Here is a 144,179-nt window from a genome sequence, read left to right as displayed (position 1 = left end):
TTTTCCTGTGTAGAAGGCAGGCTGTTTTGAGGTTACCATGAGCTATGACTGCACCCTTGCCTCAAAGCTATACTTGCATTATGCTTTGCATAAGGCTGAGACAACCTCGATTGGCCATCTCAAATAATGGAGGCAGTGAGATGACAGAAAACATGGAAGCCACTCATTGGCATCTCTTACTCTGTGTATCAGTCACGTGGAACTTGGCTTGGTTCCTCTTATAACTGAGGACTGAGAGTCTGTGCTGTGTCTGTGCTCACCCTGGGGTCTTCATCCATGCTGTTCCCTCTGCCTGAAACATATTTCTCTTCCTTCCTTCCTCCCTCCCTCCCTTCCTTCCTTCTCTCCTTCCCTCCTTTCCTTCCTTCTGTCCTTCTTTCCTTCCTTCCTTCCCCTCTTTCCCCTCCTTCCCCTCCTTCCACTCCCTTCCTTCCTTCTGTCCTTCTTTCCTTCCTTCCTTCCCCTCTTTCCCCTCCTTCCCCTCCTTCCCCTCCTTCCTTCCTTCCTTCTTTCCTTTTCTTTCTTTTGACAGGGTCTTGCTCTGTCACCTAGGCTGGAGTGCAGTGGTACAATCATAGCTCACTGTAGCTTCCAACTCCTGGGCTCAAGTGATCCTCCCACTTCAGCCTCCTGAATAACTAGGACCACAGATGTGAGCCACTATGCTTGGCTAATTTTTTAAAAATTTGTTTTGTAGAGGCAGGATCTTACTGTGTCACCCAGTCTGGTCTGGAACTTCTGGCATCAAGTCATCCTCCCGCCTTGGCCTCTGAAAGTGCTGGGATTACAGGCATGAGCCACTGTGCCTGGCCCTGGTACACACTTCTTGACCATACTTTGCCGGATAACTTCTACTCATCCTTCAGATTTTAACTGAAAAGGCTGCTCCTCCAGGCAGCCCTCCTTCCTTCTCTCCCTTTTCACTATCAGTTGATCCTGTATTACGGTAGTTTAAGTGTCTGTCTTCTGTGCTAGACTATAGACATCTTTTATACCCCGGCATCCTGCCCAGTTCCGTGCTCCTGGCTCAGAACAGAAATTAATAAATGTCTGTGGAATGACACGTCAAATGAATGAATGAATGAATGAATGAACGAATGAATGAACGAACGAAGGAATGAACGAACTCCATGTGGCTCCAAAGAAACAGTGAGCAACTCAACCTGTAGGTGGCGCAGTTGAACAGGCGACCAGAGTGGGAAGGGCTTACGGCCAAGGATCTGTCACTTTTGTTGCTGTTAAGCCACGTGGCGCATGATCCCTGTGCAGTTGGCTTTTGAGGCTGAAATCGTGACTTTATCTTTATCAAACTGTGGGTGCTGTGGAGTCACCTGGGATTACCTTAAAACCATTGGTTCTGGAGTTGGACTATTCGAGTTTAAATCCAGGTTTTTGCTCCTTCCAGCTGAGAAACCTCTGGAAAGTCATTTAACTTCCCAGAGCCTCAGTTTTGCCCTCTGAGAAATGGGCACGATAGTAACAGTACCTGCTCCCTCACAGAGCTGCTATTAATACAAAGATCGAAAGGGGAGTGAGTCGCTCAGGCATGCCCGGCCCAAAGCAGGGGTGCAGGCAGCTTAGGGATGACGAGTGTCGGCAGGTCTCTGTGGCGTCTTCCTCCCCATCCTGCGCCATGGGACGCGCGTGCAGGGTGCGCTCTGCCCGCCAGTCCTGGCATAGCCTCTCCTGAATGCGCGGAGCGAGGTGCAGCCGAGGTTTCTGGGATTTCGAGCCTACTGGGGAGTCGCAAGGAGGCTCCAGAGCTTGCGGACCCATGGCTGCTCCTCTGATTGTGAAAGCAGCGCTGCGGCTCACAAAGTGGCCCGTTCAGTGGTTTTTGCAGCAGCAGAAAAGCGCCTGCAGGCGGCCGGGTTCCTCTACGGTGACCTCCGAGCTGGTGGTAAATTGCATCTCTCGACAGAGGTGGCTGCGGGAAGCGCCGGGATCAATCCTCACCTGGGGAGGACAGGACTGGAGCGCTGGACCTGCACGACCCTGAGTGCAGTGCGGCCGGGGTGGAGGGTCCGCTGGGGATCGGCCATGCCAAAAGGCATGCTCTGGAAGCCAGGCCACGACAAGTCCTCCCAGTCCCGCGGAATGCTGGGGAAGGAGGAGACTCCACCTGGAGCCCCCAGATCCTAGGAACTCCTGGGGTGGTGGGAGTGTTTGGAGGATGGGCTCAGAAAAGTGGAACTTGGATTCTGGAGCTGAAAGGGGCTGCAACTCCAACCAGAAGCAGCCGTCATTATCCCATTTCTGCTGAAGGTCCAGACAGGGGTTGGTGTCACATTAGGGGGCGCTGTCATAATAACATGAGAGCTGCCAGCATCAGCCCTGCACCCAACACACTTAGGGGTGATTCAAGCTTTGCCTCTTACTAACTGTGACTTTAGGAAAATTATTTCTTTGGGCCTCAGTTTCCTCATCCGCAAAATGGAATTATAAAGTAGCTTCCTCGAGTTGTTGTTGCTGTTACAGGATTGGCACACACAGTTTGCTGCCGATCCTAAGCCATGCAGAGGACTAATCGATCCACACAATCTTTCCCGCTAAGCCTAGATAGACTCAATGTGGTGCTCCACACTCTGATCAATTAGTGCACAGCATGAAACCTTCAGGGCATCACTGGCCTTGGGCCTTGCCAAATCATGGGCATCAAACTTCATTACAATTAGATGTTTTTAGCCTTATTTAAGAATGAAGAATCTGCAATTGCACATCACTGCGGTTCAAATTTCATTGCACTAGAGAAGTGTGTGTTGGCCAATATATAAATGTGCATATCTTCTCAGCATTATTTAGAAGATGACAATGTGTCTGGGGATATTTCATCTGCAGAATCTAATAAACTCAACATCATTAGATATTCACATAAAACAAATGAAAATGTTGATGTATCATTTACCTGTTAGGAAGTATTATGTAATAGCTCATCAGGTTGGGAAAATTAGATGAGATAATGTATGTAAATCACTTAGCATGGAGCCTGGCACATGACATTTGCTCAATAAAAGTTAACTAGAGTAATATTAAGACATAGTGAAGTTGAAATATTGATATGGTTTGGCTGTGTCCCCACCCAAATCTCATATTGAATTGTAGCTCCCATAATTCCCACCTGTTGTGGGAGGGACCCAGTGGGAGATAATTGAATCATGGGGGCAGTTTTCCCCGTACAGTTCTCATGGTAGTGAATAAGTCTCATGAGAGCTGATGGTTTTATAAGGGAAAACCCCTTTTTCTTGGCTCTCATTCTCTCTTGCCTGCTGCCACGTAAGACATACCCTTCACCTTCCACCATGATTGTGAGGCCTCCCCAGCCACATGGAGCTGTGAGTCCATTAAACCTCTTTTTCTTTATAAATTACCCAGTCTCAGGTATGTGTCTATCAGCAGCATGAAACCTAACTAATACAGATATAGTGGAGTTCACAGAGCTGTGACCATGCATCCTTGTTTTGTTAGGATTAGGTTCTGCTGCATAAACAGAATCTACTCTGCTTGATGCCACATCCTGACTTCATTCCTTCCCTTCCCAGTCCTACTTTCTACTCCCCTGCAGGCTTTTCCTAAGAGCATGCCTAGTAAATTACCTTCAGATGAATCATTATTTTGAGGCTCCTAGGGAACCCAATCTAAGAACCACCATCACTCATGGACATTAGGATCAATCAGATTCTAAGCCAGTTCAACCAATCACAACTCAGCACCTCATCCTTGCTGGTCACATTCACATTATCAATAAAAGTTAATATTTGTGCCAGACACCGTACTAACTGCTTGACATATATTAATTCATTTGATCCCTACAGTAACTCTGTGAAGTAGGTAGTCTTATTATCCACATTTCCAGATGAAGAACTGAGAACCAGAGAAGTCAAGTAACTTGTTCAAGGTCCTGCAGGTAATAAGTGGCATGGCCTGAATTCAAACCTAGGCAATTTGGGTTTTTGAGTTTGGGTCTTAACAGCATGCTCTGTAGCTAGTCACTGCAATGCACCCAATAGAACTCAGTAACTAAATGGTAAGAATTGTTAATGTGAGCAACAGAGACCAATTGGGAAGTGAATTACCCATGGCTAATATAATAATTTGGTTGGAAAAGCAACCAAAGTGTCTATAAGAAAGAAATTTTGAATAAAGCTGTGGGCAAAAAAATAAAATAAAATAAAATTGAGCAATTTTGAAAAAAAAGAAAAAATAACAGCAAGTTTGTGTATCATGGTTTTCCTGGGGGCTTTGCTAGGGTTACTTCTGACCTCTGGACATCCTGCACATATTAACACCACACACACACACACACACACACACACACACACACACACACACACACGTGGAGATGTTGTCTTTACAAAGCTAAAGAAGCCCATGCTATTCTCATGAGGCCTCTGTTGTCTGAATTCCTGCCCACAGAAGCTGGGGCCATCTTATCTGGGTGATAGCCAAGAAAGATGGTGTTGGGGGTTACTTGAAGCTTGAGCTAGGATGAGGGAGACAGGCACAGAGATGTGGACTGGAATGTCCCAGATGGCTTCTCTCATCACATGTGTGGGGGTTGTGCTGAGATGGCTGAAACAGCTGGGTGCCAGCCAGCACCTCTCTTTCTCTTACTTTCTTTTCACGTGGCCTTTCTTGTGACTGGCTTCAGCTTCCTCACAATATGGCAATTTCAGAGTAATCTGACTTCTCACATGGGGAAAGTATCCCCTCAAGAGTGCAAGCAGAGGCTGTCTGGCCTCTCTTAAAGGCCTAAAAAGGGCACAGCATCTCTTCTGCCAAATTTCATTGATCAAATCAATCATAGATTTGATCATAGGTTCCAGGGAAGGGAAAAGGATCTCCCCTCTCAACCAAAAGAATGGCCAAAAAGAATTTTTGGCCATCTTTACCCTGCCACAGACTGTGGTTTAAGCAAGATAGGCACAAAGTTTTATTGTTATTAAGATGTTGGGATTGTTTGTTACAGCAACTGACTTATGCTGACTAATGCACCTTGTCATCTCTGCATGTATAGAGGCTTATTCTCATCTTCCCTCAGAAAGGGTCATCTAGTAAATGAAGCAAAACTGAGAGAGAATGGAAGACACTGTCCAGGGAATATTCAATCTCTGTTTCTTCTCAAGACCTCAATTCCCGATCTTCTTCCACCTCCTTTTGCATTGAAGAAAAATAAGTTCAAGTAAGAGATGTATGAACTCTCATATTTGGTTCACAGAACAGTTTTCACCAGGGAAGCTGAGCTAGTAGTCAAAGTGATTAAAGCCATTTGGAGGTAATGAGCTCACCATCGCTGGGAAGAATTTGTGCAGAGGCTGGTGTCATTGGGATGCTGGAGTTGAAATCCAACCACTATCCGTTCCACTACCGAGGCTGCTTTTCCTCAAACCCAAAGAGATCCCAGTTTGGAGGAAGTCTTTTCCAGCCCATGAGACCACCTGGGTAGAAATCTAAGCTTTAGATTGTCATGAGCAGGCAACCAGGGCGTGTAAACATACATCTTTCTAGAAAGTTCCAAGCCAGGTAATAAGAAACTGGTCCTTGGCATTTAATAGAAAATAAAGGATTTCAGAAGTTTCTTAGAGCGAAGACTAGAGGCTGATAATAATAAAGGCATGTGAGTGTGAAATAGATGAGACCTTAACTTCTACTTTGCCTGGGTGTGGGAAGGGGTCTTTTGTAATCTACTGTGGATTTCTCTAGAATAGGGACAATGTCTTAAATATGCTTGGTTCCTTTCTTTCCCTCCTCCTCAACATCCTGTGCTTCAGCATGACCTGCCGCCTCCAACTCCAAAATACATACTGAATGTGTCCCTTTCTCTCCATCTCTGCTGCCCACACCCTGATCCAAGCCACTATCATTTCCTGCCTGCACCACTGCCCTAGCCTCCCAGATGGCCTTGGTCGCATGCTCATCTCTCCCCCTACAATCCATTTTGCACACTGAACTTGAGAGATCTTTCTGAAACAAATCATGTTACTCTTCTGATTAAAACTCTCTCATGGTTTCTCATGGCACTTAGAAGAGAGTCAGAGTTCCTGCAATGACTAGAGGCTCTACAGATTCCAGCCCTTTCATGTCTCATTGACCTCATCTCCCACCCTCTTGTCCTCAGGACTTGCCACTCAGCCATACGGGCTTCCTTTCAGTTATTCATTCACCTAGTGCAATCCCACTTGCTACTCTCTCTGCCCGAAATGTTATTCCCTTCCCATCTTCTTGTCATCCTGATCTCTGCTTAAAGTCACCTCATCAGGGAGACTTCCCCTGATCAGCCTACGTAAAATACAGCCCCTCATCCTTCTGTATCCCCCTACTCTTCTTTCTTTTCTTTATGTCATCAATTTATTTGCCTATTTATTTATCCTATGTCCTCTACTCTAAAAGGTTATGCCCAGGAGACACTTTGGCTATCTTGTTTTCTGTGATATCCCTCTAGCCTAGAACAGTGCTTGTCATAATCAATTGAATAAATGAAAAAGTATCAATTAAATAAATTTTAAAATGAATGACCATTTGGCACTTCCCCAGGTTCCAGCAGAGATCTGGACATGCAGTAGGCAACCTCTAACTTTCTTCCATTTGGTGACTAAATGGAAACCAAGGTAGGCAATGGCTTCATGTCGTCACTGTATTGTGGTTGTGTTTCAGTATATGCAACATGGTGATTTTGTTCTTCAGAGGGGTTCCTCACATCCCAGAGAAAATGACTTGAGACACAAACTGCAGGACAAGGTCAGTCTACCAGGATCCTGCCCAGCTCTATCTGCGCTCCCAAAAACTCATCCACCTGCCTTCTCCCTGAACCACCTTACACACTCCAAGCTGACCCAGTGAGGAGCTGGTGGGCGAGTGAATATCTTCAAGGCTTTTTTTAAACAGACCATCAACACTCGGAATGCATAGCCTTAAGTGTGTTCCTAGAAAGACAGACTGTCTGGGTAGATAGAATATATAATCAGAATTTCTTAAATGGTACTGCTTGGATACTGTTGTGAGACATTAATTTGTATTTTCTCTCTTTTCCTTCCTTCCATGCAGGCAGGTGGCTGGCTTGGTGGTTGATTGCTTTAAGGGAGGAATGTGTCAGGATTGAAGGCAAAAGTATCCCCCGAGATTTATGTCTTTGTTGCTGAAAACTTAAACATGTGAGGATAGGTTTGTGGGAGGAGGCGGAATGGCTTAGATGACTCAGAAAGGAGAGAGAGAGAGAGACTTCCCTGAGATTAAGAAAAAGAGATGTCCTCTGGGCTGGGGTAAGAGAGAGTATCCAGTGGGTTCCCAGAGCAATAGTCAGGCAGAAAGCCCCCAGGGAGAAATGGTACATGATGTGTCCGTGGACATAAGACCACAGGGACCTGGATCCCCAGCCTCGCCGAAGATCCTTGGGTCCCATGTCTGGGGTGAAAGCAGCAGACAGAACCTGGAGCTGAAGGCACCACACAGATGAATGGAACTCTCAGGAGTAATTGACACCATAGATCTCACACTCCATGCCTTGGCACTGGATAAGATCCCGGATCTTTGGCAGTACAGATGCATTGAGCTGAGGGCCACTCTAAGAGACAGAGGCAGAAGTTCCTGCTAGTGCCATAAGGTTCAGAATGGGAAATTTGGCAGTTTTTTTTTTTATAAGGAGATGTGACCATTCTTGCACCCTACACTTTTGAGACAGAGATTCCCATCCACTCTGTGTTTCTTATTGGAGGGATGAGAACTAAATGAGAGAGGAAGCAATAGATGGGGCATAATGGTGGAGTTGCAGGTTGACTAAGGGAGTGGCCAGGCCTCTTATACTTGCTTTCCAGGGTATCCTTGAGGAGTTCTCCAGGAGTTGCTTCCCCTGGGCTCTGTATTCATAGTTAAGGAAGTAATCTATGCCTAATGATGCCATAAGCATGATCACACCTTCTTTTGTGTAAATAATGTCATAAAATGAGGTGTGAGCCTGCTGTTGCAAAGAACACTTAGCTGTTAAATGCTTTCTTTTCCACTTCATTGACTTTCCCTATTTATAGCTTTTCCAGCAGAGCATTTGTGTCATATTCCTTTCCTACCAGCTGCTGGGCTCCTCAACTTAGTTCTGAAGGAAAACCCACAGGTATCTCCCTGGAACTACCTGTTCCCTATGGTGCTGGCCTCTGCTTGGGTCAAGAGTCAACAGACAAAGTATGGGGTGAGGTCTTGTATTAGTCTGTTTTCTTTTGCTTATAACATAATACCTGAAACTGAGTAATTTATAAAGAAAAGAAATATATTTCTTCCAGTTATGGAGGCTGAGAAGTCCAAGGTTGAGGGTGCTGCATCTGATGAGGGCCTTCTTGCTGGTGGGGACTCTGTAGAGTCCCCAGGCAGCACAGGACATCACATGGAGAGGGGGCTGAGTGTGCTAGCTCAGGTCCTTCTTCCTCTCTTTTTCTTTCTTTCTTTCCTTTTCTTCTTCTTTTTTTAAGAGACAGGGTCTTTTTAAAAATTTCAATAGGTTTTTGGGGAACAGGTGGTATTTGGTTACATGAATAAGTTCCTTAGTGGTGATTTCTGAGATTTTGGTGCACTCTTCATCTGAGCCGTGTACACTGTATCCAATGTGTTGTCTTTTATGCCTTGCTCCCCTCCCACCCTTTCTCCCAAGTCCCCAAAGTCGATTATATCATTCTTATGCCTTTGTGTAAAGACAGGATCTTGCTCTGTCACCTAGGCTGTAGTGCAGTGGCTCGATCATAGCTCACTGCAGCCTCAAACTCCTGGGCTCAAGCAATCCTCTCGCTTCCAACTCCTGAGTAGGTGGGATTATGGGGACACATCACCACACCCCGCTAATTAAAAAAAATTTTTTTTTGTGGATACGAGGTCTCCCTATGTTGCCCAGACTGGTCTTGAACTCCTGGTCTCTTCCTCTTAAAGCCACCATTTCTCTTCTCATGATAATCCATTAATTCATTAACCCATTGATCGATGAATGGATTAATCCATTTATGAGGACAGAGCCCTCATGATCCAATCACCTCTTAAAAGTCCCACCCCTCAATACTGCCACATTGGGGATTAAATTTCAGCATGAGTTTTGGAAGGGACAAACATTCAAACCATGCAAGTCTCCTCTCTTCCTCCCTGGACTTGCCCCAGAAGCTTCTTTGCCAAATTAGTTAGTAACAGTCCCTTGACCTGGTTAACCTGGTCAGAGGTGAGGGGCATCTACTGAGAGGGGAGGATTATAGATACTGGGGTGAGAGGAGGCTTTTTGTCTTGGAAATAGGACAAAGGGTGTTGAAATAAGAACAACAAAAACGCTCTAGTGAGGGTGATAACATACTAATATTAGCATTAGTATTAATGTTAATGGGAATACTGTAGTTAACCTTTACTGAGTTGCTTACTGTATGCTGAGGAGCGTACGAAGAGTTTAAATGTGTTATCCGTTTAACCTCACCCCAACCCCACAAAGTAGGTTTTGAGTGGGCAGTATTGATTAGAGGGGAGTCCGCTTAGAGGAGGAGATAGGTATTGTGGCTGCTGAATGAAAGTAAAATGAATTATGTGAGCATGTTCAGGAGAGACCATAGAGGTCGATTAAGTCTTATTTGTAGAAAGACAAAATAAGCAACAACGGTAGGCAGAATTGTGGGATGCTTTTTTGTTCTTTGACAGCAAGAGTGGATTTTAAACGTGTTTTTCTTATTTTTAAACTTGTATGAATTTAGGGAGTAGAAGTGCAGTTCTGTTACATGGATATATTGTGAAGTGGTGAAGTCTGGGATTTTAGTGTAACCATCACCCGAATAGTGTACGTTGTATCCATTAAGTAATTTATCATACCTCAGACCCTCCCACATTCTCACTCTTCTGAGTCTCCAGTGTCTATCATCCCTCAGCCGCTCCCACATTCCCACTTTTCTGAGTCTCCAATGTCTATCATCCCTCAGCCGCTCCCACATTCCCACTCTTCTAAGTCTCCAGCGTCTATTATCCCTTAGCCCCTCCCACATTCCCACTCTTCTGAGTCTCCAATGTCTATCATCCCTCAGCCCCTCCCACATTCCCACTCTTCTGAGTCTCCAGTGTCTATCATCCCTCAGCCCCTCCCACATTCCCACTTTTCTGAGTCTCCAATGTCTATCATCCCTCAGCCGCTCCCACATTCCCACTCTTCTAAGTCTCCAGTGTCTATTATCCCTTAGCCCCTCCCACATTCCCACTCTTCTGAGTCTCCAATGTCTATCATCCCTCAGCCCCTCCCACATTCTCACTCCTCTGAGTCTCCAATGTCTATCATCCCTTAGCCCTTCCCACATTTTCCTATTCTTCTGAGTCTCCAATGTCTATCATCCCTCAGCCCCTCCCACATTCCCACTGTTCTGAGTCTCCAAAGTCTATCATCCCTCAGCCCCTCCCACATTCTCACTCTTCTGAGCCTCCAATGTCTATCTTTCCATGCCCTATATTCATGTGCATACACTATTTAGCTGAGAACATGCAATATTTGACTTCCTGTTTCTGAGTCCTAGATTTTAGGAAAATCTTTCTTTACTGAGACCTAGGAAAACTGAGGTCTCAGTAAAGACTGAATCCACACAGGCACCATTTCTGGTTGCCCCAGTAATAGGATCCTCACTTTAGGATAATAACATTATAATGAGAAAATGAAAATGAAATAAACAGGAAGTCAAGAAAGAACTGTGTGTGCCTAGTGAATGCCATCTTGGGAGAAGGGAGATAGGAAAGGAGGGCAGGAGGGAAAACATTTGGGTTATGTATAAAAGTTACCTTGAGATAACTTGGCATGGCATGTATTTTTGGCATCTCCCACAAACTTTAGGGAAAAAAATGGGATGGAAATAAATAATGAACTTGCTTATCCCCATTGACTAGTCCTTTTCAACACTGGCATAGCCTCCTGGAGAAATGTGTTTACAGGAAATGGTGAAAGACCATCTTCCCGGCGATCGGTGGCCTTGTACTTATCTTTGAACACTGGGGTCATGGTTGACCCGGGATCTCAGACGCACAGCCTAGAGTCAATCCTTGCCTCTCAGGGCACCACCAGGCAGTGATTTTGACAATCTACTGCTTAAAATTTTCTTCCCGCTCTTACTAACACCAGAAGGTTGGACATGTCCCAAAGGAGTAAAGGGGATAAGAGAGGAGGTCAGCAGTTCTTATGTTTGACGCCACTTTATAGACAAGAAAATTGAGGTTAAGAAAGGCTGAGTAATACATGTGGTAGGGCTGGGGTTAGAATGCAAATGCTTCTGTCTCTAGTTCAAGCATATCATTCTTTCCAGCATCTTATTCACCTTCTCAAAACCAAAGAAACTTAAGGAGGAGAAAGAATAAATAGTAGATTGCTTGCCAACATTTGTCACAATTCTTTCATTCTCTGAATCCTTTTCCTATGCCATGGGACTCTGAACTTCTCCCATCAAGAAGCAGAGTTTGGCTGGGTGCAGTGGGTCACACCTATAATCCCAGCACTTTGGAAGGCTGAGGTGTGAGGATTGCTTGAGGCCAGGAGTTTGAGACAAGTTTGGGCAACATAGCAAGACCCAATCTCTACAAAAATTAAAAAAAAAAAAAACAGCTGGACATGATGGTGTGCACCTTTAGTCTCAGCTACTCAGGAGGGGCAGGCAGGAGGATCCCTTGAGCCCAGGAGTTCAAGGCTGCAGTGAGCTATGATGATGTCACTGCACTCCAGCCTGCAAGACCCTCTCTCTAAAACAAATAAACAATCAAAAAAGAGGCAGAGTTTATGTCCTCACCCCTTGAAACTGGGCTGCCTATGAAACTTGCTGGCTTGAAACTGAGCTGGCCTTGAAACTTGCTATGGAAGTGAGGGTGTGCCAGTTCTGAGCCCAGGCCTCTGGGGCTCTTCTGGTCATCCACTCACTCTGTACAAGCCCTGCCATGGCCATGTGAACTAGCCCAGGCTAGCCTGCTGGAGGACAAGAAACCCTAGGGAGTAGAGCTGAGGACCCCGGCTGATGCAGATGCAAGAGATCAGCCGATGGTGGCCCCGGTAAGCAACCCAGGGATTCATGAACAAGAATCAATGTTGATTGTTGTACACCACTGGAGTTTTGTGATTGCTTGTTACATGGCACTACTGTGGTAATAGATGACAAGTATAGAAGGCTATGGAGACTCCATCCTGCGAAGATGCACAATGAAATATTAGACAGCAGGATGAAAGAGTAGATTTAGAAGGTCACAAGGACTCCAGGAATCCGAAACCCTCTAAGGAGTCTGCACTCAGTGATGGATGGAAAAAAAAATTAGATATTATCTAATACCATCCTCGGAGACATTGCCCTTGGAAAAAGAAAAAGGAAACCAACATTCTGTGCCAGGTAGCCTAGAGTCATTCTTCCATTTTCTCTTTACAGCTATCCCCATGAACACCATTTCACAGCTGAGGGAGAGAAGGGACAAATTCAAGGTCACACAGCTTAAAAGCGGCAGAGTAGGGGCCGGGTACAGTGGTGCATGCCTGTAATCCCAGCACTTTGGGAGGCCAAGTCAGGTGAATCACCTGAGGTCAGGAGTTCGCAACCAGCCTGACTAACATGGTGAAACCCTGTCTCTACTAAATCCAAAAAAAAAAAAAAAAAAGCCGGGCATGGTGGCACATGCCTGTAATCTGAGCTACTTGGGAAGCTGAGACAGGATAATCACTTGTACCTGGGAGGCCCAAGTTGCAGTGAGCCAAAATTGCGCCATTGCACTCCAGCCTGGGCAACTATTGCGAAACTCCGTCTCAAAAAAAAAAAAAAAAAAGGGTGGCAGAGTAGGAATTCTTACCAAGGTCCAATGGACTCCAAAAACCACCTTCTTAATCGACTCCATGTTTTCCATGTAGTCACTGAGCAGGCATTTATTATGCCAGACCCTGTGCTAGGCTTAGAATTTCCTAGTGGACTGTAAGATAGTCTATGTCCCTAGAGAACTGGAAGTCCGTGTGAAATAAGGTGTTTTGGGTGCTATGAGACAAGTCACTCATGGACTTCCAGGGTGTGATTCCTTCTCAGTAGAGGAATGTTGGGTCAGAGGGTTCTGGATTCAGGTAATGATCGATGGGCAATGGTTTTCAGTTATTCAATTACTTTGGCTTCTTGTTTTGTTCTTCATCCTGAAATGAGCTTGGGATTTAGGCCCTGGTTATGGGCTTTAGGCAATACTGAATTCAGAGCTACTGTTCCATTGGGTTCTGGGCCTGAGAGTGCTTTAATATGGGTTATGGAGAGGGCTCTAGGATTCTACTTGGATTAGACTTTGGCTTGTGTCTGAATTGCACTGGGAAATGTTAGGTCTTTACATAGCTATGGTTTTCGCTAGGCTTGGGATTAAGTTTTGCGCTCCATTAATCTCTGCACTTGGCTTCGAACACCAGTATCTTGGCTGGGCTGGAATCTAAGATGGACGAGGCAGGTGGGCTCAGGGCCACCACCAGATCTCAATGCCCTGGCTGGCCTCTCTGATTTCTCTCTCCTTCTCTTGCTCAATCAGCTCCTACTATCTCATCTCCTGGGAAGTTTTCCTCAACTTCATTGAATGACGTCCGTACTTTCTCCTTCACCCAGGTGTGAAAATATGAAAGCAAACTTTCCATGGTTCTTTAATCTATTTGCCACTTCCCAAAAATAACTCTACCACTTCCTTAATCCTTGCTATTGGTGAATCCTGTGTTAATCTTATGTCCTAGAGTCTAGAAGAACTCTTAGGACAGATTCTGACTGCAAACTGCCAAGTCTACTGTTTCTAAGGGCTCATGGTCACTGGATTGAAGGTGACCTTAAGGTCACCTTCTGAAGGGGTTGGGGGCCACCAGGCCATGTGCTGTGGGGTTCAGTGTGTGCAAAGCAAGCTAAGCAAATCAACGGAGCTGGGATGCGTTGTTTTGGAGACCTCTTTTTTTTTTTTTTTTTTTTTTTGGAGGTCAGGGAGCTCCTAGCAGAAAAGTTGGTACTGCCAAATTTCTATAGGTTCTATGCCAGCAGGTGGCTGTATACCCAAGCCTACTAAAAAGTCCATAGGGCCAGAAACAGGTGTACAGAAATACATTTCAAGATTCAGAGCCAGGATTGACAGAGAATGGGGCCACAGCTGGAAGCCACAATGAGAGAAGATACAGGAGCAAGGAGATGAGAAATTTAATGATCACATGAAAAAATTAAACACCAGGCCCCAGTGCTTGTCACTTTCCGTCCATTGAGATTCACAACACTTGACATCCAATTATAATTGTGGGTTCCTATAAAACAGCCCATTAACTGCACCTATAAATTATTATTGCTTATGTGCAGTAGGCTGCTGGCTTAGTAGCTGATACTGAGGATTATGGAAATCATTATCAAGCAACAATGTCTCTCTGAGTCCTCTTGCTCTGGGGAAGATATATGGACCCTGGAGGAATGAAGAGGGCTGCCTAGGAGTTTTGACTAGATGTTTTGCCACAAATTGCAACTTCCTTTGTAATTGACAAAAGGAGGGCCTCTTTCTCTACCACTCCTCAAATTTCCCATCTAGTCACCTTCCATTAGACAGGAACTTGCAAGGCTGTGCTTGAGGACCTGGTATACAAGTATACACGTACACACAAATGCACAGAGCTACAGATGTTATTAATGGCTCATATTTGCTGAGTGCTTTCTGCATACCTGGCAAAATCTAGGTGATTTCTCTATGTTTTCATTTTGCCTTCATATCGTCTTATGGGATGGTGATACAGCTAGTCCCCCTTTACAAACGAGGAACTGAGGCACAGAGTAATTATGAGTTATTTGCCTAAGGTCACAGAACTAGTAAAGGATGGAGTCTTGATTAAACCCAGGCAATTTCACTCTGGTCTGGGCTCTTCACTACTTTCACACACTGCCTGCCAACAGATACCCTTTCACAAACAGCTGCTGACACTTCTGGATAGGACAGACATCCAAAAATGCACTCCAAACACTTTGCAAATGCAGTCCTGCAAAAGCTACCTGCTTAGCCGCTCATGGATTTATGCATAGACACTCCAATATGCACACATACATACACACACACGCATCATGCATGCACACACCATATGCATGCACATACATGCACATACCACACATGCACATGCATGCACACACCACACATGGACATGCATGCACATACACATGCTTGCAAATGCCAGCCACACACACAGACACACACAGTATAACTCTTGCCAACCACTCCTACTCCTGAAAAATAAATCAACATACATCGTGGATCCAAAGAAATACTTTCTAAAATTCTTTAAAGAGGTTATTCCATTCTTTATCAATTCCTTAGTCAGCAACTTCGACTCTCTCCTTTCCTCCTCTGCAGACAGCACTGCTTCCTGGGAGGGGAGAACAGCCAAGGAGCCTTGGGCAACTGCTGTCTTGCTATGGATTCTGTTGCAGAGTAGGGAGCGCTCAGCCCAGATGGAGTTTTCTGTCAGCTTAACAGTGTCACTTCACGTCTTCCAAGAATTCCCCAGAGCTTCTTGTCTACTGGTAGTACCTTTCTCTTCTTTTCCAGATTTTCTACAGTTTTAAAATTTGTATCATTGCAGTGGCATTTGGGGAAGGAATAGAGGTAAACATAGAGGCTAGATTTACCCTTTAGCAAACAAAGTTTGTTTATTGCATTTTAAAATGTGGCAATTTTTGTTTTTGTTTTTGTTTTGTTTTTGTTTTTTGAGACAGAGTCTTGCTCTTGTCGCCCAGGCTGGAGTACAATGGCTCGATTTCGGCTCACTGCAACCTCCGCTTCCCAGGTTCAAGCAATTCTCCTGCCTCAGCCTCCTGAGTAGCTGGGATTACAGGCACGTGCCACGATGCCCGGCTAATTTCTTTTGTATTTTTAGTAGAGACAGGGTTTTGCCATGTTAGCTAGGCTGGTCTCGAACTCCTGACCTCGTGATCCACCTGCCTCGGCCTCCCAGAGTGCTGGGATTACAGGTGTAAGCCACCGCACCTGGTCAGCAATTTTATTTTTATAGCAAAATAATATGTACCATTATTGACTGCTTTGCCATATATGACTTGGTATATATTGTCACATTTCATATCCCCTAGCAGTCTGTGAGGTAGGGACTATCATCACCAGCCCTTTCAACAGCTAAAGAAACTGAGGCATAGGGAAGTTTTCCTGATCAAACACACATGGCTGAAAAATGGCAGAGCCAAAATTTGTACTCAGGTTGTCTAACTCCAAAGCTTGTCCTTTTCACCTAACCTACACCTTCTTTTGGCTGAAAACAATATTTCTTAACCGTTCCCTTTTTACAAGCGTAATCTTCTCAAGTCTCAAGAAAATATGGAGTAGGAATAATTATAAAAAGTTTTTTCATTTTTCTTGGCTTACATCTAAGAAGAAACTTTTAGCGCAATCTCATTTTAAACTCCTGAATCTTCCCTTTTTTTCCTTTTCCCCTATAATTTTTCTTTCCTTGGACACCTTTACAGAGGGAGATCTTCTTGCTCTTTCGTGGGTTTTTTGTTTTTTTTTAATGGGTCTTTGTTTGATCCTTTTGTCTCATACTAAGGGGAAATGGGAGAGCTTGTTTTTTGTATTTTTCTTTTGCTGGATTGGGATTTGGGTTGCTTCTGATAATGAGTAGGAAGTGAGTTTCTGGGGGAGTCAGCATTGCAGAAGAGAAGTTTCCTGCTTGGCAAAGCAGTTTCCTCTCTGAGTTTATTTTGGCAGCAGAAGTTAGTAGGGCACTGCCCTCTCCTCTAAGTGTCCTCATTAAGAGCTCACTGCAGAAATGCCTCCGCTTGGCTTGGTGCACTGTCCAGGGAAATTGCCAGGGTGGACAGCTCCGTGGTCTAGCGCTAATGCTGCCCATGTCTCATGTCCTGTGTCCTGTCCTGGTCCCATCACTCTGTGCTGGAGGGATCTTTGTGGAAATCCCTTTCCAGCCCCGGCTTTTGAATGGCTAGCTTCCCCGTTTCCCGGTATTGATGAAGGTCTCCCCCAACCCACCCATTTTTTCTATTTCTGTGACCATTTCAATTGGACTTTATGAAGGAAAGGAATTAAAAGCAGGAGCTTCAAGTATTCTAACGAAAATGCAAATTAAAAATTTTCTTTTTAACAAGAAAAAGGACTGAAAGGATAAATATTCAAAGATATATCTGGGTAGTGGAATTATAGGTGATTTTTATTCTTTTTTTTTTTTTTTTTTTTTTTTTGAGACGGAGTCTCGCTCTGTCGCCCAGGCTGGAGTGCAGTGGCGCGATCTCGGCTCACTGCAAGCTCCGCCTCCTGGGTTCACGCCATTCTCCTGCCTCAGCCTCCCGAGTAGCTGGGACTACAGGCGCCCGCCACCACGCCCGGCTAATTTTTAGTATTTTTAGTAGAGACGGGGTTTCACCGTGTTAGCCAGGATGGTCTCGATCTCCTGACCTCGTGATCCACCCGCCTCGGCCTCCCAAAGTGCTGGGATTACAGGCGTGAGCCACCGCGCCCGGCCGATTTTTATTCTTTTCTTTGCAATTTTTCTTATCTCAGTTGGGTATCTGTTACCTTTAATTGATCATTTTTTATCTCTCAATTTTGAAACTTCAAACATATAGAAAATAATATAACAGACATCCACATACCCATCATGAAAGTTTAACACATGTTAACATCTTCCCTGTTTGTTGCAAACTTTTTTTTTTTTAATTTTCTGTGGATATGTATTCCTTTTCTAAATGAAGACTTCAGTACTCAGAGAAAGCTAATTCAGGGACTCTCTAAGTCCTGGAAGTAGTTCATTGCTTAACAATGAAATAGACAGTTAGCACTGCCAGAGAAGCCGGGTACCTGGCTATCAGGGGAACCAATTCACGTTTGGGGGCAGTGCTGCTGTTAAACAGACTCAGGGAGGGAAGTTGGAGGGTGTGTATACCAGTTTAATGTCTGGGAAGATTTCCCCCAATTCCAGAGTCTAGAGACATCCACTCCATCCCTTAGAGCCTTGCTACTCAAGGTAGGGTCTGAGACCAGGATCCCTTGGCAGCTTTTTGGAAATGCATTGTGTTTCTCACATGAAAATGTGCATATGAGTCACCCGGGGATCTTGTTAAAAATGCAGATTCTGATCCAGCAGGTCGGAGTGGGGACTGGTATTCTGCATTTGAACAAGCTCCCAGGTGATACTGATGATGCTGGTCTGCAGAACACACTTTGGGTAGCAGAGTCTTAGAGGATTCTGTGTTACCCCAAGTGGAAGGAAGCCACCCAAGCTGTACGTGGCTGGAATCTAGTCTCATTGGTCAGAGCCAATGTTGCACTGGTTTTTACATTTTTGGAATACCACCTTGCTCTTGGAGAAAATGTTTGGCCATTAGATCACTTTAGGTTTTGCTTTGTTTTGTGTGCCCCAATTATTATAAATTATTGTAATTAACTCTTTGAATAGAGTCCATCAGGGCAAATTCAAATCGTAATCTATTCTAGCTAGAAAAAAAGGATACACTCCTCTAATTTCCCAAATCATTATCCATATTCAGTGTATCTCAATGTGGGATGAATATCTCATTGTTGGTGTGTTTAAGTAGTGTATTGATGGTTCAAAAAATTTCTTTTAGTATTTGTTGGGCTTTGAGAGAACCAAAAAGGCACAACCCTATTATTTTTTTCATCTGAAGTCTGATCCAATTGAGAAAACGACAAAGCTAAGTCAGATGGGAGATTACAATAACATTCTCATTGTGGTAAAGACTCAGCTGTGATCTGATTTTATTAGACTCAAGGGCCCTACTAATGCCCACCCCACCTCGTCCCCCAGCTGGAACACTGGGCAGCCCACCTGAGGGTAAGTGTGATTCTTAGAAACAGACTCACTTGCCCAGATCACTGCCTGACTCTAGTCAGGTTGGAGAGGAAGGAGAAAGAGACAAAAATGAGTTATTTATGGCCAGGTGCAGTGGCTCATGCCTGTAATCCCAGCACTTTGGGAGGCTGAGGTGGGCGGATCACCTGAGGTCAGGAGTTCGAGACCAGCCTGGCCAACATGGTGAAACCCCCTCTCCATTAAAAATACAAAAATTAGCTGGGCGTGGTGGTGCACACTTGTGGTCCCAGCTACTCAGGAGGCTCAGGCAGGAGAATCGCTTGAACCCAGGAGGTGGAGGTTGCAGTGAGCCAAGATCACGCCACTGCACTCCAGCTTGGGCAACAGAGTGAGACCCCATCTCAAAAAAAAAAAAAAAAAAAAAAAAAACAAGCAAACGAGGATTTATGATAAATTATCTCCACCCAACCAGGAAATGACCAATGACTGCACCCACCAACCAGATAAATTTTGTGAGGAGGAGAAGGACTAAGCAAAGTCCAGGAGTGTTCTGTGAAAACCCCTTCTCTTGAAACCAGATGAATGTGGGAAGGTATTCCCTTATAGTAATAGTTATGCTTTTGTATTTTATTTTATTTTATTTCATTTCATTCATTTGTTTAGAGACAGGATCTCTGTCACCCAGGCTGGAGTGCAGTGGTGTGATTATAGCTCACTGCAGCTTCAACCTCCTGGGCTCAAGCGATTCTCCTGCCTGAGCCTCCTGAGTAGCTGGGACCACAGGTGCATGCCACCACACCCAGCTAATTTTGCTTTTTTGTGTTTTCTTTGTTCGTTTGCAGAGACAGGATCTCACTATGTTGCTCAGGCTGGTCTCAAACTCTTGGGCTCAAGCGATCCACCCTCCTTGGCCTCGCAAAGTTCTGGGATTACAGGCCTGAGCCACAGCACCTGGCTGCTTTTGTATTTTAATGAATTAGAGTTAGTGGAACTGATTTTTCATTTATAATAGTCCTGCCTCAGCCTCCCAAGTAGCTGGGAATGTATGTATATGCCACCAAACTCAGCTAATTTTATGGGGCTTGTTTTGTTTTGTTTTGTTTTGTTTTGTTTTGTAGAGACAGGGTCTCACTATGTTGCCCAGGCTGGTCTCGAACTTCTGGGATCAAGCAATCCACCCACCTTGGTCTCCCAAAGTGCTGGGATTACAGGTATAAGCCACTGCTCCCGGCTGCTTTTGTATTTTAATGAATTAGGATTAGTGGAACTGATTTTCCATTTATTATAGGAACATAAGTTCTCCTTTTTAAATGAAGTAAATAAAATGGAGATAACTTAAACGAAGATTAAGGTTATAATAGTACACGTAGTATGAGGATATGGCAAAATTGTAAAGATGATGCTCAAATGTCCAAAGTTTGGGAAATACTGGCCCACTGACTATTCCCTGAAATCTCAATGCCACATTTCATCTTCATAAACTGAAGACCAGGGTCACTTGTCCTAATGTTTTCCACAAGGGACAGAAAAGGAACAGAAGGCTTTAGTTTAGTTCTTCAACCACTGATCATGGTTTGATTTGGTTTCACTCAATAGAGTGGTTAGAACAAATAAACTAAGACCCCTGACATATTATTGGCCTTGATTTCACATATATAAATCATTTATGGGTCAAGTCATACGATCTTAATAGTATTGATCCAAGGCTTTTAATTCTCTCTTTCTGTCTCTCTCTTTTTAAAAATTCACTGAGAGAATCTAAGTGGGTAGGATACCAAATTCTACCTTTAAATGGCATGAAATGAGACTGTGTCCTTCAACAATTTGATGCAGTTTTTAGATGAACTAGAAACATGTCCTACCACCATAGCAAACAGGGACACCAGTTTCCTTTTATCCATTACATGTCAACGTTATAGTCACAGTTTCCAGGAGGCAACGTGATACAGCCAAACCTATTGACTAAATGGTGCCAGGCAGAATTAGCTAAATGTGACTGATGCCAAAAAGAAAACATGGATTTGGCAGAAAAACCTTGGCGTCCACATGATGACATTAAATTATTCTACCCCAGAGGTTCATTCACTCTGTTACCTGGGGGCCACGTTGCTGCCAAATTTCCCTGAAAGGTTGACTGCTATACATTTGAACTCAAAATCAAAAGCCCTCTGCAAGCATACTTAAATAAGGTATGACAGCTGCCCCCACTAAAAAAGCCCCTCAGGAAAGATGGAGCCATCCTATATTTGAGTCCTTATAAAGTCTGTATATTAAAAGGCATTCTCTACTTTCTTTTGAACCATGAAGTACTGTTTGTACAGTCTCATATGAGCTGACTTAATGCTAATTTGGAATGTTTATATAGGTCACCGGATGGACTTGGTAACAGAGAAGGCAAAGAAATTTAACACAGATTTAGTGCTTATTCTTGGTGATGTGAACTCACAGTGCAAGTGTTGGATGTAAACAATGTGCTGGAAGGTCGTTTGAACCAGCCAGATGTGAAGTGACTGAAAAAAAGGACAACGTGTATCTGTTCTTTATTCCCAGGTCTAACAAGCTTTGCTGATGGAAAGTTCTTAAAAGACAATTTAAATTTTAGTGTTGCAGCATAAGTCTTTTCCTCGTAAAGATAAGAAATTAGAGTTTTAAGTTGTTGATTTGAGTTCCGGCTGTGTAACCTCAGACAAATCACTTAAAAACAAAAAAAACTGCTGGGATCATGACTCCACCCCTTCCTGACCAACCACCAGATAGGTCAACTGTCCTAACGTCTTGGGAATGGGTGCATGGGGCTGGGAGAAAATTTCCCTGGTGTCACCATACATGGATTTGAAAACTGGGGCTTCCCAGACAGCTGTTAGACAATGCAAAACAAGATCCTGATGTCAAAGATTAATGAACATGTAAATAATAACATTTCATAAGATTTGAGGGGAAAAGCAGTATTTTAAATTCATATATTAATGTAATTTTAAATACAATCCGTCAGAGTAACTAAAATAAATGAGACATTACAAGCAGATGGCTATCTCATCTAAATTTCTAAAAGTTTATATTATGTTGAAACGTATGAAGTTGCTACTTTTGTAAGTCAAAAGAGCTAAGTATTGGCAATTTCATGTGGTTCAACTTTACAAACTCAAATTGGCAGAACACTTTAAAAAATAACATTGGGAAAATGGTGGATCACGTTAGTGGGGGCAGGCATTTATGCTACAAGGTGAAAGTGGCACCTTGGAAGTTTCTGACCTCAGAATCTTTATGGCTAAGGCCATGATGGCATTTTGGAGATTCAGCGGAGTGCTTGTTGAATTTTTTAATTAACTGAGAACATTTTGGGAGACAAACTCTTGGCTCTTGACTCTCGGTGGCATGGAAATGTTGGATGTACACAGTCTGTTGTAGGGTCATCTTAACCAGCAAGACGTGAAGCGATTTCATATTTCAATTATGATTATATAACTAGAAATTATAATGTCTGTGGACTATTTGCCCAATTTTTTTAACAGATAGATCTTCTTTCATACGATGTCATAGAATACTTGTCTTTCATACACTCACCAGTGACATTAGTGGTGAATTGTTTGCCTCCAGCTAATGCCAAAATCAAATGGTGGAGGGTCTAGGAAGAATAAGATCATCATTATTCACCTCTTGGAATTCTACAGACTTTCTCACTCTATCAATCCATACCACCTATAATTCGCAGTACTTGCACTATATCACCTTGATCCCACATAGAATCTCCCTAATAGAACCATTATGTCATATGCTTTCTAATCCATACTTATCATTAGGGTTTATATAGAAAATAGCAATACGAGGATTATCCTAGGATTTCCTGTAAAAATAATTGTAGAGGATCCATTATGTTGACCAGCATCTCTTATATAAAGAGGAAATGAGCCCTGTCTCCTTGGAGCTCACTTCATTAGACCATATGATATCATAAGAGAGACATCACCCATCAGTTTTCTCTTTGCTTTTACTCACATCTATGTTTGAGCTCAATCATCAGAGAGCTTTTCTCACTATAGTATTTCTTTGTATGATTCTACCTCCCTCTTGATTCCACATGAAATTGCCAATACTTAGCTGTTTTGACTTACAAAAGTAGCTATTTCATACGTCTTAACATAATATAAACTTTTAGAAGTTTAGATGAGATAGCCATCTGCTTGTAATGTCTCATTTATTTTAGTTACTCTGACGGGTTGAATTTAAAATTACTTAACTTTTTGTCTGGAATTTTGTGTTGACCCCTGTAGCAACTCCACCCCCCACATGTCAGCTTAGTTTTGGAGAGCAGGCTTGGTCACATTCCCATTCTATACCCCTGTCTGCTTGTTCTTGTTGCTACAAACAGAGCACCAGGATTTGTGTCTAATTTCTTAGTATGAGCTCCACTTCTCAGTTAATAATATACTGGACTTAATGAACAGTAGGAAAAAGACAATGTACATCTGTTCTCTACTCCCAGGTCTAACAAATTTGCTGATGGCAAGTTCTTCTTAAAAGACAATTTAAATTTTACTGTTGCAGCATAAATCTTTTCCTCATAAAGATAAGAAATTAGAGTTAGAAGTTGTTGATTTGAGCTGGCTAGGTAACCTCAGACAAGTCACTTCTAAAAAAAACTCATGGGATTCAATTTCTTCCCTCTGCAGAATGGGAATAAAAATCTTTGTTATTACAAATACTAAATGATATAAAGTATATGTAAGGACTTTATTTCCTTGAGCCAATATACAAGTCATGTTACAATTATTCAAAGGCAGGAGGAAAATTGAAGTCCTGTATAAAATACTTTCGTGCCCTAAGTACTTTGCCTCTGTTATCTTTGTTTCTTCTTATTACCCAGAAGCTCCTTGCTATGCCTCTGCCCAAGGGCTTGAATGGCTACAGCTTTTGGAAAAGGATCCGGGACTCTGACGGTGGCGTGAATTGCCCTTAAAGCAACAGTGAGGACCCTGGAACTCTACCCCATGAGGGCCAGGTTCGTCTGAGTACAGTGAGCTGCAGAGCCCATGCTGATCTGTGACGCAGCAAAATGCCCAGCGTGGAAGGGCAGCTAGGTCAGGGGCTGAGCTGCAGCTACAGTCAAGCTATAAATATATCCTTGCCTCTAGGCCTGGAGAGGAACAGAGTCCCTTCCTAGAAGCCTGAGGGCAGGATAGCAGGCCCATCAACAGATGGCAAGATGCTAGCCCCACTGCAAGGCTGAGCATATGTCAACTGACTGGAACTCCACAGACAAGCTGCAGACTGAGGTGTGCTGGGGTGGGCGCTATCCATTAAGCATGTGTCAGTCAGCCACGATCTAATCAGTCGTGTGTAGTCAATCATGTTCTGGTCAGATGTGGATCAGCCAGACACACGTCAGTCACACAGACTCATCTCCACTTCTTCAAGGCTTGTGGGAGTAAAATAAACGTCAGTCACACACATGCCTACTGGGTGCATTTCCATCAAACACTGTTGCATGAGAAAGGGGCACAAACCACGCGCCCCTAGCAGCATGCAGGAAAAAGCCTGATGTAAGAATTTTTTTTTTTTTTTGAGACGGAGTCTCGCTCTGTTGCCCAGGCTGGAGTGCAGTGGAGCGATCTCGGCTCACTGCAAGCTCTGCCTCCCGGGTTCCCGCCATTCTCCTGCCTCAGCCTCCCGAGTAGCTGGGACTACAGGCACCCGCCACTACGCTCCGCTAATTTTTTGTATTTTAAGTAGAGACAGGGTTTCACACTGTGTTAGCCAGGATGGTCTCGATCTCCTGAACTCATTATCCGCCCGCCTGGGTCTCCCAAAGTGCTGGGATTGCAGGCGTGAGCCACCGTGCCCGGCACTGATGTAAGAATTAAGAAGTTGCTAGAAGCCCTTCCATCCTCCCTGGCTCTTCTCTTACCACCTTTCATTACCATCTGGTCCCTTTTCCTGCAGTCTGAGTGTGCTCTGTACCCAGCAGATGCCACGGAGGGGGACATAGAAAGTGGAGCAGCATCTTACTCAGCTTTGGGGTTCCGGAGTGAACAGGTCAGACCACGAAGGCACGGAAGCAAAATCGCCTTAAGAAATCCCCTCAGTCCAACTTTACCAGTTTTAACTACTGTGCGTTTGGGCTGCTGTACAAAATACCACAGACCTGACAATTTATAAATAACAGAAATGTCTTTCTCACAGTTCTGAAGGCTGGGAAATTCAAGATCAAGGTGTTGACAGATTTAGTTTCTGGTGAGAGCCTGGTCTTTTCCAAGATGGCGCCCTGAACGCTGTGTCCTCACACGGCGGAAGGGATGGAAGGGTCAAAAGGGGCCAAACCCACTCCCTCAAGCCCTTTTTATAAGAGTGCTAATCCCATCCCTGAGGGTGGAGCCCTCGTGGAGCTTTGGTGGAGCCAAACCTCCCCAAAGCTCCACCTTTTAACACTGTTGTATTAGGGATTTAGCTTCAACATGAATTTTGGAGAGGACAAACACTCAAACCATACTGCCTTCCATCATTGCTGCATATTTCTGTCTATTCAGTTGGTCAGAGGAAGTAGGTGGCTTGCATTTAGGGACCATGGAGGATAAAAAATAAATAATAACTAACATTAGAATCACAATTAGTAGGGAAAAATGCTCACACTGTGAAGGGTATGCCGACATTGAAAGGACAAAAGATCTATGCCTCCCTTCTCATGGTTATTCTGCAGTATATGTTCATGAACAAGATAGCAGGTAAAATTGCTTATACTATTTAAGTCATCTCTTTTTTCTCAGTTCGATAGAATAGGATTGGATTTAGGTGAGTTAAATGCTTTATGAGATGACTCCATTGCATCATCAGATGAAATGCAATCTGATTTGTTTCAGAGGTGTTGAAAATGTGTTTGGTCCAGTGCCCAGAGCTCAGGCTAAATCCAGGCACCAGGCACACAAGTGCATAAGGAAACTCCAGGGCCTCGATGTATTCTCTCAGGTGTTCCCTGGCTACGGGAAGCAGGGAGAGTGGTGTGCCTGAGCTTGCTAGTTCTGTCTCCCGAGAGCTGATTGTGCTTGTCTCTTCCTAATTTGCATGCAGTGATGTCACTTTGGTAGCTTGAAATTGGCCCAGGTGAGTGTATTTACACCAGGGAAACTGGCAGGTGCTGCAAATCAGATGTCTTTCCTTCCCCTGATACTCCCTCAGAGAGCCATTTTATTAGCTGGAGATAAAGGCAGGGAGAAGTTGGTGCTGAGGGCATTTGCCTTGAGAAGTCAAGTGGAAGGGATAGTGAGACAAATTGGAGGTCTCTAATGTGGGAGGGCTGGAGTCATTTTGAAGATTGGTTGGAAAATGTTGGTAAGCTAAGACACAGCTTTTTCAAATGGTTGAAATTTCATTGTAACACAGATTGTTAAATTTTTCCCCAGTCTTCATTCTCTCCTTCTTCCTTAGCAGAAACTGCAATTCTCGGTTGTCAGGGAAGCAATGTTTTCAGCTAAGAGATTACATTTTCTGGTCTCCTCTGCAGTTAGAGGTGGCCAAAAAGATGTACATATAAGTTACTGGGCCGGGTGTGGTGGCTCATGCCTGTAATCCCAACACTTTGGGAGGCCGAGGCAGGTGGATCACCTGAGGTCAGGAGTTCGAGACCAGCCTGGCCAAGATGGTGAAACTCCATCTCTACAAAAAATACAAAAGTTAGCCTGGTGTGGTGGCGCTGACTTGTAATCCCAGCTACTTAGGAGGCTGAGGCAGGAGAACTGCTTGAACCCCAGAGGTGGAGGTTGTAGTGAGCTGATGTCATGCCATTGCACTCCAGCCTGAGCAACAACAGATAGACTCCATCTCAAAAAACAAACAAAAAAAAAAAAAAAAGGAAGAAAGAAGTTACTGGGTAGAATTTCTGGGAAATATCCTCAAGGGGGATTGACTTAATTAGAAGGAGTAACTTCTTTCTTTTCCTTTTCTTTCTGACTAGATATGAAAGATATGAAAGATAGAACATAGATGTGATGGTTGGAGCCCCAGCAGCCATTTTGGACCATGAGGATGGAAACCATGGAATAAGGATGGTGTGGCAGAAAGATAAAAGGAGGCTGAGTCCCTGATAACATAATGGAGCTGCTACACCAACTCTTAACTGTCCGACTCCAGACTTCTTTGATTTGAGAGACTAAATTGCTGATTTATTTAAGCCACTGTTGTCAATAAAAAGCAGTTAGGAATACAGTTCCTAGAAGGCACATTCATATTTTCATTTCACACTAGAAAAATGGAATAAAATGTGTTATAAGTTGTTTGGGGGGGGGGGCTTGCTTTTTTCCCCCCAAATGATAAAATCAACATGTTCTCAGTATTTACCAGAAAACTAAAGGCAAAGTTCATTGTCACAATGTGAGGAGCCCCACTGAGACAACTATTTATTGACCTAAGTTGATTTTTCAGATCTCTGGTGCTGAACATTGGGAGGTGGGGTGAGAGGGTGAGGAGATTGCGTATGTCTACCTAGGAAGGGACTAAACAGGAAGGAGACCAGCAGCCCATCTTATCCTGGGAAAGGTGGGTTTGTATTTCTGCCCCTAGTACAGGTAGGCAGGTGTGAGATCCACCTTGAATCTATGGGAAAGCTGAGCGTATTCCCTGGACTGGGATATGGTGTAGATGGGTCCGGGGTCAAATCCTGTGACCAGAATTTAGCCCAGTGGCCTTAAGTCTTGGTCCCAATTTCCCCCACCTGAAACAATCATGCCTCCAGATGCTTTTCAGACTGGCGTGTAACACTCTTCCAAAAGATGAAGATTCCTCTCATTCTTTAAGACAGGGCTCCACTGTCACCTCCTCCTGTCCTGATTTTCACCAGGAAAGTCTCCATTCTCTTCTCTGTGCCCTTCATCACATAGATTCCACTTATTCCATTATATAGTAATTATTTGTTTATACAACTCTAATTCTCATTAGTTTGGGGGCTCCATGGGGGTGCAGGAAGGAAGGCCAATATAACTGTGCGTCTCTGGAGCCTGGCAAGTACACCTAAGGGTTTAAGGTTAAAAGAATTAAATCCCATCAATTACTCATTTTTAAAAATTCATCTAGTAGGTTCTTCATCAAGTTTAAGGAAAAATTATAACCTCATTGTCCCTCTGGGGCAAGCCTGTCCAATGAACAATTTGGTTCAACTTTTATGTAACAAAGTTGTCAGTTGTTTCTCAGCTGCCACAAACCCTCTGCTCATGTAACCTAAGCATGCTCAGATGAACCAAGCTTGCAACTTCTGGGGGCACCCTAAGTGCTCAGACCAAGGAGTGGGGACTGAATGGAGAAGCAGGTATCACACGGCAGGATCCAGAATCCAATCAGATCAGGCTCTGCTGTCATCTCATGGCAGGACCCAGTCAGATCAGGCCTCCTGACATCACTTCATTTCAAGATCCAATCAGATTGCACCTCATTACCTTATGCTTATAAAACCTGACCCAGCCCCAGCTCAAGGAGGCAAAGCTTTGGAAACTATCCCTGGTGTTCTTTGCACTTGTTGCAAGTAATAAAAACCACCTTGTTAAACCCCTCTTGGTTGTGGTCATTGGGCTGTCACCGGCCAAGCTACCAAACTCATCCATTGTGTGGGTAACAAGTTGAACTTCATCTAAGAGGTTGAGATTTATCATAAGTGGGAGAAGAGTGGGAAGGTGTTCCATGGCCTTCTTCATGAAGTTCTTGCTGATTCTGTGTTGTTCTCCTCGTTTACATGACCTTAAATTCTTGCATTGCTTCAATTATTGCACTTTGCTCACTGTCTCATGTGTCTCCTATGTGACTTGTTCCAGGATAGTGCTCATACCGTGGCAATCAAGGGTGTGGCCTTGAGACTAGAGCCTGATTTGACTCCTGGCTCTACCAGGTGTGAGAACTTTAGACATTTTCTTTACTTTTTTTAAGGCTTACTTTTCTCATCTCAAAATGAAGAGAGCATCAATATCAGCTATCATGTTTGAGTGTGATTCCAAACACTTCATATGAATTAAATTTGTTGAATCCTCATGAAACCATTGTGATATTGGTACAATTCTTAATACCCCTGTTTTATAGATGGGGAAACTGGTACAAGAACCTAAAATAACTTGCCTAAGGTCCCAGAGTAAGAGAGTAGTAAGCTAGGGTTAGAACTTAGGCATCCATGCTCTTAACCACCACACCCAATGCTTTTACTTTTGCTACACTTTGAAATAGTACTTGCCTTACAGAGTTATTATAAGATACGGAAAACACAATCGCTGGCATACAAAAAGCACTGAATAAATGTTAGCTGTCATTACATCTTTGGCACACATTCAGTAAATTTTTGTTGAATAGTTTTGAGTGTTAATAAGTGTTTATGAGGATATAATAAAGAGACACATACACAAAAGAAGACACAAACCCACACATAAGTATGCACCCATGGAGAGACACACATGTGCATACCAAAAGGACTGAATGTGGAGTATGAAGAATCACTAAGGATCAGGATACCAGCAGAGTTGGAGAAGCTCCTGAAAGGCAGAGCTAGAAAAATAGAAAGAGTCTTGGATGTCCAAAGGCAGAAGTATCTAGTGCTAATTTCTGGAGCATTCAGGGACATGGAATCCCAGTGAATGGGGAGGAACTGCAGACAAGGCTGCCATGCAAGACTGCAGTTTGTGCCTTACAAAAAGATGCCAGCTGGGGATTGGGGGGCAGAGTGGGGGCTGATATCCAATCTGTACTCCATTCACCACGCTGTATACTCAAAACACTGTGTCCACCCCAAAGACGCACCTTTTCTCATTTATCTGCCAATGAGGAGTGCCTTTTTCTAACTCTCACAAAGGCTAATGATGGCAATAAAGATCCCAAGAGACCTGAGGGATCTCAGGCAGAAGATAGAGCCAAGGAACAGGGTCTATTCTTGTGGTTAAGCAATGATCAAAAAGGCTAACATTCAGGTTAGAGAGCCCCAGAAGTTCATTCATTTACTCAAATAATTATTAAGTATTTATGTACGTCAGGCACTATGCTGAAAAACATGGGCAAAATCCCCACTCTCATGTAGCTCCCAGACCTCTAGAGGAAACCGATATCAAACAAGTAAACTAATATATAATGTCAGATAGTGATAAGTGCTATAATAGACATAAGAACTGCAAGATAGAGAGTGACTGGGGAAGATGAAGGGCAAGTTTGGGGTAGATATTTGAGCTGAGAACTGGATGATAAGAAAGAGATGGCCATGAAATCTTGAAGATTAGCCCTTTAGGAGGAATAAGTTGGTGTCAGAGTTTAGGGACAATAAGGACACCCAGAGATTTACCATCCCAAGTGGGACATGGTTGAGAGCGAAAGAGGCAATGTTGATAATTACGCCAGGACAACAGGTATAAACTTGGCCTGAACTGGGAAAATCAGAGTGAATGAGCACCTTACCTTAGCGGGCATAGGTATTAGGTTTATTTGGCCAGAGAATCTGGAGCTCAGCATTTAGACTGAGCCACTTGATCCTGGGTTGTGAAAGTGATTTAATTCACCCATTCATAGGAAGAAGGAAATTGCTATGAGCAATTCTGTAGTTCTGTTAGAGATGCAGCTGATCTCAGCCAACAGGAGTATTGGAGCAGTGGTGGATTCCACTGCCAGGAATAAAGGGCATATGAATGGACTGCCTACTCTGTGTGAGGCAAGTGTTTTCTTGCTTAATCTTCACAACAAAAAACCCCGTATCATGGGTACAAATTTATGTCCCAATTTACTGATGATAAAATTGGCTCAAAGAAGTTAAATAATTTCCCCAAGGTCATGTAGCTAGGGAATAACAGAGGTGGGATTCAAACTCGGACCTATTGGGTCTGAGCAAATTGTGCTTGCTTCTGTACCATATTGTCCCTAGACAGAGGCAGGGGAAAGAAAGCAGGGGCTGAAACAGGTACAGACACATTCCAATATGTGTGGAGAAGCATACTCACATATTGACACAAAGCCACAGAGAGAACCAGAAACATCTGGAAGCTTTGCTATGTGGAAAAGGTTCTGTGGCCAAGACAGCTAGATATCCCTCAATATCTGTTCTCCCCTTCTTTTACAGAATATCCTATTTTTAGCTCTGCATAGTAACACCCAGATTAAAGATTACATTTCCCAGCTTCCCTCACATCTAAGTGTGACCAAATAACTATGTTCTACCCAAGAGGATGTAAGTCAAAGTGGTACCACTACCTTTGCACAACCATAGGAGGCACCATTCACAATATGAAGATGCTGAGAGTAGAAATGATGTTACAACCTCAAATGGAAAAGGCATGTTCTTCCTGGGCCCGTTTTTCCTCCTAAGAGACTGAATGTACCAACAAACAATGGCAATAGAACTCTGACCCACAGCCTCTTCAGCAACCTGCTTGGGAAGCCAGACCACAATCCCTGCAGCAACTGGCCCAGAATGGGCAGGACTTGGTCAATAACTGCCAGCTTCTCCATTTTTTGTCCCTGCTTCCAACTCAGGATCAACTACAGAAAGTCACATATGCCTCTGAATCAATCACATAAGATGCCCATTTTTTGTTTGTTTGTTTGTTTTGTTTTTTGCTTTTTTTGTTTTTGTTTTTGTTTTTTTAGATGTCCAGGGTACAGTGCAGTGGTGTGATCACAGCTCACTGCAGCCTCAACCTCCTTGGGCTCAGGTGATCATCCCGCTTCAGCCTCCGGAGTAGCTGGGATTACAGGAGTGTAGCACAATGCCCAGCTATTTTTTCTTTTCTTTTTTTTTTTTTATTTTTCATAGAGACAGGGTTTCACCATGTTGCCCAGGCTGATCTCGCACTCCTAGGCTCAAGGGATCTGCCAGCCTTAGCCTCCCAAAGTGCTGGGATTATAGGTGTGAGCTGCTGCACCCAGCCAGATGCCCCACTTCTAATGAGCCCACTTCCAGCTTTCCTACGCCAACTACCTCCAATCAGGCACCCCTGAAGCCTTCTCTCTTTTCCAGTGTGAACCTTTCTCACTGTTCTGCCAGCCTGTGAGTTTCTGCCAAATGCAAGACTCCTTCCTAGAGCAAGCTCTGAATCAATGACCTCTGCTTGCTCTCTTTTGGATAGTCTTCATTTATTTCTACACCCTCTTCCTGCTGAGTGGAATGCAGATGTAGCAGGAGGCAAGGGTCTCCAGTCTCTGGTGTCATGGAACTGCCGTCCACTCTGGGCTGTTAGTAAGAGAGAAATACATTTCAGTCTTTTAAGACACTGCCATTTTGTGTCTGTTTCAGCAACCTAACCAAACACACACACACACACACACACACACACACACACACACACACAAACACACACCCTGAGGAGCCTTTCTAGTTCAGATTGAACACTCAAACTTCATCTATTTAAAGCATACTAATTTGGAACTTGTGCAAGTTTGCCCTGGGGCAGCCTGGGTAAAAGGGTCCATTTGCACTGGATTAAAAAAATCAGAGTTTGCTGAGCAGATTCATGTACTCCAGATTTTACTCATTTAAACTAGTATTTTTAAGCATCTTTCATTTGCATACAATGATTGAGATGCTAATTACAAGAGACTCATACCTATTCATTAATACTTGAAATTTACTTAGTCCGGGCAGTCTGAATGTGCTTGTCATGCAAAGGAATAAAGCTGCATTTATGCGCAAAAAATTCAAAAATTCAAAATTTTCATGAATTCTGACTGATCTCTTCAGAATAAACAAGCAAATATCATTGACTCTTTCTTAGGTGATTCCTTTGTGTCTCAATGCACTTCTGTCTCCCATTGGATATGGCTTTGGCCCCTATAAGGCCCAGAGTTACAGAACACCAAATACTTCTGGATGGGAAATGTATAAGGGCAATTAATTAATGCACATATACAATCTGCCCTTCTTCTGATCACCAGAGGGTCAGGGCCCCAACTTCAAAGCAGGAACGGCTTCCACCTTGTCACTTCTCCAGATCCACAGGGGAAGCACAGAGGCAGACCTGCAGAACTGATTTCTTGATGCCATGGATCCAGTCATTTGATTCCATGTAAGATGCTTGGGTAAGGAAGATGGGCCATGATGCAGAATTGTTGTATTACACTTTAGTGTCTTCCACCCTTATAAGTCAATCTGATCTTCAGGGAGTTTCTACTGTGCCTGACAGAGCACACAAAATCCAAGCAGTCCCCAGATGTTCAGCAATCCTTCCTTGCTTCCTATGGACACATGGAGGTATCTGGGAAGCATCCCCCAGAAATGCAGTTCCTTGGGACACCCTCATCCACGACCCCAGACTTCCAACATCCATCCACCCTCTCACACATTCAACCATCAGACATCTGCTATGTGCCTACTACAACTTAGCAAGATACAGTCTTGACTCTCGAGGAGTTCAAATCTATGATGGAGGCAGACATTTACAGAAATAATTATAATCTAGTGTGACAAAAGCTGCCATTGAGTCATGTACAAGCTCCCAAGTGAACAGAAGAGTGAGCAGATAGCTTAGCTGGAGAAGGCTTCAAAAATATCAAGCAAACGACACTTGAGTGAAGTCTTACTGGGAGCATGGGTTTCCATTAGCTGGAGACGTGTCAGGGAAGAAAGCATTCCAGGTGAAGGAAGGAAGCATTCCAGGTGAAGGAGACTTGAAAAACTCAAGAAAAGGCACATCATTCTGTAAGGTTAGAGCAGAGGATGAAGGAGAAACTGTAAGTTGGGGTCATCTTGGGTGCCATGTGGGAGGATTTGGGCTTTACAGGAAGTTGTGAGACACAGTCAAGGAAGGGCTGGGAACTCAAATGCCTACAGGAGGCTGGCAAATGGCACAAATCAGCAAGGGAGGGTGCCTACATGGGGAGTTGTAAAACTGGGGAGCACAGGCCCCATCCAAAGGCAGCAGCCAATTGTTGCCATGCTGCGGGGCAGGCTCAATGTAGCCAAGTCTCTCTTGTTTTTTTTTTTTTTTTTTTAATAAGAAGCTGGAAATCCATATTTTTTACATATGAATGCTCCCAGTTTCCAACTGTTGACAGTTATTTCAAAATATCATGCTGGCCAACCAAAAGGATATCTGATGCCCCATCACCCTTCGGACTTTCAGTGTAGCACTTCAGATCTAAAATTTCTAAGCAGAGAATGAACACAGACTTATGTTTCAGATAGAGGGTGTCCCCACAGATCTCATGTGATCTTTCTGCCCCAGCTTCTGCCAACAAGAACTTCTTTCCTCATCTCCACCACTGCCCTGCCTCTGCCCCACGTAGTCCTTGCCCTCCTCCCTGACCCCCCAGACCACCCCCAGCACCAGCTGCCTTCTTGCACTGGGAGAAGTTTAATTAATGAACTGTGCTGCAGAACCAGCTTACAGAGAAAAGCCCAGCATTAAGGACACGAGAGAGCCATATTTATTTCACATGGACAAGCATGATTCCATTGCATGCTGAACATGAAAGCTCGTATGAGCAAAGTACCCGTAACAGCAGAATTATGTGCTTTTGTCCACAGGGAGCAGGGAGAATCACAAAGTTGTTTTCAGAGACAGTGTTTTTCAAGCACAGTTGAGACCATAGGCTCTGAAGTCACTGGTTTATTTCATCACCAAAGGGTCTGTCTCCCAGGAGTGGCCGGAGGTGCTTTCAGCTTTGCAATCTCTCAATGAATTGATAAGGTCTGAGGAGGGCTGAGGATGGTCTCCCATCCCACCACCCAGAGCATCTTGAAGAAATGAAGCTCAGAGGGAAGATACATGCCACTTGGAATTAACAAGGCCACTCCTGGGTGGACAATGACAGGGACCGACTGCTGTGTTCATAGCAACAGAACCATCATCGCTTATAATATCTATCATCATTGGAACATTCACTCTTCTTAAAGCAATTCTCCAAGGCCCCTTATGGGCAGAAAGGAGAATGATTCTGGAATTTACTGGACGTGCCAGGAGCAGATCAACTTTGCTTGAACAGACTGATGAAAACTAGTGGCAGGGACTCTCTGGTCTCTTGGCTTTAGCTGGGCTTCCTGGTTCCAAGATGATGCAACTCAAGTTGGGAAAGGGGGCTGGAGCCAAGGTTTGTTGGAGGGAGATCAGAGGGTCTGGGAGCAAATCTCACGGAAGAGATGAGCAGAAGAGCCCTTGAGAGCCCTTTCCTTTCGTGGGCTTATTCCCACCTGAAGTCCTGCCCAACGGTTTCATAAAATTTGATATTATACGGTCTATAAAATTCCCGGAGCTGGTCTATCACTTCAGGATCAATCTGTACGTGAGTTCTCCCTTTTGATTTGCCCAGGCATCGAGGCAAGAGGCTCGATTCTGTTTTTTTCAAGCAAGGGAATCCTTTGGTCTTGTTGAAATAGAAGTGCTTGTCCGTGATGAATCTCTTAATGCCCAGGAAGTCCTGGACTCGCCCCATCTCGCCGGCCGGGTCAGTGATGAGTCGCTCGCCACTGACGAAGTGAATCTGAGCTAGCGGGAAGTACTGCAGCCAGCTCTCCAGGTGCAGCACGTACATGCCGATGCGGATGGCGTTCCACGACACGTCCACCAGGCCCAGGGTGCGGTTGCGGAAGGAGAGGCCCTCAAAGGTCGGGATGTCGGGCTTCTTGGAGAGTGTCTGCGTGTAATCAGAGATGGCACGGGTCACAGGGTTCCGGACAACCACGATCAGCTTGGTGTCTCGGGACATGTTGAAGATGCGTCGAGGAGCCTCTTGAGTGACGAAGTAGCTGGGCGTCTTCTCCAGCGTGATCTGGCTCTCGAGGGTTCTGGGCATCAGGCTCCTGTGTGGGCAGAAGGAATACATCATCATATAGGTTTCCCCGGGGCCAGGCCTCAGGCCCAGCTACATCAGCCCTTCCACCCAGGGGCCTGTTGCATCCTCCTCCTGGCCTCTGTTCCACTCAAAGCTCTCACCTGGTGAGGGACTCACTTTAAATCTTGTTGATTTTCTTGTCTTCTCTATTTTTTTTTTTTAGACAAGGTCTCACTCTGTCGCCCAGGCTGAAATGCAATGGTACAATCACAGCTCACTGCAGCTTCCAACTCCTGAGATCAGGCTATCTTCCCATCTTCCCATCTCAGCCTCCCAAGTAGCTGGGACTACAGGTGTGTGCCACCATGCCTGGCTAAGTTTTTCTATTTTTTGTAGAGCAGGGTCTCATTATGTTGCCAGGCTAGTCTCGAACACCTGGGCTCAAGCAATCCTCCCACCTCAACCTCCCAAAGTGCTGGGATTACAGGCTTTTTTTCTTATTTAATTTTTAACCTGTTTGCTTCAAGCCTGGAAACAATCTAAACATCCATCACAGTGAGCTAAATAAATTGTGGAATAGCCAATTAATAGGGTTAGGTAGATCTGTATGCATTAATATGTAATGATTTCCAACATACAGTGTTAAATGAAAACAGGCAAGATACAGCTTGTATATCTTAAGAAGGATAAATAAGTTACCAATAAAAGTGGTTGCTTCTAGGGAGGAAACTTGAGGTGAGTGCAGAATTAGAAGATGAGGGATAAATGAGAATTGCTTTTTTTTTTTTTAAGAGACAGGGTCTCACTTCACTCTGTCTCCCAAGGTGCAGTGCAGAGTTACAATCATGGCTCACTGAAGCCTCGAACTCCAGGCTCCATTGATCCTCTCACCTCAATCTCTCAAGAAGCCGGGACTACAGGCTCATGCCACCACTCCTGGCTGATTCTTAATAATTTTTGTAGAGATGGGGTCTCACTGTGTTGCCCAGGGTGGTCTTCAACTCCTGGGCTCAAGTGATTCTCCTGCCTCAGCCTCCAGAGCAGCTGGGATTACAGGTGTAAACCACCATGCCTGGCTTATTTTTTGTATTTTTTGTAGAGATAGGGTCTCACTATGTTGCCCTGGCTGGTCTCAAACTCCAAGCTTCAAGTGATCCTCCTGCCTTGGTTTCTCAAAGTGCTGGGACCATAGGCACAAGCCACTGCGCCTGGCTAAGAATTACTTTTTACTGTATAACCTTTTAAGCTGCTTGAAAATTTTAATGCATTTATTACGTATTCAAAAATTGCAAAGTAAGCCACTGAATATTGTTCTGGCAAAAGATATTTCTCCAAATATATTAAGAAAATCTTTTTTTGGGGAAAAAGTCTTGTCTTGCAGGAATAGCAACTGTTTTAGATATGAGTTCTGACGTCTTCTGCTGAAAAACATTTGAAATACATCCTTTGTGTAGGCTTGAACAAGCACAGAACTCCAGGCTGCTTGGGACCTCAGTCAGGAGTCAGGCTATGTAACCTCTCTTTCCCTTGCTTTTTAATTTCCTGGCTCTGCTTGAGACCTTAAGGGATTTGGGAGGAAGCACTGAAGTCTCTTTCCCGGGAGCATCTCATTCAGGCCTTGATGGACGGGAGCATCCCTGGTTCCCAACCGCTACTTCTTGATGAAGGTCATAGTTGACCCTTACATGCATTTTTCTTAATCCTGGCTGCGCGTTGGAACTACCCGAGAAGTCCCTTCCTTCCTTCCTTCCTTCCTTCCTTCCTTCCTTCCTTCCTTTCTTTCTTCTCTTTCTTTCTTTCTTTTTTAAATAAACATGTCTGGGCTCTGTCCTAGAACAACTGATTCAAAATATTCAGGGAAGGGATATACTTCTATAAAGTTCCTCAGCTCATTCTGATGGGAAGGCAGAGTTGAGAAACACCTTTCCCAATCCTAATGAGGTAGGAGGCGGGTCTAGACTCCGGAGGCAGGGCTTGCTTGGACACAGGACCAAACTGAGGACTAGCTAAAACAGGGCGGGGAAGAAGCAGCTTTCCACAAGACACGCCCACTTGTGTGCCCTGTCAGCTTACCATTGCCATGGCAACGCCCCGAGGTGACCATCCCTTTCTATGGCAACAACCTGATGACTTGGAAGCTACCACCCTTTTCGTAGGGTGGTAAATTTCTGCATAATCTGCCCCTTAATTTGCATGTAATTAAAAGTGGATATAAATATGACTGCAGAACTGCCTCCGAGCTGCTACACTGGATACACTGCGTATACAACACCCCTGTAGGGTAGCCCTTCTCTGCAGGGAGCAGTGCCTCTGCTTCTGCTGTACACTGCTGCTTCAATAAAAGTTGCTTGTCTAACAACACCGGCTTGCCCTTGAATTGTTTCCTGGGCAAAGCCAAGAACTCCCCAAGGCTCGCCTGCCCTGCATCACTAACACTATGATTTACCAACCCCCAGAACATTCATTCTCACATCCTTTGGAATATCAACTCCTGGTTCTTAGCTTTCTGCTTCCCGGCTCCTATCACTATCTCCACCCAATACCCTGGCCTCACAGTTCTTTGACTTTTGCTACTCCAAGTATTTCCATTTTCTCTTCCCGTCACCAACTCTTTCTCATGGCCATACCTTGGGTCATGTCATTGCAATTTCCCTAACTCTGAAATGGTTAACTCAGAAATTTCACTCTAAGACTATGTAGAGGTTTGAATGGTGACCTTCCAAAAGATATGTCCGCCCAGAACCTTTGTTCTGTTTTGGAGTTTGTTGTGTGTGTGCGTGACAGAGTCTCATGCTGTCGCCCAGGCTGGAGTACAGTGGTGCCATCAGGGCTCACTGCAGCCTCAAACTCCCCTGGCTTAGGTGATCCTCCCACCTCAGAACTTCCGGGTAGCTGGGACTACAGGCACTCGCCACCACTCCTAGCTATTTTTTGTATTTTTTGTAGAGACAGGGTTTCACCATGTTGCCTAGGCTGGTCTTGAACTCCTGGGCTCAAGAGATCTACCTGCCTTGGCCTCCCAAAGTGCTGGGATTACGGTGTAGCCACCACACCCAGCCCACCCAGAACATTTGAACGTGACCTTACTTGGCAAAAGGGTCTTTGTAGATGTAGATGTAGATGTAGATGTAATTAAGTTAAGGACTTGCAGATGAGATCATCCCGGATTAGAGTGGGCCATAAACCCAGTGACGAGTGTCCTTGTTAGAGAAGGGAAGAAGAGTCACACAGGAAATACGGTGACCTGAAGATGAAGGCAGAGTGTGAAGTAAGATGTCTACAAGACATGAACACCTAGGATTGCCACCAGCAGCCACCGGAAGGTAGGAGAGAGGCACAGAGCAGATTCTTCTCAGAGCAGTCAGAAGGAACCAACCCTGCTAACAATTTGGTCTCAGACTTCTATCCTCTGGAACTGTGAAACAATGCATTTCTGTTGTTTTAAGCCACCTAGTTTGCAGTAACTTGTTATGGCAGCCACAGGAAACTACAGATTACAACCTTGTCCCTTTCTACCTTTTCCACAGTCTCAAACTTCTTATAACCATTTTCAAATTCATCTGGGATTCTCTTGATTTCACTTTATTCCATACCTTCCCTGGACCCAATGAACAATCATTTCAATAGCATCATCTTCATCCTCATCAATTTTCCTATTCTAATTGCTCTCCCCAGTCTCTAATAATGCATCCTTCCAGCCTTTTATCCTTTCCAGTTCTGTCCCTGGGTTGCCAAACAGCACTGGAGAAAATTGCTGTCACTTACAAGTATATCCTTAATATGTTCATGGATTCTAGCTTCCATTGAACCCTCAGTACTGCTCAGTGATCTTATATTTGTCTTTTCAGGCCCTTTCCATCATTTTTCATAGTAAATATTTCAAATTCTCATCATACACTCCCAGCCTGAATCCTGTCATCCACCCTTAACATGCAGCTAGTCACCCATGACACTAGAAAGGCATAAGCTTTCAACCTAACACCTCAACTCCTTCAACCTGCCTCTCCTCCATCTTAAAGCTGATCCTTATGTGCAACCATCCTGAGCCCCTCCTGCTAGTCTCCGAGAACAAGGTATGCAAGGGCTCACCCATCCACCTGTGCTTAGATCCCTTCCCCTTCTACCTTTCCTGCAAACCCACCCATTGGCGCCTTGAACCTTCTAATTCATTGCTAGACTGATACAACTGATCTTTTTCTTCCAGGCCCAAAGTCTATGTAGACCCTTTTTGGTTGAAAGTTGAAATCGTATTTATTAGTATTGAGTAGGACAATTAATAGTATTTGTTAGTATTGAGTAGACAATTAAAAAACAATTTTTAAAAAATTGAGTAGAACTAATTAAAAAAAGTAGTATTGAGTACATTGTTTGCATTATGTGCAAACAATCACAAGGGCACTTGAATAGAATTCTTTGGCTGGATTTTCTTAGAAATCTGGATATATTAGATCGTGACTGTGGCATATATGGTAATCAGGTGTTGGCCTGTATGACAGGAATAGATGAAATTACATAAGTGTAACAGTGCATTTAAACTGTGTTTAAAGACTTCCCAAATTCTACAGGGGCTGTTGCAATAAATGTCTTCCCTGGCACAAGGAAATTGACTTGACTTGCCATCAAACAGATTCCTTTGCAATATCCTTCAATACACTAAAGAATATCCAAGAAAGGAATTGAGGACAGATTTTCTAAGCTTACTTGACTATAGAGCTGTGAAGCACCAATTAACATCTCTTTTTGTTACCAGTTTGGAAAATGCTGACCAAATCCAGTGATCTCCAAAGTATCACATTATTCCCCCATCTGTGCACTAAAGTGAAGCTCCACTCTTCTAACTTCTTTTTTCCTTTTCTTTTCTTTCTTTCTTTCTTTTTTTTTTTTTTTTTTGAGATGGAATTTTGCTCTTGTTGCCCAGGTTGGAGTGCAATGGCACAATCTCAGCTCACTGCAACCTCTGCCTCCCAGGTTCAAGCAATTCTCCTGTCTCGGCCTCCCAAGTAGCTGGGATTACAGGCACGTGCCACCATGCCCAGCTAATTTTTTGTATTTAGTAGACAGGGTTTCACCAGGTTGGTCAGGCTGGTCTCAAACTCCTGACCTAGGTGATCCGCACACCTTGGCTTCTCAAAGTGCTAGGATTACAGGCATGAGCCTCCGCACTCGGCCCACCCTTCTAATTTCTAATTGGTGTTATCAGTTGCAAAACCAAATGGCAAATACTAAAGAAGATATAAGAATCAGGTTGCAGACACGCTGTAGTCATGCCACAAGTCAAAGGGCTCCTGGGTACTTCAAATTTTCTCTATCCCACCAAAAAACACCCTTGAATATTTATTTCTCCTTGGGTCATTGGAATAGAGTGTTGGAGTCCTGTGTGATGATAACGTGCAAAGGTACTGTGTATACCTTCCCATGCCCTGTGCACATTGGAGGAAGGCGTGATTAGACTTCCTTGGGGCTCGTCTTTCTTCTTTATGTCACTGTTTAAATTTTGCTTACTTGTTTCCAGCTGCTAGCAAACAGCTGAACTTTTCTCTCACCCTGCAACGCTTTCAAGCTTCTGCCTCCTTTGTTTTCTATGTAGCTCTGCAAAAGTTACTGAAAGAATAATCTAATGCTCATTGTTTGGACTTTCCTCCCATCTGTTATTTTAAATTGCTCAGGAACTGTTTTCCCTACATCTGGTAACAGCCCCAGATTTTTCCTTGAGGACTACTACTGCTGCTTTGGACAAAATCTTGGTGGGCCAAGGGTGGGGATTCATGTCCAAAGTTAAGCTATTAGGAACCAATTGTGTTACAAAGACTAAAAAGGTGTCATAAAGATTGAAATTCCAATCAGACATAAAACCCTGGAAGAGATTCCTCATTAGTTTCTGTTGCCAAATCCCTACAGCTATCTAGGTTCTTGCCCTTTCTGAGACCTGGCTCTTCCCCTTTCTTCTGGATTCTGTGAGTTACTACACATCCTTCCAGTAAGTTTCTACTATTTTAAATTAGTTAGAGTTGGTTTTTGTTGCTTGCAATCCAAGAATTTTAACCTATCTTTTACAGTCTGGCCTCTTGCGATCGTTTGAATATTTGTCCCCTCCAAAACTCATGTTGAAATTTAATCCTCAACGTGGTACTATTGGGAGGTGGAGACTTTAAGATGTGATTGGGTCATGCGGGCTCTGCCTTCATGAATGGATTCATCTATTCATGGATTAATGAATTAAAGGATTAATGTGTTAATGAATTAGTGGTTTATCATGTGAGTGGAACTGGTGTCTTTATAAGAAGTGGAACTGAGCTAGCAAGTGAGCACACTCAATCCCCTTCCCATGTAATGCCCTGTGCTGCCTTGGGACTCTGCAGAGAGCCCCCAACAGCAAGAAGGTCCTCACCAGATGGAGCCTCTTGACCTTGGACTTCTCAACCTCAATAACTGTAAGAAATAAATTCATTTTATTTATAAATTATCCAGTTTCATGTAATCTGTTATGAGCAACAGAAAATGGACTAAGACCCTTATTTTCTGTTGAAGCTATACCCACACCACTTGATTATAAATTACATGAGGGCAGGGCAGGGTGTATCTTATTTGCAGCTGTATCTCCAGAGTCCACCACAATCCATGGCACAAGTAAGGTCTTTATCGGTATCTTTGAAGTTTAAATGAAGCCAACAACCTATCTAATCCATTTACTCATTGAAGCCCTCATCCCCTTTACAAATTCCTCTCTCCCCAAACCATTCTGGATCTTCTCAATGTGTTTGTTTGTTTGTTTGTTTGAGACAGGGTCTCACTCTGTCTCCCAGGCTGGAGTACAGTGGCACAGTCTCAGCTTACTGCAGCCTCGACCTCCCAGGCTCAAGCAATCCTCCTGCCTCAGCTCCCCAAGTAGCTGAGACCACAGGTGCCTGGCTAATTTTTTGTATTTTTAGTAGAGACAAGGTTTCACCATGTTGCCCTGGCTGGTCTCAAACTCTTGGGCTCAAGCAATCCATCCACCTCAGCCTCCCAAAGTGCTGGGATTACAGGTGTGAGCCACTGCACCCGGGCCCACTTCTGTCATTCTATGTGATCCTCCTGGATGACCTCATTCCTTCCCCAGCCTTTAACCATCACCTAAGAGATGCTGACACACAAATCTGTAACTGCAGCTCCAACTTAAAGCTTTCCTATGTTCTTAATTAGAATGCTTGTCTATGGACTGGATACCTCACTTCAACAATTGAACATTTTCCTCCGCTTTTGCAAATTTCTTTCTTTCTCTCTTTTGCCTGCTTTTGCAAATATCATCATAAAAGGAGGAAAACTTCAGAATCATTCTTAACTCTTCCTCAAATCCAGTGTCTTTCGTTCTTGTAAGTTTTACCTCCCCAACCTTCTGAAGTCTCCAGCCTCCTCCCTTAGTCCATGAACACAGCCACAGGCCCTTGTCAACTCTTCCTCAGACCACAGATTTCTCTCTGCCCTCCACGCTTCTATTCTTTTTTCCCATTTCAATTCATTCTGCATTTCATGTCCACCAGGGAATCCAATCATGTATCCTAAGCTTTCTGGAGCAAATCCAATTAAGTCAGGCATCAATGATTCTTTTGAATAAGGTCTGTATTCCTTAGCTTGGCATTTGAGGCCCTTGTCTACCTTTCTAGAATTAATCTCTTGCCACTTCCTTGGTAGCCTGATGTTCATGCCATGCTGAACATAAAATCCTCTCCCCAAACATGAACCTGCCCTTTCATGTGTGTTTTGCACTTGCCAAGTGTTTTATTTTTATTTTTTAAGACTCTGATCCATCTTACTTGTCTCTTTTGCCCTGGTGAATGCCTACTCACATTTCCAAATCCAAACCAAAAGTCACACACACCCTCTGTAAACCCTTCTTTGTGTAACCTCATGGCACTTTGTATAACCGCCTACTAGCACCCTCATGCCCTTGTGTGGGAATTGTTAGTTATGTATCCATTTATACCAACAGATCCTCAGCAACTTGCACGTTTCTTGTTCATTTCTGCCTCCCTCACATCATACCTGGCATACCATAGGTGCTCAATAAATGGATCAAAGATCCAGTGTCAGAGGTAGATGCCCATTGAGAAGCGGCCCCTGAGTCCTCAGAAGTTGTCAGTTCTGATTTATAAAGCTCAGCCCTTCTTTAGCATTCTGGCCTTGGGCAGCTAGTACTGGAGGGAAATTTTCTGTTGTTTTCAAGATTTCGTTGTGCCCACAGGGGCTCTGGCTCACGACTGAGGGGGAGTCCAAGCTCTGCTTCCACCAAACTTTCCAAATGTAGGAAGGTAGAATGAGATTTAAAGGAACGTCTCATGCCATTTCTGTTTTGCCACCTGTACACTGTCTCTAGCCCAAGGCTCTGCCCTGTGGCTGGTGGGGAAGGGGTGGTGAAGTTAAGCTGCATGCCAGGACCACTTGAGGGGGTTTTGGAGCAATGCAAATGCCTGGGTCCTACATCAGACTAATTAAATCAAAAACTCCGGGCACGAGGCCCAGGTACCTGAAATTTTATTTATTTATTTATTTATTTATTTATTTAGATGGAGTCTCGCTCTGTCACCAGGCTGGAGTGCAGTGGCGCAATCTCGGCTCACTGCCACTTCCACCTCCCAGGTTCAAGCGATCCTCCTGTTACAGCCTCCCGAGTAGCTGGGATTACAGATGTGCATCACCATGCCCAGCTAATTTTTTGTATTTTTAGTAGCGATGGGTTTCACCATGTTGGCCAGGATGGTCTCGATCTCTTCACCTCGTGATCTGCCTGCCTCAGCCTCCCAAAGTGCTGGGATTACAGGCATGAGCCACCGTGCCCGGCTGGTACCTGCAATTTTAAAACTCTCCAGATGATTCCAGTGGGCCACCAGTGCTGAAAACCACTGTGGCAGACTGCACCTTCCTTTGGCCACGTGTCCTTTAATACAATTGCTCATGAGAATTAACTAGGTGCATCTTGGAGAAAAAATTCCCAGGTCCCTCTTCTGTACATTCCAATTTCAGTGGGTTTGGGGTGCAGTTCAAGAATATGCATTTTAAACAAGCTCCCCCATGATTCTTACGATCAGAGAAGCTTGGAGCATACCACCTTAACAAAAGGTATTCTCATAAGTAACATGGGCACACTCATTACTACCTAATATATTTGATGTTGATTTGCATGTTTACTGTCCCTGGCCACACCCATCCTATCCCACGGTAGATGGTAAATTTTGAGAGTGGAGATTGTTGTCTATATTATTCACTGCTGTATTCTCTACACCTGGACAAAGGCTGGTACTTAGTAGGCGTTCAGAAAATACTTGCAGAAGAGAAAAAATAATAAAGACAAGGCTTTAATCTTGGAATAATGAGGCAGAATCATATTGTTTGTACTGGTGAAGATATGTCCCTCTTTCTCATGCTATAAAAGTCTATACTCTTTCACCCTAAGGGAAACATCACAGACTTCCTGTAGCCCCTTCCAAAAAAAAGAGAAAAAAAAATACAAAAGAACACCCAAGTACTCTCTTGTCATCCTGAGGCTTTCTGGAAATTATATTTTTGACCCACACTGGGCTACGCAGTGGAACACAAGACAGCTCCCTTGGAACCCACTGTCCACCCAAGGGGCATCCCTTGCACATTCAAGCAAGTGGGAACCTGCCTCATGTTGGGCCGTCATCGGAAACTTACAGAACTGGCACACCACTGATTATTACTGATAGGATTCTCTGGAAGATTTCATTTTCTGCTAAATTTGTACACTCTTTGTATGTGTTCTGGAAGACCCGGCTGCCTGGAGGCCTGTGGTGATTTATTAGCTTCTAACTGGGCAACCAAGATCCTTGAAAATCATTGCAGTCTCCGGAGAGATAATTAAGAGCGGAAGAGGAGGAAAAAGGCCTTATTGCAAGAAACTGGTTCTTAAAACTAAACCTGCTAAACCCCCACACACTGAGCCATGTGGCAGGCACAGCACCTGTGGCCGTTTATCCTCGCCTAGTTGAGCGTAGTCGTGAGCCCCCTCTCATACTGTAGGACCTTTTCCTTCCAAGTCCACAGCCCCGAATCCTTATACTTATGTGACCCTGGAGCAGGCCACTAAGTCTCAGCTCATACTCCAGCGACCATTCTCATTGCTCACAAGATAGAGTCTTTACCAGGATTTCTGTGGCTCTTCCTGATCCTGCCCATGGCCCCTCCTGGGCTCTGGCTAGACTAGGTTATTTGAAGCCAGTCTGTACTCCTCCAAAAACTGTATTTTTCATGCTAAGGGAACCTTGACATGTTGTACCCTTTGCATGAAGCCCTCCTTAACCTGCCTGGCAAAACATCTCTCAGCTCATCGTCACCTCCACCATAAAGCCTTCCCTGACTGTGCCCTTATTATTTCTCCCTTCCTGGAGGAGTTAGGTGTTTTTTTACTCTTGTGATTCCATGGTACCCACTATAGACATAACCCATTTTTGATACATTATCTGAGTCTATCATCCCTCTAGAGTTCAGTGTCCCTGAAGGCAGGGATCATGACTGTGGCATCTCTATATCGACAGTGTCTAGTCCTCTGCTGGTATGCAATCATGGATTTATTCATGAGACAAGCATTTATTGAGCACCTACTATATGCTGGGGATACAGAGATAAGTGAGCTGCAGTCTCTTTCCTCAAAGAGTTAACAGTTTTGTGGACTAACTGGGACAGGAGGTGGCAGGGTCCCCTTTTCCTACTGTGAGGGCCTGCACCTAAACCTGGCTTCCTATGAGAAGTGGTAGCTTTCTTCCTCTGGCAGGAAAGGTTATCCCTGAACCCAGTTTCTCATAGGTCCTCAGGTATTCAGGTGCTGGGCAGCTGGCTGTCCCAGATAACTCCTGTAAATAGCTGGTATCTAAATCCAATCAGCCAGTTGTTTGATTATTCCCTCACTGACAAGGCTGCTCTAATCCCTGAGCTATAAGAGGGAAGTTGATAAAGCTGAAGGGGCAGAGTCTCTTCATCCTTGGGGCATAAACCACATGGGGTCCAGGCCCTGGCAGTCCCCTCAATGAGATGGTGAGAAGAAAGGGTAATGCTGTCCTTCTGCCTCTTCTATTGTGACCCACGGCTTGCAAGTTTCCCCAGTAAAGCCTATTCCTTTATCCAAACCTTGTGTATTGTGGAATTTATCCCTAGTCCTGCTGTGTGACAAGTGGAGACTACAAAGGGACCCTTCTTACATGGTATGTCCACATAGAGGACCACTGAGCAAAGAGACTGCACCTCACTTATCTTTGTACCCCTGGTGTATAGTAGGTGCCCAGTAAACACTTGCCTCGGGAATGAATACACTACTGCATGCCAGGCACAGGACTAAGAGTTGCCAATATAGAGATGTGACAGTTATGATCCACTTTCAGCTACTTTCAGCTACAGGCTAGTTTAATGGCTGGGTATGAGTATAGGATTAGGAATCAAAAAGACCTGAGTCTTGTCACTTGCTAGCCATAAAAAATGGGTATGCAGCAGTCATCAGCCATACACGTGGTCATCGATGCCTTGGACATAAACAAGACAATAGCTGACACTTACTGTGCAGTGACTGTGGGCCACATGCTGTTCTAAACTCTAAATCATCTCACTTGATCTTCACAATAACCCTACAAAGTAGGAACTCACGCTATTCCAGTTTTTGTACTGAGGAAACTAGGACACAGAGAACTAAAGTAAATCAGCAAAGCAACACAGCCAGTTTGCAGAATCCAGATTCAAGTGTGACTCTCGCACAAGAAGAAAACGTGAGAATGTAAAAATGAATCTTGGCATGAGGACAGCCTTTCTAGGCATGAGACAAAAATCATGAAGGAAAAGATGGAAAAGTTAGACTCTTAAAAAAAATAAGTCCCTGGAGTAGAAAAATACCATAAATAAAAGGAAAATGACTAATTGGAAAAATATCTGCAGCACCTACACTATAAACACAAAGAGCTGATTTCATATCTGTTTTTCATATCTTTTTATGTTTTATATATTTTTCCAGACACATTGCAAATCAATAAGTAAAGGAGAACTAGCTAGTAGAAGAAAGGATCATAGGCGTGAGAAAAGAGTTAATAAAGAGCTATGAATAGAAAATAAACATATGAAAAGATAAATCTCTAAAATTAAGGAGACACAAACTAAAATCATGATGAGATAATATTATTCACCTGTAAGGCTGGAAAAAATTTTTTTTTAATTGTAACAATTATGATGGCAAGAACGTGAAGAACTAACACTCTCCTAATTTTGGTAGACATATACATTGATGCAGTCTTTAGGAAGACAATTATATATTATCTATCAAAATGTAAAATGCACATACCCTTTAACCCAGCAATTCCACTCCTGGAAATGTATTTGCACAAGTGCATAAAGACTCATGTGCCAGGTGTTCATTGCAGTATTTGCAGTAGACATGGGGAGGCATCTCCCAAGGACACCTGCATAGATTGTTCCTGGAGGGCAGGTCCAAAAGGTAGAAAGGGTATGGGAGGACACCTACAACTAGAAAACAACACCCTTGGACTATTGTCTAAGCAGGAAATAAACTTTTCCTAGTGGGTTGTTTGTTATAGCAGCTAGCATTAACTTAGCTACTGCAACATTGTAATAAAAAAAAGACCAGAAACAACCCACATTTCTATCAGAACCACAGTGAGGCCATATGATAGATTATGATCTGGCTGTCAAGAAATGAGGTGGATCTGCAAATATTGACACCTAAAGGAATCAACATATTATTAAGTGAAAAAAGCAGGTTGCAGAACAGTAAGTTTAATATGTCACTATTTACATACAAAATATACACATGCGTGCTAGTGCCTATATGCGTAGACATCTTCTAAAAGGATACACAATACATTTAACAGTTATTATCTTTGGAAAATAACCTTGGGGGATCTGGGCTGGGCTGTAGTGTAGAATGGGACTTCGTTTTCACCTTTAGCTTTTTGCATTCGGATTTATTTTTCTCTTTGCCATGAGCATGTATTTTTTGTCATTTTAAAAAAACTAGCTAATGAAAAGCTATTTTTAAAAGTCTCCATTGATATTATTTAGGATGAAGAAAGCCTCTACTGTGGAGTGAGGGGGAGGAAACATGTCTGGAGTGGCTGAGGTGTGGGCGGGAAGGAAGGATATGGAAGGTGAAAATGTATAGCTCCTTTCTCAAGAAGCTCTCTTGGAAAGGAGGAACGGTGATCGTGGGTGTTGAAGGAATGTTTTTGCTGCTGCATGTACAGCTCTGATACATTTCCAGGCAATTGGACTTCAATTTCTTTGGTCCTATCTGCAGCTGACCGTGGGACACTATCTGGAGGTAACTCCCAGGATATCTCTTCTTCTGTGGTCTGGGCTTAACTTCTCTCCCTGCCCTCCCTTCTCCCTGGAAGTGGACCCCATAAGCCTGTGCCTGTCACACTTTAATGTGCATTTGAATCTCGTGTGGGGGTCTTGTTGAAATGCAGTTTCTGATTCAGTAGGTCTAGGGAGGGGGTGCTAAGAGTATGCATTTTTAGCAGGCTCCACAGTGAGGCCGACTTGCTGCTCCTTGGGCCATCCGTTGAATTGCAAGGTCTTAAGACAGCCCTGGCAATACTGGTACAAAGGACATAGCCAGTGAATATTTATTGCATTAATCAGAATCGGCTAATTGATGTTGGGTGAAAAATTGCGGATGACTTGAATTCAGAAAGCCTGGATTGGAGTCCCAGCTTTTCCTTTTCCTGGCCATGTGACTTTCGTGTTAGTTTCTTCACCTGCAATGTGTGGATCACGGTAATGCTGACTTCACTTGGCTGTTGTGAGGTCAAAGCTGCGAGAGTCCCGTATAAAGTGTAATGCACCGTGACCATCTATTAGCAGGTTCCTCTTTCTCTACTTGATTTCCCCCTTTAGTTCAAGGCTTTTTCATTTTCAAAAAACCAGCTATTTATCCCTTCACCTGCTCCTGCGACAGTCCTGTATATCTCCTTTTCTTCCCAGCCAGAGTTCTTGGAATAAAGCTGCATGGCTTCATTTCCTCACCTCACATTCATCCTCCTCTTGCTCCATCTCCTCCCACCCCATCGTCTTCTGAAGCGGTACTCTCCGAACACAACCCTAAATGCCAACTCCATCTCGAATCTTGGTCATGTTTCACTTTTCTGTGGCCTCTGAAGCACTTGCCCACTCCCTGCTTGTTGAAACTTGTTTTTCTTCCTTTGGGAACACATTCTTTCTTCCTCCCCGCCCCTGCCCCCCACTGACCATTCTTTCTCTATACACACTTCAGTTATTTCTCCTCAACTTACCACTTCTCATGTCTCAGTTAATGGCCCCACCGTTCACCAGTTGTCCAAGCAACACCCATGTCTAATCTATAACCGAATTCAATTGGTGACCTCTCACTCACTCCCTTCTGACGTCTGTCCCAGCCAGCTCAGGACCCACCACAGCTCTCTTCACTCATGATCAGAACTGTGGGGAGCAGCCCAGTGCCTATCTCTAGCTAGGCTCTACTTTCTAGCTTCCAGCCTGAGTCAGCTTGCTCTCGTGAGATGTTCCCCAGTGACATTAGCATCCAGGAAACAAAATGGCACATGGGGACAGTGATGGTACCAAGTGGAGGCCAAAGGGATCTTTATCCCCCTCTAGTCTCCATTAGTCAATCAGAGTGAATGCATGCCACGAAACAGCATGCATGGCAACTCCCAGACAAGCTTTCTATCCTTCCTCTGATGGGGCCACTCCTACCCCTTCCCCCATATAGAAATTTTGGAGCCACCACCTCCAGAGAGACTGACAGATCATCCCTGAGTACCTGCAGGAGACCCTCAAAAAGGGCCAGGGACCTGTGCAAGAAGCTTCCTGAGGCAACACTGGGTGCCAGGAGCAACTGACTGCCCTCTCTCTATACTCAGCAGGGCAGAGCACTGCTGGAGAACACCTGAAATCAAAGGCTGGTTCCACTCCAGATACCTGATTGCCAACACAAAGGGGGCTGATATAGTTTGGCTGTGTCCCCACCCAAATATCAAATTGTAGCTCCCGTAATTCCTTTGTGTCATGGGAGGGACCTGGTGGGAGGTAATTAAATCATGAGGGTGGGTTTTTCCCATGCTGTTCTCATGGTAGTGAATAAGTCTCATGAGACATGATGGTTTTATAAAGGGGAATTCCCCTGCACATGCTCTCTCTCTTGCCTGTTGCCATGTAAGACGTGTTTTTGCTCTTCCTTCACCTTTCGCCATGATTGTGAGGCCTCCTCAGCCACGCTGAACTGTGAGTCTATTAAACCTCTTTCCTTTACAGATTACCCAGTCTTGGGTATGTCTTTATTAGTAGCGTGAGAACAGACTAATTCAGGGGCCTTTAGCACACAGCACAATTCCACCATGTGTCTCTGGACAACTGGCTTTCTAACTCTGCATGACTATTTCAGACCGTTCCCTTTCTCTGCAAATGACCAAACCCTGCCCTTTCTTGCCACTCTTAGTAGGTGACCTTGCATCCCATTCCACAGAGAATATAGAAACCATTAGAATGTAGTGCTCTCAATATCCTGCTACTAAGCACATAACGTTTTCTATTCTGCCCAGCACTAGGCTGAGTATGGAGCCGGTCAACCCAGCCGTTTCCTGACGCCAGCTTCCCTGCTCTGAAACCTCCTCCACCTCCCAGTTTCCTGCCTGAATTGTCCACGGAGTCCCCACCCTCCACCATCTGCACCCTCATCCTTTCCCACCAGATCTGAATGTTTCCCAGGCAAACTCCTCAGCCAACAACTGCATGAGTCAGTGAGTTTATTTTGTTTGTTAACACCAAGCTTTACAACTTCACACTTCAGAGTCTCCCGGGGGTATTAATGGTTTTGCAGGGATGAGTTCCGCAAGCCTGCCCCACTTCTTGCAGCATAGCAGCGCCCCCTAGTGGGTAGTTGGAGGTGATCCAATTGCAGTGGTTGGAGCCAACACCTGTTGCCTCCCTGGAGGAAATTAACCAATGATAGGAATGCTTTCCATCTGACTCCCGAATGTTGTCGTTGTACCAGGATACATTAAGCTCCATGATTGCAAGGGGTGAGCAGGAGTTGGTTTTCTCATCATAGAGGGAGCAAGGGCCATGCACTGGGAAGTCAGCTGCCTACATATAATTCATGTCTCAGATGTGCCTAAAACCACATGGGTAGTTGTTGGGTCACTAATACTCCTGCAGGTTCAAAGCCTGCCTAAACTATACACATGTGAGTTCTTTTCTAGGCTTTGGTATAGAATGGTCCAGCTCTGCACGTCAGTTCTGGAAGGCATTTGGAAAACCCAGCAAGATGAACTAGCAGACACTCTTGAATCCCCCAGTCCTTTCCCTTTCTGTCTCTAGGGCTGTGCTGTTCTTTCTGCCTGGATCACTTTACCCTGGCTCTTCCTGTGGCTCAATCCTTCTCATGCTCAGGTCTCAGTTAGAATGTCACCACTTTCAAATGTCACTCTCTGAAGTGGCTTATTTCCTCATCACTCTAAGCACCATCTGTAATTATCTTGCCTCTCTGTTTATCTATTGCCTTTCCCCTCAGGTTAGACTGTGGACCCCATCAGGAAGGCACAGTGTCACTCTCTGAAGTGGTTTATTTGGCTTATTTCCTCATCATTCTAAGCACAACCTGTAATTATCTTGCATATCTGTTTATTGCCTTCCCCCTAGTTAGTCTGTGAACCCCATCAGGAAGGCACAGTGTCTTGCTTGCTGGCTGTGGTATCTTCAGTCCTTGTCACTGTGCCATGCCATCATAGGCAGGCAAAAGAGAATGAATCATACCCACCAAATATTGTGCTTGTTAAATGAATAAGATGGGAAGGAATCAAAGCCTAAATCAAGAAGACGTGAGCTCCTGGAGGAAATGCAGTAGCCCGAGATCTTTAGAAAGAATTTCCCAAAGTGTGTTTACTTATCGTCTTTGTGGCTCACAAGTGATTCACGGATGAAATTTACATTTTTTACAGTTATATGCTTATTTTAATGTATTTTAGAAAATTGGAACCAGGTCATCACTTTTACTTAACCAACTTCATCGTTTAGGATGAAGCTTAAACACATAGTGAAGGTAGAAAATGTAAATTCATCTAAACACAAATATTAAGAAAATAATAGTCTAAGTCCTTGAATATGGTAAAAAGTTGATCCTTCAATGACTAAAGTTTGGGAACCTCTGACTCAAAACAATATTGGTGCAGCCAAAGGGAATCCAAACCAGAGTAATATGGGCATGTACTTACTCAGCAAATATTTGCTGAGCACCCACTCTTCACCAGCCGTCTTGCTAAGTGCTGAAGTCACGGCTATAAATAACATAGATGTAGTACTTGCTGCCCTCATGGGGCCTCTGGTTTGGTGGAGGAGATAATGGGCAAAATAAAAAAAAAATAATTACAACTTGTGATAAAGGAAAAGAAAGAGAACAAGTGTAATGAGGAAATTAAGTGATCAGAGAAAACCTGGGGGACATTTGAGCAGAAGGACAAGAGTTGAGCATAGGCTTAGGCAAAAAGACAAGGCTAGCGTGGTGGCACACGCCTGTAATCCCAGAACTTTGGGAGGGCTAGGTGACTGGATTGCTTGAGCTCAGGAGTTTGAGACCAGCCTGGGCAACATGGTGAAACCGTGTCCCTACAAAAAAATACAAAAATTAGCCAGGCATGGTGGTATATACCTGTAGTCTCAGCTACTTGATGGGGCTGAGGTGGGAGGATCACTTGAGCCCAGGAGGTCAAGGCTGCAGTGAGCTGAGATTGCGCCGTTGCACTCCAGTGCCTGGGCAACAAAGCAAGACTCTGTCTCAATTAACAAAAGAAAAAAAGAAAGAAGAGAAAAGAAAGAAAACAAAAGAAAGAAAGAGAAAAGATAGTAAGACGACATGAAAACACAGTTAAGATCAGAAAAAACAAGGTATGGGTGAAGTAAGCTAGTACCAAAAAGAATAAAAAAGAAACACAACTACGCTGACAGCAGTAAAGAGCAGAATTAGCGATGTCAAAAATAAACATCAGAACAAACCGGAGCCTGATCTTACGCTTCTAAAATAAAATTCACAACATTGAGCTGATGAGAGAGAAAGTGGGATGGAAGACAGAGTGGTTATAGGCAACTTGTAGTTTGCTGATGTTATTGAAGAAGAAACCCAAAACAAATTGGACAGAGCTATAGGCAAAGATTTCATTAAAGAGACCTTCCCAGAGATATAAGATGGCTATGTGGGGTACATTAAAAGGTCAGCCTAGTCCGAATGAAATAAAATCCACATCCGAGAGCTAACGTGCCTGTGAAGGCAAAAGAAAAGTTTTATGGCATGCAACATCTTGAAAAGCATTAGATCCTGCTCTTCAAAAAATCCCTTGAAAAGAAAAACAACATCCTGAGTGATGGTGTGGAAAAGCTCAAGAATGGAAAAGTTGTATATAAAAGGACAGTGATGGGGTTAAACAAACACTAACCCCAAATAAATAACACATGTAGCTTCTAATGTCAACATTATGCTTTTAAAAAAGATAGAGACAGGCATGGTGGAGTGCACCTCTTGTCCCAGCTACTTGGAAGGCTGAGGCAGGAGGATTGCTCGAGCCCAGGATTTTGAGTCCAGCCTAGGCAACATAGTAAGACCCTTTCTCTCTTAAAAAAAAAAGATAAAAATTAATAATTTGATATATCAAATCCACATTAACAAAGACTGAAAAGTTGGCAAAACAGGAAGAAAAGGAGAGAGGACAGAGAAAAACTACACAAGTCTCTTTACTAAGAGATACTGTCTACTCATTTACTGTATTAGAAAACTATAAAATGAACTATTATAAACAGGATACATACCTTCCAAAATACTGGAAAATGGAAAAGAAAAGAAAATTGTGTGGCCATATGACAAAAGACACAGGGGATAGGAAAGCGGAAAAAAAAAAAAAAGCAAAACTTTTAGAGCAAGTTGACAGAAGTATAAAAGACTGATTGTATTAATATTAAAAATTGTTGGAAATAGGCCAAACACCATAATTTTCAAAATGACAACAATAAGAACATTTGTGTTCACAAGACCACCCCAGAATACAGAGGCAGGAACATTTTATATGAAAATGGAGAGGTGAAGATACATCAGGAAAATGTAATTCTAAAGAAAGCTAGAGATAGGATTCTACTTTCTGTAGAAATTCTGTAGAATTTCTACTTTCTGTAGAAATTCTGTAGAGATTCTACTTTCTGTAGAAATTCTGTAGAGATTCTACTTTCTGTAGAAATTCTGTAGAGATTCTACTTTCTGTAGAAATTCTGTAGAGATTCTACTTTCTGTAGAAATTCTGTAGAGATTCTACTTTCTGTAGAAATTCTGTAGAGATTCTACTTTCTGTAGAAATTCTGTAGAGATTCTACTTTCTGTAGAAATTCTGTAGAGATTCTACTTTCTGTAGAAATTCTGTAGAGATTCTACTTTCTGTAGAAATTCTGTAGAATTTCTGTGAAATTCCACAGAAAGTAGAATCCTAGGAAAAAAGATATTAAATGAGACAAAGTGAATCATTCAATATTGAAAAAGGTGCCTGTAATCTCAGCACTTTGGGAAGCTGAGGCAGGCGGATCACCTGAGGTCAGGAGTTCAAGACCAGCCTGGCCAACATGGCGAAACCCTGTCTCTACTGAAAATACAAAAATCAGCCGGGCCTGGTGGCAGGTGCCTGTAATCCCAGCTACTCGGGAGGCTGAGGCAGGAGAATAGCTTGAACTCAGGAGGTGGAGGTTGCAGTGGGCTGAGATCATGCCACTGCACTCCAGCCTGGGCAACAGAGCGAAACTGTCTCAAAAACAAAAACAAACAAACAACAACCAAAAAAAAAAAAAAAAAAAGAAAGAAAGAAAAGAAGAAGGGACCAATTCATAGTTGGAACTTATACATAACACGCTGAATCAAACCCAGCATTTATATCCACTCCCTCTCTGATTAGCACTAGATTGATAATAAGTGGATAAAAAATATAAATATCAAAATGTCAAAGAGAAATGGTGAAGGGTTTATGTCAGACAACAAATACAGGCATATTTTTGGAAGAAGGGAGGCTAATTTGCTTTTATTGATTTAACTATTCATTTTGAGATAGGGTCTCACTCTGTCTCCCAGGCTGGAGTGCAGTGGCACGATCACGGCGCACGACAGCCTCCAACTCCTTTTTTTTTTTTTTTTTTAAGAGACGGAGTCTCACCCGTGTTGCCCAGGCTGGTCTTGAACATCTGGCCTCAAGTGATCCGCCCACCTTGGGCTCCCAAAGTGGCTGGGATTGCAGGCGCGAGTCACTGCACCCGGCCCTGAGGCTGATTTGTGAGAGGCATTGGACTTAGGAAAGAGGAGAAGGCTGAAACTCAAGTGGCTGTGGGAGAGGAGGTGTCACTAAGGAAGAGAAAGTGAGTTCTTGACACAGAACCTTCCAAAAGCTCAGGAACTGGAGGCACCAGTGACCCCAGTGGTGGTGAGAGTTTTGGGAAAAGGCACAATCAATGTTAGAGGTCTCCAGAAAGAGGAGCTACATCCACAGAGCCTTCCCCCTACCTACAGCCAGGCCGCTGCCCTGCACCTATTAGGGCAGCAGAGGGAAGATTATGTCTTGGAAATATTGAACCAGGGAGCCCCCAGGGTCAGTGACACAGGGAACAGAGAAGAACGGGGTGAGGCACCAAGCTAGAACGCTGGCAGGCAGTGTAGCTACTCCCACCTGACAAGCAGAGGAGCCCTCTCAAGAGAAACTGACCAAAGTGTCGAGTCCAATCTACCAGAGCACAATGTATTGCAAGAAAAGCATGGACGGGTGTGGTAGCTCACGCCTGGAACCCCAGCACTCTGGGAGGCCAAGGACAGCAGATCATTTGAGCCCAGGAGTTCAAGACCAGCCTGGGCAACATAGTGAGACCAAGTCTCTACAAAAACAAAAAAAGAAAATTACAAAAACATTAAAAATAATAAAAATAATTAGCCAGGCATGGTGGCACGGGCCTGTGGTCCCAGCTACTTGGGAGGCTGAGGTGGAAGATCGCTTGAGCCTGGGAGGTTGAGGCTGCAGTGAGCTATGATCGTGTCCCTGCACTCCAGTCTGGGTGACAGTGGGACCCTGCTTCAAAAAAGGAAAAAACATTCCCCTCCCTGTGTCCATGTGTTCTCATTGTTAACTCCTACTTGTGAGTGAGAACATGCGGTGTTCGGTTTTCTGTTCCTGTGTTAGTTTGCTAAGAATGATGGCTTTGAGCTTCAGAACTTAAAGTAAAACAAAAAAATTAAAAAAAAAAAGAAAAAAAGAAAAAAGAAAAGCTGCCAAATCCCACCAAGATCAATACCATTGCGTCTAATCCAGTTATAATTCAGTGCAGAAATAGGTCAAAAGAAAAAATTATCATCTCAACACATTCTGAAAAAGCACTTAGTAAATTCTACATCTATTACTCATTAAGGAAAAAAGCTGATAATCTTAAGAAATCAGGAAGGCTGCATCTTTAATGTGAAACAGAATATCCGTCTCAACCCCATAGGCACTAGCATATTGAAGGATGAAATAATACCAATAGCTAACATTTATTGAGAGCCTTGTGGTAGGCATAGCTATATGAGCTTTTACATGTATTATCTCATATAAATACCACAGAATATCGTCAAGGAGCTATTACTATTAACTTTATAGCCTTATTTTAACCTTATTATCACTTGAGGGAATTAGGCAGAGAAGTAACCCGCCCAAAGACCCAAGGAACTGAGTAGCGAAGCTAAGATACAAATTCAAGTGTTTTGACTCTAGTACCTGTCCCCGTAAACTCCAGGCTACGAGTCTCATTAAAGTTAGGCAAGGCAAAGATGTCCACTAACACAATTAATATTTAATATTGTTCTATAATGTGTAGACAACTCAATTAAAACTTTAATAACTGGAGAGATGGAAAATCATAATGTTCGACAGACATCAATTCTTCTCAAATGAATCTATAAATCAAGTGTAATTCCAATCCAGATCCCAAAAGGATTTTAAAAATTGAATTTGACATAATAATTATAAAGTTTCTATTGGATCAGTATATTAATGAAAAGAGCCAATGCATTTTGAAGAGCCATGGGGGATGGAATTGTAATAGCCCATATTAATATATATATTGTAAAGCTGTAGTAATTAAAACAGTGTGGTTCTGGATCACTATTTGGATTGCAGATAAGTTTAAATTTTATGGAAGGCACTCTCTATAATTTATCCTGTCAAAGTATTAAGATATTTGCAAAAAGATGGATAAGGATGCTTAACTTTGTATTATTTATTTAAAGTGGTGAAATAATAGAAACAACCTAAGTGTAACATAATACTAATATTTATTAAATGATAGCACATTCATTTAATGAACTGCTATGCTGTGATTATAATAACATTTTAGAAAATGCTAGAGATATAGGGAAAATGCCAGTGTAAATTGGTAGGTTAAAAAAATCAGAAAATACTTCATATGCACAATAACTGGTCTGTGTATTTGTGTTCTTGGATATTAAAAGGAAGACAAAATTTTTACATGATACTTTGGTATTGTCTACTTCTCCCAACTATATATAAAATATACCACTTTACCACTTGCAGCTCTTTTTTTTTTTTTTTTTTGAGACAGAGTCTTGCTCTGTCACCCAGGCTGAAGTGCAGTGGCACGACCTCGGCTCACTCCAAGCTCCACCTCCTGGGTTCACCCCATTCTCCTGCCTCAGCCTCCTGAGTAGCTGGGACTACAGGCACCTGCCACCACGCCCGGCTATTTTTTTTTTTTTTTTTTTTAGTAGAGATGGGGTTTCACCGTGTTGGCCAGGATGATCTCGATCTCCTGACCTCGTGATCCACCTGCCTCGGCCTCCCAAAGTGCTGGGATTACAGGCGTGAGCCATCATGCCCGGCCCACTTGCAGTTCTTGATGACTTTTCCTGAAAGATGTGTAGAACAGCCTATTCTTTGATTTTCATACAAAACCCTTCACTGCTTTACTCCCTGTGCACTTATAAATTCGAAATAGGAAGCTTCAGTACAGAGGTAGAGTCCATTTCAGCCAAACAACTTATAGCAACAACTTCAAAGAGAAAATCAGGTGTAGATGCATAGAATATATTGCATGATACATAAGAACATATTACATCGGGTCTCTGAGGAGGGAGCTGAAGGGCTAAGGGCTGGAAGGAAACATTTTTTACTGCGAGACATAATTCCTGAAAGAAGATAGAAATATGGCAAAATATTCAGTCATTAGACGTCAAAGAAATAAAAAATTAAGTCCTTTGTAATTTTAAAATTGATTTTTTAATTGTAATTATGAATTAATGTTTAAATTAATCCTTTGTAATGTTAATCCTTTGAAATACAAATTATATCCTTGTTGCACCCTTTGACTTCTTGGGTCAAGTGCATTTTTTTTTTCTCAAATGAAGATCGTACAAGGGAAAAGTCTGAATTTCTGTTTCACTACTTACTACTGTGCAGCCTCAGGCAAGTCACTTAACCTCAGTCTGAGCCTCAGTTTCCCCATTAAAGGGGATAAAATAAAACTCACTCTGCAGAACTGTGGAAAGACTTCGAGACGATGCGTGGAAATTTCTCAGTATGTTCTGATGCGTAGTAGGCGCTTGCTAGCTGTAGTTATGATTAACCTCGTACCTGTCTGAAGCTGTAGGGAGAACTGAAGCAGAATGTAATTATCCATGTTGGAACCAGGCCAGGATACCTGAGTCTTGCAAAACATGCAGCTGAATGTTCAATCAAGATAGGCAAGTACACAGCCTCAGAACATACCCAGTGCTTTCCCCTAGGGTTCAGGAAGTAAAATGCATTTCACCATAGCACATCTGCTCGTTTTTAAAATTCCACAACTAATTAAGCAGAATCCTCATCAGCGAGCTCTATGTGGATTAGCTAAATATGTCAGCAAACTCTGGCCCTTTTCTGTTAAACACAGGTGATTTCTTCTGTCTACTAGTGCCTCCAGTCAGTTGCTGAATGCCTGGAGAATTGGATGGTTAAGGCTAACTTTTACTTAATCCATGGAAAGGCACTTCTCATGCAATAGGTCAGTTTGACAGCTCTTTACAATTAGGAAGGCCCAAGAGTTTGGTGGTTAAACCTACAGACTCTGGAATCTGCCTGACATGGTTTCTAATTCTACTTGCCCACCTCCTGAGTAATCACGGGTAAGCTATTTAACCTCTTTAAGCCTCAGTTTTCTCCTCTGTTAAATGGGTCAAATTGTGGTGCTTAACCTCCTGGGATTATTGTAATAATTAAGTGTGATGTACTTGTACAGTGCCTGGTACTGGGTAAGACCTAAAAAGTTTGACAAAACAAAGATGTATGTGTTTTTGCATTAAAAGAGCCTTCCTCAAGAAGGTCACCTGTTGCACAAAAATGTGTATAACTGGGATCTCTTTAAAGAAAGCTTTAACAGCAAGATAAAAGCAATCACAAAGAACATTCACATCGTCCTATGTGATAAGCTTATAAATAACTGGTTTATTAGATATCCCTAAAAGTAAAATATGAGAAAAAGTATCATTCTATTATGGTAAAAAACATTTCAATGGTTTCAAAGAGAAAAAAATAAAGCAATGCTCCTTTAAAAAGAAAATCCTTGTAGAAAACCCCAAAGTCTGATTATTAATGTGATTATTAAATGGCATCTCTCATATCTCCCCATTTTTCAATGGGCAGGTTGTCATATACATGTAACTAATTATTAGTTAACTCCAAGCCCTTGTGTGGAAAGTAATCTTCAGATTAGCAAGGAGGTCAAAGGAGAGATATCCGAAGTTTTTTCTTTTCTGATTGTACAAGATTGTCATGAAGGATACATGGGTTTTTCCTTATTATGCCAAGAATCTTGAAATAGAGGAAGGTATTCACTGGTTAACTATTATATCTTGAAGTCAATCCTAAGAATAGTCACTGCTGAAAAGGCAATAATTTAGTCAGTTGTATTTTACTTTATTTTTTTAAAAATATTTTTGTCAAAAGTCTGTTATTTCTCGGAAATTTATAGGCAATTCCCAAACTCTCCCATCTCATCTCACTTCCTGGTTGTGGTAGAAACCTGTTGAATGTGTAAAGGGTAGTCCCCACTGGAAACTATTTTAGTGAAAAACACAAATCTAAGTTGAAATCTTGTTTCCATCACCTAAAAATTGAGGGACACTGAGCAAGTCCCTTAAGCTCCCCAAGTCTCAGTTTCCACACATCTAAAATGGAGAAAGCAATTCAGGTTGAGTATCCCTTATCCAAAATGCTTGAGACTAGATGTGTTTCAGATTGGGGTTTTTTTCCAGATTTTGGAATATTTGTATTATACTTACCGATTGAGCATCCCAAATCTGAAAATCCAAAATCCGAAATGCTCCAATGAGCATTTCCTTGAATTGTCATATTGGCACTCAAAATGCTTTGGATTCTGGAGCATTCCAACTTTTGGATTTTCAGATTGGGGATGGTCAACCTGTATATTTCTTACAGGGCTTTTGTGAGGCTTGAGTGAATGACTTATATGATTAAATAATTGTATATGAAGTGTTGGCACATGTTACAGGATGCCCTTCGCAACTTCCCTCCGTACTTATTATCATCGCAAATAAGTTCGATTTTGATTGTAAATTTGTCACCAAAGTCTGTGAGTCTGAAGCTTTCATTGTTCTCTCTGCTTACTCCTTTGTCCATTTTTAGGAAATGTGTGGCTGTGTTTGTGTGTGTGTGTCCAAGTTTTTGCATGTGAATTTTTAGGTAAACACTTCTGTGTGTGGCTAAAGCATAAAGGAAGGTGGGCCGACCTCGACTGTCACGATGCCACGGCTGTTATACAGTTTCATCAACCAGTTCATTCAGCATTGACAGAGAGGGGAACTTGTTTGTTCTATGCACTGTCCCTGGTGCTGATAGCAAATTTTTGCCTTAATTAAGGAATTCATGTTTTAGCCAAGAAGACAAAGGGCTACAAAACAAAGAGAAATGCTTAGGGTGGAAATGCACCCAAGGTGCAATGAGAACCTGTGAAGTAGTGGCACCTCACTCTGTCCCAGAGAGTGCAAGAGTGTCTCAGTTAAGCCCACATTAATTTGGTTAAATCTATATCCAAACTAACACTCAGATGAAGTGGCAGGCAACAACAGACCGTATAGTTTCCAGAAGGAGCAAATGGTCAGTGGTGTCTAATGCTAAGAAAAGCCAGAGACGGAGCCAGGCGCGGTGGCACACGCCTGTAATCCCAGCACTTTGCCAGGCCGAGGCGGGCGGATCACAAGGTCAGGAGATCGAGACCATTCTGGCTAACATCATGAAACCTGTCTCTAATAAAAATACAAAAAATTAACCAGGTGTGGTGACACAAGCCTGTAATCTCAGCTACTCAGGAGGCTGAGGCAGGAGAATTGCTTGAACCCGGGAGGTGGAGGTTGCAGTGAGCCGAGATTGTACCACTGCACTCCAGCCTGGGCAACAGAGCAAGACTCTGTCTCAAAAAAAAAAAAAAAAGGAAAAAAAAAAGAAAAGCCAGAGACATTCTTGAAAAGTAGCCTTTGTATGTGTGAGATTACACAGCCTTAGTAAGAGGTGGGCATAAGAGCACAGATCAGTTAGGCTTGAATGAGTGAAAGAATAGCGACTGGTTTAGGGAGTGTTCAGATTTGGTTCTCCTGTCCCCACTCCAGAAGCAGACATGGAGACAAGGATTTAAATACAATAAATGTATTTGGAAGGTGATCTAAGAAAACACCAGAGAGTAGGACAGAAAGGAAGCCAATAAAGGGTGTGCTGTTAAGCCAGTTACCACTGTGGGAAAATGAGGCTTGGTCCCACTGGGAGCTCTGGAAGGCAGTGTGGGATCCAACCTAGAGTTGTCCCAACTGAAGAACAAGAAAGCTGTTGTATCTATCTTCCACATCTTTGTCTGTTATTCACTGAGGGCTGGCTCCAGGCTTATGAAGTCTCCAGAATTTTGGCTTGCAGTGGCATGATCATGGCTCACTGCAGCCTTGAACTCCTGGAAGCTTAAGTGATCCTCCCACCTTAGCCTCCTGAATAGCTGGGACTGTATGCACATACAACCATGCCTGGCTAGTTTTTTTTTTTTTCCGTAGAGATGGGGTCTCGCTATGTTGCCCAGGCTGGTCTCAAACTCCTGGCCTCAAGCGATCCTCCCACCTCGGCCTTCATGGGCCAAGCATGCCCCTACTGAGTCACAGCCTTCATCATGTGAGTGTGAAGACTAAGAGGGATCTGAGCCAAGCACCAATCGTGTCTGCTACAGGTGCCTGCAGCTGTGTAAATAGTTTGGAGGGTGCTATAGACTGAGTGTTTGTGTCGTCCCAAAATTTATATATTGAAACCTAATCCCTAAGGTGATGATATGTGAAGGTCAGGTCTTTGGGAGGTGATTAGATCATGGAGACAGAGCCCAGCAAATGGGATTAGTGTCTATAGAATAGACCTCAGAGAGCTCCCTCATCTCTTCTGCCATGTGAGGACACAGCAAGAAGATGGCTATTAATTAACCAGGAAATGGGGTCTCACTGGACACTGAATCTGCCAGCACCTTGATCTTGAACTTCCCAGCCTCCAAAACTGTGAGAAATAGATTTCTGTTATGTATAAGCCACCCAAACAAATGAAGACAGTGGGAAACGGAAGGATTTGCAGGAGCAAGGTCATGTGCTGAAGAGCAGGGCCAAAGATTTACAGTGGACTGAAAGGTTTGAAATGGCCATTGGGGGAATGGAGTGGGAGGTTCCCAGGTGCACACGATAAATCACTAGAACTGCTAGGGACTCTGATGAGTTGTGACTCATAATTTAAAAGTGGAATTAGATCAGGCATGGTGGCTTGTGCCTGTAATCCCAGTGCTTTGGAAGGCAGAGGCACGAGGATCACTTGAGGTCAGGAGTTTGAGACTGGCCTGGGCAACATAGCAAAACCTCATCTCTACAAAAAGGTTTAAAAATTAACTAGGTGTACCTGTAGTCCCAGCTACTTGGGAGGCTGAGGTGGGAGGATCGTTTGAGCCCAGGAGCTCGAGGCTGCAGTGAATCATGATCATACCACTGCTCTCACCCTGGGCGACAGAGCAAGATCCTGTCTTAAAAAAAAAATGAAAAAGAAGTGGAATCGATGCCACAGTAACACTAAAAATGTGAAGCCAGCAAAGGAAAACTGAGTAAATGTCTCCCTTTTTGGGTTCTTGAATTTGTTTTGTTTCTTTAAATCTATGAAACAGAGGTCACTCTCTAGGTGGTAGAAAAATAATTATGTCAGGCCCGCTACTTAGAGCTGTGCCAAGTTGTTTTCTGGCCAAGGGTGCCCAGCCAAGGGAGAAATGGAGGTGAAATCAAGTCTTCACTTAGTTTACCAAGCTGTCTCCCCTATAGTAAAATAGACAGTTTACATGCTGTCTATTTTCTGTGAGGCCGGCAGCATCCCTGCACTTCACACAAGAAGCCCAGGGGTTTGGGCCAATGTAGATCTTCAAATATGGGTCATCCAGGCCCTATGTCCAATGGAGAGACATGAACACAGCATTTTACATCACCACCTCCCCAAGTTGTATTTCCCAAGAAAGGTTTTCTGCCCATTAGTGTCAGAGAAAGAAACAAAAAGCTATATTTCAATTTGTTTATTGCTCTAAAGCATCTGTTACTTTGCTATGTTTTGCAGGGAAACTTGGCATCTCATATTCATAAATGAGCTGCTTTGGGTTTAATTGTGCAGCTAACTTGAGCTATAAAACAGAATCCGTAGCTGCTTGGAAAGGGTTTTGAGGGAAAAGAAAATGAACCTCCAGGGCTACTTTGCTTAGAAGATAATCTGTGTGTTAACGGCATCCCATGTAAGCCATGTACATTTAGCTCTCAGTCTTAGGGTATGAGGGAGCCTGGGCTTCCACACATGAGCCAGGAAAGAAAGGCTGATTTCTGATGGCCTGACCCTTGGGGACAGGCTGAGAGAGCTGGACTGGGCCAGATGGTCTGTCCCTATCTCTGACTCCAGGCATTTTGTCGACCAGTGACCACAGTGGGTGGACCGGGTAACCGTCTGCAGAACCTTCTGCTCAGTCTTCCCCACTTTATCCCCAGCAGAGGAGCATCTTCAGTAAAAAATTAAGGACCAGGCTGGGCGCAGTGGCTCAAACCTGTAATTCCAGCACTTTGGGAGGCCGAGGCAAGTGAATCACTTGAGGTCAGGAGTTTGAGACCAGCCTGGCCAACACGGTGAAGGCCCGTCTCTATTAAAAATACAAAAATTAGCCGGGCATGGTGGCACACGCCTGTAATCCCAGCTACTTGGGAGGCTGAGGCAGGAGAATCACTTGAACCCGGGAGGCGGAGGTTGCAGTGAGCCGAGATCCCACCACTGCACTCCAGCCTGGGCAGCAGAGTGAGATTCTGTCTCAAAAAAAAAAAAAAAAAAAAAAGAAAAGAAAAGAAAAATGAAGACTAAATGGGATCCACAATGACATAGAGTGAGGTCCTCTAGCAGAGAGTGAGATTTAAGAGCAATAGCCCCAGGTTCAAAATTCTGTTCTTCCTGTTTTTTTTTCCCCTCCTCTCAATTTTATCTCTAGGGACTATGGATTGCACTGACATCTGAAAGATTTTTCTATATTGGAGGCTTACAGAAACAAAGTTGGGGCACGACTTTTTCTTCTAAGCCATCTCTCACAGATCCTTAAAGAGGGAAAACGGGGGATGGGGGAGGGGGTGGCAATATGTCACATAAGAGTGAAAAATGTTGGCTGGGAGCGATGGCTTATGCCTGTAATCCCAGCACTTTGGGAGGCCAAGGTGGGTGGGTCACTTGAGGTCAGGAGTTCAAGACCAGCCTGGCCAACATGGCGAAACCCTATCTCTACTAAGAATAAAAAAATTAGCTGGGCGTCGTGGCACGTGTCTGTGATCCTAGCTACTCGGGAGGCAGAGGCATGAGAATCGCTTGAATTGCGGAGGTGGAGGTTGTAGTGAGCTGAGATCACGCCACTGCACTCCAGCCTGGGTGACAGAGTGAGACTCTGTTTAAAAAAAAAAAAAAAGACAGAGAGGGAGAGAGAAAGAAAAAAGAGTGAAAAATGCAGTGGTTGAGGGCTGAAAAGCTACAGGGCAAAAGGAGTGATGGTCAAGATAGATGTCTAGGTGGGATCAGAGCCTGACTAACTTTCTACAAGGGATAAAACTGAGAGTAGACATATATATATATATATTATATATATATATATATATATTATATATATATATATATTTTCTCTATTTTGCAGATGGGAAAACTGAAATTAGGGAAGTTACCCAAGGCCATCCAGTTCAAAGGTGGCAAAGCAAAGGTTTGAACCCAGAAGCTACAGGATCAGTCCCAGGGCTCAGGAAGAAGAAGACAGAATGTGAAGCTCCTTCTATTATGGATAGAATCCTGTGATGAGAAGTTATGGAGAGTTCCGCCAACACCTGCATCCTCTCCGTAAACTATTGTAAATGAAGCTTCTGCTTTTCCTTCTACCTCGGCAGGAGCTCCAATTTGGAGTCAGAAGAACCTGGGTTTAAAAGTCAGCCCAACCTCTAACTAGTGTGTTCTTACACAAATTATTTAACCTGTCTATTCCTTGGGTTCCTATCTATAAAACAGAGACAGTAGCAGTAATAATTCATAGGGTTGTCACAAGGATTCAATGAGATAAAATGAGATGCATGATATCATGTGAAGCCCCAAGAATGGTCCCTGACACATAACAAGCACCCTGTAGGTATCAGATGTCAAAATTCACATTTACAAGTGAATTCCAGTGGAATGTGGGTCAAGCATAGCTCAATGCCTTTCTTGACCCTGGGTCTTTCCCTTTTCCTCTGTCTCTGTGACTTGCCCATTGCAGAAAAATGATAGAGCCTTTATCCTCACTGGGGCAGGACCGAATTGTTCTGATTTCTAGAGGTGGGTCTGGAAGCCACATTTATGATTGTTCTCTATGAGGCCCCAGAGAGGGTGAGGGAAGTCTAGATCTCCTCTGTGGCTGGCTGGGTGGGTTCCCCAACTTTTCCTTCAGGCAGATCCCAAAGTCAAGTTTAAGAGGTGATGAGTAGCTATGGAATGCCTAATTTTGGCCTTGGGTTCCAGATTCATTCTTCAATCTAGCTTGATGATGAATACAAGTTAAATTATATTTTAATTTCCATCTGCACCTATTTTTTTTAACTTAGTTTAGAACCAGAAAGTGAAGAGAGGCATTAATTGTTGACTTCAAACCTCAACCGAAGGGAAGTGTACAGTTTAGCCATCGTGTAGTATTTTGCCTTCAATCCAAAAAACCACAAAAAACAAAAACCAGTTACATAGTTATTCTAGCCACTAGAGTGACTTTCCAAAAGAGCTCACTTTATTTTTTGGATTGTGCTAATTGTGGATGCCTGGACTTCCTACCCACCCTACATAGCACAGACCCAATTTCTCCTCCACATAACAGCTTTTCAAATACTTCTATCTTAGATAACTCTTTTGTCCCAGAAAAATAGCTCCTATTCATCCAACTGTTTCTCATTGGACCTGTTTTTTAGTTTCCTTGCCATTCTGGCCTCTCCAATTTTTTCTGGCTGTCTCTGAAAGGGTATAAACCCTCAGACTGAGTTGTGGGGCTGATGTTATGGACAATAGTTGTCTGATACAGCTGGGCTGGTGGGACACTTCCTGAGCTTCTTTACAATCATTTTCTTTCATCTTGTGGTTCTCAGAGGCAAGAATGGCTCATGTGCTTGGGAATTGGCATCTGCTGGCACTTTATAATATTCTGCAAGCACTATAAAGTGATCTGAATTTTCCCCAAATGGAGTATACAGATAGCAGGAATGTTGCTATGGTCTGGGAATCTTTTTTTTTTTTTTTTTTTTTTTCCTGAGATGGAGTCTCACTCTGTTGCCAGGCCAGAGTGCAGTGGCACAATGTCAGCTCACTGCAAACTCTGCCTCCTGGGTTCAAGCGATTTTCCTGCCTCAGCCTTTCAAGTAGCTGGGACTATAGGCATGCACCACCACGCCTGGCTAACTTTTGTGTTTTTAGTTGAGACGGAGTTTCAACATGTTGGCCAGGATGGTCTCAATCTCTTGACCTCGTGATCCACCTGCCTCAGCTTCCCAAAGTGCTGGGATTACAGGCATGAGCCACCCTGCCCAGCCTCTTTTTTTTTTTTTTTTTAAGATGGAGTCTCACTCTGTCACCCAGGCTGGAGTGCAGTGGCACAATCTTGGCTCACTGCAACCTCTGCCTCCTGGGTTCAAGCAAGTCTGGCTCAGCCTCCTGAGTAGCTGGGACTATAGGCGCATGCCACCATGCCAGGCTAATTTTTTTATTTTTAGTGGAGACAGGGTTTCCTCATGCTGGCCAGGCTGGTGTTAAACTCCTGACCTCAAGTGATCTGCCTGTCTCGGCCTCCCAAATTGCTGGGATTACAGGCATGAGCCACTGCACCCAGTGATCTGGGAATCTTAATGCAGCTAAGTTCACTCCCTCACTGATCTCCAGGGTTCTCTTGGAAACCCTATGTATATCATTTTTTAATTTTTTGAGATGGGGTCTTGCTGTGTTGCCCAGACTGGAGTGCAGTTGTCTAATCACAGTTCACTGTAGCCTCAACATCCCAGGCTCAATTGACCCTCCCAACTTAGCCTCCCTAGTAGCTGGGACCACAGGTGTGCACTGCCATGCCTGGCTAATTTTTAAACATTTTCTGTAGAGATGAGGTCTCACCATGTTGTCCAGGCTGCTCTCAAATTCCTGGGCTCAATTGGTCCTCCCACCTTGGCCTCCCCAAGTGCTGGGATTACAGGTATGAGCCACCATACCTGACCTTGTATATCATTTTTAAAATGTGATGTAAGAAATAAAGATTTCATGCAAAATTTCTCAGTTATAAAATGTTGGCAAATTATTTTTAAACAACATCAACAGCTACAAACAAACAAACAAACATGATAAGAGCCAAATAAACTGTGTCTCCTGATTCTTCAGGCTACTGTCTGCAAATCTGAAGCCTGCATGCCTCAGCCACTGGCCTATTCTTCTTTCTTTTGCTAATGTTTACGAAGGACCTGTTCGATTCCAGGCACCTGAGAAGATGCTGGGAGAAGAGAAGTGAGCAAAGGACCCACAGTTCTTGTCCTTGTGAATCTTGCCCAGAATTAAAGTAACCTACGAGCCTTTGTCATAAGTCTCTTAGACGCTGTGAAGAGTCTTCTCCAGCTTTCCAAGGCCCCCAAGTACCCTCCTGTCCTCACCTTGCTGAGACGTTAGGATTCTGTCATGAGAGTCATCTTCCCCTATGTTGACCTCTTTGTTCCCACTCCTGTCAGCTTCCTGCAAGCTCTACTTTCTCTCAACTGGCTTCTTTTGGCTCTTTCCATTCCAATATGGCTTAATGTGGATTTTGGGACCCTCTTTAGAGCATGGAGCCCTCTGGAGACTGATAGGAGATGAGGAAACAGGAGAAGGGGTAGAGACAGAGCAAGAAGCAGGACCCAGGAGAGCCCTTGGAGCCTGAGGTGACCATGTGGACTCAGCCCTGTCTCCTCCTGACAGCACAAATGTCTGTTCCACACAGCAGCAGGCAGAGTGTCCTCTCAACGCTCAGCAGTGGAGAAGGAAGGGAAACAGCATTTCACAAATCACCTGCTGAAGTCAAGAAGTGGTCAGGGGCATCCCTAGGTGTTCCTTTTAACTCTATCAGCAGCCCTACAAGACATGTGCTGTGATTATTTCTACTTTTCAGACTAGGGAAGTGACTTTAGACGAGGGAAGTTCTTTCCCAGAATCATAGAGCTAGTAATTGGCAGAGCTAGAATTTGAACGGAGATCTGTCCTTTGGTTGCAAGTGATGGAAACTCAGTTTAAACTCACTCAAACAACAAGGGAATATATTGCCACACATACTTTGAAAGTCCAGCGATGCATCTAGTCTCAAGCCCATCCAGATCTAACAGTGTTCCTGGGGCTCTCTGTATCCATCACTCGACTCTGCTGTTCTCTGTATGTTGATTTCATTTTGCAGATCGCTCCCTTCAGGTGACTGGCAAAGGTGTCTATTGGCACCTGGGTTACATAATCCTCACAGCTTGATCCCAGAGGAAAAGACACTTATTTCTACCAGAGTCCATAGACCGTATCTTAGGGAGGTTTGGATTCACCCATTTTGAGTCACATGCCATTCCTGAAGAAATCCCAGGAGGCAGGAGGCATGGAGTTCCCTGAGTGGCCAGCTCAGGTCATGAGCCCATCTCCATGGGGGGAGGGCAGTGCTGTACACTCCTCGGCCTGGGCCACATGGCACAAAAGGCTTCCTAGAGAAAAATCAAAGTGGTACCAGCCAAATAGGGGATTGAATAGGTAAAACAGAAAATATAGACAACAGATGTATATATCTGGGTGACAGAGTACACATTGGTTGTCTATACTTTGTTACTGAAGGTTTTTTTCCCCCAGTTTTTAATTTTAATTTAACTTTATTTCATTTTTAGAGACAAGGTCTCACTCTGTCACCCAGGCTGGAGTGCCAAGTGGCATGATCATGGCTCACTGCAGCCTCAACCTCCCAGGTTGAAGCGACCCTCCCACTTCAGCCTCCCATGTAGCTGGGACTACAGGTGTGCCACCACACCCAGCTAATTTTTTAATGTTTTTTAGATATAGGGTCTTGCTATGTTGCCCGTGCTCATCTTAAACTCCTGGACTCAAGTGATCTTCCCACCTTGGCCTCCCAAAGTGTTGGGATTACAGGAATGAGCTACTCCCGGCCCCCACACTTTTATTGGAAAGAAGACAAATCAAGATAGGAGAGTTAGCAGCTATGAGTCTTTCCTCATGTGGTTTGATTACTCTCCAATACCTAAGTTAGCAGAATGTTCTTCAATAGTCCCAGAGGCTGAGCTCTGTGCTTTATGGAGATTTGTGCATTTTCAGAGGCTTCCTGTTCTTTCTCACCATGACTAGCCCAGTCTATAGTTGGAAATCACAGTTTCCCTCCCAAGCCCCTGTGTCCAGTCTGGGGTTCATGGTCATGAAAAATCCCCATGCTTTGATGGCAGAAGGCAGAAGTGACTGCCTTATCTTCTCTGGGGGCCCAGGGAACAATTTCAGACACAAACATATTGGAGGAAGAATTCAGCAGTGGAGTTGGTACCTCCAGATTAACTTACACTCCAGCGGCCCCCAGAGAGGCTGACAGACTGATGGATGGCAATGCCTGCTGGGTGTGCAGCCACATTAATGCTGCCAGGAACTCAGCTCATTAGCTCCAAGCTCCTTTCCTTCCCTTGCCACACCTCAGACACAGCTAATCTCATGTAAAGTGGGGCCAGCTCACTCGGGTCACGTGCACTCAGTGTCCGATCCCTGAGGTGGATTTCCAACTGGGATGCCCCCCAGCAGAGTGTGCTCATCACCCCCACCCCATCCACCCTCTGCCTTTATCCTTCCAAGGGCATGGTGCAGAACACCTGGCAAGAACACAGTCCTCAGAGGAGCTCAGTTACCTTCCCCTGGAGAGCCCAGTAACAGTTCCGAAGGCAGGAGGGCTCGTGATACCAGCAGTCCCGCCTGCGGGGCCTTAGCTGTTAGAAAGCTCTGGAAGCCATCTACAAGACACTGAAACACCTGGTGGATTCTGTTGGAATCCAAAGAAATAATCAGTGAGACTGGTTATTTGCTCAGAAAACAGAGCTTGAGTTTGGGGTTGTGTAGACAGAGATGCTGGGTTGGTGACGACATTGACGACATAGCACTGTTGCTGAGTTTGCAGCCAGAGCCCAGGCAGTCTGCACAGATGGCCCTGGCACTGATTTATGGAGATGGGTGCTCAGCTCATGAAAACAGAGCATGAAGCGGCCAGCTGACCTTTTAACTTTTCTCCCTCTAAGATGGTTGCAGGAATATGTAGACAGGGCTTTGGGCAAACGCCAGGAGACCCTCTGCCCTGTTCCCCTAACTTCTCTGACTTCATCTCCAGCCATCTCGCCCTCCCTTACTCCACTCCAGCCTCAGTGATTATTTTGCAATTGAACATCCAGGCACCCGCCTACCCCAGGGCCTTGGCACCTGCCATCCACCCTGCATGGAAGTGCTTCCCTCAGATATCCACACGGCTTCTCCCTCACCTTCTTCAGGCCTGCACTCAAATGTTGCTCTCTCGGGGGCACTTCCCTGACCACCTGTCTAAAATTGCAACACCCTTCCCTCGGTACCCCTTACCCTCAATTCTTGTTGTTTTTCTCTGCATCAATTACCACCTTCTAAAATGCTCCATAACGTATTTATTTCTTTTGTTTTGACCCTGTTAGGCCCCCGCTTCATATCCTTCAGTGTTTCCACCTGGCTTACAGGGAGGATGCTTTTGGGTGGTCAGTGAGCCCAACTAACCCTGCATCACAGACCCAGATGGTTAATCCCTTTCAACTCCTCCCTTAGTCGAGGACAAAGTCTCAGTTTAGTGTTAGTGTGACTCGAACATGTACTAATCTCCCTTCTTAACAAAGACAGGGCAGGTCTCAGGCTCTGAGCCTTCAGCGGGCAACAGTGTCTAATCAGAATTGAGTAACATCATTTGGGTTTTGTTGTTCTTATTTCTTTAACAAAGGATCCATGTTTTCTATTTCCTGCAGTGTTAAAAAGTTGAACTTCTAAAAAAAATGAAGCAAAAAACTCAGGTAGCTGATATGAAGAAAATCACTAAGGGGCTACATGAATGACAGAAGTTTAAGACATCATAATGTACACAATCAATTCTAAATATATTTGAGCAGTGCACTTGGACCTTTCCAGATCTGGTACTAGTTGTTATCTTAGACACTCTCCTTTGCACAGCCTGGACTCTGATAATACAGGAATATTTAAGGTTTCTCCCAGCACTTAACACAATTTTACACATCTTGGCCCAGAACGTGCTTCCCGGCATTGTCTTGTGGGTGGGCTCCTGCTTGTCCTTCAGGTATCAGCACCAGCATCACTTCCTCCAAGAAGCCCACATTATCCCCCTCTATGCAAGAAAGAATTCGTCCTTTGCTTCTCTTTGCCTCCTGAATACCTTGTAATACCCATATTGTTGCACTCATTACACGGCACTGTCTTACTTGGTCAGACAAGCAACACCTTGAGGGTAAACACTGCCTTCTTCCTCTTCATTACTTCCATGCCTAGCACAGTGCCTGGCTCATATCAGGTGCTAATAAATGTTGAGTGAAACACCATCTTACATACATCCTGTAGGATGATTTGCTTGCCTACTACTTTGGAGTTAGGGGTAGGTCAGGGATGAAATCCAAGCTGATACAAACTTGCACCCTTCTCAGCATAAGTCATGGTCCTACAACTCTCTTGGATTTTCAGATCCTCTCCTCTGTCCAAGTGAGAATCTCATGGACCAATAAAGAAAGACATGCATCCTCCACTCTGCAGTAAGTTGCCAGGCCAACCTAGTGTGTTAGAAGGAAGCTCCATTTCCTGGCCCACTTATAACCAGTCTGCTCATGTTGAGTCAACCAGTTGGCAAATTTAGGAGAAGTCACTGAGCACGCCACGGTCAGCAATCCTCCCTGTCAATCCTGCTAGGACTAGCCAGCCTCAAACAAAGGTATTCCTGCTCCTCTGTGCCATCCATGCAGACAGAAGGCTCTTTGGGGAATGCCTGCAGTCACCCAGCTATTCAGGTGACCAGGTGGGTGAGTCTAACCCAGCAGGCTCTTGTGACTTCAGAACTGAAGTCATATCTCCCAGCCACATTCACCAGTGATATAGCTGACATTTTTTTTGTATTTCAATAAGCTTTTGGGGAACGGCTGGTGTTTGGTTGCATGGATAAGTACTTTAGTGGTGATTTCTGAGATTTTGGTGCACCTGTCACCCAAGCAGTGTACACTGTACCCAATGTGTAGTCTTTTATCTCTCATCCCCTTTCCATCCTTCCCCCCAAGTTCCCAAAGTCCATTGTATCATTCTTATGCCTTTGTGTCCTCGTAGCTTAGCTCCCACTTATAAGTGAGAATATACGATGTTTAGTTTTCCATTCCTGAGTTACTTCATTTAGAATAATGGCCTTCGACTCCATCTAGGTTGCTGCAACTGCCATTGTTTTGTTCCTTTTTATGGCTGAGTAGTATTCCATGGCATATATATACCACGTTTTCTTTATCCACTCATTGATTGATGGGCATTTGTGCTGGATCCATATTTTTTCAATTGCAAATTGTGCTGCTATCAACACACATGTGCAAGTGTCTTTTTCATATGATGACTTCTTTTTCTCTGGGTAGATACCCAGGAGTGGGATTGCTGGGTCAAATGGTAGATCTACTTCTAGTTCTTTAAGGAATCTCCACACGGTTTTCCATAGTGGTGTCGTTGACACTGGCAGTGTAAAAGTGCTCCCTTTTCACCATATCCATGCCAACATCTATTATGTTTTAATTTTTTAAAAAATATCCATGCCAATATCTATTATGTTTTATTTTTTTAAAAAATGATGGCTATTCTTGCAGAAGTAATGTGGTATTGTATTGTAGTTTTGATTTGCATTTCCCTGATCATTAGTGATGATGAGAATTTTTTCATATATTTCTTGGCCATTTGTGTATCTTTTTTTTTTTTTGAGAATTGTCTGTGCATGTCCTTAGCCCACTTTTTGATGAGATTATTTGTTTTATTCTTGCTGATTATTTGATTTCCTTATAGATTCTGGTTACTAGTCCTTTGTCGGATGCATAGTTTGCTATAGCTGACATTTTGATGGCCATTGACTCTGACTCTTGACTCGACTGGTTTTGAACTTGGGAGGGAAGAAAGGAATGCAATATTATGTACAGACATGTGTCACTCCAAGACAGAGATATGTTCTGAGAAATGTGACATTAGGCAACTTTGCTGTGTGAACGTCACAGAATGTACTTACACAAACCTAGATGTTAGAGCCTACTACACACCCAGATTATATGGTATAGTCTTGTGCCTAGGCTACAAACCTAGACAGCATGTTGCTGTCCTGAATACTGTAGGCAACTGTAACACATTGGGAAATATTCGTGTATCTAAATACAGGAAAAGAACAGTAAATGTATGGTATAAAAGGTTAAAAATGGTATACCTATAAGTGCACTTACTATGAATGGAGCTTGCAGGACTGGAAGTTGCTCTGGGAGAACCAGTAAGTGGTGAATAAATGTGAGGGCCTAGGACATTCCTGTACACAACTGCAGGTTTTATAAGTGCTGTACACTTAGGCCACACTGCAGTGGCTCATGCCTGTAATCCCAGTACTTTGGGAGGCCGAGCAGGCAGATCATGAGGTCAGGAGATTGAGACCATCCTGGCTAACACAGTGAAATCCAGTCTCTACTAGAAATACAAAAAAATTAGCTGGGTATGGTGGCGGGCACCTCTAATCCCAGCTACTTGGGAGACTGAGGCAGGAGAATCACTTGAACTCGGGAGGTGGAAGTTGCAGTGAGCTGAGATCATGCCACTGCACTCCAGCCTGGGTGACAGAGCGAGACTCTCTAAATAAATAGATAAATAAATAAAATTATTAAAAGTATTTTTCTGTCTTCAATAACAAGTGTATGAGTGAATCTGGGCTCACTATAACATTTTTACTTTATAAACTTTTAAATTTATTTTTAATATTTTGGCTTTTTCATCATAACGCTTAGCTCAATATCTTTGTACAGCTGTACAAAATACTTTCTTTATATCTTTATAACCATTTTTCTATTTTTAATTTTTTTAATTTAATTTTTTACTTTTTGAACACTTTTGTTAAAAATTAAGACACAAACACACACATTACCCTAGGCCTCCACAGGGCCAGGATCATCAATATCACTAAAATTGCCTAGCAATGGATTTTACAGCACACGTCACCATGAATAAATGATACATGACTGTATAGGTGAGTGTTCTGTCAATGCTGGCCGCTATTGGGATTGTCCATTAGGACACATTCGTGCAGCCTTGGCCCCTGTGCCCTTCCCTGTATGTGATTTGGGATTGACCCTCAGGCTCCAAACACTCTCAGCTGCAGAGGAGTCCTGACCACTTTATCAACTCAGCTCTGGGAGAGCCTCACAGGGCGATGCAGCCCTTTAAGGTTAATGGTCTAGGAATATAGGATCCAGAAATCTGAGGAGAACCAGGAGATTTGTCATTGGGTCAAGTGGTTTGGCTTCCTGGGGCCTGGAGTTATGCCAGGTCCCAGTACTGTCTTGACTGTAACAGGTTCCAGCCCCAGCAGATGCCTCTGCCAGCTCTCAGCAGTGACACTTACAGTGAATAATGCCTCGTTCCAGACAGCATATGGCCTGGCAGAGTTTGGCACCCAGGAGACAGACTCACAGCCATATGGGCTCACTGCCTATGGTCAAGCCAGGCCACACAGGGAAGCATGGATTGGGAGACTCAGACGGGATTGCTGGGAAACCAGGCTTGAGGACAGCGGTGTCTAGGCTTTGCTGGAAGCCTGGTTAGTGCAATTGCCAGTGAATAAATTCCACGCAAATCTGAGAACTTGTAGATGGGACGTGGAGGAGGAAATCTCACCTTCTGAACTTATCTCCTGTAAAATAAGTCTGAAATAATCATCTTTAGGGTCGATATGAAAAGCAAAAGGTAGATTATTAAATAGTCTTTTACTTGGGTTTATCTCTAGGGCTGCCATTTGAAATCCTAATGCTCAGTTGACAACTAGAAGTTGAAGGAACAGTTTTCTAGCTTGGCTTATGGTCCTGAAGGGGCCTACTGTTTGCAAAAATGGCTACATGAAGTCCCCTTCCTGTATTAACCCCTCTGGTAGTGCCCTCCCAGGTTGACTCAAAACTTGGCTCCAGACTTGCTTTGGCCAACAGGATAGTCGCAAACATGGCACATGCAGACACTTGAAAAGCTTTTGTGCCCTGACGCTTGCCCTCCTGCTGTTCCCGGAACCCTGTGATCTCCACTGAGTAAGCCCAGGCAAGCCTGCTGAAGAATGGGAGATCACTCAGAGATGGGGCCTCCATCATCTCAAGCACTCTGGACCAAGCTGCCATCCATCAGTCAGCCGCAGTCGACCCACTAGTTGATCCCAGATGTGTGAGTGAATCCAGCCAACCCCAGCTAGACCAGGCTCAGTCTAGAACTGCCCAGGTGAACTCAAGCCAAACTGCCAGTCGGTAGAGTTGCTGGACTCCATAAGTGGCTGTTGTGTTAAGCCACTAAGTTTTGGGGCGGTTTGTTACTCAACAAAAGCAAACTGAAACACGTGGATTTTGTTTTGTCAGAGGTTACCAGGATAGACTAGGCTTAATCCTGGTAGACTAGGATATCTGCCCACAACATCCCAGAATGGTCATTTGTAAAGTTTAACAAAGACAGTGACTGTATATTCAAAAATTCCTGCACCGAAACCAAAAAACCATCTCCCATTGTTCTCACTCCTCTAATCTAGTTTATCTGTTACCCGACAGGTTTAGAAGTTGAGAAAACGGTCCAAGAAACTTGTCATTAACGTGAGATAAGATTTAGTGAGGATTTAAATGTCTGCCATGTTCCAGCCTTTGAGCTTGGTGTTTAAAGAATTCTTGGTTTCCTTTGCTCCCACCACTCCCATTTAATAACCTGTGAAATAGATTCTGCTTCTACACATTCTGAAGGTGTGGCTCAGAGAAGTGGTGCTGGTTTTCCCTTGGAGTGATGGAGCCAGGCTTTGAATTCCACTCTGCTAGCTCCGAAGTTAGACTGTTTTGCTGACACCCCAGGATTCCTCTTCCAGCAGACACTTTTTGACCACTACTTACATGCCAGATACTTTTCTAGATGCTTTATGTGAATAATTTAATCCTCAACTCTAGCCCAATACAGTAGTAAGTATTGTTATCATCACTTTACATATAAGGAAACTGAGGCATTGAAAGGTTAAGAAACTTGTTCATGGTCACATGTCTGGTGAGAGGTTGAGCTGTGATTTGACACAGGGCTTTGTGGCTCCAGAGCCCACACTTCCAGCCAGAGATCTCAGTACTGGTGGTTGAAAGTCTGGAAGTCATTATATAAATAGCTTTTATACAATGTGACTCTTATAAACCAACATGAGGGCTCTAGGTGGGGAAGCTGATTGCCAAATAAGTCCATGTTTTGGGTTCTCTGGGATGATGTTAGGGAGAATCTTGTATTCTCAGGTCCAGGGCTGCTCTCTCCCCATCCTCAATGAGGCAGTCCATCACCCAGCGGTCCACGTCAGAGTTGCTGGTTGAGGTACTTACGTGGGCCAGGCAGGTAACAGACGAGTGCAGTGGGCTGGGTGGGGCTGGTGGGGAACCCTAGAGGGTATGCCCCATCTAAAGAAGAAACCACTTCTTTCCAGCTGATCATTAACAAGCAGGGATATAGGTCCGGTGTTGCCCAATTTCCCCATTTTTCAAGATAGAACTATAAATTTTTGGTATGTTTTGATTTTTAAATCAGCACCCAATAAAAGAATTTTTTCTCAAAATACCCTATGAGCCCGACAAAACTTCTCTGGATCAAATATTATCCAAGAGCAGCATTTGCTATATTTGGTATAGGAGATAAAGCTCTGGGTAAATGACAATAAAAATCAGAATGCATTGAAGGAGGGAACTTATCTCCTTGAAAATAAGTCTGGAATAATCATCCTTAGGGTTGATATGAGAAGTGAAAGGCAGATTATTAAATAGTCTTTTACTTGGGTTTATCTCTAGGGCTGCCATTTGAAATCCTAATGCTCAGCTGACAAATCACAAGATTGTCCCACTTCTGTGTAGAGAGCAGATTTATAAGCCAAGTTCTGAAATTTTCATCTCAAAGTGTCTGCTGTGCTATTGGCTCTTTGGGTATCTAAAGTATACAGATCTCATTTCCATCAACAATAAACAGACTGTCTGGAGAAGCACTGGCACCATCTGTAATCGTTACACTGGTACCAAAAGAAATGTATGTACGCCTGGTCACTTCCCTGCAGGGCTATTCCAAGTCTGTTTGCACCTCCCAGGTGAGCCCACCCTGGCCCTGGAAATGAATCCTTTCCCTGCCAATACTGGCGTCGGAGTCACACAGGTTTCTAACCCAAAAGGTGTTACTGCTAGCAGCTGCCCTCAATGTAGGAGTCTTTCTGGCTTCCCTGAGACTTTGCCTGTCAAATCACAGGCCCCTGTGGATAGAAGGGCATTGGGCCAGGTTTATTCATTCATCAAATATTTATTGAGCATCTACTATGTGCTAGGTACTGTTCCCGAGCCTAGAGATAGACTGAACAGAAGAAACACAATCTCTGACCTACGGAGACTGTGTTTTTGTGGGGATACAGACAGTAAGATGCATAACAAAGTACAGATGATTGTCAACTTAAAATGAGGTTACATCCTGCTAAATCCACCACAAGTTGAAAATATCTTAAGTTAAAAATGTGTTTAATGCACCTAACCTAGTGAACATTGTAGCTTAGCCAAGCTGACCTTAAACATGCTCAGAACACTTACATCACCTTATGGTTTGGCAAAATCATCTAACACAAAGTCTCCCCACCCCTCTTTTTTTTTTTTTTTGAAACAGAGTCTCGCTCTGTCGCCAGGCTAGAATACAGTGGCGCAATCTCGGCTCACTGCAACCTCCACCTCCCGGGTTCAAGCAATTCTTCTGCCTCAGCCTCCCAAGTAGCTGGGACTGCAGGCGTGCACCATCATGCCCAGCTAATTTTTGTATTTTTAGTAGAGACGGGGTTTCACCATGTTGGCCAGAATGGTCTCCATCTCCTGATCTCGTGATCCGCCTGCCTGGGTCTCCCAAAGTGCTGGGATTACAGGCATGAGCCACTGCGCCCGGCCCACAAAGCCTATTTTATAAGAAAAGTGTTGAATAGCTCATGTGACTTATTGAATACTGTACTGAAAGTGAAAAACAGGGTGCCCGCATGACTAGTTGAAGTATGGTTTCTACTGAAGGCTTATTGCTTTTCCACCATCATAAAGTCGAAAAATCTTAAGTTGAACCATTGTAAGTTAGGGATCATCTATATCTAACAGTTAAACCACATTAGGTGGTTATAAGTCCTAAGCAGCAAAAATAAAGCAAGGGAGTGATGGAGGGCCAGGGAGGTTAAGACTGTGCAAAGGATGGCTAGGGAAAACTTCCCTCAGAAGGGGAGTTTGAGTAAAGACTTACAAGGGGTGAAGGAGCTGGGCATGAGGCTCTCAGAGGAGCAAATATTTCGGGTGAGAGAAACACGATGCACAGTCCCCAAGGTGAGAATGCACCTGGTGTTTCCGGGGGACAGGGAGGAAGCCAGTGTTGCTGGAACAGAACAGGCAAAAGAGAGTAGCAGGAGAGGAGATCAGAGAGACAAACAGGAACAGGCATTGGGTGTAGGACCTTGGAGGCTGTATAAGTACTACAACGTTTACTCTGAATGAGATGAGAAGCAGAGGAGCGACGTGATTTGACTTATGCTTTAGCAGACCTGTGGGCTGCTCTGCTGGGGACAGACAGAAGAGAGGAAAGGGCAGAGCACTAATCAATTAGAAGCTGCACACAGTCATCCACGAAAGAGATGATGGTGGCTTGGCTGAGAGTGGGTGAGCAGTCGTCATATCTGGATACATTTTAATGCTGGAATTATTCCTGCCTCCACAGGTTATTAGGCATTCCTGGGTGGGCTTCAGGGGGTCCAGAACACCATGGAATGCTGTTTTGTGTGTGATATATGCATGAGCGAGTCAGAGGAGGGCAGCGTATCCCAGGGTGCCACAGTCAAGTGGCCCAAGTTCAAATTCCACATCGGCCACTTTCTGTAACCCTAGAAGGGGGTATAAATCTCTCTCTAAGCCTCAGTTTCCTTACCTGTAGGCTTGGAGATATTAATAATTATACCTACATTTAAATTCAATGTGAGAATTTAAGACTATGTTTGCATAACACTTCATAGTAAGTGTTCAATCTACATGAGCTATTTCCATCCAATTTTCTCAAGGAGTCTGTGACCCAAACTAAGATTGAACTCTGAGGCTTTGCCTTCAACCTGAGCTAGACCATAGGTGCTGAAAGAGGGCTCCTTTTGCTTCCCTGATCTACATTAACAGGAGATGGAAGATCTTAGGTTTTTGATATGGTTTGGCTGTGTCGCCACCCAAATCTCATCTTGAATTGTAACTCCCACAATTCCCACATGTGGTGGGAAGAACGCAGTGGGAGGTGATTGAATTATGGTGGCGGGTCTTTCCTGCGCTGTTCTCATGTTAGTAAATGAGTCTCACAGATCTGATGGTTTTAAAAGGGGGAGTTTCTCTGCACAAGCTCTCTTTTTGCCTGCTGCCATCCATGTAAGACACGAATTTCTCCTTCTTGCCTTCCACCATGACTGTGAGGCCTCCCCAGCCATGTGGAACTGTAAGTCCATTAAACCTCTTTTGTTTGTAAATTACCCAGTCTTGGGAATGTCTTTATCAGCAGCATTAAAACAGACTAACACAGTTTTTAACAGAGGCCTGCTCTATAATCTCAAATCAGGGAACTGAGTCTTGGGCCAGCTAAGAAATTAGCAATAACCTGTTCAAGATTAGAGAGCTAGAAAGTGTCAAAGTTGGATTTGAACCCACAGTTGTCTGATGCTAAATCCATGCCTTTAACTACAACACGATGCTGCCTCCCATGGGTGTTGGAAGACCTTTTGCTCAAAGATTTGTCCAGCAGGCCAGATGAGGGAGGTCTCTATCGGGAAGAGAGTCAGGATCAGCTCTGTCTCTGAGGGCTAGTTTACAGAGCACCCCTTTTCACTAGGCTTCCGGGCTGTTCCAACAACAACATAAATCTCATTTGCAGTTCTGCTTGTTTAATACCTGTTAGGAAATTGCTAATTTCATTGTAGGTCCCACTGCTGTTCAGAGGATCACAAACAGGCCCATCATAAATCAGCAAGGGACAGCATTTACACGTGATTCCCCTGTAGACTCTACCAGTGGAGCCTCCTAAAACTGCTGCTTCATTAATGGGCCATCTTCATACTAGTTAATGTCTAATTACTGACACTAATGGGTCCATGTATTTTGAAAATGAAATTATAGGTTTTATTCAATTAGGAAAAGCACTAGATAAACTGCTGAATAAATCTGGCAAGAGACACAAAGGACTAGTAGTTAAACAGGCGCCCCCAGCTCAGGGACCTCAGAAAGCTGCAGCAGCAAAATTAACACCAAAAGGAAACAAATCAGTGCCCAGAATTGTAAGATAGAGCACGGTCGTGGATGAATTTATCTTTAAATTAACAACAGTCCTGGGTAGGGCCGAGGCTCAGAAATGGATCTGAAACCTAACTGCTGTTGGCTTCAGAATACTTCCTGACTTTGCATTCTCTGGCTGATATACATGGAAATAACACGTCGAATAAGTAAAGGAAAAAATGAAGATCTTGTATAATCATTCCCACCATGAAGGGACAAACAGTATTAACAGTGTGTTGTAGATCCTTCCAGACTTTTTCTTTTTTTTTTTTTTTTTTGACGGAGTCTTGCTCTGTTGCCAGGCTGGAGTGCAGTGGCCTGATCTTGGCTCACTGCAACCTCCGCTTCCCGGGTTCAAGCAATTCTCCTGTGTCAGCCTCCCAAGTAGCTGGGACTACGGGTGCATGCCACCACGCCCAGCTAATTTTTGTATTTTTAGTAGAGACGGGGTTTCACCATGTTGGCCACCAGGATGGTCTCCATCTCTTGACCTTGTGATCTGCCCACCTCAGCCTCCCAAAATGCTGGGATTACAGGTGTGGGCCACCATGCCCAGCCTATCTTTCCAGACTTTTAATGTTCTTATTTGTATGTCTGTGTAATTTTTGTGCATGTGTAATATTTTTTAAAAAAAGCAGAATCACACAAATTGAGCGCATCATTCTGTAACCTTTTAAAACTTGATCATATACAATGGATAATATTCTGTATTAGTTGTTTACATCCATTTACTTAATCTTTTCAAAGAGCTTATAGTATTCCATACCAATCTCCCATATCAGACACTTGTTTGCATTTTTTAATAGTCAAATAAAACTATATTAAACATCCTCCAGGTTAAATAGGCATATACCCTTTATTTCCTTGAAATTGTTTTCTAAAAACATACCCTGGATGTGATTGAGTCTAAAGCTTTTGCAAAATATCCTTCCAAATATTCTTCCAGAACAGTTGTACCAAATGACACTCACAATAGCACTAAAAGTGGATCCTTTCCATGTTTCTCAACTGCAAAAACTGCTATCATTATTTTGCTCCATTTTTTTCATGCCTACTGAGTCAAGTATTTTTTCTTTCACTTGCTGATTGTCCATTTGAATTTCTGCTTTTGCATGTTGCTTGTTCATGTTCATTGCACAACTTATTAGGTTGTTTATCTCTTTCTTGTTTATATGTCATAAATCTTTACAAGTTCAGGATATCTACACCTCGACTTTATATTTTGCATATCACATTACCCATTTTGCTGGCTGCTTTGCCTTTGTGATTTTCTAATGTAAACATATTTTACATTTTTATGTAGTCCAATTTCTTAGTCTTGTTCTTGGTGTTTTCTGTCTTTGGTGCCATGCTTAGAAAATTTTCACCACTCCATAACTTAAAAAGTGGTTCCATTTTTAAGGTGCAAGTCTGCAATTATTTTGAGACTTATTTTGGTATATATGAGGGAAGAATTAGTTTCCAAATGGCAAGCCAGTTGTCTCAACACTATTTGTTAAATAAGTCTTTCCCACTGATTCAAATGCCACCTTGCCATATAGTAAACTCTATTTTTAAAATGGATTTTCTCTTCTATCCCACCAATCTTTCCACAGCAGTACTATACTTTTAATTACTATAAACTTATGTTTTAAAATAACAATCTTACTCTCCATGTTCAGATTTTCTCCAAGTGTTCTCACCAATCTCTAGATGAACTTTAAAAGTCAACGTGTTCTTTTCATAGGGGTTTCCATTTAATTGAATAAAATGAATAGATTAATTTGAGGAGAATTAACATCCAGGTATATGCCAGGCCCTGTACTTACTCAGGTCTTTTGTTTATATTATCTAGCAAAGTTTTATTTTTCATCTTTCTTTTTTTGAAACAAGGTCTCACTGTCACCCAGGCTGGAGTGCAGTGGCATAATCTTGGCGTAACACCCCCTTGACCTCCACAATCACCACAGTGATACTACCACCTCAGCCTCCCAAGTAGCTGGGACCACAGGTGCATGCCACCTTGTCTGGCTAATTTTTCTGCATTTTGTAGAGACTGGGTCTTGCCATGTTGCCCTTTGTAGAGACGGGGGTCTTGCCATGTTGCCCAGGCTGGTCTCAAACTCCTGGGCTCAAGTGATCTGCCTGCCTTAGCCTTCCAATGTACTGGGATTATAAGCATGAGCTACTGTGCCCAGCCTTCATACAAATTCATTCTGCATATTTATTCAAATATTTAACATTTTGGTTTTTGTTGCAATTAACCCTTCCTCTGCCCCAACACACACACACATGCACACCATATTGTCGAATTGGTTAGTGCGTGTGTGTGTGTGTGTGCGTGCATGCGTGCATGCGCGAATTCTCCCCTCTGCCAAAATCTTTTATTAGTTCCAGCAGGTTGTCAGTTGGTTTTCCTTGGTTTTATAGGCAGACAATACCATCATCTGCTAATCACAAAACAATGACTTCTCTTCAAGATTTGAGTCTATTTTTTTCTTTTTCCTTGTCTTGTCACATTGGCTATACCTTCCAGAACAATACTAAATAATTGCAGTCATGTTGTTCTGGGCTTTAAATGTTGCCTTAAACATAATGTAAGGAGCCAGTCAGGTAATTGTTCTTGATTACATTAAAGACCATCCTCTAGTCCTAATTTAGGATTTTGTTTTCAGAAATGACCATTGACTTCCATCAATGCCTAATTTAAAAACAATGCATTTGATTGTGCATTTTCCCCTCTTTTGACCCACTATAGTGCTTTAATTATATTATGAGGCACGCTAATAACAAGACATTCTTGGCATCCTTAGAAGGAATCCTACTTGGCTACTACACATTTTCCCCCCACCTTGCCTCCCTAAATTCTCTAAATGCAGATTTATCTTTGCTAATTTACTTGAATCCTATTTCCTCCTATATTATTCACATTTTATGCATCTGTATTCAGAGTTTGTTGTCAGAGTAATCCAGTTACTCAGTAGTAAAATAAACAAGGAAGTATATTTTTTATATTTCTGAAACAGCATAAATAGCCTGGTTCCTTGAAGACTTGATGAACTCATATATAAAATCTCTGGGTCTAGCAGCACTTTTTTTTTTATTTTTTAGACTGAGTCTCACTCTATCGCCCAGGCTGGAGTGCAGTGGTGAGATTTCGGCTCACTGCAACCTCCGCCTCCTGGATTCAAGCAATTCTCCTGCCTCAGCCTCCTGAGTAGATGGGATTACAGGCATGCGCCACCATGCCCGGCTAATTTTTTGTGTATTTTTAGTAGAGACGGGGCTTCACCATGTTGGTCAGGCTGGTCTCGAACTCCCGACCTCATGATCTGCCCTCCTCGGCCTCCCAAAGTGTTGGGATTACAAGCATGAGCCACCGCGTCCGGCCTAGCAGGACTTTTTTTTGGACATTATTTACAAATACTCCAATGGTTGTTGGAATATTCAGTTTTTCTTGAGTCAATATTTTTTTCTAGAAAACTATCTTAAATGAGGTTTCAACTTTTAATAAATGCAATTTAATTTTTCAAAAAATCTGCATTTTATCTTTCTAATATTGTGCATATGAGGGTTTTTTCTTTTCCTCTTTTTTTTTTTTTTTTTTTTTTTTGAGATAGGGTCTTACTCAGTCACCCAGGCTGGAGTGCAGTGGCAGGGTCATGGCTCACTGCAGCCTCGGCTTCCTGGGATCAAGTGATCCTGCCACCTCAGCCTCCTGAGTAGCTGGGACTACAGGTGTGTACCACCATGCCCGGCTATTTTTTTTTTTTTTTTTTTTTTTTTTGTGGAGACAGGGTCTCCCTATGTTGCCTAGGCTGCTCTCAATCTCCTGGGCTCAAGTGATCTTCCTGCCTCAGCTTCCCAAAGTGCTGAGATTACAGGCATGATCCTTGATTTATATAGCCAAAGCCTGACTATTTTGTCTTTGTAAAACAGCAGCACTTGGGTGTATTTGTTAATTACAGTGTCTTGAGGGCCTTCTTCCTAGGAGAGTGGTAAACATGTGATTTGTATGCACTCAGTCACTAAGATAGATATACTCTGGGCTCTGCTCATTCTCCATCTCTCTATGAGCAGCCCCTTCACCCCCAGGAGGGGCCCCTGCAGCCACATTTGGACTGAATAACCCAGCCCTCTTGATCTGGACCAGACCAGCTACACACACTTGGCTCAAGCTACATCAAACAATCTCTCCTGGGAATTTAGAATTGAGAATTAGAGATGCTAGTTAATGTCTTCCACGTGCTCAAACCAATAATTATCATCTTGGTTCACAGGTACAGTTCTTCATGAGGTCCTGAAATATTTCCTGTGTTTGGTTCCATGAAATATCCTTGTAACTTGATAATCAACCCTCTTTCTGCCTTATCTAATTTGAATATGTTTCTACTCTTTGCAGCCAGAGGATCCTTGATTAAGACAGTCACTGAGGGCCAGGCATCCATCATAACACCTCCTCCAGAAGTAGAAGAAATTATATGCTAAGCATATGGGTGCAGCCTCAACTGAAAGGGCAGGGTGGTTTGGGTGACTGCCGGTCAAACCACAGATCAAAGGATCTGAATCCAAATGATCCAATTGTCCAGGGTGGGTGAGTTTACACGCTGCAGTAGCCAGGCATGAATTTTTGGTTTTTAAGTTTATATGTTACTTTGAGACTTCAATTCCCATTCTACTAAGAGAATGTTCATCCTATACATTCGAGGTTTTCTGTCACTCGAACTTGAGGGTAGGGGCTTTCAGATAGAGTGGAGAACCTGCCAAACTCAACACGGGAAGGAACTATGGAGCACTGAGTGTTGGGAACCACAAAGGATGAAGGGAGAGGGTGGCAAGTAATTGCCATTGAGCTTCTTGCACAGCCTGGAGAGCTATGGGTTATGCTAAGAGAGCCAGAATGGCCCTCATCGATGGGACTTCTAGGCAGTCTCTTGTGTGTGAACCTTGTGAGCAAAGACAGCTTGCTGGGTCAGAGGCACTGTCACAGGAGCTGATGATTTTAGGGGCAGCCAGAAGATGGGTCCCAGGACATCCCAGGACATACAAATGGTAACAATAGACACAGGATTAATACAGGGCAGGGTTGAGGGCAAGGGCTGAAAAACTGTTGTGTACTATGCTCACTCCCTAGGTGTTGGAATCATTTGTATTCCAAACCTCAGTATCACACAATATATCCAGGTAACAAACCTGTACGTGCACCTCCTGAATCTAAAATAAAAGTTAAAATTATTTTTTAAAAAAGACAGAGAGAAAAAAGATCCTTCAGAAGGGCCCTGGCCAGGGAGGTTTTTGAGGGCATCCTGGAGGAAGAGGGGCATTGAATCAGAGGACACGCACATGTGTGGAATAACAGCAGTGACTGGGGGACCATTTTTATGAGCACAGTCATGAGAGTAAGAGCAATGTGATGGCCCCAAGGCAGGAACAAATCGGCAACGATGTCTACTGATGTGCTATCCCAAAGGGCAAGATTCTGGAAGTATATCATTCTCAAACATGTGTCATGAGTTCTGTTCATTTGGAGGCACTAGTGAGGCTACCAGAAAATCCAGATGATCCCACAGAAGCTTATTTGCAATTACTAGTGCCTCATTGGTGGCCCAGGACAACTGGGAAGACTGTCTGTAGTCGGCTGAGGAATGGTCCCCAGCAGGTCCTAACCCCTGGAACCTGGAAATGTGATCTCATTAAGAAAAGCAGTTTTTGCAGATGTGATTAAGTGAAGAACCTTAAGCTGGGGAGAGTTTCCTTAGTATTCACTGCATTCCAAGCAATGCTGGATGTTGAAGACATAAGCAGTGAACAAAACAGACCCGGATCCTGCCCATGAGGGCTGCCCCCTTCATCCCCGTAGGAGATGTTCCAAATCTTTATTCTCCACTCCATGCTTCTCTCTTGGCTGTCAAAATTGCTTGGCTTCTCTGGAAAGAAGAAAGCCATCAGCCATGCCTTGAATACCCCTTGAGCCTAGGAATGTGACAGACATGTCCTGGACTGGCAACCTGGCTGAGTTCCAGGTGAGAAGACTGGTTTGCCACCCAGGTTCCTGAAAATGAACTCTGATCCACAGGACAGCAGTAGAAGCTACAGAACCCACACATCAAATGCTCTGAGTCCAAATGATCCAATAGTCCAGGGCGGGTGAAGCTTACATGCTGCAGGAGCCAGGCAGGTAACAGAAATGTGTGAGATAGCAATGGTATAACATGACTATATTGAACAGCTGGGATTGCAAGTATAACAGGTGCCTGGTTAGTTTGCCCTTAAAACATGGTGGGAGGCCAATCAAACCACTTCAACAGATCCACAGGCTCCAACTAGCCCACAGTCTACTGGTTTGCAACCTTTGCTTCTGATTCCCTACCAAAAAAAAAAAAAAAAAAGCTGAGGAGAAGCCTGCTTCATGAATGAGAAACACACCCACACACACACAGTTGCCTTTAGATCCTAAAACAGGAAGGCCTAATTGGTCTGTTGGTGCATTCCTTCATTTATTCATTCAACAAATGCTTACAGAGCACCTGTTAAGTGCCAGGTGTTGTACTTGGCATTAAGGCTACAGCTGTAAATGAACCAGAGAAAAACCCCTACTCATGGAGCTCACATTACCACAGTTGGGGTGGACAGACAAGCAGTGAATATTTAACAAGTACATTTACTTTTCTTTATGAAAAACATAAACAGGATGGGTCAGCTATTTTAGACAGGAAAGGTCTGTCCAATGGGATATACTGGGCTCAGGTTTGAATGATGAGAGGAGGCTGAGACTGGGGAGCAGAGCTCTTTAGGAGACCAGTGCAAAGGTCCTGAGGCAGGGAAGCGGCTCAGCAGGTTCAAAAGCCAGAGAGGGCACTGTGGTTGGAGGGTGGTGAGCAAGGGGGAAGTAGGAGGCCCACAGAGGATTGCAGCAGCCATATCACATGAGATGCTGGAGGCCACAATAAGAGATGTGCATTTTATTATTTTAAGTTCCCTTGACCCATGACTTCTAGAAGGAGTTTCCCTCCCCAGCTCTGGATTAAAAATTGTGTTTCTTTTAGTCACTGTGCTCTAAAGGTCTCTGACAGTCAATGTCTCCATGTACCATTTAGTACTCAGATGACAGCTCAGATGCCTGTGGAAGAGGAGAGGGCCAAGGCTGGTCCTGGGAATGGTGGCTCCTCCAGCTTCTGGTCACTTCACCTACCCACTGCCATTCCAGGGTATGGCCCCCAGTCCTCCAGGCCTCTCAGAAACAAGAAACTCTTCTCCAGCAAGTACAGGTTCTGTCTATGCCAGTAGCCAACTGGGTTCAACTCTGGTTCAGATGCAGTCAGGGCAGCTGCCCCCAGGCCACAAGCAGAGACTAAAGTAGAGAGATGGGCCCACAAGTGTAGAGTCTCTGATGGACCCCCTAGACTGGGCTGTGGTTCTAGAGGCCAGAAAAGAAAGTTATATATCAAAACTATGATATACAACTATGATATATAAAATATATTTATAGGCCGAGTATAGTGGCTCATGCCTGTAATCCCAGTGCTTTGGGAGGCCAAGGCAGGAAGATTGCCTAAGCTCAGGAGTTCAAGATCAGCCTGGGCAACATAGTGAGGCCCTATATCTACAAAAAAATTTTTAAAAATTATCTAGGTGTGGTGGGTGCTTGCCTGTAGTCCTGGCTACTCAGGAGGCTGAGGCAGGAAGATTGCTTGAGCCCAGGAATTCGAGGCTGCATTGAGCTACGACCACACCACTGCACTCCACCCTGGGCGACAAACTAAGACCCTGTCTGTCTATATATAATTATATTAAATATATATTTATCTATTACTATATTAAATATAGTATATATTCTACCATATATTGTAAGACGTTAAATATACATTAAGGGTATTAAATTATTAAATATGTATGATATTTTATATTTCATACTTTTATACACTCATAACTGTGATACATAAAGGCAATTTATACATCTAAGACTATGGCTTTCATTGGTTCCTTCCAGAAATATTTATTGGGAGCCAACAATTGCCTAAAATGGTGTAAGTGTTGAGGATTGCAGCAGTGAACAAAATAGATGGCAATTCCTGCCTAGAGGTGGGAGACAGACTCCTTCCCCAAAAGCAAGTGATATAGTAAAAAGTGATCATTGCTCAAAAATAAATAAATAAATAAACTGCAGAAGTCAGATGGGGAGTTCTGATGTGTATGCGGGGTGATATGCTTTAGCTGTGTCCCCACCCAAATCTTGAATTGTAGCTCCCATAATTCCCATGTGTCATGGGAGGGACCCAGTGGGAGGTAGTTACATCATGAGGGCAAGTCTTTCCCATGCTGTTCTCGTGATAGTGAATAAGTCTCACGAGATCTGATGGTTTTATAAAGGGGAGTTCCCCTACACAAGCTCTCTCTCTTGCCGGACGCCATGTAAGACGTCCCTTTGCTCTTTGTCTTCCACCAAGATTGTGAGGCCTCCCCAGCCATGTGGAACTGTGAGTCCATTAAACCTCTTTCCTTTATAAATTACCCACTCTCAGCTAGGTCTTTATTAGCAGCACAATAACAGACTAATACAAGGGAAGAGGGCAATTGTCATTTTAAATAGAGTTGTTAGGGAGAGTGTGGTCTTCTGGGGAAAGAGAATTCCAGTAAGAGGGCTGAGTACAAAGGCTCTGAGGCAGAGTGAACTTGACATGTTTGAGGAAGAGCAATGTGGCTGGACTTCAGATTGAGGAGTATGGCAGGGAGCTGGGGTGCACACGCTCAGACCTCTCCCATTCTGCATCCACCCCACTGCCAATCACCCCTACATGCCCAAGTCAGAAATCCCCTCGGACCAGGTCCAGACCAGATCACAGTAACTCTCATGCCTCGCAAAAAGGCATTTGTTGCCTGCACTCTCACTTAATACTGCTCGGTTACTGCTGGAGATTAATGTTTGTAGGTTTCACTCAGCTATAAATCATAGATTATAGATTGCTGGAATTTTCCATCAAGCCTAGCAGTGGGAATTTTGAAATCAGAGGTAGAGAATTCTTCTAAGATGGGCTAAGAGAGCAACTCTGTCAAGAAAGAACCCCTTTGGCCCAATAAGGAAGACTTTGAGATAGGAGAGTGGGCACAGTGGATTCTTAACACAAGACTCATAAAAGATGTAAGGAATCTGACAGCTATAACACTGAAAATGAGAATAAGCAGTAAATCACTGATTCAATTATGTTTTCAGCAAATAACAACAGAACATGGACTAAATTCAGTTATCTAGCTTTCTGCAAATGTGTGAGGCCCCAATATCTTTCCTAAAGTATCCCCTTTGTGTTAAAAATTATTAGAGGCAGTTTGCATAGTTTGCAAATATGGAAAATAACTTGTACTTTGAGTACTGCAAAATACTTCATACTAGTCGCTAAGGTGAAGGTTTTGGTCTTCTTAGAGCATGGGTAACATTTGGCTGCGAGAACTGGGCAGGGAAATATAATCAGAAAAACAAGGATAAAGTGTTCGTTTGTTTGTTTGTTTGTTTGTTTGGAGGCAGGATCTTGCCCTGTCACCCAGGCTGGAGTACAGTGACACGATCATAGCTCACTACAGCCTCTAAATCCTGGGCTTAAGGGATCCTCCCACCTCAGCCCCTCTAGTAGCTGGGACTACAGGCATACACCACCACGCCCATCTAATTTCTTAATTTTTTGTAGAGACAGGGTCTCGCTCTGTTGTCCAGGCTAGTCTCAAACTCCTGGCTTCAAGTGATACTCCCACTTCAGCCTCCCAAAGTGCAGGGATTATAGGTGTAAGCCACTGCACCTGGCCCAAAGTGGTTTTTATCATATTTCTGATCAGTAAGACTTTGAGCTTTCTTTATTATACTGATATAGTACTTTGCAATCCATACCTTGAATTCATGCACATTATCTCAGACAAGCCCAGTGAAGGAACCATTTTCCTCATTTTACAATACAGAAACAGACTCAGAGAGGTCAAGAGACGTGTCTGAGTTCACACAGTACAAAGCTGGGACTTGAACCCTGGCTGTCTAGCTGCAAGTTTGTCTTTTTCTACTGTCACATCCTTATAAAAATGACTACTTCCCAGAATAGCTCACTTCCTTTCAAACAAACAAACAAACAAACAAAAAAAGGATTCCAAAATAAGCTCTCTTAGAATTATATTTGTAATAATACAGTGATCTAATTATCCTATACTTCATTGTTTGGGAACATAAAACATCTTGATTGTCTTAGCAGCTGAATTTTCTGGTTAAAAAGCCCAATTCACATCACAAACAAAACATGCATGCTTGTACATGTTTTTTGATAGTCCAAGAGCTCTTCTTTAAAATTTTTTTAAAAAAATTTGTGGGCACATACTAGATGTATATATTTATGGGTTATATGAGATATTTTGATACAGACATGCAATGCATAATAATCACATCAAGGTAAATGGGGTATCCATCCCCTCAAGCACTTAGCCTTTGTGTTACAAAAATCCAATTATACAATTTTCGTTATTTTTTAATGTACAATTAAACTGTCTTTGACTATAGTCACCCTGTTTTGCTAGCAAATACTAGGTCTTATTCATTCTTTCTAAATGCCTAAGAGCTCTTAAAGAGGGCAAAAGTGTGTGTTATTCTTTTACCTTTGGGGTCTAGCACGGCGGCTGGCACATTGTAGACATCAGTGAAGGTTTGTAAAATGAATCAAAGAACAACCACTGCAAAAGCTATCCTACTTAAGAATCTCTCACATCTCTCCTTCAGCTCCCCTCCGATGTACTGAGTGGCTTATTAATTATAGATGGAAATGGAAGCTCTGAAACAGAAGCCGATGTGGGTATAATCACACCCTGTGTTTGCACGATCATAAGTAGATTATTAAAAATGGATAAGGCAGCCATAATTGGGCTCCAGCCTACCAGAAATCTTAGAGGAAGCAGATGGAGCATTTGGGCATTTTCTGTGCTTTAATCTAAACCAGCAGAAAAAAAAATTGATTAGAAGATTGTCTTTCACATTCCATTATTGATGTCCGGGCTATCATTAGCAAACGGGTCAGTGTAAGAGCTTTCCCCAGCCCAGAATCAGAGGCATGGAGATGTTATTTAGAGCAAGTTAAACTTTGTTCCATTTGTCAGGCTCTTTGCATAGTTTAGGCATTTGGCCAAACCTATAAGTGAATTTTTCCCCAAACACATTTCCCTTTCATTTTGAAATGAGGCTGGAAAGGAAATGATATTAACGCGTTTTCCACTGTTTACGCTTTAAAATCATCTCAAATACTCATCAAGAGGCTACAGTGAAAATCACAAAGAGGTGCTTTCTTAAAAGAAAATAATCAAAAGGCCTCTAGCTTGAAGAAAGAAGATGGTGGTTGGATAACATACGTGTGGAAAGATGCAAGAAGCGTCTTGTGAAACAATTTGCATTCATACTGACTTGTGTTTAAAATTATAACTATGGAAATTAATAACATTACTTTCATCACTATACTCAGCACCAGGAAATCATAAACAAAGTCATGGGATTGAAACCTAACTGATTTTTTTTAACGAGGTGTCATTTAGCCTCTCTGAACCTCGCTTTTCTCATTTATGAAATGATCATGATGGTAACAGGTATCTGTGGGGTTGCTGGAAAGATGAAATGGCATGGTGCATACAAAACACCTAGGATAGTGCCTCGTATATATTATATGTACATTGTATTAAGGATTGCCATTGAGATTACGTAGCATCTGTTGAAAATGTTTTCATTTTTACCCTTGAATGACACCTGCAAGTCATCAGAGCTGAGCGTGGAAAAGCCTTCAGAAATGACTCAGCTCTGCACTCTCATGGAAAGGCCCAGAGAAGTGATGTGACATGCCCAAGGCTGAGAAAAGTCAGGATTAAAATCCAGGTGATTCCTTGCCTGGACTCCTGATTGCAAAGTACAGCTCCCCAGGGCCCTCTGAGGTCACGGCCAAACGGACACATCAGCTACTGAATGGAAGCAGACACAGCCTCTCCTGCTCCTCCAGATTCAAATCCAGCTACCCCAGGAGGGACCTCCCAACACTCTTTCCCATCAGAAATGCTCAAAACCCAAAAGATAAAGGAGGGGAGAGTTGGGTTTCTTAGTGGAGGTTATGTGTTTTGGGGATAAGCATGGGAGCAAGACAGAAGAACAATCCTACATTAGCAACAGGATTTCTATTTCTAGGAAAAGACAGGAGACTGAGGACTTACAGACTTAAAGATGCAAAAATAATCTGAAGAAACTGCATCAGGACTGGCAGCTCAGGGAAAGGAATTGCAGGTCATGGAAATGAATATTGAGTAAAGATATCTTGACAGGACTGTCACTTGTCACCAGTCTACATGGCACATTTATATGATTAGCAAAATGTGCCCCTTCCTCAAAACCCTTCTTCCATCTGCTGGAAAATGGTAAAAGTTATGCAAATCTATAGTGTCTATGATGCAACTTGGGCCCCTTAGGTATGCATGGTTGTGCAGTACAAAACCTGCCCAGTTTCACATGGAATCCCTCCTGAGCCAGTTCACAATCTACCATACTTAGGAAGCAGAGTGCTTTTGCAGAATTAAGTGGAGAATTCTTCTGTAATGTATGTCTATTATTTGTGCCATCTACCAACTATTCATCCTTCTTATAGTAATGATACCCCAACATTTCTTTTTAGAGTTTGATTGGGGCAGATCCAAATCTCTGCTCAAGAAGTGAGTATATGACCCATGCCCAAACCAGGCAGAACATCCCACTCGCTAGTTGTGATGAGTGGTCCAAAGATGAGCAGGTGACCCAATCAGAGCCAATGAGTCACAGCTAGATTTTTTCTGGGAACGCTGGGAGAAAAGAAAATTCTGTTGCAATTGGAATTGTGAGGATATAAGGGTTGAAGCATCATGGTAACATAAGGGGTCTGAGAATGAAGTCAGCATATGAAGTGGAGAGGAGAGAGAGAGAGAGAGAGAGGGAGAGAGAGACAAAGAGAAAGAACTGATGCATTGTTCCTGATACCCCAGAAGCCAGATGGCTTGGAGGTGGGAGAAAATCAGAGATTGAAAAGGAGTGCTTTCTGAGTTCAAGAGCAGGGTGGCAGGAGAGCCTTCCAGATGTTTAGAAAGCAGCAGGGGCATGGCAGTTGCAGCTGGACAGGGGAAATTTCCCAAGGCAGCAGGAATTCTTGCAGGCATGGTAGGAAGCAGCCAGCCAGCCAGAGCCTGGAAGCTGAAGGTATTTGAAACCTGCCATGGTGACCTTGTCAAATGTGGAGAAGTCACAAGCCAGGGCTGGGATTTTCTGTGGCCTCACCCTCCTTCTGTGTCCCCAAGGATGCTCAACCCCTCAACTTGCAAAACCCCCCAGCTCAAGGCCCACGTTGGGGGAAACTACTAGAAGAATCCACTGCCCTCTGCTTGGGAGGACATGCCAGACCCAAATAGAACTCTCATCAATTAAAAGCAATAAACAAGGGGAGAAATGTGAGGCCTGTGAAAAATGCCTATGTCATAAAATGGGCAGAGGAAAAATGTGGTTTGGAAAATGATTTACTGCAGGAAATAGAGTAATTCCAATAGCATTTGCTTTCTACTTTTCATAAATTTCTTTTTCAGTGCAGACTCCATGACACAAAAACATAGACGAGTTGAGAAGAAAAGAGATTAAAGTGATTGTAGGTTAAAGCCAGAAAGAAATTAAACCATTTAAAAATGCATTTGAGGCTGGGTGTGGTGGCTCACGCCTATAATCCCAGCACTTTGGGAAGCCAAGATGGGAGGATCACTTGAGCCCAGTAGTTTGATAGCAGCTTGAGCAACCAAGCGAGACCCTGTCCCAACAAAAATTTTTAAAAATTAGCTGGGCATGGTGGCACATACCTGTAGTGTCAGCTCCTTGGGAAGCTGAGGTGGGAGGACCGCTTGAGCCCAGGAGTTTGAGGTTGAAGTGAGCTATGATCATTCCACTGCACCCCAGCTTGAATGACAGAGTGAGACCCTGTCTCAAAAAAAAAAAAAAAGCATTTAATACAGTAACAGATAAATTAACAATGCAGAAAAGCAACTCAGTGATAATAAGAAGCCTGAGAAACCTCCTTAGGATTCAGAGGAAAAGGATAGAGGGAAGTGGTGATAATCAAGACAGATAATGTGATATAACACATAGAAAATGTATATCTGTGAACAAGATACCAAAATAAGTACAATAGAAGTAATATTCAATATGAGGGAAAGGTTCCTGAATTAAAGAAAAACCTGAACCTGTGTTTCAAAAGAATATAAATCACATCAGAAAAAAATTCATAAAAAAGAGACTAAAGCCTAGATACGTATCCTGGCAAAGTTCTAACTTCAAGGAAAGGAACTCTATAAATACTCAGGGAAAAGCCTACTTATAAAGGATAAAGTCAGCCTGGCCTCAGACTTTACCTCCGTAACAGTAGACATCAAAGACGATGTTGAGTTTTGGGGTTCTGGAAGCCTGCAACCCCAGAAATCTACACACACAACCAAATTGCCATTCCCCTATGCACAACAACGGGAAGATATTCTCAGATATTTAAGGGCTCAGGAAGTTCAATACCCACATTCTACATGACTGAAATCATGTTCCAGCCAATCATCAGCTGATTAAAAATACAATAGTGAGACCACATGAGTCCATGCTTAGAAACTGAAAATATGGAGGAAGTAGATGCTCTTCTAGGAAAGGATAAATCACCAAAATTGACTGAAGAAGAGTCAACCTGTTGAGGCCAATAAGTGTGCCAGGATTCTTGCTTGACCAGACAATCAGCCTCAGAGGATGCCCTGTCTCGGTGGATTTTTATTTGTTTTGGCTGCGGACGCTGGGGAGATGCCTTCCTTGGAATTTTTGTGATCATGGCAGTCTTCCAGTCTTGGAGGAGGCCCAGCCACTTCTGCTGTAGGGACCTCTGCCTGTCCCACAATGCTCTCTCCTTTTCTTAGGATGGAAAGAGGGAAGCTGACTTCCGTGGCACCTTCAGACCCATCTCATCTTGAAGTCTCTGCCATATAAGTGAAGTTATCCTAGCATCTGAAAACCAATGCCGATCATCCTCCTATTAGCGCTTATCATTATCATGGGAGTGAGGGGAGGAAGAGGGGAAGATGTAGATGCCTGTGTTCAAGTTCCCATCTTCCCTAGGAGGCCTAAATTCTCTCTTTTACCCATTCACGGATTCCTGAAATAGCAGTGGTAGAAATTGTTACGAAATCCTTCCTCTTTTCTGCGGAAGATGCCATTTAGAATCTTTTAACTGTTATACCCAACAACATAGATGAATTTCAAAACTTTAGGTTGACCAAAAGAACCCCGACACCAATGTGCATATCTTGTAAGATGCACTGTATGAGTCCACCTGTAAGAAGTTTGAAAACAGGCAAAATTAATCTTTGGTGATAGGAGACAGAATAGGGTAGATTTGTGGGGGTAGCGACTGTCTGGAAAGGTGCATGGGGGGGCTTTCTGAGGTGATAGCATGTCCCAGACCTTGATCTGGGTACTGGTTACACAGGTGTGTGCAGATGTAAAAATTTATCAAGCTGTACCCTTCCAATTTGTGCATGCTGCTATATGCAAAGTTAAACCTCGATTCTTAAAAACTCTTAAAAGTGGGTGAAAAAGGTAAGCTGATATAAAATGGGATGGCATGTTCAGTAGAGAAAAAAATGTTTCTATAATTTCTTTCGTGTAGATTAGTCAGAACCCGATTCCTTTCTCAGTTTGGAAACCAAGACTACGTAAAAATATCCTAACGGATGTGGGGATTTTATGAAGGACCAAAAGGAACACTTTTTCATCTTTTCTGGAAAAGTACAGAATGAATTCGGTTCCTTGGTGAACACGAGTCACCATCAAGGGTATGTGGTCCTTAGGGCTGGAGAGTCAAGCCTGGAATGATGAGAGAAATGGCTGAGCTTTTCTGCAGGAGAAACATGCATTAATAACCAGCTGGAGAAAATTCTTCAAACAAATTGAATGTGACAGAGAGGGGAAGGGGCAGGCCTTGTGAGGCAGAGAGTCATTAAGGGCTTCAAAAGGCAAGAAAGAGGATAACACAAAGCTTGAGGGAGGAATCTTTGGGGTCCAAGGTGGTGCCTTCTTCTCCCAGGGTGTCTAAGAACTAGTACACATCTGAGCTCATCTGCAGGACCACCCTGCGCCAGAAGGAATGACTGGGGACCAGAGCCAGCAGGGAGATTGCGAAGTTTCACCAGAAGGAACCATTTACTGAGCTTGCCTCATAAAACATGGTTCTCACATTTGCCATTATATCAGCTATTTACTACCACAATCATGCTGCATTTTAAAACCTCCCACAAAACTCAGAGGTTTCAAAGAGAAATCACTTATTTTTGCTCCTGTGTCTACACTAGGAGCTCATTTAGACCAGGGTTTCTGAACCTCAGCACTATTGACATTTGGGGCCAGATAAGTCTTTATGACGGGGGCTGTCCTGCTCACTGTATTGTTTAGAAGTAACCTCTATGCACTAGATGCCCATAACATCCTTCTCCTAGTTGTGATAATCAAAAATGTCTCTAGACATTGCCAAATGTTTCCTGATAGGCAAAAATCACTTTCAGTCGAGAACCACTGGCCTAGGCTGAGCTTCAGCTGGGCTCACCTGGGCTTGGGTCTAAGCTTCAGATTGGGTCCAAGCCTGCTCCACGTGTCTCTCATCTTTTAGGAACCAGATGGCTCAGGGTATTCTCATAGGTGACTGCAGAAGGACAACCCCACAAGCACATTTCAAATGTCTGGTCATGTTACATCAGCTAACATCCCTAGGGCACACAGTCAAGCCCAACACTGATGGAGTGAGGAAGCATACCTTGCCCCAGTGGAGGGGAGATGGGAGTGAATATTTATGGAATAATAATCTAAACTACCACAGCCATCAACACCACAATTGGCTTGAAATTATATTAGTCTAAGGCGTCCTTCACCTTTTATCTTAAATTATACTAGAGGAGACCCAGGAAATATGATAAACAACTAGGAGATGGGAAACTCCCAGGAATCAGGAAAGTATGGATTATATCTGAGATTCTCTCCTTCAGGAGGGTAGATTTTCAGCTTTATTCTTAAACCCATATTTTATGGCTATACCACTCCAGTGAGGAGACAGCTGGGCTGCAATGGAGAAAAAAATAGCATCAACTTAGAAGACTAAGTTCTAATTCTTGTTTTGCCAATTATTGGACCTTTGATTTTGAGCAAGCCCTTTGACTCCAATAAGACTTGGCTTCCTCACGTATAAAATGAGACAAAGTCAGTTTCTACCCAACAGAGTCGATGTGAGCATTAAATTACATTATGCACATAAAATGCAGGTGGTTTATATACATGATGTAATATGTGCCCCATCAGTTCCTCCCTTCCCTGTACACACAGGATGCTCTTCACATAACAGATGGGGTCTCATTCCCCTTCCCTTGAATCTAGACCGGCCTCAATGACTTGCTTAAGGCAAAAATGATGCTCTGGGACTTCTGAGACCAAGTTATAAGATGTCCTGCAGCTTCTGCCTGGACCTCTGGAAACGCTTGCCCTTGAGATGCTCCTTCCCAGAACCCAGCTGCCATGTGCAGGAAGCCCAGGCCCTACAGAAAGGCCATGGGTAGTTATTCTGGTTGACAGCCCAAACTGAGCTCACAGGTGACAGCCAGAAGCAGCTCCCAGCCATGCAGGTAAGTCATGCTTGACATTCATCCCAGTAGAACCCTCAGAGGGTTACAGCCCAGCTGATATTTAACTGCAGAACTGCAGCTGTATGAGAGATTCTGTTTTTTTTGTTGTTGTTGTGTTTTTGGTGTTTTGTTTTGTTTTCTGTTGTTTTTGTTTTTTGAGATGGAGTCTCGTTCTGTCGCCCAGGCTGGAGTGCAGTGGCACAATCTCAGCTCACTGCAACCTCCGCCTCCCAGGTTCAAGGGATTCTCCTGCCTCAGCCTCCCAAGTAGCTGGGATTACAGGTGAGCTCCACCACACCTGGCTAATTTTTGTATTTTTAGTAGAGACGGGGTTTCACCATGTTGGCCAGGCTGATCGTGAACTCCTGACCTCAAGTGATCTGCCTGCCTTGGCCTCCCAAAGTGTTGAGATTACAGGCGTGAGCCACTGCGCCCGACTTATATGAGAGATTCTGAATAAGAACAGCTCAGCCCAGTCATCACATGGAACCATGAGAAATAATAAATTATGGTTCAAGCAACTAAATTCTAGCATTGTTTGTTATATACCAATAGATAACTGGAGCAATGGCATGCCATTATAAGGTATTATTTTTTAGGGCAATATCACACATATATACCTACCGAGAGTATTACACCCATTCAAGCCCTGACATAGTTACTAGAGTGAACAGTTACAGTTGCTGCCACTGTCCTTCATTCTGATCATGCTACATATCATTGCATTGGAGGGAACCACCCTTTCCCTACATGTGTTTTGGAAAGGGGTTTCCATTAAGGGTTACCCATTTTATTAATAGCAAATACAAATGCAGGATGCCCAGTTAAATGTAAATGTCAGATAAACAATGAATGTTTTTTATACTAAAAAAATTGTTATTCATCTGAAATTCAAATTTAGCTGGGAATCCTGTATTTTATTGTATGGGAGCAACCCTACTCCCATACTCAGCCCCAGGAGCGGGGAGGACCTTACACTTAGCCAGTAATGCGCTGTATTCCCCTAGCTACAGTTATCCCTTCAGGATGGCTATATTACCCCATCCAGGGTAATGGGAGAGGGAATCCCAGGACTGGTGAGAGAACTATTCAAAATCATCCTGTCCCTTTGGCTGAATTAGGTGCTGTGAGGTTATCGAGTAGAAGCCAAGAATAGAGATTAGCCAGAGGAAGCAGATCTGAAAGATGGAGCATAATGGTATAGTTTGTGTCCTGAATCAAGCCTTGCCTGAAGCTGCCTCCAGGCAGACATGTTGAGAACAAGTGCACAATTTACTCCATTCCTTTTCCTTTTCTGTGATGACCTTAGAAGCCTATGTTGAGATGAAGTGTCTCTCAACTGGGTCCCTGAGGGGCCACAGTGAGCACATTGATACTTTTTGGACATGTAGCATGAGCAAGAAACACATTTTTGCTGTGTTAAGCCATTGATATGCTGTGGTTGTTACTGCAGCACAACTTAGCCTATTCTGTCCACCTAAATAGATTTAGAATAAGAACTAGACATCCCCCCTCCCCGCAAAAAAGATAGTATTTCCATATATAGAAGATGAGCTGTAACATTTCTGTATTGCAGACATTGTAGTAAGAGGTTTGTTTGCCCTTAATTTATACTGTTAGTCTCTGGGTGGACTGGCTTCTTTTAAAGAGAGTATTGAGTTACTTTAAAGTGGTAAGTACATACATCTGTGAGATCCTGTTGGCTGGAAATGGTGAGACAGCACGAGTGTGTTCCTGTAGAGGGTCAGGGAGCCATAACTGCCAGAGAGTGGGTCTACATTCACGAAACCTGCTATTTAGGGCGCATTACATGCTTCAAGTCCCTCTGGGTGTACATGCCACACGGAAGATCATTCCCGTTTCTTAGATGAGAAAAACAAGGCATACAGATGTAAAAACACCCACCCAAAGCACAGTGAGTCAGTTTCATTGTCCAAACCTGCTGGATTTTTAAATGTTCTAAATGTGAAAGCTTTTAAAGACTCTCACATTGAATGCAAGATTTTATAAAAGCAGCTGGATAATTGTAAGGCGGGTATAACCTGCTGGTAAGATGAATGCAAACAATCTAAGGGCCTCAGAAAATCACCACCATGCATGGTACGGTGTCAGGGTTCCTTCCCTTGGCAGCCAGCATGGGGATAATCATAGAGCCTCGTGTTAAGTTATGGTCTCTCTAACAGACAGCAGAGAACAAAAGGGAGAGAGAAATCAACTTGAATATGTAGAGCACTTTTCCAAGAGACCAGCAGGGAGGAAGGTGAGTGAGAAGTCACAGGATGCTCAAGACTGAATGCAGAGAAACAGAGCCAGGAAATGCAGTTGTGAAGGCGTATGTGAAGGTAGAGAATTCCTTTCTAAAGGTATTCAAAGGAGCATATTTCACAACTGCACTCAGAAGCAATCCTGAGGCTTTTTTAAAAATGCTGTATGGAAGTTCTTTTTCAGCTTGAGCTAAAGCCATCATCTTCTGCTCCAGTCTCTGGTGAACATCAGTTAATGTCTGTTCAAAAAATCTTGACAGAACACCTATAATGTGTTGGGGATTGCAGGAAATAAAATCAAGGAGAGGAAGCTAGCATTTTCTGAGTGCCTATTGTAGGCACTGTATTGGCAATAGTCCAAATTTCATTTAGTCCTTGTGACAGCCATCAGAAGTCTTCTTGCCCTTGTTTTCCAAGTGAGGAAACTGAGGCTCAGAAGATGAAGTGACCTGCCTAAGGTGAAACAGGCAATAAGTGGTAGAGGCTCCTTTGACGCCAAAATCCAGGCTCTTCCAGCTACATTTCGCTGCAGCCATGTAACAATAAACAACAAATGAAACATAGCACCAGCAATTAAGGGGCTTACCAGCCAGTTGAAGGAAAAGGACACATTAAAATAAGAATTATAGGATTCCAGAAAACACATGAGGCTGAGCTGATCAGGCAAGAATTGAAGAAAATGAGACTATTAATTGAACAAATTCTTTCTTTCTCACTCTTTCTTTTCTTCCCTCCCTCCCTCCTTCCTTCCTTCCTTCCTTCCTTCTTGCTTTGTCTTTCTCTCTTTTTCTCTTTCTTCCTTTCTTTCTTTCCTTCTTTCTTTTTCTCTCTCTCTCTTTCTTTCTTTCTTTCTCTCCTTCCTTCCTTCTTTTCTTTATTTTTTTCTTTCTTCTCCTCCTCCTCCTTCTCCTCTTTCTTATTCTTCTTCCTCTTTCTCTTTCTCTCCCTATTCTTTTTTTTTAACATCAGGCGTTCAGAGTTAATCGTACTCCTGACTCTATGGCTTAATAGCTTATCATGTATGCCCTTTGCACAGCTCCTTTAAAAAATATATGTATTAACTCATGTTTTCAGTTTTATCCTCATTCTTCCCTTCCATTCCCCTCTCCTATAGGCAATCCATGAGGAAACATATATCTAATGGATATTGTTTGGTTTCAGTACGATCTCGCAACACATATATTGTTTTGCAATATACACTGAGTTTTTAAAAATTTGCACGTGGGCTTTAATAAATTTGCAAATGGGTTTTTAAAAATTTACATAAATGATATTTATCTAAATGTCTCACTTCCTTTCTGGCATTTTTCACTAGGCACTATGCTTTTAAGATCTATCTGTGTAAAGAAGGTGTGGTATATACATACACCATGGAATTCTTTTTTTTTTTTTTTTTTTTATTTATTTTTTTTATTATACTTTAAGTTTTAGGGTACTTGTGCACATTGTGCAGGTTAGTTACATATGTATACATGTGCCATGCTGGTGCGCTGCACCCACTAACTCGTCATCTAGCATTAGGTATATCTCCCAATGCTATCCCTCCCCCCTCCCCCCACCCCACAACAGTCCCCAGAGTGTGATATTCCCCTTCCTGTGTCCATGTGATCTCATTGTTCAATTCCCACCTATGAGTGAGAATAACACCATGGAATTCTATGCAGCCACAAAAATGACACCATGTCCTTTGTGGGAACATGGATGGAGCTGACGGCCATCATTCTTAGCAAACTAATGCAGGAACAGAAACCCAAATACCATATGTTCTCACTTATAAGTGGGAACTAAATCATGAGAACACACGGACTCAAAGTGGGGAACAGCAGACACTGGGGCACACTTGAGGGTGGAGGGTGGGAAGAGGGCGAGGATCAGAAAGAAATAACTATTGGGTACTAGGCTTAGTACCTGGGTGATGAAATAATCTGTACAACAACTCCCACCGTGGCATGAGTTTACCTACATAACAAAACTGCACATGTACACCTGACCTAAAATAAAAGTTAAAAACAATCTATCCCTGTTGTTTTGTATTCATCACATTTACTGATTCTCAGCACTGTAGAGGAACTCCACGCTGTGTATCCCCACTTTTGTATCCCGACTCTTCCAGAGATGGACATCCAGACTGTCTCCAGCTCCCCACCATCATAACCACCTTGCAGTTACTTTCCTGGCATGTTTTTTTTTTTAAAATTAAGGTTTATGAGACTGTCTTTGAGTTACTCGCCTAGGAGTGGATCTCTGGGGTTTGATATGTTTAATTTGACAGCAATGTCAGATTGCTCTTTGGAATTGCCCTAGTCCACCTTCTCATCAACAGTACATGGTAGTTCCTCGAACCTCTCATGACTCCAACATGTGGCATTTTTCTGATTTTTGCCAGTCTAATCGGTGTGAAATGACAACTCAAATGGTGGTAATTTTAATATCTGATTACAGAGGAGTTCACATAAACATCCAGAGTTTTAAACATCTCACTGTGTGCTTGACACCATAGGTGATGTGAAACACACATATGACTTGGCCCAGACTCTCACTAAGCTTACATGAAGGTACAAAATAAGACCAGGAATATAACAAGGGAGGCATTAGAGGTGAGAGCAAAGAAAGGGTTTGCAATGAGATTATTGGGCATACCACTGACCACAGCCAACAATAATATATACATATATATACACACATATACATATATATAAACACACACATATATACATATATACTTTTTTTTTTTTTTTTTTTGAAATCGAGTCTCACTCTGCCGCCCAGGCTGGAGAGCAGTGGTATGATCTCGGCTCACTGCAACCTCTGCCTCCCGGGTTCAAACAATTCTCCTGCCTCAGCCTCCCAAGTAGCTGGGACTACAGGCACTCGCCACCATGCCTGGCTAATTTTGTATTTTTAGCAGAGATGGGGTTTCACCATGTTGGTCAGGCTGGTCTTGAACTCCTGACCTCAGGTGATCCACCCGCCTTGGCCTCTCAAAGTGTTGGGATTACAGGCGTAAGCTACAGCGCCTGGACTCATAACCAACAATAATATATTAACAAATGTTGACTGGGCCTCTTGGCTTAATGCAGCAACCAGTCTGAAGTGTCAACTCCTGTCTTCCCATCTTGTAATGACATCAGACAATAAGGGCCTTTTGTCATGAGAAGAAAACTCAATCTGAAAAGACTGGAACTTTACCAGAAGTTGCATTTGCTTTAACACAAAAGCCTTATCTTCAGCATCCTACTAAGTTGCTTCTTGTGTTGCTAAACAAATGTTGCCATGATGAAAGAGACATTATGAGGACTGACAGCAAAGTAGCCCGACCTAACATGGATTTTTGTATCAATAGAAATGATTGATAAAATATCACAAATAGGCCAGGCGCATGGCTCACGCTTGTAATCCCAGAACTTTGGGAGGCCGAGGCAGGCAGATCACGAGGTCAGGAGTTCGAGACCAGCCTGGCCAACATAGTGAAACCTCATCTCTACTAAAAATACAAAAAATTAGCCAGGCGTGGTGGCAGGTGCCTGTAATCCCAGCTACTCAGGAGGCTGAGGCAGGAGAATTGCTTGAACCCAGGAGGCGGAGGTTACAGTGAGCCGAGATCACACCATTGCACTCCAGCCTGGGTGACAGTGTGAGACTCCAACTCAAAAAAAAAAAAAAATCACAAATAAATAGATGAGTTCACACAAAAAAGGAAATTCCTGAATGGCAGAAGTGATGAGAGCATTGGCAGCTGGAATGATGCTACAGTAGTCTACAGAGCCTTAGTGGATGAAGTTGTACTGCCCCCTATATTAGTCTGTTCTCCCAATGCTATAAAGAAGTACTTGAGATTGGGTAACTTACAAAGAAAAAAGATTTAGGCCAGGCGCAGTGGCTCACGCCTGTAATCCCAACACTTTGGGAGGCCGAGGCAGGCGGATCACGAGGTCAGGAGATCCAGACCATCCTAACTAACACAGTGAAATCCTGTCTATACTAAAAATACAAAAAATTAGCCAGGCATGGTGGCAGGCACCTGTAATCCCAGCTACTTGGGAGGCTGAGGCAAGAGAATGGCGTGAACCTGGGAGGCGAAGCTTGCAGTGAGCTGAGATCATGCCACTGCACTCCAGCCTGAGCAACAGACTGAGACTCCATCTCAAAAAAAAAAAAAGAAAAGAAAAGAGGTTTAACTGTCTCACAGTTCTGCAGGCTGTACAGGAAGCATGGCCAGGGAGGCCTCAGGAAGCTTTACAATCATGGTGGAAAGTAAAGGTAAAGGTGAAGGTGAAGGTGAAGCAAGCACGTCTTACATGGTGGGAGCAGGAGGAAGAGAGAGAGAAGAGCAAGGTGCTACACACACTTAACCAGATCTCATGAGAACTCACTCACCATCACGAGAACAGCCAGGAGGAAGTCCACCCCCATGATCCAATCACCTCCCACCAGGCCCCTCCTCCTACACTGAGGATTACAATTCAACATGAGGTTTGGGTGGGGACACAGATCCAAACCTTATCCCTCCCAGAAGGACTGAAGGTGCCACCCTCAGTTTATATGAAGAGGTTACCTGGAACTGTGACTCTGCATAGAGTTGGGAATCTTATAAAGGTTGCCATCCTGGGGAAGGAATACTAGGGAAGCTCTTCCCACTAGTCCCTGGGAACTGTAAGGAGCTTTGTCTCTATTCAGGGCTCTGGAAGGAAAAACTAAGTCTTGAGAAATTGAAACCCTGAGCTTGTGTCTAGTGTGATGCAGGAATCCCAAAGTGAGAAATAAACCAAAAAGTTTGTTACAGTGCGGCAGAAGCAAAATGTAAAGCCACTCAAAGGCTTCCACACCTGGGACACATGGCACTTACATGGCAAAAAAATAAAAAATGAAACTCAGTTAAAATGAGCTCAAAATTCAAAAATTATGAAACATGCCAGGACATGATTCATCATAATGGAAAGTAAGAAGACATGTGTGGTGTTATGATATGTGTGTGTGTGCGTGTGTGTGTGTGTGTGTGTGTGTGTGTGTGTATGTGTAGGTTTTCATCCACGATTCCCAGTTCATAACTCCCATATCCCTTGTTACAGTCTTTTGTTATAATGTTGGGTGCCTTAGGCCTTAGGAAACTGTCTGTTTCTTGCCTTCCTTTCTTGCCTGCCCCAAGGCAGGACTCTAATCTTCCCCACCTTTCTGATTGTGGGTCTTCAGACCCTCCCCAGAGAGGGTCTCCACCCTATATGCTGGAGAAAGGAATGCTGACATCTTGAAGCTTCCATAAAAACCCAACAGAACAGGATTCAGGGAGTTTCCAGACAGCTAAACACACGGAGGCAGACAGAAAGGCGAAGAAGAGCTCATCCACGAGTTGGGGTGGGGGTGATGCACCCCGCCTCCATGCAGACAGAGCTCATCCACTCGGGACCCTTCCAGACCTCACCCTGTGTATATCTTCATCTGGCTATTTATTTGCATCATTTAAAAGATCCTTCTTCATGAACTGGCAGATGTGTTTCCCTGAATTCTGTGAGCCACTCTAGCAAATTAATCAATCTCAAATAGGAGGTCATGGGAACCCCAACTTGAAGCCAGTCAAACTTGAAGCCAATCAGTCAGAAGTTCTGGAGGCCCAAATTTGCAACTAGTGGGCAGGAGGGAGCAGTCTTGGGAACTGAGTCCTCAACCCGTGGGATCTGACGCTGTTTCTGGGTAGATAATGTCAGAATTGAATTAGAGGACAGCCAGCTGGTGTCTGCTGCTTGGTGGTGGGAAATTAACCCAAAAGTTTGTCCTAGTACAGCAGAAGCAAAATGTAGAGCCACTCAGTGGCTTCCACACTTGGGATACATGGCACTCACATGGCAACGTGTTCACACACACACACACACACACACACATACATACATCTAGTCACAGAGATCTTATTCTGTGATTATGATTTTTGTAGTGTGAGAGTAGAAGAAAAACATGGTTTGAGAAAGTTTTTCCCTACACAACATGTCAAAAAGAGAATGGCATCTTCCTCAGAACTTGAGATACTAGAGCAATTTAAAAGAAACTATAAAATAAGTATGTTTAACATAATTGAAGAGATTAAAAAACCGGAAACACCAATGAAAGAAGAGCACATTACGTGGCACAATGGGACAGACAAATCCCAGTTTTGGCAAAAGCTCCAGCCTTTCCAAATCGAGCCTTGTTCCCGTTAAAAATACATGCTCTAAAGAAATGAAAAATCATAGAGGAAGTTTTCTGTAGCTCAACAGGGAGAGACTAAAGGAAAGAAAGCTGGGGAGAAGGTTAAGAGATGGGAGGAATGCATCCAAAGGTGTAACATGTGTCTAACAGGAGACTCTGGGAGGAGGAAGTAGAGACAATGGAAAAGAAAATAAGCAAAAAGATGATGGCTGAGAATTTTCCGGGATTGATAAAAGGCATGAATCCTCATATTGTGGAAGCAAAATGTATTCTGATAAAAATATAAATAAGTAGAAGGGTGGTTACCAGAGGCTGGGGGTGGGTGGGGAGATGTTGGTCAAAGGATACAAAATTTCAATTAGATAAGAGGAATACGTTTGAGATCTATTGTACAACATGGTGACTAGTTAATAACAATACACTGTATTCTTGAAAAATGATAAATAAACAAATCCATGTTTAGACACATTGTAATAAAATTACAGTACTCCAGCTGGACACAGTGGCCCACACCTGCAATCCCAGCACTTTGGGAGGCTGAGGCGGGTGAATTACCTGGGGTCAGGAGTTCGAGACGAGCTTGACAAACAATGGCAAAACCCTATCTCTGCTAAAAATATAAAAATTAGCTGGGTGTGGTGGCACATGCCTTTAGTCCCAGCTACTCGGAAGGCTGAGGCAGGAGAATCACTTGGACCCAGGAGGTGGAGCTTGCAGTGAGCCAGGATTGTACCACTGCACTCCAGCCTGGGTAACAGCAAGATACTGTCTCAAAAAAAAAAAAAAGAAAGAAAGAAAGAAAAAAAGAAATTACATTACAGAACACCAAAGATACAGCGAAAAGCAACCAGAGAAAAAAAAGACAGATTGTCTAGATTCAGAGAAGTTTTCTCAACAGCAATAGGAAAGTTCAGAAGATTCTGGAATTATGTCTTCCAGGGTCTATAAGAGAATAGTCACCAACCTAGAATTCCATACTGAGCTAAATGATTAATTGAAAGAGAAGGCAAAACAGAGACATTTTCATTAAAAAAATATTGACAGAATTCACCTATGAAAAAAAACCACTACAGGCAACTGAACTCATAAGAGGAAGTAGATGAAAGAAGCAATAGTAAGCAGGGGAATTAGGAAAACTTCTGGATAAATCTACAATCTTGTTTTTTAAAAAGGAAGCAATAATGATGATATGGTTTTGGTTGATACAAACACGGTATAATTAAAATACTAGACAATCACATGGTAGGTGGGGGTGGTGATAGGAATTAGTGTGCTAAGGTTCTTGTATTGTTTGGGAAGAAGGTAAAATATTGATGAATTCTGAACTATTAAATAAGTCAAGTAAACATTGTAAGAATAACCACTAAAGAATATAAGTAGAAGAGACAATTTCCCAAGTAGCTGAAGGAGAGAAGTCAGTGAGGCTGTCAAGCTGGTTTGTGATTAGGAGCAGAGGAAGAAATGCAGGTAGTGCCAAAAGAAATTCAGGGAGTGAGGCCGGGCGCTGTGGCTCATGCCTGTAATCCCAGCACTTTGGGAGGCCAAGGCGGGCAGATCATGAGGTCAGGAGTTCGAGACCAGCCTGGGCAACATAGTGAAACCCTGTCTCTACTAAAAATATAAAAAATTAGCTGGGCATGCTGGTGGGTGCCTGTAATCCCAGCTACTCAGGAGGCTGAGGCAGGAGAATCGCTTGAACCCAGGAGGCAGAGGTTGCAGTGAGCTGAGATCGCGCCATTGCACTCCAGCCCGAGTGACAATGTAAGACCCTCGCAAGGACAAAAAACCAAACACCGGTTGTTCTCACTCATAGGTGGGAATTGAACAATGAGAACACATGGACACAGGAAGGGGAACATCACACACTGGGGCCTGTTGTGGGGTGGGGGGAGGGGGGAGGGGGGAGGGATAGCATTAGGAGATATACCTAATGTTAAATGACGAGTTAACGGGTGCAGCACACCAACATGGCACATGTATACATATGTAACTAACCTGCATGTTGTGCACATGCACCCTAAAACTTAAAGTATAATAATAATAAAAAAAAAGAAATTTAGGGAGTGCCTCCGTGGACTGTCCCCACCTACTCCAGAACCACTGACATTTCTCCTAATAGTATGAGGATGGTCATGGAGAAAATGATAATTCCCCCATTCTTTCTAGCATATAGCTGTATAAATTGCTGCTACCTCCCAGTGCAGCCAGAAGCCTGTACTCACCTCTTGTATGCACCCTGACACCATCAAAGAATTCCTATTTTGCCAGCCTGGGCAACATGGCAAAACCCCGTCTCTACTAAAATTACAAAAAATTAGCCAGGCTTGGTGGCACATGCCACCTCAGCCTCAGGGGAGGCTGAGGCACGAGAATCTCTTGAAACTGGGAGGCAGAGGTTGCAGTGAGCCAAGATTGTGCCACTTAACTCCAGCCTGGGTGACAGAATGAGACTCTGTCTCAAGAAAAAAAAAAAATTCCTATTTTGTGAACTCCTGCTGGTAAATTGCAAAGGTTTCTTTACCCAGCAAAGAATATGCAGACTGGGCTAGAAGTGACCTCCCTGACACAAGTATGAAGGAAATGATGTGGCACGAATTCATCTTAAGAAGTCTTGGAGAAATCTTGTGCCCTTTGACCTATGGCCACCCTTACCAGGCAAAGGTGCCCATGGAATCCTCTGGCTGGATTTGCTTCTACTCACCTTTGTAAGTCAGGTTCCTGTCACCATCAAAACCAAAAGTCAGAATTGATTTGATGTCAAAGATGGCATGTGCTTTGCACCACAATTCCAGCTCCTTGTGCAAGCTAAACATTAGCCACATTATCATTGAAATTTCCTTTTGGGTAAGGTTAAAGGCTACTTTTGGTCTTATTTTGCACAACTTTGAGTTTATATTATTTTCCAGAATGTGACCATTTATTTTTACGTTAAAAAGCTGAGGTGAAAGGCCCTTTGTAAAAATCACATTCATATTGCATGGTTTTGAAGGCAATGGTCTTCCACAGAAATAGGATGCATTCTCTGCTAAATGTTGCATATATGTATTTACAAATTTGGGGGAAAGAGATGGCAATGTAATTTTCATCATATTAATGGAGAAATTTATGAACAAAACGAGGGTAAGACGCGTCCAAGACATTAATTCTAACTAGCAAGAGTAGCAGGTGGGTGGCTGATATCAGAATCTTTAGGTAAAAGGGGAAAAAAACTGTATGTCATCTCAAAAACAAAAAAAAAAGCATACAATATCCTGACTTGAATTGAAGAAAAAGACTGAAGTTACTGCTACCCAGGAAAGAAAATTCCACATAACTCTCAGAGTTACCTGTGCAGCAGCTTTTGAGTCAAGAAGAAAAAAACGTTGTGAAATGCTGCTGTAAGGTATGATTTAATTTATCAAGTGTGATTGACAGACCATTCAAAATTACAACTATTCTGAAGCTCCAGGCAGGAAGGAGCATTGTTCTACTCGTCCTTTGCTACTTATACTTTTGTTCTTGTCAGGAACTCCTTCCAGGTTTTCTGAGCCCCTTTCAGTCTTTCATGCATTTGCAGCCATAAGTCAACAGTCTGATGTGTTTTCAGTGGGTGCCTGTGAGCCTTGATGAGTCCTGCCCCATCCATCTGGTGCAAACCCTCATTCATTCCTTCGACAAATATTTATCAATCTTTTTATGTGCCAAGCACTTTTCTAGGCACAGAAACTGGAGGCATAAGCAGAGATATGCTTTATTTTGCAGTAATGCACAGGTGTTTGAGGATGTTCAATACAGTGAAGGAGAGAGTTTACAGGGTTGTCAGAGGCAATGCAGGGATATGCACCATGTTAATCACAGCCCAGTGCCATTCACAGATTGGGGAAACAGTGTTGGCTTGTGCTGTGCAGGCTGGACTCTGCAGGGAAGTGTGGGGTTCAGTGTTTGCTGCTGGGCAGTGAAGGGCAGCAATGGCCTGGACTGGTGAAAAAGGAAGGTAATGAGATCCAAGGCAGGCCTTCCCAGGAAGAAGCAGCAACCCCTGAACTCTCTCCCAGCCTTCAAGAGGTCGTAAGGCACAACCTAGCAGACACTGGATGATCCACCCAGCTACCTAGCATGAGGAAGAACTGACTTTTCATCGACTGCCTGCCTTCACAAACCATTGTCCTTTAAACAGATTGCCTCCTTGCCCCATCACATTCTTGCCCTTCTCCATGCCCCCTGCCCTTTCATAAATGCAGCTCCAGAAGCTTCCGCGGTTGAGTTTCAGCAGCTGTGGACACCTAATCGATAGCTTTTCATAACAATTTTCTCCCCAGCCAGGACTCTGGTCCAAACTATTCAGCTACCATACACCTGGATTGAACTAAATAAGAATGTCAAATCAGCCAAAGAGGCCGTTTGTGGTCTATGATTTTTAAGGACTCATTCTGCAGCTGCTGGAGGAAAGAGGCCTCCACCAGCTGTCAAAAAAGTCTCTTTGATCCAGTGTGGCAGGCATGCTTGCATCTGAAAGGTGCAACTCCAGGCATACTCAGCGGGTCAGCTTCAAACATATTCCAGAGGAATCCAAAAGGGAGCCTTCAAAATCCTGGGCTGTGGAATTGTGCATCCTCAGCCCCCTTTGAGCTCAGGAGCTAGATTCTTTGTCTAGCTCTAGAATCTCTTTGTGCAAAAATCCCTGTGAGTACCACACAGAGGGATTTTTGCACAGATTCTAGAGCTGAACAAGGGATCTTTAAGTCTATTTTCTCCAAATTCAGTCATTCGCATGCAACTCCCACAGTTCCTGCCATATCCTTGCACTATTGTTTACTTTATATTTTTCTTTGAATTCCACTCACTTTTTTTTTTCACTTACATAGAACAACTTTTTACCTACAATTTTGTTAGGCACATAAGTGGAAAACCAGTACCTCTTGCCACAAACAGTAGATGAATGTAAAAGCATATGCAGAGAATTGAAAAGATGAAATTCTTTTTTTTGAAAACATTAAATTCGGACTAGTGTGTTAGAGATCATCTCACATCATCACAAGAAGAACGAGTATAGTAAAATAAGATATTTAGAGAGAGATCACATGTACATAACTTTATTATAGTATAGTTATAATTGTTCTTTTTTTATTAGTTGTTGTTAATCTCTTAACAACAATACTGTGACTAATTCTGCATTAACTCTTCTATCCCTAATTTGAAGCTTAAACTTTATCATAGATACGTGTGTGTGCATATATATATGTGTGTGTGTTTGTGTGTATATATACATATATGTCAATATATATGTCCATGTGTGTGTAGATATACATATATGTATATATACATATATATACACATATATCTGTATATATATGTGTGTATATATATACACATATATCTGTATATATGTGTATATATATATACACATATATCTGTATATATATGTATATATATACATATACACATATATATACACACACACACACATAGGAAAAAAACATTATATATAGGGTTTGGTATTATTGGCAGTTTCAGGCATCCACTGGGGATCTGGAGACATATCCGCCTGGATAAGGGATGACTACTGCAATATCAAGGTGGAAAACTCCTATATAGTACTTGCTATGGGCTCAGCCTTCCTCTAAGCACTTTGCACAGTTAATTCCTCATTTTTCATATCATCCCAGTATGATTATTACCCCTACTTCACACATGGGAGAATGACGTGTAGAGCAGGTAAATAAGTTGCCCAAGAGGACATAGGTTACTAAGCAAAGCAGCAGAGAGTTGAACTCAGGACAGTCTGACTTTAGAGGCTCCATTTCTATTTAAATAATGGAAAAAAAACTGTATAGGCATCCAGGAAGGGAAAACAAAACAAAACAGTTTGCCAACAGAAGGGGAAAAAAATGAACCTAGCTGACATCAATCTTCTCTGCCACACACACATAGATGACCTAAGACAACAGATCCATGATTTCAGAGGTGCTTTTAAAAAGATTTTGTCCTGGCTGGGCATGGTGGCTCACACCTATAAACCCATCACTTTGGGAGGCTGAGGTGGGTGGATCACTTGAGACCAGGAGTTTGAGACCAGCCTGGCCAACATGGTGAAACCCCGTCTCTACTAGTAAATAAATAAATAACAAAAAAAATTTAGCCAGGCGTGGTGATGCATGCCTGTGATCCCAGCTACCCAGGAGGCTGAGGCAGGAGAATCACTTGAAACTGGGAGGCAGAGGTTGCAGTGAGCCATCCTAAACATTTCAATTTGGCTGAATTATTGTTCATGTGTGACAAAAGCAGAAAGATATTCTTAAACTTGCACAGCGGTCAGGTTAAAGCACTAATTGAAAAAAAAATAGATACTCATAAAAATCCATCAACTGATTAAGAGATAAATAAAAACATGCAACTAAAGAAAGGTATAAATTAATGGAGACAGGAAGGACAGGACCAGAGCCAGTAAACTAGGACATAATGGTTGATACAGTTATAAGACTTAAGTGCAGCATCAGAGTTAACAACCTCCTGCTTCCTCCAGCCATGTAAGACATGCCTGCTTCCTCTTCATCTTCTGCCATGGTTGTAAGTTTCCTGAGGCCTCCCAGAAGCAGAAGCCGCTATGCTTCCTGTACAGTCTGCAGAACTATGAGTCAATTAAATCTCTTTTCTTTGTAAATTATCCAGTCTCAGGTACTTCTTTATCGGTAGTGCAAGAACAGACTAATACAGATGGCATGTCTCTATTAGCTTGAAAATTATTTTTTAAATCATGCTAAGAAAATATCTTTAACACGTAACCAGAGTTTTATGAGGATTAAATGTTAGATTTTATCTAATCTTTTTTTTCAGTATCATAAATATGCTTCAGCCCTTCACAGATCATGGTTATATCCTCTTTCTCATTCCTAATTTTGTCTATTTTTGTTATCTCTTATTCTTAATTAGATACCATAACTGTTTGTCTACTTTATTTTTTTTTCAAAGAATAAGTCTTGGATTTGTTTTTTTAAGAATCAATGTTTCCGTTTCCCTCTATTCATTAATTTCTGTTTTCATTTTTCCAAAATACTTCCTTGTTTCTTTATCTTTAACATCCCACTCACTTTTGTGGTTGAATCCTTAGTCAATTCATTTTCTTCATTTAATAAAGAAGCTAAGTTGCTGCTGAGTGTAGCTTTGGCTACATCTGACTTGTTTCAGTAACACCATTCAGTACACATCATTATTTTCAATATGTTGTACAACTGCCGTTTTGAAATTTATCTTTTACCTGAGTAACTGACAGCTGCAATTTTAACTCCCAAGGCTATCCTTTTTTTGTGATTTGTAAGACTTCTCAATATAAACAGGTTACTTAGTAATATGGAGGAATATAGAAGTGGAGAGAGAGCCCAAATAATTGAAAATCTGTTGCTTCCGTGAAGCAAGAATCAGAAGACAGGGTAGTCAGACAGTAAGCTGCTGTTTTGTGATAAGCCTTATAATATTATTTACCTGTTTAAACTATGTAGACATGTTATTGTTGTTTTGATAAGCATTAAAATCACAAAAACAAAGTGGAGTAAAATACTTGGCAGCCATAACATGGATAGAATTGGGGAATAGGGAGGTTTGGAGTCGTTCTCTAAGTTACTCTTTGCCAAGTCTTAGTGTGATCAGATAAACAAGTACTATTAAAAATACAAAAACAAAGAAAACAAACAAACAAAAAGAACAGAAATAGCCTATATAACTTCTACCTCAGAGGGAAGAAAGAGGGGAATAAAGAAGGCTCCACCAATCCAATATTGAAGAGTCAGGAGAAGAAAAAAGAAACAAACAAAAAAATGAACAAAATGAATATTTGAAAAGTTCAAATATGTTGATAATCGAATACATAAAAAATTAAGACTTTCTTACTGAAAGATGAAGATGATCACACTGGATGAAAATGTAGAAGCAAGCCAAATTCAGCTCACTAGAAACATCTGAAGTAATAAAACACTAAAAGATAAAGTCAATCCAATATAAGCATCATTAATCATTAAACATCCTCTTTTAAAAATGGAAAGAAATATCTCCAACAGGGAAAAAATTAAGCAAAAATTTCAGAAAATGAATGCAAATGGCTAATAAATATTTTAAAATACCCCAAAATTCAAATTAAAAGGAGATAGTTTTCATGCATTAGATTGACAAAGAGCAAATAAATAGGTTGCTAATAGTCAATGTTGACAAGGATGTGGAAAAAAGTCCTTTCAGACTGTGCTAGGGAAGTATAAATGCTTCAGCTATATTGCCATAGGGGTGGGGAAAACTTGGTAATTTGTATCAAAAAATGGATACTTTTTAAAGCATGGTTACCCTCAAACCCCAAAATTCCTCTGAAATAAATTTATTCTGAGGAAAATCATTGGGTACGATACTTGCTGCTGTCCTTTCATTGTTAAAGAGCAAAAAGTGGGAGCAATCTAAATGTCTATCAGTAGGCGATTTGGTTAATGATTGTATAAATAATAGTATATCTATCCAACTAGATGCTATTTAAAATAATTCTGAGCATTTAAAATGATTCTGTAGATATACTTATTGGCATGGAGAGATATCTGCATCACATTGTTAAATAAAATTGCAAGTTATAAAATGGAATATAAAGCATATTATATCTACTATATATACTGATATGAATAGCAGTATAAAATGGTATATTAAGTATACACATGATTTGTCTAAAATGGTAAGAAGCAAAATCCCAACATTGATTACAACTGTGGGTACACTTTGGGTAATTTTAAAATTCTTTAATCAGTTTCCTAATTTTTCCACAATGCACAATTTCCATTTTAATTTTTCAAGGAATATATTCACACAGCACAAAAAATGAAAAAGATATACAGAAAAGTCTCTCTCCTATCCCTGCTTTTCCATGCACCCAATTTCACACCCAGAAAACTGTTATTAGTTTCCTGTGTAAGCTTTCAAAATTTATTTATGCATAAATAAGTTAAATATACATTATCTATTCCACCCTTTATACAAAAGATAATATGTTTTTTACTTTGCTTTTGTTTTGTTTTTTTTTTCAGCTGAACAATATATCTTGAGAACTTCCCACAGGAGTATATATTTTCTTTTATCTGCTATGCTGGATTCTGCCATGTGAATATCTCTTTATTTTTTGTTTGCTTATTTAAATAATTATTTGTAAATTAATTATTCTTACAATCAGAAAAGATAAAAGTATATGTTGGAGACAATGATGATGGTAGCAGATCCCACACACCTCAATATGTAGTGTGATTCCACTGTTTTGGAAATAGGCAAATATAAATAACTAAAACTGACCCTACAAGAGTCCACATAGACCAATAACCATGGAAAAATGGTAGGAAATAACAAATATCTTTCTCTCACGGGCGAGCCCAGAGGAAGAGCCTTTAGAGTAGTAGACTCCCCAAAAAGGTCCGGTGTGCCTCCCCTCTACCACACCATGGTTTATGAAGTGACACCATCCTCTGCCCCTCCTCCCCATTTTGTTAATCTATTTCCTGGTCACACCCTACCTCTGACCTTCTTCTCCAGCTATACGTGCTCCTGGGTCATTGCTGCTGCTTCCATGAATTTAATTATCATCCACGGGTTAGCAAGACACACATTCTTTTCTCCAGTCCAGGTAGCTTCAGCACAATCACCCAAGTGTGTGCACCGACAACCACAAAGGTAGTGTCTGAGTCACCTAAGGAAAGAAACCCACTCATCCTCACCCAAGTGAAAAATGGGGGTTATGGAAGAATGCAGGGGTGCCTTGTGGATACAAAGTGCAAGCAATACAGCCAGGTTTTAATGGCTACTCTCTCTGTCATATACATAGTCTCTGTGTCCAATTCCAGATCAACACCATTGGTGGCCCATCTTTAGCAGAGGCTGGGGAGTGAGGTCTTGTAGCACACAAGCCTCTGGGAAGCATGGGTTCTCTACACAGTACTCAGAAGAAGGAACTGAGGGTATCAACAGTCCAGGGTAGATGTTCTCCCCCAGCTCTGGGGGTGTTCTGACTGGGCAGCATGCATCAGGAAGGTTTTTGTCCTTGCTGAGTTGGCTCAGGGTGTAGGGTGGGTGGGGTGAGCAACAGGAATGCTTCTTGCTCAGTCCTGAGGCTGTCTGGTGGGCAGGAGGTCATCGGTGCTGTCAGTAGATTGTGAACTGTCTTGTTTGGGGAAAACCCTGGGATACCCCTTCCACTGTGGCTCATGGCCCATCTTTCCTCATCTCGTATCCCCTTCGACTCTCCCCAGGACCTTCAGTTGGATCTTTTTATCCACCAGCATTCACTCCTTTTATGAAATGCATTTCCCATAGCTGCCTTCCAGTATCCTGATCTGATGCCTTTCAGTAGAAGCCTGGTTGGACATCTATGCTGGCCACCCTGGCCTCAGACCACAGTGGAATCTTCCCAGCCTTTACTTCAGACCCCAACATCATTCAGGAATGTGGGTGTGGGATGGGGAAGACTTGAATACCGCCCACATCCACATTCTAACTCATAATAAGGATGAAAGTTTAGGGAAGCTTGTGAACCCCCAAAATGTGAGGGCTGGGTCTCTTTGATCATTATGAACCACACTCTGTTGAGGGGTGTAGGATGCTCACCAGCTGCTGAGTTCTATAACCAGGGATGTTTCTTGAATAAAGTTTTATTTTTTAATTTTATCTTCAGATCAGGGACAGTGGCTCATGCCTGTGATCCTAGCACTTTGAGAGGCTGAAGTGGGAGGACTGCTTGATCCCAAGAGTTTGAAACCAGCTTGGGCAACACAGAAAGACCCTATCTCCGCTAAAAATTAAAAAAAAAAAAAAAAAAAAAGATTAGCTGGGGATGGTAGCACATGCCTGTGGTCCCAGCTACTTGGGAAGCGGAAGTGGGAGGATCACTTGAGCCTGGGAGCCCAAGGCTACAGTGAGCTGAGATCGCGCCACTGCACTCCAGCCTGGGCAACAGAATGAGATCCTGTCTAAAAAATAAAAATAAAATAAAAAATGTTATCTTTTAAAATTATCTTCCAGTAAAATCATCTTTTTATTGGTATTCACTTTATGAATTTTAACACATGTATAGATACATGTGACCACCACCACAATCAGGTACAGAGTTCCCTTTGGGTGTCCCTACAGAGCACACAGAAAACTCGCTTGTCTGCCTCTTGTGGCCACCCCTCCCCGCTGCCCTAAGCCCTTGGAACTACTGATTTGTTCTCTGTCATTTTCATTTTGTCTGAGAGTGTTATAGAAAGGAAACATACAGTGCATAACCTTTCTTCACTAGGCATAATGCCTTTGAGAGTTATCCAAGTTACAGTTTTTAAGGAACAATAAACAAAGACTTCTCATCGGTGATTTAAATTGAGATTGTAAAAAAAAAAAATGGGTTAGCCCTCAGGTAACATATTAGAGAGCAGATATCAGAACTTATCAAACCTACAATCCAGATACAAATTATGTAAAACCGATCCAGGGAAGGAGACCTAAAAATACTGCGGAGCTGAATCTTTTCCTCCAGTTCTTCATGTCTGCGCTTGCTTTCCCATGATGCCCCATCCATTTGCAATTGAAATTGGAATCACAGCTTTTTAAACCACCCAGACTTTATAATGTCAGCCAGACCCTCCCAGGCTATTGATAGACAATGACAACAAAACATGATAAAATAATATAGTTCCATCAAAGCAGGGAGAATCTTAGTGGGCATTTCCCAAGATGTGGGATATGTACCACTAGTGGCTAAAAACAAATTTAGGTGGCAAATGATATGGCTTTAAATGTCATCTAATCACATCATTAGAAGATAATTATCTTTCCTTTTCCATTCTATTCAAGTCTTCTTATTCCATCATGGAGAAAGTCTTTGTTGGGTGCTAGAATGTCGTTAACACCTTTCTAATAGTTTTTGATCTCTCTCTGGAACAGAGAAATAGGCTGCCTCATGTAGAACAAAGCATAGGCAACTGTACTGGGCTGGAATTGAACTGCATTGTTTGGTTTTCACTGCATTCATTTTATGACTACATTCTATTTCTGGCAAGAGATGAGGAGCCTCATTTAGGATGGTGATATAAAGTTTCAATTTTAGGTAAATGCATTTGAGTAAAAGTTATGAGTGGACCTCAATATAATGTAAAGTAAATGGAACTATTTGTAAATATGTCCAAAAAACAAATCATGAAGATGGCACAAAAATGACTGAAGGATGGGAGGCAACGTGTTAGATTTTGTAAAGGACGTTGATGACCCCATGATTGGGGAGGTTGTAGACAGGTTGGCCCAGAGGCAAGGCAAAGTTTGGATGGTCTCCCAGCTCTTCCACCAAGGGTTCATGCATCCAGGCTCTCAACATTGAACTTAGAACCAATCCCAACAAACCTTCATTTGCATCAAAGCTTTGCTTGGCTTTAAAGAGAATTGTGTCATCTCTGAGGCCACCTTGGCAGGTATTCATTCTCCAGCCCTCTCTGTCCCACCATCCCAATGTTCCTCTGTCATTCTGCAGGTGCAAAGTACTGATCAAGGGTGAACAGAAATTCTTCCCGGCTGATCTTTATGGTGCACCCCTGCTCATCTCTTAGCCTCCTCCTGTTAGCAAGACCACATGCTCCAGGTTAGACTTCATCTACACCACTAGAATGAGAAAGGCACTCACATTCTGTGCAAGCAAGCAGATCTCTAAAACAAGAACCTGTGAGCACCTCTACCCAATTCAGGTAGCTGATGCCAAGAGAAGTGTATGGGCTCTTCTCTCGGTGTTCTGAATATGTCATTGGGAGCTGGAGGCAATGACCAAGTTGCAGAGAGCTTCTATCCTACAGAGAAGCAGTGACAGCATCACAAACTCAACATCCTACAGCGAGTCTGTGGGCAGGTACATGAATGACAATAAAGAGGGGTGGAGATTGCTGTCTGTCTGTCTGGGGCCCAGTTCTATAACCAAACGGGTTTCTCCAAGCATGGGTCATCTTGGCTTGAGATTCTTCTCCTCCTTATTGGCCCAATTATTAAGACCCCAGCTTCCCTCATATTGACCAAGGTCTGTGTGAGGACAGTGAGTGCCTCTTGTCTTCCAAGCACAGCCATCAGCTTAGCGATTATTACACCTCCTTCAAACACAATCAGGGAAGCAGGACCCAAGACAGGAATAATAAAATCAAACACTTTCTTATCACATTGAATCACTACAACAACCTATAAGGCAGGAACGCTTCATTATATCCTTATCTTATATAGGAGAAGCCAAAGCTTGGAAAGATGAAGCAACTTACCCCACAGCCTCGGCAGAAGCAGGATTAGAAGCCACTAGTACCTATTTCTAAGACTTACCTTCCCAGAGTCATAAGAGGGCAGATTGTAGGTCACATCCAGCCCACAGACATGTCCTGTTTGACCCACAAGTATTCTATAACAGTTATGAATCAGTAAGATGTGATTATAAATTTAGAGTTCACTTTCTTTAAAATGCTATATTCAACTTTTTCTTTAAAAAAAAAAAGCTATAACTAGGAGATCTGGCCATGCAGAGATGTCAAAAATATTGTTTAGGACTGACTACTGATTGTCCTCTCTAAATGGGACAATCAATACCCTATCTAAATGGGACCAAATACCCTATTTAAATAAGACTTGTATAAATGGGACAAGTCCCCACCTATTCTGCATAACCCACAGCCAACTTCATTCATTCATTTATGTGCCCACAGAATCCCTAAGGATGTTGAGTTTGTGATGCCATCACTACTTCCAACTGCTTCTCCGTGGAAAAGGAGCTCTCTGCAGCTTGACCACTGTTCCCAGCTGAAAATGACATATTCAGAACAGCTCAGAACTTCCCCATCCTTCTACAGACCTCCCTTGGCACCAGCCACCTGGATAGAAGGAGGTGCTCAGAGGTTCCTGTTTTAGAGACTACCTTGCTTGCACAATTGCCATTTGAATGATGCCCAAATTTGAAAACCTGTAAGTGGCTCTGACCTGAGTACTCCCTAGAGTCATTTCTGGTTATTTCTCTTCTTCATCCTAGGCAGGAAAGAACAATTGAATTAAGTCAAGTTCTTTCCCTCTCCATGAAATGAGTGACAGACAAAGATTTGGCCAAGTTACCCAAGGATTTCTTGTTAATGGAGATGTTTGTGCTAGAGAAAATACAGGAAAGGGGGCTAAAGTAGGGACTGCGCCACCACAGAGCTTTGCAATGACTTAACTCATTTTTCACAGAATTAATAATTCAGATCCTACAGTGTTTCAGCTAGAAGTGGCCATAAACTTCAGAGAGTTTAACCAACCACTTCTGAAAATGGGGATTGATCCTAGGAAATGCTACCTCCACTTCAAGCCATCTCGCCTGAGCAAAATGAAAGCTGTTAGATGATTTCATATCTTTATTAAAACCATCAAAGCAGAAACACACAGCAAAGAGGCTGCCAAGGCAGAGAACATTTCCCCATGCTTCAGCAGCTTTGGGAAAGTTGGAGAGATTCAGATTTTGACTATCTCGCAGGAAGGTGTTATCATGTTCAATTCTGCTTAAGGGAAGCCACACTCACAAGGCCCTTAATTTTGGCAGTGTCATCATGGCAGCCACCTCCCCATACATGTTGATAAGGCTGGAACAAGAATGAGAAGCAGGGTGGCTCCCATTGAGTGTCACTTGCCTTTTCTGGGTTGGAAGAGGGCTAATTTCACCTTTAACAGATCTCAAGAGGTTACCTAAGAACTCTGTATTTATAAAAAGGGCCTCAAAGATCTCTAGAAATGAAGAATCTGCCATCTCCCACCTATTTGGGAGTGAAGACTCCAAGCTACAGTAGAACGTAATGTTCTTTTCTTTGGTTAGTTTAAGGACATCTATAGATAGACAGGACCAGTCAAGCCAGGGGCAGGTATTGGGAAGTATATTTGGTTCAGACTCCAGCCTGTCACTTGTAAGGAAGAGCCTGAAAGATAGCAAGTCCTTAATAGGAACTTGGGCTGGGCACAGTGGCTCAGGCCTGTAATCCTAGCACTTAGGGAAGCCAAGGCAGGAGGATTGCTTGAGACCAGGAATTGGAGACTAGAATGGGCAACATGGTGACACCCTGTCCCTAAAAAAAATACAAAAATTAGCCGGGCATGCTGCCTCATGCCTGTAGTTTCATATTAGGGAGGCTGAAGTGGGAGGATTGCTTGAGCCTGGAGGGTCAAGACTACTGTGAGTCATGATTGTGCCACTGCACTCCAGCATGGGCAACAGAGCAAGACCTTGTCCCAAAAAAAAATAAATAAAGAAAGAAATACTATCACATCATCAACCTCAGCAGCAACACTGCTACCATCATCAACCTCAGCAGCAACACTGCTACCATCATCATCACCAATGCTGTCTTTCTTGAGTCCTCTCTCTCACACCTTGCCCCATGCAATCATCAGCAAATCCTGCCACTGTCCCTTCAAAGTGTATCCAGCATCTGTCCCCTCTCCTGTCTCTCTCCACCACCACTGCTGCAACCACTTTTGCAACAGCCCCCTAACCAGTTTTCCTCCTTCCATCCTTACTGCCTTACATAACAGCCCGAGAAATCCTTGTAGAGTGTAAGTCAGATCATATAATGCCTTAACTCAACACTAGCCAATAGTCCTGCATTTGCTCAGAGTAGAAGGCAAAATTCTTGCAAAGGCCTACAGGGTCCTGCACCATGTGGCCCCTGTTACCTCTCCAGGTTTATTTCCCATCCCTTGTGCACTTCTTGGGCACTCCACCCTGGACATACTGGCCCCTGGGTTTTCCTCAAACATGCCAGCCACCCTCTGTCCTCAGGGCCTTTGCACGTGTGCTGCTTCTGCTAGAACATTCTTCTCCCAGATCACAGCAGGTTTTGCCTCCTCACCTCCTTCAGATCATCACTCAAATATTGCCTTCTCTGCTAGGCCTTCCCTAACCACCCTGCTTAAAACTGCAACACCCTCCGCAGACCAAGTATTCTTTCTCCTCCTCCCTGTATTTTCTCCATGGCACTTACCACCATCTGACATAGATATGTTTGACTTACTTATTTATTGACTATCTCCTTCCTACCCTGTAGAAAAGTAAGCAGCATGAAGGCAGAAATTGTTGTCTGTTTTTTTCATTCCTCTCTCCCCAGTGACTATGTGGCTGACACACAGTAGGTGCTCAATAAATACCTATTGATGACTGAGTCACGTGCATCTACATTCCATATTCTTTCAGAACCAGGTGTGGCAAGCTTAGTAAAGGGGTGGACAAGTTTGTAGCCCCGAACAGACTCATCAATTCCTAATCATCCCTCATCACTAAGAGTATTCACTCAATGCATATTTATTGAGCACCCATTGTGTGCCAGACACCTTTCTGAGCTTCAGGGATACGGTCATGAATATGATAGACAAGGTTCCTGGTCTCTAGGGGAGTTTTCAGGCTAGTGGGGAAAGAGTAAATAAAAGAGAAAATGAACACAATAATTTCAGATGTCAGTGAGAAGTAAGAAGTAAATAAAGCAAGGTGGTGAGGAAAGATAGAGAGTGGTGAGGAGGTGAGCCAGCCTAGACTAGGTGGCTGAGAATGGTCTCTTTGAGGAGGTAACATTGGAGCTGGGACCTGCATGATGAGAAGTAGCCAGACCTGAGATGCTCTGGGGGAAGAATGATCCCTGTAGAGGAACAGCAGATGCAAACACCCCAAAACATAGGCACCAGCTCTCTTGAAAGCCTCTTTGGCCCATCCTGGGTGGGGGCCCCTCCTCTACGACCCCACAAATGCTGGGAGCTTTCTCTCTCTCTCAGTAAGTCTGACTACTGAATTTCTCTGTACCTTCTTCTCTTTAAAAGAGAGATTAATTCTCTTTCTCATCTTCATTTCTCCAGGGCTTAGCACATTGCCTGGCACATAGCAGGTGGCCAATAAATTCATGTGGAACTAAAGTGATCTGAAACAACATTTTTTTTTTTTTCCTGAGATGGAGTTTTGCTCTTTTTGTCTAGGCTGGAGTGTAGCAACATGATTTCGGCTCACTGCAACCTCTGCCTCCAAGGTTCAAGTGATTCTCCTTCCTTAGCCTCCCAAGTAGCTGGGACTACAGGCGCACGCCACCACGCCCAGCTAATTTTTGTATTTTTAGTAGAGATGGGGTTTCACCATGTTGGCCAGGCTGGTCTTGAACTCCTGACCTCAGGTTATCTGCCACCTTGGCCTCCCAAAGTGCTGGGATTACAGGTGTGAGCCCCCGCTCCCGGCAACCACTTTATTTTGTGATTCGACTGTAAACAGAGGTAAAATCATGAAGTGAATGTATTTAGAAACAGCATCCCTATAGGGTCCCCCTCCTTATTAGCCCCCGATCAAAAACATCTCTATCCAAGGAAATCCTCTCTGGCCATTGAGGTCCAAATAACATACCACCTCCTCCAGGAAGCTTTCCCAAATTCCCCTAAATGAATTTTCTCTCCTTTCCATGCTACTTGCTATAGCTCTCCTTGTGTCTCTAATATGGTACCTATTCTCATCTGACTTGTGTGCAAACTTTCCATGAACATCTAATAGCCTCACCAAACAGTGAAGAGCCCAGAGGCTCTGTGTTATATTCATCTCTGTGTCCTTAGCATGCTGCTGAATAAAGGTATGATGGAGAAATCAATGGCCAATAATGACAACTAACAGGCTTTTAATACCTCTTGTGCGCCACAGATGTTTCGAGCACTTTTATGTGTAATTGTTCATTGAATCCTCACAGCAACCCTATGTGGCAGTCAATATGATTAGTCCCAGTGTGCAGATGGAGGAACTGAGACAGAGAAGCCTCTGGTTGGCACACACACACCTTGCATGTGGTGGAGCTGAGATTCCAACGTATTCCTTCTGATCTCAGAGTTCGAATTTTTCATAGCTATGCTGAAACTGCCTTCCGTAGTAGTTTCTGCAACTTTATCTCCATTTTGAGTTCATGCTTGGAATCCGGGCTTCTCTCTCTCTCTCTCTCTCTCCAATAAGATCTGTCTTTGTATTGCTTCCTAAAAAGCCCTTGTGCCACCGTGAGGCCTTGCTTCAATGCCCACTCATCTCTCCATCAGCCTCAGGGTAGATCTGGGGTTCCTTCACCCAACAGCAAGCACTGAGGCTAGGGAGCACCCTGAGCCGGAAGAAAGCCATCTCCCTTTAATTGACCATCAGCCCTATTAAAGGCAAGTTTGGGAAGCCCTGTCATCATAGACACCCTCTGCATTGCCCCTGTTAACAAAGGGAAATTCCAGGGACCATTTTCTGCAGTGGGTCTTCTTTTACACAGTTAAAAGCACACAAAGAAGTTGCATTGTCTTCCGCTCTTGATCCAGTGAAATTAAACTGCCTGAGAAAGCAAAATTGACATCCTACCCGGCCCTGTGTATAAGCTTCATGGTTTGTTTGTTTGTTTATTTGCTTGCTTGCTTTTTGGCGGAGTCTCGCCCTGTCACCCAGGCTGGAGTGCAGTGGCTCTATCTCGGCTCACTGCAAGCTCTGCCTCCCAGGTTCACGCCATTCTCTTGCCTCAGCCTCCTGAGTAGCTGGGACTACAGGTGCCTGCCACCACGCCCGGCTAATTTTTTGTATTCTTAGTAGAGACAGGGTTTCACTCTGTTAACCAGATGGTCTCGATCTCCTGACCTCGTGATCCACCTGCCTCGGCCTCCCAAAGTGCTGGGATTACAGGCGTGAGCCACCGCGCGCGGCCCATGTCATGTTTTTAAGCCTCACGTCATGTTTTCCAGAATGGAAGAAAAGGTATTTTGCATCCTGAGATTTTACAAAAGGGACGTCCTGTCTCACATGAGCCTCAAAATTAAAATAAAGAAAAGCCTTGTGCCACTGTCTCATAAATTGCTGATTCCCTAGTGAAAACAACTTTATCTCTGACTTTTGTGACACTGACGCCTACAGATACGTGACAATCTATGTAGATGTGGTAATTGTGGAGAATACTGCTGACTTTCCACCAGTAAGAATAATGAAGAAATCCATTGTAACCCTGTGAGTTGACATTGTCTTTTAAATGCTCACCACACCCTTTATTCAGGGAACCTGGTTCTTGGGAAGGCTACATTCCCTTGTAAATATTGCAGGTCAAACTCTCCTCTTAGTGCTCATATTTGTTCTGAGTTTTCTTTTGGCTCATCTCTCCCAATCGCTAACACATTAAAGAAACCTGAAAAGCTAGAAACAGTCTCACTCTGTCACCCAGGCTGGAGTTCAGTGGTGCAATTATAGCTCATTGCAGCCTCGAACTCCTGGGCTCAAGTGAACCTCCCATGTCAGCCTCCCAAGTAGTTGGGACTACAGGTGCCTGCCACCATGCCTGGCTAATTTTTTTTTTTTTTTTTTTTAGAGAAGAGGTCTCCCTATGTTGCCCAGGCTGGTCTCCAACTCCTGGGCTGAAGCGATTACCCAGCGTCGGCCTCCAAAAGTGCTGGCATTACCACCGCACCCAGCCCATCATTGGATTTACTTAAACTGAGTTTTCGGCAAACTCCAACAATATTTCCCATAACGTCAGTTGTGTGCCTCATCTTGGTAATTTTAGGTACTACACAGACTTACTAAATACCACCAAATCACACAGTGAGATGTATTATCTCTCCTTCTTTACCTTCATTCCTTCTGATTACATCAAGGAGAAACATCTCACATTGATATTGATATTTCTTTAACTGCTCTTAGTAGTGTCCCCTAGTATCCTCTTTTAAGCAAAGATGGAAAACACTGCAGGCTTAGAACATTCCAGTCACACTAGAGAGCAAAAATTCAATCACACTGTTTTGTTTTCAATCTAACTTATTTTTATGATCACTTTCTAATTATGGCAAGTGTTGCCGGTTTTCCATTTAGCGTGGCTTCAAAATAAAGTTGCTTTTAAACAATATTTATTTTAACTATACTTGCACAGTATGTGTTAGATTTGCAAATCCATAGCATATCTTTAGAAAGATACACAGAAACAGGTAACTATGGTTGCTTCTGGGAAGAGGAACTTCTTGGCTGAAAGACGAGGTAGAAAGGAAGGGATTAATTTTCTCTGAATACCCTTTGTCACTTTTGAATTTCACAATACAAATATCTTTTTTTTCTTTCTTTTTTTTTTTTTTTCTGAGACGGAGTCTTGCTCTGTTGCCCAGGCTGGAATGCAGTGGTGCTATCTTGACTCACTGCAACTCCTGCCTCCCAGGTTCAAGCAATTCTCCTTCCTCAGCCTCCCAAGTAGCTGGGACTACAGGCGCACGCCACCATGCCCAGCTAATTTTTGTATTTTTAGTAGAGATGGGGTTTCACCATGTTGGCCAGGCTGGTCTCAAACTCCTGACCTCAGGTGATCCACCTGCCTTGGCCTCCCAAAGTGCTGGGATTACAGGCGTCAGCCACTGCACCCAGCTGAATATCTTGTCTATTCTAAAATATATAAACTGAAGGGGAAAACTGGTTCTTTGTGATAAATTATCATTTTTAAATGGGCTAACTTAAGCAAAAAAATTAAGAAGGTTGGATGAGATGGCTCACACCTGTAATCCCAGCACTCTAGGAGGTGGAGGCAGAAGGATTGCTTGAGCCCAGGAGTTTGAGACCAGCCCGGGCAACAAAACAAGACCCTGGCTCTAACAAAGGATTTTAAAAATTAACCAGGTGTGTTGGTGCACACCTGTAGTCCTAGCTACTTGGGAGGCTGAGGTGGGAGGATCACTTGAGCCTGGGAGGTTGAGACTGCAGTGAGCCTTGACTGTGCCACTGCATGAGTCTCAAAAAAAAATTAAGAAAATAATAGTAGAGGTCATGCTGGGCTTTGGCAAATGTCATGAAGGTGGCACAAAAATGTCTGAAATCTGAAAAAATTCTCCCTCCCAAATAACTATGCCACCATTTGGAAGGCAGTGTGAGAGGTCCTTTAGCCTCCACCTAGAGCAGACACTTCTGGCTTTCTCACTTGGGGAGTGTTCATGGTGGCTGGTGGCCATGGACACTGAGGTGGAGCCATTGTCAGCTCCTCTGATTTGAAAAGCTTAGGAAGACACCCAATGGACCCATGCCCAGGAAATCCACGTGATGCTCAGGCTCCAGATCACCCAAGCCCAAACCTCTGTCTCATATGCCCTGGAAAAACATACTTAATAATAACTTCCTCAGAAGCACAAGGTCATTTCCCCTCCCGGGTGGCTTTTACCCACCTCGTCAAGCTGCTTGTGAACCTCACAGTGCTTCAGCCCAGCCATGCAGCCCATTAGGAGAACAAAGTGGCAGCTGAACCGGCCTACAGCAGCCTGGCACCAAGCCTGGCCAATGGAAAGCATTTGACAAATGAATGGATTAACCTGTACCGGAGTTAGCTCCAGCAGAGACAGTGAGTCCCACAGGTTTAGGTTATCTGTGTGACTTATCAGTTCTGAGTCACTACCCCGCAAAGCCCCACTTCCCTATCACCTGCCCTGAGCCCTCACAGGTGGAGATGACCTCTCCTCAAGTCCTCCAGGTGATCTGATCAATAGGGAGCTGTGTGCTCCCCCACCCCATCCCCACGCACCCTGTCACTCGATCATACGGAATGATTCATAGAGGTCTAACCAAAGTTATTCTACAGCCCTGCACACCAGATACACAGAATGTTACCAAAGCATTACCAAAGCATGCAGGTAATAGCACCTGTTGGGCATTGACTCTGCTTCAAATCCGCTAGGGCCCTTTGGATGTGTCTCCAGATATGTGCAAGGTACAGCAAGTGCCTCTGTACAGCAGGTCATGAAGGACATGCCCACCATTGCATCTTATCTCCTGTGAGTACCAGCCCCACACCTTCCCTAATTTCAGGATAGTTGCTTTCAGGGAGATGGCATGGGTAACATTCAAAAATATAAAATGAATCCAGCTTCCGGACCAATCAGAAGAGAGACCTGCTGGCTACAGAGATGAAGCAGGGTCTAGTCACTGGCTCTTTGGAAGGTCCAGAGAGTCCAGGTTAGGCTGGGGAAGCCAGGTCTCCCGGGCAGAGGGCATTTCGGGAATCAGTATGGAAACATCCTATATCTTCAATCTAAGACACCATCAATCATAAGATACATGCTAATTTCAGAGATGTTAAAGACGCTTCTTAGAACCTTTCAGTGGTATTTTCACATGTTAACATCCAAAACAGGCTTAACAATGTGTGTAGCTGGAAAGTACTGGGGCTGTCAGCATCTTCTCCACCTAAAATGCTCCTGTAACAAGTGATAGGGTTTGGCTGTGTCCCCACCCAAATCTCATCTTGAATTGTAGCTCCCATAATTCCCACATGTTGTCAGAGGGACCAGGTGGGAGATAATTGAATCATGGCGGTTTCCCGCATACTGTTCTCGTGATGGTGAATAAGTCTCACGAAATCTGATGGTTTTTTATGGAGTTTCCCCTTTTGCTTGGCTCTCATTTCTCTCTTGCCTGCTGCCATGTAAAACATGCCTTTCTCCTTCTGTCATGATTGTGAGGCCTCCTCAGCCACATGGAACTGTGAGTCCATTAAACCTCTTTTTCTTTTTAAATTACCCAGTGTTGGGTATGTCTTTATCAGCAGTGTGAAAATGGATTAATAGACTAAGGCTTTGGGGAAAGCCTGTTCTTCATTGCAAACTCTTGCCAGTCCTTCTCAGCTCCAAGGGGAAGGGAAACCAGCTCTTCAAAAAACTTCCTTGAGCAATGACAGTTCTTGTTGCCCATTCTGAATGTTCCTCCATGCCTGACAAGAACTGTACATTTGCTGGCGCTAAGTATTATATCTACAGCATGCTGCAAGGCTGACAGAGTGCTGCAAGACAAATGGGGGGGTTTATGGACTCAATGGTTTCATTTAATCATAGTGTGTGACGTTCGCCTGGACCAAGACAGGGAATTTCCATATAAAGGCCTAAGTCTGCATAGATGCTGCAATTGTGCATGCAGATGCACATGTGTGGGTGTGCACACACATTCATCTATGTGCACACCCAATGAGCACAAATCAGTCTGTTTCATGTGTTGATCAATTTGTTGAAAGATGATAAAACTGTCTGCATTAACTACTTCATGGCAGGAGGCCCCTTACCTTCTGCCTTTGATTTTATTTTTTTCTAAGGTTTGCATTTCCAGAATTGGGCTTTGCAATCAGAATATGATTTCTTGATGAAAATGAACTGGATAATGTGATAGATCTTATTCTGGGCTTTTTATTCTCTTTTGTACTTAGACTGTTGCCTCTGGGGCAAATATTCTGTCTTCTTTGCTTTGCACCATCCCAAGAACATCATCGATGCTGAACAAATAAATAACCAGAGTTGTGAAGTGAAGTCTGAAATTTATAGAACAGGCTCATCTATCAAAATTTGGACACCAGAACACAGAGTCAATTATCACATATTAACTTGCTCTTGTTGGCATTTCAATGCATTTAGAAAAGATACACTTCCTCCACACACATATTCCCCTGTCATACCGAAACACCAGCAAAATTGAGAACACTTCAGACATATCTCAGCTTTCCCTGTGACTCTAAAAACTACTACACACAGCAAAGCTTATATCTGTTTATAAAAGATGACCCTGAAGAGTCTATTTCACATCCAAACTTCCTTAGAATGGAGGGCATCCTAAAGATAACCTTAGATTTGGAAAAACATTTTCATGTAGATAGTCTTACTTGATTTTTATAAGGTTGCAAAGCAGTTCAGGCATCATTGCCATTTCACAGGTGAGCAGACTGACACCCAGATATGTGGACTGACTTTCTGTTAACATGGAAGGAGGGAAGGAAAGAGAAAAGGAAGGGAGGAAGGGAGGAAGGAAGGAAGGGAGGAAGGAAGGAGGGAAGGAAGGAAGGAGGGAAGGAAGGAAGGAAGGAATGAAGGAGGGAAGGAAGGAAGGGAGGGAGGAAGGAAGGAGGGAAGGAAGGAAGGCAGGCAAGGAGGGAGGGAGGAAGGAAGGAAGGAAGGAAAAGGAGAAGGGAAAGGGGAGGGAAGGAAGGAGGAAGGGAAGGGAAGGAATAAAGAGGAAAGTATGGAACTATCTTTATAGCAATTGATAAATTCCTCAGCCCGATTTAGTAACAGCAGCAGCATCAGAAACTAATATTTTTAATACTAACAGAACTAATAGTGATAACAGGAGTGTTGTAGTAATTAGTAGCAATAACAGTAGTAACATTACTGCCTTGTCTTTACATATCATAGAATTTTCCAGGGCAATTTCATGTACAGTTTTGCATTTATTCTTCACAACAAGTTTCTAGGATAGTTACTATAGGTCCCATTCCATGATGAGGAAGCTGAGACTTGGGAGAATCACCTTTCTTCAAATCATACAGCACCTAGGTGACCACCTCTGGTCTTCTGACTGTGGTTCCCTGTCCTGGTTCCCTCATCAGTCTGGTGCTGCTTTGCCCACCTGTCCAAGCAGCTAGGAGATACCACCCTGCAGCTCTTACCTCAGGGAGGAAATGTGGGTGGGGGAGAACCAAGGCCAGACACATAGTTGAGGTAAGCATCAGAGATGGCATGGCAGAAAGACAGCAAATTGGAGAGAACCCACTGCAGAAGGCTGGGTTCTCTGGTAGTGGCCTGAACTGGAGTGGTTCCCAAGAAGGATCAGGCTAAGGACAAGAAGGTGCAGACTCTGTCTCCTGGTCTCTCCAAATGATGGTGTCTTTCTGGCTATATCACTCGGCCTTCAGCTTTATCTCCATTTACCCACAGAAAGAAGCCCCTCCTTTGGGTTAAGGGTAAAGCTTTTGATTTTTCCACTATCTGGATTTCAGCCTCCTGACCAGGAAGTTATCACCAGGGGCTTTGATGTGGGCAGATCATACTAAGATCCACACTGCCTGCAACTCTGCACCTCCCCCTTTGGAAAGCACAGTCCACTCCAATGGGTGCAAGGGTTCTTTGGCCATGTCTGCCCAGTGGACCCTGGCTTTATGATGGCAAGCTGTGAACTGACAAGGCAGTGGACAGAGAGCGGAACATCCTGTCACCCACCGTACATAGCTCATGGGATTCAGGAAGAAAGTGAGAACATGGGTTTTAAAAGATTCCAGAAATCCCCATGATTTCTGCAGTTAATGTGTATGACTTGGCCATAATAAAAAGAAATGTACAAAAATGTTCTTCACATACAGAAAGATGTTCTGGAGGTTATGGAAACAGCATCTAAGTGGGGTAGTATTACCCTGCACAGAAATGGCAATCCACAAGCTAAACACTTGACTCTAGGGGTGTGGATTTGTAACTGAAAGAAGCACAAACCACACAGCCTTTTCCTGACACTGGAGCCTCCCAGCCTTCCTGGTCAAGCAATGGGGAGAGGGCAATTACGAACAGACCTCTAGGATAGTCTTTTAGAAATATAAAGTGGGGAAAGGTGGTAGAGGGGGAGAGAAGAGAGAAGCAGAGCTGTCAGCATGCTTGATGTTAAATAAAACCTACCAAGACTCAACTGAGAATTTTAGCAGAATCCAAATGTGCTAAAAAATAAAAATAAAAAAAATAAGGCATGGCTTCCATCTCTAAGGTTCACAGCTAAGCTTGCTTAGAATCACACATGCCAAGGTTAAAAATAAAAAGCAGCCATCCCTGAATGACATGGGCTCCAGGATGGAAGCCTGAGGTATGCTGTTTAGTGGTGGAAGGAAGAGAGGGGAGGGAGGAGAGTCTGGGTTCAGGGCATAGGTATTTATTGGAGGGCACACTATCTGAAAGCCAGATGCTCAGAATTTTGCTGTTTTGCACTTAAAAGGCACTTTGCATTGGCAAAGGTTTCATAATGATCTTCAGATTTTCCATCGAGGAAATGCTGGCCTGCATTCGAATGTGGTCATGGCTGACCCACTCCGGGCTCTGCTGTTCAATGTGTTTGCCTCCTCCATCCCGGGATCTGACTCAGACAGTGTCCACATGCACCTAGACGGGATGCCCATGAGTCACAGCTTGGAAAGCACAGTGGGCTATTGGCATTGGCACGAAGCCAGATCTGCCACTCTGTGCCACCCTACCCTATTAACCAGACATAATGGTCCTGGGGCCACCCACAGGCTAGCTAGCCCCTGGTTGGCTGCAATGGGGACAGACTATGTGTCTGCCTGCTAAGGATGATGCATGACCCACTCGTCCCCACAACTACAACCATTGCGAGCCAGGAGTAACCTGCAAAGGTGCTAAATCAGGCCTGCAGTCCCCCTGCTTTTGGTAAATCCAGGGCCCTCTATTATAAGCCCAGGGGGGTCCTCTTTCTAATGAAGTTGCCCCTTGTCCAATATGCATATGACCTCTACTGCCTAAAGCTGTAGATAAAAACAGCAGATTTAGCCTCAGCTACTGTGTCAGCTACCATGTTACCCCTCCCCAACGTCATTACTATGCAGATGTTTCTAGAAAGTCTTCAAAGGGTCAGGTGAATGGTGAGAATTCTGTGACCTATGTGTTAACAGGGAGCCCGGACATTACACCACCCACATGTGGGCCAATCCTGCACTTCAGCACCATACAGGGCTAGGGAGGCAGAAGGGCATTGAGGAGTAGACGCTGCCACCTCACAGAAGCTTTGGTCTGTGCCTTGACACCCCCAGTGGGGATAATTCTCCTCCCTGGCATGCATGGGAAGCATAGACAGTCTATGCATGACTGGCTGCCCCTAGCACCCTTGCTAGCCTTCACCCGCAGTGCCCACCTTCAAATTCCACATTTTGGCTGCTGGTTTAGAAGCATCACTTAACGTGAAGTGCCTTTTTTACACCTTTAAGGCACTTTAGAAAAGCCTTGGAAGGTATACAGGGCAAGGGCTGTTTTCCTGCCCATTGGGATAGATGAGAAAATAGAGGCTGATAGAGTTTAAGAAACTTGCTCAAGCTTAAGTAACAGACCCAAGACTCGAATCCAGGGCTCTTTCCACTACTCAAAGACCACCTACCAGGGCCAGAGCTACTGGGGGTCTCAGCCCCAGTACAGCAGCAAATACCTGGGTTTGAGATTGAGACTCCCTAAGGCATCTTTCTTACTGGAGACCTCTGGCGATGCACTGTCATTTGGCCTGAACTCTGGGGACCTTTCCCAAACAGAGCCTTGCTGCAAGGGGTCTCTGAACTGCCTTACCTTTCTCAGGGTCCTTCAGGGGCTGGGTACCAGCAAAGACCTACAGAGGGTTAGGATGGTGCCGTGTTCAGGCAGCACAGGTCCTCGCCTGTCCCTTCCTTGGGCACCCTAAGGGCTGGTCACAGAGGGAGTTAGCCCTTTAGCTGGCACTTAGGTTTGACTGGAGATAATCCTTTTCCAACGACTCCAGTGACGAGGGAACGCCCTTTGCAGTTCCAGAAACTGCCCGTCTAGATTATCACTGGGAAGTTCTGGGTAAATTCTGCTATAGCTCCCCATGGCCCTATGTGTCAGCCTGAACCCATACAATGAGTTGGGTTAAAAGAAAGAGAAAACACGAGAGACGGATGGCTCTCCCAATGGAAGCGATCAGAGACCCGGCGCACGGAGCGGAGCTCCTGGTCCTTACCTGTACCAATCCAGCCCGCGGCCGTAGTTCCTGTCAAAGAAGTGGGGTTCCGTGCCCAAGGCCCGCACGTCCGGGTGCACTCGGATAAACTCCAGCACGGCCCGGGTGCCCCCCTTCTTCACGCCCACAATGAGGGCTTGGGGCAGCCGCTTGGTACCCAGCTTGGGTGAGCCGGAGTGGTTGGAACCGGAGAGGCGAGGGGCGGGCACGGCGGCGGCGGGCGCGCTGGGAGCGCTGGGCTCGCTGGGCGTCGGCCCGGAGGGATCACAGGGGCGGGACTTCTGGAGAAGTTTCTGGCCGCCCGCGCTGGGGCCGCGGAGGCAGCGAGGCGCGCCGAGGAGGCGGCTCCGACCCAGGTCGTCGCAGCAGCACAGGAAGCTGTAACACAGGTAAGTGCAGGAGAGCGAGAGCGTGAAGGCGAAGAGCAGCCTGCGCGCCCTCCGCGGCTGAGGTGGCCCCGCGCGGCCCAGGACCCTATAGGCCATGGCTCCATGGGCCCGCGCCGGGGGTCATGGTTTCCGAGGGGGCACCGGCGGCTGAGCTGCAGTGGCCCTGCGGTCGCCTAGAGGGCTCGCGTGGCGCTGCCACGGCCACGCGGGTCGGGCGTTGGGGGCGCCGTCTTCTCCGGGGGCTGCTGACCAGGGTGCGCACCGTGCCCCGGGGTCCCGGGGGCAGCGGCTCCTCGGGGAACAGGCGGTTGCATTTCCAGCATCTCCCAGTCCTAGGCGATGGGGCTCCGGGCAGCCGGGCGGCTCGGGCGCTCCCAGGCTCTTACGTGCGCCAGGTTCGGAGCGCGCCCAGCGCCCGAAGCCCCATTCCTGATCCTCGGAGCGCCGCTCACGAAACGCTCGGCGGCGGCGCGGCTGTGCGGGCTGGCGGGTGGACCGGACGGTGGCGCTGGCGCCGGCCGCGATCTGACTCTTCGGGAAATGCCGAACGGAGCGCGCTGCCGGCTCTATTTAAGGAGTGGCCTGACGTCAGCCGCGCGGGTCCCCCGAGCCCGCGCCGCGCCCGGGGACCTGGCCCGCCCCCTGCGCCCCCACTCTCTTACCCCTCCCAGAAACACAGCACGCGGGCCCTCCCCATGCAGGCCACTCCCTACGGAGCCCCAGGCCAGCTTTGGGGCGGTGAAGGGAAGGTGTCAAGGCATAGTACTCCTCCGGGAGGCTGGACACCCCCACCACGCTGGCCTCTCGACATCCAGGGACACGAACCCAGGTCGAGATCGCGCCGACATCCAGACCAGACAGACCCAGACGCAGACGCAGGCACCCTGCCCTGATGCGCGGTCCCACCACCCTGACCCGCACACGCACGCACAGGCACAGAAGCACACGCGCCCTAGCCCGGACACACCCCCACACCCACGCGGGGGTGGGGAGGAGAAGTCCCCTAACCTGGGCCCAGATACACCGACAGGGACACTCCCCCCGCTCTCGACATCTCGCCAAATGGACACACACAGCCCGGAATCGGACACCGAGCGCACGCACGCCCAGGACTGGGACACGCGCTGTAGACGGGATGGGTGGAGGAGCCGAGCGTGAGTGAGATTCCGTGACTATTCACCCAGCTTCTTAGCCCCCCGCGCGCTGACTCACACCCCGGCGGCTCGCTCTGTCTCGCACCTATGAGGCACGCGCGCACCCCAACCCATTGTCACCCCACCTCTCCCCGGGCCTGCCGGAGAGCGAGCCCCGGAGCGGCAGACTCCGCGTCAGAGGGTTCCTCTCTTAGCAGCCGCCGCCTAGCGGTAGACTGCTCCCCGGGGAGCTGTCCAGGGTACTAGAGGGTCGCCGAGGGCTGAGTGCGGAGGGCTTCTTCACACAGAGACACTAGGAGGAGGAAACAGAGTACAAGGAGAACGTATCCAGGAGCAATTCCACTTCGAATGATTCCTAAGTGAATGCCTACAGGACAGTTCTCGGTGACCATGTCCAGAACAGGCATAAGTGACGATCTCCAGTACTTCCCTGAGGGACCACACTGGTACCTTGGATCAGAACCCTGCATCAGAACAGGCCTAAAAGGCCATGGCTAAGAACACGGCTGAGTTGTCCTTCAACAGCAATGCCAATGCCAATTCACCATGTCCGGGTGTTCACAAAGTGAGTGCCCTCCACCACCACCCAGCCATAGAATGTCTAGATGACCACCACGACCCCCACCCTAATCAGGGTATAACTGACTTCCTTCCTCAGGCTGTAAACTGATCATTAGGTTCTGTGGATCTTAGCCCAAACCAGAAAATATTTTGTCCCCAAACTAGTCCCATCCCTAGAAACCTTAAACCAATTCTACGGCAGATAATAATAATAGCTGCCAACTTTGTATCAAGCACCTGGCATGGGTTAACTGATTAAATATTCACAACCTATGAAGTTGTTACCATTACCCTGGCATCACTTTGCTGTCTTAATTCTAATAGTAGCTAGCATTTATTGAGTGCTTGTTTTATGCGAGTTATGCGCTAATCACTTGACATGCACTACCTCATTTATCTTTGGAGATAGGTATTGTTGTAATTTCTAATCTACAGGCAGTGATAAGAAGATTTAGCAAACATATACATAGTAACTGGCAGAGCTGGGATTAAACCCGGGCAGTCTTGACTCCAAGATTCAAGCTCTTAGTTACAGCACTTTGCAGCTTCCTAACTTCCTTTGACCATTATTCATATAATTCCATCCTAGGCTCCTCTCCTGGATGTAAGCTAATTTGTCCATGTCTCTTCTAAAATCTCACACCTGGGACTGCACGAGGAATTTCAGATATGGATTGAAAAGTTCAACAGGACTCTCACCTCTCTTTTGTAAGTTCTATTTCTAGTAATGCCACCTAAGACTCCATTATCTTTTTCTTGTGGCTATATCATACTGCTGACATCTCAAACTTGCAGCCAAGTAACATCTCTAAATGTTTCTTACAAGTGCTGCTGATTAAGGCACAGCTACCCCATACTGTGCTTGTACAGTGGGCCTTTTTGGACCCAATATATAGGTCCTTATAGATTTGACTTGATTGCATTTCATCTTGTCTCATCAGTTCGCTGCCCTAGTTTTTTTTAAATGTCTATTTGAAGTCAAACCACGAGGTAGCTTTCATTTATTCAAAAAGAAAAAGTAGAAAGACTGTATCCCAGCTTTACCCTTTATTCCAGGTGTACTTTGGGCAAGTGGACCCCCTTTAAGCCTCAGGTTCCTCAGCTGTAAAATGGGACGCTATGATTCACCTTAAAAGTCTCTCAAAGTTTAGATTTTGCATGATTCTGTGATTCCGTTATCCAAAGCATGAACCACTCACTTCGCATCATGTAATTTCCACAGTTGATCACAATTTAATTAATTCCTCATTCTAATTGTTAATAAAAATGTCAAAACAAATATACTTAAAGGAGTTCTTCTTCTTCTTTTGGGTGAGGGGAAGTGTCTCACTCTGTTGACCATGCTGGCATGCAGTAGTGCAATCATAGCTCATGCTGCAGCCTCCACTTCCTGGGCTCAAGGGATCCTCCTGCCTCAGCCTCCTGAGTAGCTAGGACTACAGGCATGTGCCACCACACCTAGCTAGTTTTTTAATTTTTTGTAGAGATGAAGTCTTACTGTGTTGCCCAAGCTGATCTTGAACTCCTGAGCTCAAGTGATCCTCCTGCCTCAGCTTCCCAAAGTGCTAGAATTACAGACATGAGCCACAATGCCTGGCCTGAAAGGAGCTCTTATATATACTTTGAACAATTATTCACATCATGAACCTGCTATTTTTGTATTCCATTGTTAAAATTACAAGGTTAAATGTGGAGTCATCTGCTGTGATCAGTACTATTTCCCTTAGAAAATAAAACATGAATATAATGATTTTTCATAATTCTGTGCTTGGCTTAATTTTTAAATAATTTTTAACCTTTGAATTCATAAACTGTGATATCCCTGGGTACTCACATATATCAAAACCAGGAAGATTTTCCTCTTCAAATTTCCAATCAGAGTAATGACTGACTTGGATAGAATTTTTTAGGAAGTGAGACAGTGGACATACCTGCCCATCTCCTAAACCTTTATCTGTTTACAGTAGCAAACATGATTCTGCTTTGGGGGTATCAGGTAGGATTATGCTGGGTTGTGTAGTTTGTCAATTAACACCCACTTAAGCAAGGTATATGTTTATTTTTGTAATCACATGAAAGTCCAGATGAAGGTACTTTAGGGCTTGTATGGAAGCTCCAAAGTGTTTGGGACCCAGGCTCCCTCTATCTTGTTACTCTACCATGCATTTCCTCCATTCTAAAGTCACCACATAGTCTACAATGACTTATTCATCTGCAGCCAGAATGTTCACATTCTGGTCGTTAGTAAATATGTAAAGACATGCCATATCTGTTTAAGGACATTTCTTGGAAGTTGCCTGTATTATTTCAACTCATATTCAATTTGACAGCATTTTATCATTTGACTTTCTAGCTTCAAGAGATGCTTCAAAATGCAGTCTTGATTCTGGATGGCTATATGCCTGGCTAACACTTTGAGATTTTTTTATCAAGAAAGAACTAAAGAATGGTTATGGAGGACAACTAGTAATCCTTGCCATCCTTGGACAAACAGTTTTCCCTCTTTTATTCCCGTGTGGTTTGTATGGGTTGAACATAGTTCAAAGACAGGCATATGACCAAGCCTGACATCATCACTTTGTAATTATATTTCAAGATCTGAAAGTAACTCAAATCTTTCTAGTGAGAATAAACCACACAACTTTTGTTAAAACTATTGGAAAATAGAAACTTCTTTTTCTGAGATGATGAATTAATCTAAAATAAGCCTGAAGCTTCCAATGGTCATCTCTGCTATCAAGAGGAGAAACCAACAATAAAGCCAACAAAGAGGAGAGCAGAACTGATGGAGGGAGAATTAGATTCCTGATAATATCCTTTGAACCTCTGAATCTAGCCATGCTGAATGCATGGACCCTGGACTTTATTGCTGCAGTGATTAGCTATCTTTCTGTTAGCACTTGCAACTGAAAGAGTGCTGACCAATACAACAAACAAACAAAAAGAGTTGCTCCCTCCGTTGCAAGGAATAGATACCATTTTAATAAAAAGTGTTGGAGGTGGGGGGGCTTATTTTGAAGGATATGCACGTATCAGGACTGCAACCCTTCCAAATTTGAGACAGTTATAGGATCCAGTTACTTTCTTCAACTTCTCTACTTTTCTTGTATCTTATTCATTTTGCTTCTCATTCTTAACTGCCATTGCTCTTTATTTTTGAAACAGTAAGGGTTACTAGAAGTGAAAAAAAGAGATTTGGGATATCTTACACAGGAAAGGAACTTTGGGGTAGCTCACAGAATTAAGAAGAAGGCTGGAGAACTGGGCTCAAATAGAATAGCAACCACAGAGCACATTACACTCTCTTTCTTTTCTTTTTCTGAGTCCATTTCTCTTTCACATTAGCATTCTCTTGAATCTTCCTTCCCACTCTAATGCCCTGCATTCAAGACTTTGAATTTAACATCATAAAACAGGAAATTTTCTTCCCCTTCAGTCTTTGGGCCTAATCAAGCCTTGTTATTCAGTTTTATTTCAGTGTGTAAGCTTCAAATCTGTTCCCTAAAGCAGAGTTTTGCAAAAATGTGAGAAAATGTCCCAAAGAGGGTGACTCCTATGAGGCAAAGTACAGTGAAGTGGAGCCACATGGTCTGCGGGGTCTGTGAGGTACAAAGTTTGCATCTGAATCAGAGGATGTGCATGTATCTGCTACATTTAGGAAAGAGGTTGAGAGCGAGAATGAGAGAAGATTTCAGTTGTGCTTCATTCTTTGGATAAAATCAGAGGGTAAACGCTCAAGGGGCTTCCAGATACTGCCTGTAGAAATGATCCAAATCTAGAAGACCAGAGACCTGGTTGATTTTTAAGAACTCAAAAAGATTCCAAACCCTTTGTTATTCTCCATGTGGGTGACTTCTGTTTTTGCCAAAAATAATAGGTACCATTTATTGAGCATTTACTCTGCACCATGGACTGGTGCATTTAGATGCATTACCTAATTTAATACTCTCAATAAACCAATAAAGTAGGCATTATTATTATTATCCCTATTTTATGAATAAGGAAAGTCTCAAGTAGGTTGAATTTTCCATGTTCTACAGATGTTACAGGCTGAGGGAGGGGAAAATTAGTTCAAAAAAAGCATTAATGGGGAGATCCAGGATCAGGTTTACTCATCTTATAATCTTCTCGTGGGTCAGTACTGTTTAGCACCTCCACCTCCTATCCTGCATTATTTAAACCACACTATCTTATCTCACCCAACCTTACCATCTTGTCTTCTTCATGCAACTGTGAACTCCTTGGGGACAGGGACAAAATGACAAGTTCCAACTCAGTCTAGCTCTTGGAATTTGGGCTTCATATTCATGTTGGGACTCCTCACTTGGTTTCTTTATCCCCTTCCCCTTCTTCGATGGACCACTAACTATTACCCACGTTGGGGCTTCCAAGGAAGAACTAACATTTCATTTCCAAATATATCCAGCGTGGATTATTTGTAATGGCAAAGATGATACTAAGCCTGTTCACTTGCACAATAATACAGTAGGGCTGACCTAGTAATGCACCCTCTCCCCTAATTTTCCTTTTATCTGGAAGCAGATAAAAATGACACTACTGAACCAGAGGTGAGCACAATTGTCATCAATTTCCTAAAATACAGACCTTAATGGTATAGGATGGAATGAATGGAAGAATATCTAGCTATAGAGAACAATATAGGGAGATACCTTTATTGTTTTGCACTGATTTTTTTATTTCCCTTTAACATTTTTGTCATATAGGTAATATACCTTCAGTGTAGAAACAATGAAAATACTGAGAAGAAAAAAGAAAAAAGGTCCTCTAAATCATAACACCCAGAAATTACTATTGCTAATATTTTATTTACATCCTTCCAATTATAAATGCATTTGTATGTTTGTTTGCTTATGGCTCAGCCCATACCTACTGTTTTGTAAAGTTTTGATTTTTTCAGCTTTGTAACAGTGTGACTCTATTCTATGCCATTAAACACAGACTTATGTAATAATGAGCCTAGTACTTTTAGAAAGAGAAAATAACTTTGTACTGAAAATGCTAGATGTAAGGATGGTGTGAGTCTGCAGCTACCACGAATGGAGAAAATCTAACCTGCATGTGCATTAACTCAGTACAGAAGTAAGCAGAGTGACAGTGAAAGGCTGTCTTGAAATAATGCTTGAATCCCTGGGTCCAGTTTTGCCTAAAGCTCTCTCTTTAAGAGTCAGTAAAGCATAGTGGTTAGGAGTGCAGTCTCTGGAAGCAGACTGCCTGGGTTCAAATCTTGGCTCTGCTGCTAGGATTTAACAGGGTAATAAATGTCATTCACTTAGAACACAGTCTGGCTAACAATAGGCCCTCAATAAACATTAGCCATTATCATGCTGAACATTTTTCAATTACATCCATCAATAAATTTTTTTGGCTTAAGCCATTTCGACTGATATAATAGATATGTACTTTTCAACTAGACATACATCTTTTGATCAACTTGAAAATTTTATTAAAAACAAAATAAAATCATTTTCTGTTCTCAGTAATCACTTAAGACCCCTCTTGCTTTGAATCCAGTGTATCTCCTTGGTATTTTAAATGTTTCTAGGGAAGAAACCAAATATCCTCTCTGGGCATAGCTCATGGCAGCTGTTCAATAAGTGCTTATTGGATAAATAGACAGATAATACCTTCAAACACCCCTTTGCCTGAAGGACAACAATTTTAGCCATGAGGACATGGTACAACTTATCTTAAAGGACCAAATTCTCTGTTTATTGATCACCTCCTTCATGTCCTCTCTTCCCTCTTTATTCAGTCAAGATTCCATGGATAAACACGATAATCAACTTTTCGCTTATAACCATCAACTCCTTGACCCTCTCTCACTGTGCTGTATTTCTTGGGTTAAGATCAGCTTTCTTCCCACTCAATGTCTGCACCTGCACAACCAAACATAGCGAATGTACAAGCATGACGACTAGTCTCACTTAAGATCCATCATTTCTATTCTCAGGAGGGCCCTTAACACTTCCTAGCAATCGTACTATGTTTCCTAGTCCATTCATTCTCAGGCTCTATACAGCTACTTAGCACCCTCCCTCCTCTTTGCAAACCTCTAACGCTTTCTCCACTATCCCCATCAGCCAATGGCCTTGCCTTTACTTTACTGGTAAAATAGAAGAAATCAGAAGAGAATTTTTGCGACCACCTCTACTCACCTACCTGCATCTGTGTTCATATACTTTATTTTCTCTCTTGTTAGTATGATTTTGTTATGGTCCGTTTGTTTTTTTATTTTTTAATTTTATGAGTACACAGTAGGTGTATATATGTATGGGGCGCATGAGATGTTTTGATACAGGTATGCAATATGTAATAATCACATCATGGAGAATGAGGTATTCATCCCCTCAAGCATTTATCCTCTGTATTACAAACAATCCAGTTACACTCTTTTAGTTATGTTTAAATGTACAATTAAGTTATTATTGAGTATAGTCACCCTGTTGGGCTATCAAATAGTAGGTCTTATTTATTCTTTCCAGGTACTTTTTTGTACCCATTAACCATCACCACCTTCCCCGCTCCACACACACCCCACTACACTTCCCAGCCTCTGGTAACCATCCTTCTACTCTCTGTGTGCATGAGTTCAATTGTTTTGATTTTTGTATCCCACAAATCAGTGAGAACATGAGATGTTTGTCTTTCTGTGGCTGAAGATCACTTAACATAATCATCCCCAATTCCACCCATGTTGTTGCAAGTGCCTA

At 43.4% G+C, this 144,179-nt stretch overlaps 1 protein-coding gene across 1 annotated transcript; it reads right to left on the bottom strand.

Moving 5' to 3' along the window:
* Window positions 1-34,120: 34,120 nt before the first annotated feature.
* On the bottom strand, window positions 34,121-136,279 carry HS3ST2 (heparan sulfate-glucosamine 3-sulfotransferase 2). Its single transcript, XM_004057347.5, has 2 exons — window positions 135,345-136,279; window positions 34,121-35,510 (listed from the first exon to the last, which is right to left on the bottom strand). Exons 1-2 carry the CDS (start codon window positions 135,827-135,829, stop codon window positions 34,892-34,894), a joined length of 1,104 nt encoding a protein of 367 aa, XP_004057395.1. The 5' UTR covers window positions 135,830-136,279; the 3' UTR covers window positions 34,121-34,891.
* Between the last annotated feature and the right edge of the window lie 7,900 nt (window positions 136,280-144,179).

Source organism: Gorilla gorilla, chromosome 18, assembly GCF_029281585.2.
Source record: "Gorilla gorilla gorilla isolate KB3781 chromosome 18, NHGRI_mGorGor1-v2.1_pri, whole genome shotgun sequence".
In the NCBI taxonomy this organism is placed as follows: domain Eukaryota; kingdom Metazoa; phylum Chordata; class Mammalia; order Primates; family Hominidae; genus Gorilla; species Gorilla gorilla.
Note: the sequence above shows the minus strand (reverse complement) of the source record. Positions and strands in the feature narration are given on the sequence as shown.

Excerpts from the sequence above, each read along its gene's own strand:
- HS3ST2 (XM_004057347.5), bottom strand. The coding sequence starts at position 135,829 with ATGGCCTATAGGGTCCTGGGCCGCGCGGGGCCACCTCAGCCGCGGAGG. Across the intron at positions 35,511-135,344 it reads CGCGGGCTGGATTGGTACAG|GAGCCTGATGCCCAGAACCC; the intron begins GTAAGGACCAGG and ends CTGCCCACACAG.